Consider the following 122,128-nt stretch of genomic DNA (forward strand, 5'->3'; position numbering starts at 1 on the left):
AAAACACAAAGTAAGGCAGAGAAAGAGATACAGATCTGAAGGGGCCATTTCTGAGCGTCAGAAAGGCCATTGGAGAATTCTCTGCCAGTTTAGCGAAAAAGCATACTCACAAGAGAAGAGAAATGGGAAGGAGGTCGCTTCCCAGCCGAGCCTTGCCAAGACTATCCCTTTTGGGTTACTTTTCCAAAATTTTGCGATAAATAAAATTTAATTTCCTCCATTAACAAATCGTTAGCGTTAAATGCTTATCCAAATAAGATCTTTTCATATAAATTCAATTTCAGTTTTCAATGGTTATTATTTGATGCGTTGAACCGTGTTCATGTGCGATATTCATCAGCGAAAGGATATTAAATGTCATTGGGATTCCATTAAAACATTTGTTAATAGTAATGGTATTGGATGATATAGGTAGTAGGTGTGAGAGTCCGATGGGGGCAATGTCGGGCTAGGAACTGCGAAATGACGTAAATACGCACAATTTTTTTTCCGAATGACTTACCCTTCTACTGCCTTACTGTCTAACTCACATAAATGATGCAAATTCGAAATTGGAAAATGTGAAGAAATTTATTGGCCGATCAGAGACATTACGTGCGAGGGAGAACGGTCGAGACTCCATGGGAACATGAAATTTTTAACAGTGCCCGTCTTGTTCCATCGTACGTATTAACGCTGTCCGTCTTGATCTATTATTCTCATTAACACTGTTCCTCATGATCGACCATCCGTATTAACGCCGTCCCTCATGATCGATTTTCCTTATTAATGCCGCCCGTCTTGACTCACCATCCGTATTGATGCCGCCCCTCTTGATCCATTTTCCATATTAATGCCGCCCGTCTTGGCCCGCGGTCCGCATTGGTAGGTAAACAAAGCGAGCTCTGACTCAATAACGTTACCGTTGTAATTTGTACGCAACGTTAACCTTATTTGTTGATGACGTAATCGTTGTCATATTTAATATAAAATGAAAAAAGGTTTTATGGTATGGTTGAAACCGGACTCGGGTTCGCTGGGTCGACGGCGTGTAGTATTTCCATCGGGGCTAGAGCACTGGAGCGAGGTTTCGATCTTAACCGTACCATAAAACTTTTAAATTTTTTAAATAAATTTAACATTTATTACGTCATCAGCATATAACGTTTACGTACAAGCTACAACGCTAACGTTATTGAGCCAGAACCCGCTTTGTTTATCTTCTCGCATCACCACAGGAGTGAGCTCCGGATGCGTCACTATAGAGATAAGTGGAGATTTTCTGTGATTTGGGTGTTCAGAGATCCATGGGGTATTGCTAGACACAACGTTCCTACGTATCTTCTAATAAAGGCTGTCGCATGCCCAGCTTGGAAATCCAGCTTTCTTTTTCCAGTCATTAATGTAATCGAGAGTTATAAGGGCGTATAGGGCTTCGCCGAACCAGAAACAGATGTAAATGTAGAAGGCGGTAGAAATGCCTTATATCTTTAGAAGAACATGTCTATTAACATAGAGTTGCTAACGCAGGTTGCTCCATTTCCAAAGCGATCAATTCCATCTTTAATTCGTCCCATAAAACGGAACCTTTCTCCAAACGAGAATTAATGGAAAGTGTGCAATATGTGAAGTACAGTGTCTACAGCAGTTCCTGCCGAATTACTATCAAACATGCCAAAACCATGATAGGGAGAGTGATTCCTCAAGGCTCATATAATGAGGACAAAAATTCTTTTGGAAAACTCGATCTAGACCAAACTTCTTTTGAACCGACGCAAGTTTCATCTTCAAAGCCATCGATTCCAGCCTTAACTCGTGACATATTGTCCAATAAAACGTAACCTTTCACCAACAATTCTTCATATAAAGGACGTTACAAAGGATATAAGCGATATTGTCGAGCCTGACAAAGCAAAGGAGGAGCCCCTCAGTCCAAATGAAAGTCCCGCCCTTACGGAGGGAGGCCCTATTTTCGGTTCCGAACTGTTTACGAAAACAGTTGGTCCGCAGAAATCACGTTTTCATTTCCAGGAAAGTTTCCAAACGAAGAGTTTCCCGTTCAAACAAATAACACAATCACCAATTATCGCTTGTGTTATTAGTGAGTACGTGCGTGAGTCAACTTTTTAAGGCGATTGACTCAATTGAGGCCCCAAGAATCTCCTTTTATTACATCAAAATCGTGACCCTAATAATTTTTCTTACAAACCGTTTTGTCCCGATTTTTCAAAGGAAGGAAATTTATTTTCTGAAACGTTTCAATCGGTCAGCTCCGAGAGGGATTTCCGCGACTTTCCTCGGGGAAAAGTAAGTAGGTATCGGTTCGGAACCACAAAAAGGGACAAATGGGCACTCGAGATTGCCGACAATCTTTATTGGATTTATCTGGATCGTACGTCGAATGACCGGATGCCAGCAGGAAAACTTTTAGGAGTTTGCTAATAAACTTTCATTATTGACTTGCACCTATTTTTTGTTCCCTGAGCACTAGGGAATAGGCCCAACATAAAGGCTCTCTTTAATGGAAAACGACGTAAAGCTGGTTGAAGTTTATCAACAGCTTCAGCTATCGAGGATAATGCTAAGTGGGCGACATCATACGTTAAAAAAGTATACGATGTGTCCCAGGACAGATGTAACAAGAGAACAAATCCACCAAAAATGTTTGAATTTTTAAACGAGGCTTGGGGGTTCAGTTCTCCTTGTTGTAACACTATGATGTGTAAAACAAAGGGTTGATTTCGTGTAATACAGGGTGTTTCATATGAAAATTGATAAAAACCATCCCCAATTAAGTGTTCTTATTTTTCAAGGTACGAAAAAACGCGATTAAAAAAAAGTTGTTGTGGAATGCAATCTTACATCTCCGCGCCAAATTTGAGGTATTATACAGGGTGTCCGGCAAGTCGATACAATAATTTTAGGGGGTGATAAAAACAATTGTTTTACCTGAATACTTGATAATGTCATCAAATACAAATTCTTCAAAAATTATGGCTATCCAGCACATTTGCGTTTTTAGCAAATATCTCCATTTTTAGTATCATTTTTAGTAGATAACGTTTTGGTGAATGCGCTGCTCGAGTACGTAAAAAGTTAATTTCTCTAATTTTTAAAATGTTTCTTAAGAATCTTTTCAGCATGACTGAAAGATTATTGCCTAAGGAAGTTTTTGAGAAATTTGAATAAACCTACACCTAAGCGTTTAAATTAAATCCATGTTTGAATTTGACTCTTCGCTTTTTTACAAGCTCGGAAGATCATGTTTATGTAGTTCTAACTAGGTAAAGAAGCCATTTTAGATTTTACCCTTTAAATAATTTAAACAATTATCTATAGGCAATAAAAAAGTTTAGTGAATTTTTGTGATTAAAAGGCTTGGTGTCCTTCTCTACCCTCCAACAATTGTGAAAGAGCACGGTTAAATTAAAAAAAATTAAAAACTGAATTATCAGGAAAACTGTAACACGTGGTATATAGGTATGTTTGGTTGAATCGATTCAGAATCACGTCAATCTATCACCCCCTAAAATTATTGTATCGACTTGCCGGACACCCTGTATATAGGTATTTTTCGAAAAAATTCAATTTCGCTTTGGTGAAAATTGGATCGCTCGAAAGGATCAATCGCTTAAGCGCTGAGATCTCCATACCTCTCAATATGGGACTTCTATTTATGGGGTCGACTCAGACGACTGGTTCATACAGAACCACTTCTGAACAATGCAGCAATATTGCAGCAAAAACGTGCAAATACCGTGAACTTTCCAACGTTAGAGCATGTTCAAAACAATTTTGAGGAATTGAGAAGAAGGATCGAAAGACGTGCGGATGTGGGTGGTTACTATCGTATAAACAATTACTACAAACTATTGCTAATTATTCGATTTATAAATCTGATGAGTCAAATTTGATATTCATTATTTCCTACAACGTTTTCACTGTGTTTTTTGTATGATTCAAAATAATTTTTTTTTTTGCAAAAAATACTTTTGCGTTCCCGAAATTTGATACGGAGATGTAATATCGCATTCTAAACAACTTTTTTTAGTCGACTTTTTTCCTATCTTGAAAAATAAGGGCACTGTTGAACGATATGCAGGGGTTCCTTCCTTGAGGTTGGAGGTACCACCCGCGAGTTATTGTACGAGAGTGTTGATACGCGAGCACTACCTCTGATACTTATCGGTTCGAAGAACCGATGTTATTCTCTTGATTGCGACGTACGAAGATCAACCGGAGGCCTATTTGGCTAGGCAAACACGTAGGATCTCCCGACAACCATGAAATTAGCACGACCCGTCAAATTATTGCGCTATTTATTAACTGATTCGTAAATAGTTATTACTAAACTTGATTGAAGCAAACACGAGATTGATTGATTGCGAGGCCGAGTATTAGTGCGAGTTGTGATTTGGTGGAGTATTCGAGGTGTTGAACCGTCAGCGACACTGGTCAGAGTAGTGACTATGACAACGAGAAGAAATGAATGATGATAAATCCCATCCTCTCCCAGCCCTTAAGTACTGGGAGATGATGGCCAACCGACATGGGCGTACTATTACTCGGGATGACTTTCCCTTGAAGAAGGCCCGTTATGCCCAGAACGACGGCCAATGAGCAGGTTATTCCGTGATCGGAACATTGCCGTCGTTCCGAACGACACGTGACGGTACCCCCAATTTCACCCACCGCCAAAGGTGACGATGGGGAATTCCGACACCCAAGAACCACGTCCGATGCACATTTATAACTCGCAATATAGTTTCTTTGGAAGAACACAAAGCCGAGGAATTTTGACGAATAAACCATTTGTGTTAACCATGACGGGTAGTGACATCTGGGAGGCAAGCAAATGCAAGATGTGCAGGGGCGTAGCTTTGGGGTTTACATCAACTACCAACGTATCAAGTTTTGGCCCCTCAAGTCTTAACAGACACTTTGTTGGTGGCGATTTCTACAAATCTGCGTATAAAACACCCTGTATAACACGGAATTAACTCATTTTTTGTGCACTATAGTTTTACAACGAGCCGAACTAAACCCCTAAACGTTATTCAAAAATTCAAAAATTTTTGGTCCATTTATCCTCGTTCTATCTATCCACGGACACGCTATATACATAGGAAATATGAATTACCACTTACTTCAGTGTCTTTAAATTAAAAAAATACGCGCTACTGATTTTCGTGAAAATAAAAGTAGTTACAAAAGGAAATTTGTTGTTGTTATTATTGTTATCGAAATCTGTTCCTTCAGTTTTACCTTTTGCTAGTGCAGTCTAATACTTCATTACAATATTTTTATTTATTATTTTCTTTGTTTCTCGTTAGTTTTAATTCACATTTCATTACGATGTCAACCCATAATGCGTTAAATCTTCTATTGTTTTATTTTCGTATTCAAATAGTTCTTAATAAGTTTGCATTTAACCACATACTTTTGTTACCATTAATACCCCTTTATAGACTGTCTTTACGTACCAAATTTCATTGAAATATCTCAAGCGGTTTCGGAAATATTCATCAAGTTCCATTTTTTTAAACTTGGCAACCCTGTATTTTCGCAACGGAGCATTTTTGGAACATAGTTTATATAACAAACTATCATTATTTTTTCGTGTAGAGTTCCACCTTGAAAAATCTGCACATGATTAAGCCACATCCTGTATATAGAAAACAGGGGCGTAGAATTGGGTTGACTACTCGATACGCCACGACTGGAAAATTTGGAAAGTAACTTGACCTTGTCTATTTCCTTGCGATTCGTGATTCCGACTAAGAACTTGGCACCCCATTGGTTACTATCGAATCAAGTTGATAATTTTCTCTGAAATAGAGAAAGGATGTATTATTAAGTAAAATTGCAGTGGCGTAGATGCATGTCCTTTCGGAAAAATATTTTCGAAATTTTTCTTTATCTACATATCGACCTCCTACCTGTGGAAATCGTTGATTCAGGTCTCAGGCGTCACAGATTTCTGCCAAATAATGTTGATACTTTTTAATTTAAAAAGATGGTGAAATTGCTTATAATCCCTGCGGCGTAGAATTAGTAGGTTTCAGAACTTGATAAGTCACTATTTGCTGTTTAATGAAATTGATATTTTTTTTTTTAAGTAGAGAGAGAATGAGACTATAGTCAAGCAGAATTCCAGTGGCGTACAATATATTCACTTAGAATAGCAAATCACTGTAATCTCATTGCAAACTGTCTATTGAAATTGCATAAAAATCGATCGATATTTCAGCGATGTCTACTGAATTTCTTTGAGATTGAAAATGTCTTTGAGACTCTTTCAATCCCGAGATATAAAAAATGAAATTGTTCGAGGCCGATTATATCAAGTTACTCAAACAACCACGAGCCTTCCATTGTAGTTACTGATTATCATCCAAAATTCCATTTTAACCCTCAGGTTGTATATACATCCACACTTCTCTTCGCTTTAGTTCAAAAATAGTTATTTTTTGCACTACTGCTGTTTTCTATTACCTCAGCACGGAGCGTTACCGAATCGAGGACATTATTTCGCATAGAAAAATGAAATGAAATATGAAATGATGGAAAATAATTGACGTGCCGCTACTGCGACTACTGGAATATAATTCGTTTCACTTGTATCTATTGAAATTTCCAATGCCGCAAGCTTTCAGCGGTCGAGCTTTTATGGGCTGAAATGCAGAGGTACTTCACTTTATTTCAAAAACGTATTATGTATAGTCAATGAACGAAACCGGAACGTCTTTGATTCCTCAAAACTCGCAGACTTAAATATGATGAATTTTGAAATCTCTTTTGTTTCTTATATCCGCGTTCAGAAGATGCTGATGGGGAATATGACGAGTCGCTCATGCAAAATATAATTACCTAATAACTGCGATGAACGTAATGACCGACCAATCCGGTGCCGTGCCCGAAGGGCCATAAGTGCAAAAAAAGCTGTTGATTATCACTCAAAATTTTGACACTTTTAGAGACAAAGCACACCACTGATATTAATGAATACCGAGATCTTATCGTTGCTATTTTTAAATGAAATATTTAAGGTTGCATCAACAGTAGATCAAAAAGATTAAACCGCAAAAGAAAAAATTTTCAAATACCTGTAAAAAATTTGCAGTCGCTATAAAACAATCGAGTACGTCACTGGTTGTCAGCAGCATTGAGAGCTTATAATTTTGCCAGCATTATTATGACGAAATGAGGATCGTGCTGAGAAGGAACTACCAAATCAATAAAATCTTCTTTTTTTTTCTGGAAAACGGTCTATCCCAATGAAATAAAAAAAAGACCTTTTTTTCTTAAAACTTTTTGCGATTCAGTAATTTAATTTCAAAAATTAAGAAATGTGACAAACAAAAAAGTTAAGGCAACATTTATGTAGGGGGCCCCTGGTATGCGACGCCCCTGACTAAAACGTGCAATATTAACGCAAAAAGTTTCTTATTCGCACTTATTAAAGCATATTGAAGTTCATAATTTTAGCGTAAATTGTTTCGAAAATATTGAAAAAACACCTTCAGGGATCCCCCTCCAAGGGGTTCTGGCCCCTTTAAGACGCAGTTTCTGTGGTATGTTTATTAGAATTTTTCTGTTATTTAAATTTCTAGAATCGCCTTCCAAAATGTTTCATCGTTATTTTGAAACACCCTATTTTTGGAATACTTGAGATTCTGAGGAGCTATCCAAGTACGCCACTGGTTTGCAGAAATATTGAGAGATCATTGCTTCCACCGTCGTAAATTGATAAATAAAGAGGCCTATCGGGAGGTGAAAAATTCAAAAGTGAAAAAATTGTTGTTTATCAGTGAAAATGTGGGAACTTCGTCGGATGTCCGAGTAATGAAACACACCGGTGATATTTATGAATATTGTTGTTTTCATTTTGTCGCAAAATTCAGGGTCGTAACAATGACACCCAGGGGCGTACCTAAGCGAAATTAAAAATCACTTAAAAATGTCATGGAGAAAGGTGTGATTTGCCATTCGTTGAGTTTTGAAAATTAGGCAAATACGTACGCCACTCTACATCGAAGCCGAGTTATTGCTGGATCCGCCACTGGCTTAGTTGATGATAATGGGGAATATGACTAGTCGGTTATGAAAGATAGACCTACCGGGGCTTTTGTCTGAATTTTTCCGGGTTACGTATAACACGGGCCTCGTGCCCTGCAACTCATCTTCCTTTTTTTGTCTGCACTATTTAAACATTTATGGATCCTTTTGGACTCTTAAATGAAGTTTCTGTCCCTTTTATGCAACCTCTAGGAGATGTTTCCATTCCGGCAAAGGCAATTTATGGGTGGTAAAGATAGGACGTCGTTTCAATAGAATAAGTAATATTTCCGAATGCAATCTAACTACAAGGGCTTTTCCTTAATCTAAGAAAAACAAATTGGGAACTTGACGTGTTCATAACAAAACGGAGTTTTTCGAAGGAACAACTCAAGACCCAACAGCGTGATTAAAAGCGCAGCCCCCCCAGGCTTGCTGCTTAGCAAAATATACTCTCGTACAAAGATGAAAAAATCCCTACTTTTTATGCCTGCAATCCTTTGTTCTTTGGGTGTGAAAGACTTTAAGTAAATTAAAAATGGTCTTTCTAATTTTGCTTTGTTTAAAGAACAAGGATTTAATAAGAAAAGGGCTTGTTTCTTGCTATTAAACAGAAGCAACCGAGAGCATGATTTGGAGATGGTCAGACAGGAAGAAGAAAATAGAAATAATATAATGAGTTTCGGATTAACCTAAATTGAACATCGAAAGAAACTCAAATGGACGCATGAATACTTTTCCAGGATCTGAAAGAGGAAAATTGCAAATTTTCCTCATTTTTCTCGATTTTTTTTTTGCTCATTTGGGTGTGAAAAGGGCACGGCCGGGATAAGATTCTTCCTACAATCTGAATATCTAGTAGTTTTAAAAAAACTTCAACGTCTCCCCGAGACGGTACGTCCTTATGATGCTTTAAGACAGGTATATGCAAAAATGTGTTTTATCGAGTTTTAACACCTTGTACCTTAATTTGTCTACACAAAACAACACTACAATAATTGTTTAAAATGTTGTCTTTGACTCTCGTGAGTTCTCCAATTCCGTGACTCCCCCTAGATCACCCGGTCTAACACTTAGACTTCTTTCAGTGGGGACATGTAAAGGATCTAGTATATGAAACGCCACTGGAGACAGAGCAAGACCTAATTGAATCATGTACGTCGTTTAAACCGGTGCAATGGAGATCAAGGGCGACATTTTGAACAATCACTGTATTGTAATTTTGTATAAATAAATTAAAATGAAACGCACTAAAACTCAATAAAAACATTTTTGCACGTAACCGCCTAAGACCGTCATAGGGCCGCAGCCCCTCGAGGAGACACTTGGGGACACTGGTTCTTATATTCAGAAGTCTTATGTTGTTGCACTGAACACGTCCTAGAAGTTTAATTCCATAATTCCGAAACACCCTGTGTACAGAGTGGTCCGCGGTAAGGCGTAACGTTATTTCGCACGAAGCTGCGCCATGGCGTACAGGAACCTGTTCAGGTTATGGGTGATTGCTTAACGAATGACATTAATGAGTTGAAGTTCGTTAAATTGACGAAAAGTTCTGCGATTCGGAGTTCAAAAATGTGACGTTTCAAAATTTGAAAAAATCCGACGCCTATCGGAGGTGTCCAGAGAAAACTGAAAGTGTGAAAAAAATCGTTCTGTCCCGAGCCTATTTAGTTCTTCTACGAGGTGACGATGTCACATTTCAAATCCGACGTTTCGATTTTCGTCATCCATCATTAACTTCGTTTTTCTTACGGACGCCACGTTGGATTTTTACATTTTTGAACTCCGCTGTTTCTTTATTACCATAATGTCTTATATGTCAAGGTTCAGTCTTACAATTTGATTCAAAATGTCACTGGACACACTGAAGGACACTCACGAATTCAGAAAAATCTAGATCTGTCACTGAGTTCCATAGGAAAATCCTCATAAGAATCAGCTTCTACTTTTTCCATGTATTGTTGGATAAACTAACTACAGGGAGAATATCAAAATGCAGAATCTCAAAAGCACCCTGTATATACAAAACAAAGATGGCCGCGCCTGTTTCGTCACTGTCAACCTTCGTTTCACAACAGTCGAGTCGGGTGTTGAGAAAACCGTTTTTCTCTAACTTGAATAATAAGTGAAATTTCCCACATTTATGATCTCTATCTGTATACAAGGGGCCAGCTCACAAATGCATGCGGCAAAGCAACTTTGTTGCACGCTCGTGGGTGCAGTAAATAACAACTGTATAGGGAAATAGCGCTCTTAGAGGCTCATTATGGGCGAGGGCATAATCGGCAGACCTCTGGATAAGGTGGTCAATTTTTTATTGAATATATAAGAGAACACCTTGAACTTTTGATGGATAAAATTTGTAGGAAGCAGGGGAGAAGGATACCTATACCTAGATAACCAAATCAGGGAAAACAAATCGCCTGCGATTCCAGATAAAGTGCCCCTGGCGCAGGCGTTCGCATCCTGGATTCAAAATCAGGACCATGGAAAGCGCTTCGCGTCTCACTTGTTGGGGGCTATCCGCGCTCAAAGTTTCGAAGCAGGTCCTTATCATCATCAGGAAGTTTTCGCGCTGGCGGAAGTTTTTATCTCTTCCATGGCATTTTGTTAATGGACAAAGCACTGTCTCTCCATAATGCAGTAATAATAATTACAGGACGGGAAGTGAGTGAAAACGCACGCTCTGAAATATGGCTGCAAAGCTGCGATCTCATCAAGTAAGTAAATTATCTTTAGCTCTAAGTTTTAGAGATTTCCATCAATTCTGTTAAGACAGATTTTAAATTGAAACCCTGGAAAACTGGCAGTTAAATACCTTTTGGGAACATGCTCAAGCTGACAAATAAGGGTGAAAAATAGGGCCGAAACTAATTTTTCCCAAGACACTTATTGGCACGAAAAGAAAAATTACACAAGTGCGTCGCAGTCGAGATATAATACATAACGGACAATTACTCATTGTCCGCACTATCAGATGGCGTCACGTAATGGACACTTATACAGTCATAGAACCGATCATAAAAATCAAAAGAAGAACGGCAATATGTAAATACTTTATCTACTAAGTATGGTAACAGTTATTACCCTAACAAGTGCGGAAAGACATATTTTGCCGCACGCTGATTGGAGTTTACCGAATGGCGCAAAGTAAATTCGGTTTTAGATTGATAGGTCTCAGGAAAATTTTTAGCGCTGCCGCATTGCTACCTCGATTTGCGTGTGGCAAAGCTCATTACTGCCCTCGTGCGGTAAAATGCAAATTTCAGCTTATAAGTGCATGCAACAGTCACTTTACCGCCTGCTATTAGAGATAATCTGGTGCATTATTGGATGTTGTAGTCACCTTTCCGTAGTCATTGTTACTAAAAGAAACTACTGATTCACAAAATAAAAAATAACTACTATATATAATTTCTTAATAATTAAAAATGTTATTTTTATCAGTCTAGTTGAACCAAACTTATTTCTATATAAATCGGTGATCTTGATGATCTTTCAAAATTTATGTACAAAAATGCCAACACATTTTGAAACTCCCTGTATATAATTCTCAAATGTGTACGACAATTCTCTTTTTTTTTGTGCTAACACGTAGCACTTGTCATGTGATGCAGCATAATTTCATATCCAAATGGACAAAAATCTCATAAAACTCGGAAAAATGGTATGGAATTTGGAACTTGGAATATATATATATAGGTGACGTAATACCATCTAGAAGATATACGCAGCTGGAAAATCGCAATTTAAAGAGGGTTTACCCTTTATTAAAGAGGTATATACCTGCACGAGTGGATGCTAATATCGTTTCCATTAAGCGACGGCCAAATCGGCTTTAAGCAGATTAACCCGATGATCCAATGAAACCCCCGAATTACCCAAAATTGTGTCTTGCCTGCCGGTGTACAAATTTGCTATATTAATGGAAAACCCTCTTGGCCATCTCGAAATTGGGCCAATGGAGCTCCTCAAACGAGTCAATTCGTTAAGGTAACGATAAAAATCCTTTTCGAAATCGGCGGTGTTGCCAGTACTTTTCCCGATATTTCTGAAAAACTGGAAACCCGTTTTTTCAATTTTTTTCTCATAAATGGGAAATGGCGTTAGAAATGAATTTGACCGAAACGTTCTTCAGAGCCCTTTCGGATTTTTTTTCAGTGTTGTCAGTTTTCTTCTATCGCACTACGTTTCCAAGGTATGAGGTGCTTTGTTAGTTGGCTTTTCTCGCGGCCTCCATATTTGATTGTAGCAAAAAACGTCAGTTTTTCAAGGATATTGAGAAAATTATTGGCAACATTGTCTAACTTTGCAGGCCGTGTTTTGGAGTTAGCGGAGAAAAATAATTTTAATAATAACAATAAATTAATTAAAAATGAGCTTTGATGTACGAAACGCGGCGCAAAAGTGAAATTTCGAATGAAGCTCTTCATAATAACTGAACACCCACCTGCACTTACAGTGTAAGTTTCGCAGCAACTGCGGTCGAAACTCAAATTCAATGAGAGTGAGAGAATCATTACATGAAATGAAATGGCGTAATCGGCCTATATACAAGGTGTCTCATAAAAAAAATTGCATAATTATAATTCAGTTATTTATGGACGGATTTTGATGAGCTAAAAACTAAATAATAAAGTTCAGACTACTAAATAATGCCAAAGTAGGTTTTTTTAAACTCGATTTTCTCCGCTTCAGATACCAACTTTAAAATATTAAGTAGAATTTCTTTTTCTTACATTTTTTGAAAAAAAAAAAAAACATTTTGCTCAATTTGACGATGTGTGGTGAATGTTAAGACAATTTTTAACCGAAAAAAAATTAAAATCTTGGATAATGTGAGTTATGCATCTATCTGTACTGATATGAGACTACCTGTGTTAGCTTGTGGTCGTCTGCATTTCTTATCCCGTTGTATTATCCTGTGCAAAAATACCTGGCGTCATGGACAAGTGGAGCTCGTTGGAGTGGAGAAGGGATAAGATAGAACCGCAGGCCCGTTCGCCGGACCTTTCTCCGCTGGATTTTTGGCTATGGGGCTAGTTTCGAGATAAAGCTTATATTACCCAACCAGGAAATATCGATATTTTAAGATAAAGAATTGTAAATGCTTGCCGGGAAATTCCGCCAAATGCTACTGTAAATGCTACGCATGGTGTAATAGGGAGATATCAGTTATATGTGCAACGTGGTGGTAGTCAATTCGAGCAATACCTATAGAAATAATATTTTTGTGAAAACTACGGAAAAATATGTTGTCAAATGCAGACGAAAAATCCTATTTGCAATATTTAAAACGTTGCATTAGTATTAAAAAAAAATCAATTGTGTCGGGTTAAAAACTGTTTTAACATTAAAAAATGTGAAAAAGGCCGCGTTCTATTTAAAATTCTGAAGTTGACACCCTGAACAGAAGAAGTTGAGTGTAAAAAAAAACAACTTTGATCTTATTTAGTAGTCTGACCGATATCATTTTGTTTGGTTTTTATTTCATGAAAATTCGTCCATAAATAATTGAGTTATAGCCGCGCTTGTTTTTCATGAGACAGCCTGTATAAGACGTACAGGGTGTTCGGATTTGGAATGTTTTGACAGGAAAATGCCATTTCCCGGCTGGATAGGGAAAAAAAGCTCGATTTTTGAGAAAATATCTCTGGCCAAATCGTATTTCGATATTTTTACAGTCCATCGCGCTAGAGGGCGTTTTTCAAATTTCGGTCGGTTTTTAAATTTCTCATAACTTTCTTTGTTCAGGGTAATGTTGAAGTAAAACAAAAACATTCTCAAGGCACTTTTCCGATGTGATCTCAGTGACGTGCTCACGTCTTTGGGTTTCTTCGCCATTGGTGAGTGTCTAATTCGCCAATTTGGCGGATCAAACTGTAAAAAAGTAATGCGACATCCACTTCTTCTAAATCGTAAAATATAACCATATTTTAAATTTGAAATTTTTGTGTTTTTATTAAAAAAAAACGCTAAAAAAATCCGATTTTAGCGAATTTTGTTGAATTCGTGTATGCTTGGCTGGTTATGATAACATTGAGCGTTAAAGTTGGTGATACAAAAGTGCATGGTGCTAATGTACCATACAATGTGTTATACTTACCATGCAACGCGATGTCTATTTGTCCCCCCTTTTTACCACATATCACCGGCAAATGCGTCAATGCCGCACCTGAACACGGTCCTTTTTTACAGTTTTGCCCCCCCTTTTCGGTAAGTCGGGCATTATGTTTGTAATCTCTATGTCTTTTATGACGTCACAAAATGACGCCCCAAGCCTCCAGGGAGGGGAACTAATACATGGCGGGCGTCCTTTTAAAACATTTGCCCAATTTGAGCAATTATTTGCTACGTCCAAACAGCTTATACCGGGTTATTCTAGATAAGCGGGACAACTAAATATCTTAAAATTGAGAAGATCTGAAAAAAAAAACGTTCGAATAAAACCTTCTTTATTTTTGGGGATTCAATCTTTTATGCTTTCCATTTTTTCCAAGGTCGTCTTCGCCATTCTTTGGAGTCGACATTGTTTTTTCAAAAGGAATACTCGATTTTTATCTTAAAATTCGAATTTTCTGCCAACAGGAAATAAGTTTTTAGTTGAAACATTTTTTTGGCGAAAGAGATTTTTCGTTAAAACAGACAAATCGAATTGAAAAATGTCTTTTTTTCGTAATAAAGGAAGTAAAGAAAGTCAATAAAATTTACTCTATAACAAATAAAAGTGTTAAAATGCCCTAATAAAGTTTAATGAAACTTTCGTTTTGTATCTATTATAGTATTATTACGAATTTTACCGCTTTCAGCAAAAAACGTTTCAAGTAAAAATGCTTTTGTTTTCAACAAAGAATTCGAATCTGGTAAAAAATTGGGTGCTTCATTTCAAAAAGCAAAATTGACCCCAAAAGAAGGGTGAAGATGGCCTCGAAAAAAATTCACAGCATAAAAGAAAACTCCTGAGAATAGAACGAACTTTATTACGATTACTCGAAAAATGTTTTTTTTGTAGATCTTCTCGACTTTGAGATATTTGCTTGTCCTATTTATCTAAAATCACCCGATAGATTTATTGCCCTAACGTCAATTCCACGCAGTGAGTTGAAGGTGACCGCTTTAGTTGGAGGATGGAGCATCGAGATTGACCTAAAATTTTCGAAGGCGCATGCGTGGCGCTTCGACGACGCTATGTTGCTTAAAAATTTAGTTTTCATTTACTGAATCTACATGAGCTATTCTCGCATTCTTATAGATATTTATAAGGGTTTTTACAGTTCTAGTTGCACCGGCGCTAAAGTTAATGGCGGCTCTAGTTTCAATAACGGCAGAGAAGAGAGAAACCATTGCAACTCTGAGGCCTAGCGAAATAGCCCATTTTTAAACCTGAACTGAAGTCCCGAAAAAGATTCTTTGATATTTACCCACTCTACTTGTTCGACTTTTTCATTGCTGCTAATATTTCTAAGAGTTTTCACTGTATCAGTAGAGCAGGGGAAACGATTCGGTAACGGCGCATTTTAAAAAAAGAAAACGAAACATCCGGACATAAAGAAAACGCGGCAAAGAAAAATTCAAAGATAAGGAAAGCAAACATCTTCCGGCAATTTTCCGCAATTTATTTCTGAGAAGCATGTAAAGTGTGCACGGGAATCTATACACTGTTTCCATTTTGTATGCGGTGTCGAAGAACGGTTTTATCTATAGGTATTAATCACGGAAATAGGGCGCGAATGACAGTTCTGGTTCCAATGGTAATATCGTTGAAGAACTGACGAAAAATGGAAATTGATCGAAGCTTAAGCTTGGTTCAAGATGGCGCCTGTTGGCTCAATTCTGCTATGAACTATATAAAGTGCTTTTCGTGCTATAAATTCGACAGAGCCCTTAAGGGGCATAAGGGCACCTATTTATCATTCGATTTCCCCTTGTGTTAGGTATAGTTCGTGGGTGAAAAAATTTCCCTTTTTCAAATTTGCTATCAATTTTTCCTTTTTTGCATGAAGGGTCGATTTAAAGTAAATATATCGGTACTTTTCTTTTATAAAGGATCGACTCTGTGGTTTGCGTATTTTTCACTTTTTGACCTGTTTTCCCCCCTCTGTACTACAAAGAAGTTGCCAATTTCCGCATTTTCCTCACGCCAGGGATCAGCCCAGAGACATAAATTATGTAGTTTAATTAAGTCACGCGTGAGACGAAGACAGAGACCACAGAAACTAAGACAGTGATACGGCGGTTTTGTTACCGCGAACATCAATTCCAACAATGGATTATCTGGCCTCGAGATCTCGTACACCGCCGCCTCCGGTATATTGTCTACAGCCCTTATTCATTTATGTCATAATACGCTATTTATGCCTGCCTACTAGCTCGAATCTATTCACCTATCGTAGATAGGTTAACATAATACGAACTCTCCAATAATGAACTTTTTAGGAAGAGGCTCTGATTGAACTACCACTATTTTATTTCAAGTTACTTCGTAACGCTTTTCTCAACATGGCGATTTAGGGCAATGTCAAACGTCAACGACAATTGGGGAATAAAAATTCGACAGATGTCAAAAAATTCGCTGTAACCTATCTTTCTTGTCAATGCCATATGTCGATGTTTACGTTGACAGTGGCAGATCGCGAATCTCTCTTTTTATGAAAATCATATTGTGATTTGTGATTCATCTCACGCATGACAAATTTCTGGATGACCTTTAGTGTCCCGCATCTATGCGACACGCAATAAATCATCAAGTCCATTAGTCAAAAATTTATAGTATATGTGATCCATATGTATGCTCTCTTAATTGCTTTGGTGCATCCCTTGGCAATTTTCGTTATTATTGGTCCGCCATGTTTCGTGTTTGATGAATAATGATGGCTACGAGGGTTTAAATTTACATAATAGTTAATAGGCAAATCTGGGATGTTGTCCTTCATGTTTCTTCTTGGACACTTAAGCTTTTTAGGATTAATACAAAGATTGTCAGAGAAAATGAAAAGCTTTTTCAAATTTCTAAAATTGATTCAGATCCCAGGAACTACGCCACTGATTGCTTTTAGATCGAGTTGATAATTTTTTCGTTTAAAAATTTAAATTCAGTCGCGCAAACTTTTATCTTATGAATAATGCTTTCTCTTGCCGATGCCAACAAAATAATTATTCTTGCATAAAATACGGTGGATTAGATTGGTTCGAAAGCATTCTCTTACGAGTATCTACAACTAAGCTTTGATCGGGGCTCGATACGCCATTATTGGCTGCCACATCAAGTTGACATTTTTTGCTTTGATATAAATAGGCGAAACTAATTCCGTATAAATACGCAGTAGCGTAGAGTGTTTTTCTTGAGTGAGCAAAAAAATTGTTGAAGCTTCTTGCTGTAGAAAATCGCTTTAATTCTGGTTCCACTACCCCGCTGTTTCTTGGGAAATTAGGTTTGGAAATAATTGAATTGAAATTTGGCAGAATCACAGTGGCGTAGAAAGTTCTTGCGTCATGGAGAAAATGTTTGAATACTTTCTGTTTTCACGTGTTAATTTTTTTTGTCAAAAATAAGCCATACTTTAGAACCTAGTGCGCCACTGTGTTCAGTCAAATCGCGTTAGTAATTTTCGGTCAGGCAGAGAGGGAATGGGATTATAATCAAGCAAAATCTGAGTGTCGTAGGACGCATTTTCTTAACTAAAAATGTTAGAACTTGTTAAATTTTCCCTTATGAATAATTATGTTGTTTGAATAACGTAGATCCTAAATTTTAGACACCCTGTACAATATCGATCGCCGAAACATTTTTAATGAAACTACTGAACCACGCTCAATAAACATTTTTAATGGTTTTTTTAGGTAGGTTTCTGCGTTTTATTAATTTTTCGCATCAGAAGTGCAAATGCTATTTTGTTTAGTTTTTAATGTTATTTTGGCCGATATTATCCAACAAAATTTTAGGAGTATGTAGACAAACATAGAAAGCACGAGAATATGAGAAATACGGGGTGTCCCATTAAAAAAATTGTTTGGTACCGTCACGCTTTTTTCAGGGCACAAGTGCGCCCTACATCAAAATCCTACCTTTAATAATAACTGATCCATAGAAGATGGGAGGTGAAGGGCGCCACCTGCTATATACCCCAATTTTTGTTGGAATGGGGATGGTATCGAATTGCTATACGGGAAATCTCAAAGTTGAAAGTATTTGATTTCAACGTTTTTTTTCGGCTTCTCCCGCAAATTTCTTGCTTTTTCAGACTTTCTAGGAGCCTCTCTCCCGTCGCCAGATCTCCCAACTTAATCCTCGCGTAGCATCCGTCAATTTTGGCGCCATTTTCAACCCAATTTCACTTCTTCCCTTCTGAGGGGATTTTCACGAACAGGTGTCAATGAATCGTAATAGCGTTTCCCATACGGAACGATGCAAATCTAGACCCCAGGGCTCCTCCGCGGTCTGATTGCTTCTTTCGCTATTTCCGATTCGGTAAACCCCCCTGCGTTGTCGAGGTTTCGCTGTGCACCCTTATTCCCCTCGACCTTTCCAGTAACAAGATTTTAACACCGCTCGAGCATTCCTTAATTGAATAGCGATTGGGCAGGATGCCCTTCTGCATTTTCAATTTCCATATTTTGTACGTTTGAACTTATTATTTGTGCCCTTGGGGCTGTCGTCATCATTAACTCGGCAAGCACCTTCTTCTCTTCATAGTCTCCGGCATAACGAGTGAAATGAAAATCGTAAAAACTCCCTTCAGGAATTTTCTTAAAGCAAAATTTCGTTTATCACATTTGTTGCGATTGCTAATTTCGCTCCCCAGCTCTAATAAGGCCATTCGCTTTTTGCGTCTTTTTCTGATATTTCGAAACATTCCGAAAGACGAAACCTTCGCCTGGGAACGTTTTTAATTTGATTCCTAAAGGGCAGACACTTCGACCTTTTCCTTTAGTTTTTGCACTCTAAATCAAAACAAGCGATATGACTTCGAGCTCTGAACGCATTCGTTCTTTAGCGAAAGACAATAGGTATGCAGGATCCAGAAGAGAGACATGATGATAATACATCGATGCTGTCGCCCTTATAAGGGATTCGTCCAAAAATAGAATTTGGCCCAATTTAAACATTTACGTGTTACGAGGACCCGATTTAATCCAAATGAAGCTTAAACAGATCGAGCCCTGGAAAATCAATCCGGATATTCGGTGTCGGTTTGAATCCTTCCGTATCGCGTATGTACCTGAGCCCAAGGGTATTACGTTAAACCCAAAAGGATATATATATGAATCATAATCATACTTCTTTTTTACACGGACGGAGGCTATGATTTTGTTTTTTCCTTTTTTTCTCTTATTCCATATGGAAACAACGTGTCCACATATGTAGAGATTGCCAGGACGATGGAATCGCACACTATTCTTAGTTGAAACTCACGGGGAATAACACTTATCCTTTACTAAGAGCTCACACGAAAATCCTCGATAACACTTAGAGGGTTTTCGTCCGAGCTCTTAGCAAATAGTGAATGTTATTCTCAGATAACTTTTTAACACTTCATAAGGTTTCGAGCCTGACGTCATTGCGATTTTAATCGATTACTATAGCTCCGTTCTTTCTCTATCTCAGTAAAAATTGTCGACTCCGTTTAAGAGGAAGAGGTGGTGTGCCGGCACCCAAATCCAGTAGTTTGCCAGCTGCACGAAGAAAGACACTTCGAAACACAAATATTTCATATAGTTTGGCCCTGAAACACAGCCGTTCTACGCCACTGTGACGATACTCGATTTCGGTCGAGCTCTCTCTCTATGGCAACGAATAATTACCACGTAAATTTGATAGGAACCAGTGATGTACCCATGGCTCCATCGAGGCTGCAAATCGCAAGGAAATGCACAATTTCAAACGATTGTCGACAAACGTATAATCTCTAACTTGTAGTCCAGCTTCTCGCCTATACAGAGAGTTGTGTGAATACGTGTCCAAACTTCAGGGAGGGATTCCTTGGGTGATTCTACGACGAAAAGTTTATGTAAACATAAACCCCGTAATGCTTCGTTTTCAAAATACGGGGTGTCAAACTTTTCATGGGAAATCGTTTTTGCCTGAAAACTTTAATGACCTTTTGGTCGATGTTGCTGAAATCTGGCAATGTTATTTACGGTTATTACCGTTATCTATGCTCCACTGACTCAGTGATGGCGCATTGAGCCTCTAAAAACCCCACTTGATGCGATAAAAATTCGAGACACAACAAAATCCTATATTTAGTTACTTGTTGCCGAAGAGATGTAAAAGTTTTTAAAAAGCCGCTGGTGGATGAATAACAATAATAACCATAAGCAACACTGCCGAATTTAGAAGGGTTATTACATTTTTTACGAAAGGAAGCGTTGTTAAGAATTGTTTGACACTCTTCAAAGCTGGATAGTTTAAAAACGAAGCGTTACCGAACCTAAGTTTATATACACCTTTTGTCCTGGCATTTCTCAAAGAATCACCCCTTGAGGTTTGGCCACGCATTTGAATGCGATGATGGTTCCAGGAGTACCCGAATAAAAAAAAAATTAATGAATTAATAAAAATATTACATTTTTCTCAGCACGGTCTCCTTTAATAGAGACACTCTTCCCAGTTATGCCCCACGGTTTCTATACCTTATTTATAATTGGAAGCTTCAAACGTTTCAAAATAGGCATCGATCTCGGACTCCACCTCTTCATCGTTGGCAAATTTCTTTCCGTCCAGCCATCGCTTCAAATTTGGAAATAGCAAATAATCTGAGGGGGCTAAATCTTGCGAATATGGCGGATGAGAAAAAAGAGTTCGAAACCAAGCTGACTGATTTTGGCAATCGCGATGACGGAAGCGTGGACCGCTGCATTGTCTTGATGAAATATTACTTACTTTTTCCCTAAATGCGATCGCTTTTTCCTAATTTCGGCGCTCAAACCCCGCAATAAATTTGTATAACATTCTCCCGTTATTGTTTTTCCTTTAGGCAGATAATCGATAAAAACTATGCCCCCCGCCTCTCAGAAAACTGACACCATCACCTTTCCTACAGATGGAACGGTTTTGATCTTTTTCGGAGACGATCCTCCCCTTTGAGTCCATTGTGGTGACTACTTTTTCGTCTCACCTGTAAAATTATGGTCCCATGTTTCATCGATAGTTACGAATCTTCGCAAAAACTCGACTTTATTTACTGCGAAACTTTGTCAAACACTCCCTTGAAACATCCTCACAACGCTGTTTTGGTCATTTTGCGGGCAGCACTCTCTTATCCGCCAACTCTCGCAATTTCAGTACAATTTTGTAGATTGTCGCCACAACATCTGGAGTGGTCAGATCTGCAGCGTCATCGGGCCGAACACTTCGGGGTTCGCTTTGGCAGCTGGTGCGACCGCATTTAAACTCTGCCACCCCATTTTTCACGATTGTTAACGATGAAAGAGATTCCTCCAAAGCAGAATCTAATTCCGCATTAATGTTGGGTGAACTGAAACTTTCAAATGAAAGTTCCGAATCACATGTCGATGACCAATTTCTTCCATGTTCACTAAATCTCTAGGAGTGTTCACTAAAAACGGTTCCAAAACAAACACAAATCAACGGAGCACCCTCAAACCTTAGACATGAATTTTTTAAGGCCAAGTCTTTGTAATATGGGCAAATTTTAAACAAAAAATCGCCGTCTACGTGTCAGCTCGGGTGCTTCGGTTATTATTCTCATAGCATCCTGTATCTACACCAATGTGTGCACTGATTTGCGTGAAACGAAGACAACAATAGTGTACTCACTGCTACTGTCTTCCCAGTAGCAACAAGAAAACGTGTTAATTTTTTGAAGAAGCCAAGTTCCAAATACCTCAACTTTCAAGAATTCTGCGCCACTGTGTATTAAACAGTGTTAGTGCCATTGCGTTTCTGCAACAGCAAAAATGATCACCTTGACGTGGGTACAGACAGTGGCGTTGCAGCAGCAACGAAAGCTACGTGAAACAGCACTAAAAAAAGAGTCGCAAACAGTGGCGCACTATTTATCGCAAATATACAGGATTGAACAAAATTATAGCAACTTTTAAAAATATCAAATATTTTTGTTAACTTCATAAATGGTGAGCAGTTTATATTACGTTTTATATATGTTTGACTAAATAATTTTTATTGCTACATGCAGCAACATTGTAGACCTCGACAAAACAATGTTATCGACATATATAATTATTTTGCTGGACAAAAATGTAGCAACTTTTGGTATTTGAAGGTAAAACTCCATTGTGGCACAGATATCTTCAATAGTTTTGCTTAAAATTCAGTTACACCTAGTGGACGCTCATATTCAAACTGGGTGGTGGTAAAACAGTTTCTTGAGAAGTTAGAAGTATTATACTCAGACGTTATCAAAGTGGGGAGAAACAGTGTGAAATAGCTCGAAGTTCGTTATTAAAAAAATATATTGTATCGGGAATAATAAAAATATTTGGAGAAACGGGATCACTAAAACCTAAGAAAAATACTGAGAGGTCGAAAAAATACAACGAAAAGGAATGTGAGTCGATCAGTGAGATTGAGTAAAATAAATCAATTTTTGACGTCAACGTTAATTTTGAACGAATTATCCAGTTCTGGCCAACTAAATTTTAGTCCAAGAACAGTGAGGAGGAGGCTAGTGAGTGACGGACTGTTCGGACGCCGACCGAAAAAAAAGCCACTGCCTTCGAAGAAAAATATCAAGGCCCCAATAGAATGTGCTAAACAGCATCGTGACTGGAATCTCGAGTAATGGAAAAATGTAGTCTTCAGTGAGGAAACGAAATTTAATTTATTTACAAGTGACGGCACTTCCTATGTGAGACGCCCTGTGGGTAAAAGACTGAATAAAAAATATGTTTTGCTTGCTGTGAAACATGGTGATGGTTCCATACAAGTTTAGATACGTTTTTCCGGTCGATGGCATGGGTCCACTCTATAGAATTAATGAGATTATGGACAGATTTGTACGTAAAGATATTTCGCAAACCCAATTGGCTCCTTACATGGATGACGAGATGGTTCTGCACTCGATATTCCAGCAGGACAACGACCCAAAACACACTTCTAAACTCATAAAAAACTTTTTACGAGAAGAACAAGTTCATGTATTACATTGGCGCTCGCAGTCACCCAACTTAAACCTCATAGAAAACTTGTGGAATTATGTAGATTCTAAAATCCGTTCTAAAAATTACTCGAATTCGGATCAGCTTTTTAGTGCCCTTCAAGAAGCTTGGAACCCGATCGATGAACAATATGTTACCAATTTGTTACTTCCGATGCTAAAAAGATGTGACGAGGTTCTCAGTGAAAAGGGCTAAATGCCAAAATTGCAATATAATTTGTTAAATATTTTGTTTAAAAAGGATTTTTGAAAATTTGTTTTGTAGAGTTCCTACACTTTTGTCCAGAGGAAAAAAGGTTTTAATTTTTCCTATTTCCTTGTGCTGCTTAACTGGAGTTTCATTTTTATTATTATGTGGGTGACGCACTGAGAACACTTTACTAACATAAGTTATGACAAATTATTAATTTTCGAAAAATATTTTTGAACATTTTAAAAGTTGCTGAAATTTTGGCCACCACTGTATTCTAAAAGACAAAGTGCCTAATATCTCCGTGCGCAAGGAGAAGCGCACTACCTCGCTGATTTTTACCATTAAATCAGTACCGTTCATTGTCCATAAAAGACCCGAAGATTACCGGAATTTGACGAAAATTCCGGTGTACATCGATCGAAGTTAACGCCGCTGAAGCGCATTATTCGAGACAAAGTTTTCCACTTGTACCTACGCCACTGCGACTTAATTTGGCATTGGTCCCGCTCTGCATTAACAAGGATTGTTAATCGGACGTCGAAAAAAGCAGGGGCACACAGACAAATTTTTCTTATCGCATTTCCAATAACACGTTGTCCCCTAAATTTAAGCTGACAAATACAAATTTCCCCCAATGCAAATAGTAGGAAAGCAATGCATTATCTACTCAGCGTAATATAATATTTAAAGGACAAATAATCTGTCAAAATACTCAGTATGATTAATTGTGTTTGAGCTCGGATCCGGGATCTCTGGTCCTATTAGATTTTAAACCCATCATTAGGAACGTGGAAACTAAAAATAAGCATGGAAATCTACAGCCGGTTTAGCCGCAGGCACACTCGGAGAGTTCAATTACACCTACATCCGCCACTGACCGTGTGATGGGACCATCTGTAATTCGACAAATGTGTTTAACACTTGAGAATTAACCAACAAATCAAATAGACGGAAAAAGTTTAGGAAAACCGTTGGATGTTAAAAAGCCGCGATACGCCAATGGTTTTTATCATGCGTTTCAGCACGTTAGAAGTAAAGCTGCGCTGGATGAATTTTATGGTCACGGGCGGAAGACGTCTTGGCATAAGGCGCGATTTTAGTTCACCGATTTTTGAATATTTGCGGCAGTTTTGAGAAACAATGCGAGTACGCCGCTGGTTTTCAGAAATATCGAAATTTCCACTTGTGAAATGGCCCATTTTGAATGCGAATAAACTACAAGGAAAATTACATGTGGCGTTTACAGTCCGTTCGTTTCTGAAGTACCTAAAATTGAATAAACTATAAAAAGGTTTTAATGCGGTGTTATTACCAATTTTCACTGCTATAAAGGTCTCTCCTTTCAAGATAAATTCGAGCCCTTTCGCCTGCAAATCTCTACATAAAGCTCGTATTTTAATGAGTTTTTGTATATATTTTTTTCCCATCGGTGAAGGAGGAGAAATTTCCGAAGAGAAAATGAATTTTCTTTTACTGCCACATCAACAACATTATAATAATTATTTGTCTATCATTAGCAAACCTTTTCGGTTTTGCCGCACTAATTGCTGAGATATTAAAAATAAAAGGGTACTTAGGACTGGAGGACGTAATACACATGTAAAACCGTAAAAGGGAGACGGGTAATGCGCCTTCCGTTGCCTTAAACCGGCAATATGCCACTCGGCTACAAATAAGGACTTTAGTTCCTCCATTTGAGGCCTCAGGGCTTCGGTGAGATTGTCCCCGCATCTCGGCGTATCCATAAAACTACATAACCTGATTCTGGGATTTATATTTCTTCCAGAACGACGGGGGTTTTAAATTCGCCATCGGTCGTAGAAGGAAGTTTTACGGCTTTGATTCATTAGGAGTCAACAGACGAGGGAGAAAGCTGGAAACATACGATTTTGGATCAAGTTCCATGCCTTTGGGGGATTGCGGAAAAGTTTCTTGGAAGGTATAGGAAGAATTATTGGCAAAAGCATTTTTTCGTCATTAGCAAAACTCTCTCTTGAGCGACAACACGGAATTTGTAAATTATTCAATTCCCAATGTTTCACTAGAGCGAGGAAATTTATTACTCTCTAATCCGAAATTCAGGGGCGTATTAAGGAAGGACTGCGAAACTGAAAAGTTAGTTTTCAAGAATTAATTATTACACTGAAGAGATGCTATAACGCGTCCGATTTTACACCTAATGAATATTCTAAGGTTTCTGCAAAGAATTGAAATTCGTCACTCAACAACGTGGGGCACAACAGTAGCGCACTTAAAAAGGAAATAACTCCTTTTCTCGAATTTCATAAAATCCCCCTCTAATGTGTCCCCTAGTTTCGTTGGTCCCCTTAAACTGGAGGCCTGTATGCCGCCGTTTGCTGCTACATCCATTTTAAGTTACGTAAAAAATCAGAGACGTATCGGCGAATTAAAACTGAGATGAGATGTATCAGCTTTTTTTGGAGACGTTACGCCACTGTCATATTTAATTATCCAAAGAGCTCCCGAGGGTTTCAGGACTCGATACAATTCTGGAAGTGAGATTTTAACTGATCAACTTGATTTCAGAAGGATGATGCCTTAATATGACCTTCATTTGCCTCCCTGGTGAAGAGCGAGAATGAACAATTTCACCGAGGCCAGTTTCGAAGTTTTGGACCCGAACCGGACCACACCGATCTTCGCCATTGGTCCAGAATTCATCGCTCAATGGTAAGCAATTCAGTTCCTTAGTATGGCTTAGTTGAGGGTGTGCAAAAATAGCGCATTTTACATTTAATACGTCAACATTTCAGATCTAAGATAATCTTCTCTCAGACCTTAAGACCTCGAAAACTATGAGTGTGAGATACACTTATCCCACGATTTACACGGAAGATAAGTTTCGCACGAAACTGCGTAAATTCAAATCTTTGATTTTCCTAAGGGTAAAACCGTGTGAAATGGAAATAGTAAAATTGTTCTGCCTTCATAACACAACAAATATGGCGAAACGACAGTAAATCATTAGTAAAATGTGCGAAATTTTTAAAAACTACATCAAAACACAGAAAAATTGAAAAACATCGTATTTTCAGTAAATAGTCACGAGCTTATTGAAACATTGGAAAAATGTATTATTTACATGTTAGTAAAAAATTTCATAATTAGTAAATGCCCTTTTGCTTCTAAACTTTGTTGACGCCCAGAGGGCGCGAAGGCTGGCACTCCTCGACAGGTATTTTCGTTCATTCCTCTTAGGTTACAACCCCCATAAATTATCCATAGAAGTTCGTCACCTTTATTTAACCTGATTTCTCAAGCACTCCCAAAGGTTCTCTATAAGGTTCAAGTCTGGCGATTGTGGGGTCCTCTCATAACATAAATAGAATTCGTGGTGAACCAATTCTTCGCAAACTTTTTAGTGTGCTTCGGGTCATTATCTTGGTGGAGAACCCATCTCAAAGGCATGTCTTCCTCGGCATATAACAACATGTGTGTTGTTAAGATATCCAAATACCATTCGTTAGTTCGAATTACTTCAATTTTTATGAGGGGGCCACACCAGCCCACGGAACACATCCACAGATTTTTACGTTACCACTTCCATGCTTCACGGTCCTCACCGTGTATCTAGAGTCAAAGGCCAATCTTGGAGGCCTTCGCACCACTCTCGAACAGTCTGACCTAAACATCATAATCTTGGGTTCGCCTCTCCATAGAACGTTTCGCCATTTTTTGATTTTCTACTCCCAACCGTTTTAAGAGCTCTCGCAGGAAAGTTTTGCAGGTGACTCAGTGAATGTTTTTCAAGGAGGACACCTGTGGGGGACTTCTCGTTTTCAAATTTCCTTCCAGGCACTATTGGCATTTCACTCATTATTCGGCATTCCTTGGGCCGTCTTAAAGTTTCCTTCTTTGCCAGTCGCACAATTTTCCGACCCATACCAGTTGTAGGCTACCGAGCTTTACCTGTGTTCTTGGAGCGGATGGTTTTCACAAGCATTCTGGACCGTTCCGACAGAAGATCCAACGCCTTTTGCAATGAACCGGAGTGATAGCCCTTCGTCTTTTGAGCTCGTCATTGGACGCCTTTCATCAGGAGAGTAATGATTTGTTGCGCTCCATTTTCCATAAATTTTTCTATAGAAAACTAGAGGATATTCGAAGGAAATAAAGTTTCAAGAACCGATACCTTACTTACTACAAAAATTAAAATGTGTGACATAGCAAAGGGAACACCCCGTAAAAATAATTTTATTTAAATAATTTTTGGTATTCGTGTTTGTATACGAGAACCTAAACAATGATAAAATTTTTAGCCATGTTTATCAATGTATTTACAAGTTATCAGGAGTTTTAGTTTTTTTTTGTACTATAAAATTGCAATAAAATATCAACAATATGACTAAAAAATATCATTTATTCATGTATAGCGTGCCTTTAGATTAATCAAATATGCCTAGAAGCAGAATGTAGCGAAATTTGCATCAGTTGATCAAGTTTGAGAGTCGCTGAACAGTGGGTCTACAAGAGGCTCGTTGGTCATTTAGGGAAATCGTCACTAGATTGAACCGTAGTGTCAACACTATAGTGTGATGTCAGACATGGTTCCAAGAAGAGCAAACAGGCAGAAGAAGTACTGGACGATCCCGAAGAACTACAGAACGCCAAGATTTGAATTATGGTCCTAAGAGATAGTCTCGTCGAGGACGTTGGCGGATCAGTGATTAGCTGAGCATGGAAGGCCCATTGGGATTCGAATCATTTATCGCCGGATAAGAAATTTTGGACCGATTTCCTACCGTCCCCATCTTGTGTTACTCTTCACTTTAAATTATCGTCAAAATCGGCTGCAGTGGTCCAGAGAACGGATACATTGGAACAGATAATGGGAAAATATCGTGTATGGTGACGAATCCATGTTCTGTTTAGGTATGCATGATGGGCAGGCAAGGGTAAGAAAAAGACGGGGTGCAAGACGAGATCCTCAGTTTACAATACAGTGGAATGCCCATCAAACTGTTAGGGTAATTGTTTGGGGCGTTACTGCATATGGTAATAAGTCACCTTTATTTTTCATTAGACGCAGTGTAACAGCCCAACGATACGTCCACCAAGTCCTAGAACCTCACCTCTTGTCTCATCTAGAAACTCTTGTTAATCGAGTTTTCCAGCAAGACAATACACAACCACATGTGGTTCGAGTGGACTTCTGTCAACAAAATGCAATCTATTTGCTGTCCTTGCTCCCTTGATCTCCAAACCTCTCACCGATTGAACATGTATTGCATATTGTAGGTAGAAGGTTGCATAATTTATCCCATCCCCCGCAAACCTCAGCGGCGCTATGTCATGCTGTGTCCAGTTAGCATGGAATGAGATCCCCTAAGAGGACATTAATAACCTCATTAGGTCTATGCCCAGACGCGTACAGCAATGTATAAGACGCCGCAAAGGACCGACAAATTATTAATTATTTTTTCGTTTTTAAAAATTAAATTTGTTAAAATTGTCAATGAAGGATTTGTTTTAGTTTAAGAAACATGTATACCAAAAATGATTTAAATAAAACCATATTACGGGATGTTCTCTTTTCTACGTCACGCAGTATATTATCACAAACATCAATAAATCTCACTGAATAACGTTACGAGACGTTTATAATGCTGTCTGTCAAAAAGCGCTTAGACGGAAACAATTGAATTTTTGACAGTTGCTATTTTGTGTTGACATGTCTTCTGTCATTAGGGAAAATGCACATTGCATCTACCTGACTAAGTTAACTCTTGAAAATTTTCCTAGAATTTTGACAGTTCCGAGATTCGCAACTAGTTGACGGGTGTATTTACTTTATTGGTCGCATCTGTAAGCACATGTATAAGTCATTTTCCATTAGGAACAAACAAGACGCAAGTACTACATCGTGAAAAGCTAAAAGTTACACTCTGTTCATTAGATAACAATGACAGTACCGTTTTCTGCTACGTACATGGAGTTTTATAGAGTGCAAGCGAAAGGCAATTAGGCGATTGATGAATCCGAGGGAGATAGGCTACCGTTTCCCCCTCCATTGTCAACGGTCGACTAGTGCCGTGGTCTCGGAAGCAGTACGCCATGTCCGAGGACGGATCTAGTCCTAGGTGATTTTGGAGGACGCAAATTACGCGGACGCGTTCCGTTCTGTAACGAATTTAAATGTATGTGGGTATATGCAGCCAAATATACATTTTTGTCAGTTTTTCGAAATCCCTTGATTTATGAACTGTGTAAAAGCGAAATCGTGTAAAACAACCGCCGTATAAATCGGGGGACGTGTACACTGATTTAGCGCCAAGCTAATAAGCCGATGACGGGCAGGAGTTTTTCAAAAAAGCCACATATCTATTAGCGGTAGAGATGGGCAAATTATCGATTTTATAGCTAGAGCAAAACCGTGTAAAGCGAAAAAAAGCGTCGACTTTTTGTTAATTAATGGAAAATTCGGGAACTTCACAGTGGGTCGCAGTCGATTGTCCAGATTTGCAATGTAAATAGCCCCTATCCAAATAAGCTTTTTATGTTGCCACGGCTATTTGAATCCAATCGATACTTAACGTCGACTCGTTACACGACAAGACTAACCATGAATTACATCGATGGTGCGTGCTGGCTGGTACACGGCTTCTATATCTAATCAATTAAAGCCGAATCTACAGGAAATGTTCACATTTTCAAATTGTCATGACAAACAGACTTCATCCAGGTTTAATGGTAGTCCCCTGGATCCAATATAGCGCGTGGGTAAACAAACAACCTCCGGGGAGCTTGTTAACACCCTCTATAAAATCTATCAGCTCTAATTCGCTCTCGCAAAGGGACTGATTGCATTTTTAAATTAGTATAGGTACCTAATTAAACCCTCAACCACTCACCAAGCAGAGTGAGTTGAAAATAATCGAGCCATTTTTCAATTAGTGCATCCCCTGGACAAATCTGACATTAAACGCTTAGGGGCTCTATTTCTAATTAAAATTTTAGATTTATTTAATTTCGCATTGTTTATTATGAATTTCATTTATTACTCTGAGAAGAGATTAACGTACTACGGAATTTACCTCATTATTTTTAACTCGTTTTTGTCTTCATTGCCCTTTTAAACCGGGATGATTTGCAGGGAAACTCCCAAATAACAATATCAATTTTAACGGTAACGTCTGAATCGAAAATATTTTAGAAAAATCAAAATTTTTCCGTTTTAGAGATATCCCCCCCTCTTCTCTGGTTGGGGCCCCGGTGAATGACGTGACCGTTAATTTGCAACTGTCAAATTTGGGAACACGAAAATTATCCAGACTCTGGATCTTTGCCACTCAGCCTCACTATGTTTGATCTCACGAACAGTTCTCAACTGAAAATGGTTATTTGGACATAAGTTTAAACTTCCAGATTATCAATTTCGCCCCAATTCGGAGCGTTATTCCTCTCTTTCGAATGATGACAAATAACGCGACAGAGGACGAGAAACTTAATTAACAGTTCGTGACTCGTTAAATAATTGCCGGTCCGTACAAATTTCACAGGGCATTGATCAACGAGTTCTGAATCTCCCTCTCCGGTCCGAGGTGTGAAGGGGTAGCTCCAGTCGTAATTATGATTGCCAGTTAAACTTTGATATGGGCATTTCGATAATAATTGGTTTTGGTGGGAATAATCGCGGTTGGGACCGATAAAAAAAACCGAACGTAAATGAGTTTGCGAAGATTTCTTCGGAGAAAAAATGTTCTTACGATTTTTCAGAAGCGAGACAAAACCGATTTTGCCATTTTTGGATCAATCAAAATTAGTCAGAGACACGATCCATTCAAGAATTAAAAAACAGGTAGTTCGGCCTAATTATCTGCTCCGATCCATTAATTAACGAGCCTTGTCGATGGGTTGGAATTTTTCACCACGAGAACTTCAAATGAGCCTCAGGAATTAACGTACAGGGTGTCGATTTGGAAACTTCCCACCCCTACCGTCTCGAAACGGGATAGATTCCTAAAACATCGCCGAAACGTACCGATTTTGTTATCGAGGAGGTGCAATTTTTATGTAGAACTGACTGTGAATCTGTCAACCCTCTGCCCCCCAGAGCGCCCTCTCTAATATCTTAAATGGTAAAGGGGGCTAAGTGATACATAGTTTTAAAGCGCTTTTTTCTCTGCATTTTGGTACATTATTTGTTACATTTGACTGTTGCAATGCATCAAGTTAGGAGTCCTCGATCATTCAAAATTCATTTTGCCTATTCGTAGCATTGAAGTTAACACTTTTATTCCGACATGCGCTTAGGAAATTGTCGTCACACATTTCTGCACGGCCATTACAAGTTACAAAACAAATAATTTCCCTTATTACTGGTCTTAAAAAAACACGTTCAAATTCGAAATTCCTATTTTTCACATTTTTTAGTTCATTAGATATTTGAAACGTTCTCGGTTATTTTCCAAACCGTGTTAGATCCCATTTCGAAACACTTCCCTGGAATTTTCAAATCGTTAATATCATCGAGCTGAATTTTGTAAACGACCCGTTTAATGTGCCCCCATAAAAAAATAGTCTAACGGGGTTAAATTTGGTGGTCTTGCGGGCCATTCTGTCGGCCCTCTTCCGCCAGTACATTTGTCAGGATATCGGTTATCCAACAATTCTCGCACTAGGCAAAAATAATGCGGCGGAGCTCCTTCTTGCCGAAAATGTATTTGGTCTCCTTGCAAGATCTTTCCATTAACTTGATATTCCAAATTAATTGTCGGGTAAGAATCAATTACATTTTCAAGTAAGTCTAAGCACAGCTCTCCCGTCAAGTTTGCCTTAGTGAACGAAAGTTGTATAACGGCGTTTCCGAGAATACCAGCGTACACATTAATTTTTTCTGGCCACCTTGTAACGGCTTCTCTAAAAATGTGGGGATTTTCATCACTTCAGTATCAGCAGTACTGTTTAGTGATCGGATCACTAAGAAAAAAGGTGCACTCGTGGTTCAAGCAAAAATTCAAAAAAATATTGTTATTAAGTCGGTCGTTGTGCAAAACTCCTTTTAAAACACGCCGAAGAGTCCTTTCTTTGTTTGTAACAGAGCCTGTTCCGGTATTTTGTTTATTATGCCTGAAACGTACCTGTGACTCGCACATGAATTGAGATATTTAACATTAACAATTTCCGCTGTTCTTCTTGCGCACTCTCCTTGCTCTCCGTAAACAAAAATAATGTCAGTTCTTTGCTGAATTGTTTATACCAATTTTAAAACGACTTCCAATGATACGGGAATGATCACAATGAATTGAACTAAATTGAATCCCTGTTAACGTCGAGCAGTACCACAGTTAAGTAAATAATATTCGTCACGCAAGATGATATCAAAATTTATCGAAGCGGCACCCCATTGTTAACAACAATAAACAATAAAATTAATATTCTATGTAGATATCGCTTTATGAAAACCGGGGAAATTTATTAGGTTAATAAACGTTTGCGGCCATTAACGCATGCTTTCTTTTGACGATCGCCACAACAAGCAATAAGCCAATAGATTAGTAAATAGATTTGTTGCAACAATTTCCTGATCGTGGGACGTGCTTGAACAAACGTCTCGGTTTCAATGCTGTCGACACGTTAATAGGAAAAATGACTTTAGAATGATTAAAGACGCCTAAGCCGATAACGCGACAGTCAAATGTAACAAATAAGGGACTAAAATGTAAAGAATAAAAAGCCATTTAAAATAATGCATCTCTTAACCCCCATCGCCTTTTGAGATATTCGAGAGGGTGCTACTGGGGGGGTGGAGGGTTGAAAGAGACGCAGCGAATGCCACATCAAAATTGTTCCCTCTCGATAACCGAATTCGCCGTGGCCCGGCGATTACAAAAAAAATCTCTCTCGTTCCGAGATAATAGCGAATGGGAAGTATTCAAATTGACACCCTGTATCTGATTAACTTCGATCCAACCCTGCCCGAACATTATTATTTATTAATTCCCCCTCGATCCCCCCAATGAACATGATCGAAACTCCACGACAACGCTCTGTTCGCCCGTCGAAATTATTAAGTTAAAACGTACCCCCTTGTGATTAATGACGCCGCGATAAAGTTGTATTGCCCCACATCTGGCCGATAAATATTAACAGGCTTAAATCGACTGATGTGCGAATTAATGGCAAGTTGAAACCACCACACCGACCGAGAGATGGCGCAAAGGGGTGAATAATTAACTGGGCGCATGCGCAGGTTAAGTTGCGAGACGATTTTTCAAGGTAATCTTATCTCTTGAATCCTCAAGATACGGCAACGTAATTGACTTCTTACGGCATGCAACTACGAATTTTTTAAATCATGAAAATGGACAGTCACTTTGATTTTATCTCATACCTCGAAACCTTTGCGCGGGGTTTTGGTGCGCCCCTGATTGTTTCTGATGCATTTTTCACATTGGGGGCACTCTACAGGATGTACAAGAGCTTCATTGATGTCGTAATTCGGCGGCATATACAGGGTGGTCCACTCGACCGTTTGCTAGGGCCTAAAAGTGATACAATTTTGAGAATTTTTAGTTAACTTCGACGTGTGCTCTTTATTAAAAATATTTTCAAACTTCCTGTCATTTCTTAAATTTATTAACTTAAAAATAATCTTAAACGTATAAATATATAAAACGTCACAACAAATGTTCAAATATGCCTCCCTCTAGTTCAATATTATTAATAGCACGACTGATGTCACGCCGTCTTAATGTTGCAAATGCATTTATAATTTTTGTCCGCAAGTCTTCTAAATCTTGTATGGGTTCGGAGTAAATTTTATTTTTTAACGTTCCCCATAAGTAAAAATCAAGGGGCGATAGGTCAGGTGACCTCGCGGGCCACTCTATTACACCACGATTTCCAATCCATCGACCAGGAAATTCGTTGTTAAGGAAATTCCTTACCCCCTTTAGGTTGTGGGGAGCGTCGAATCTGAATAACCCTGTATAAGTTTAAGCAGTATCAAGTAGAGAACGTAATTCTCTATGAAACTGTACCGGGGTTACCCACACCTATTCCAAACCATTTTCGAAATAATTTTATTTTTTATCTGAAACTAATGTGCTCATTTTGGTAAATATTTTAATAACTTTTTCACTTTTTTGATAACTTTCATCTATGATGGAACAACGCATTATTTAGTTTTCCGTGCTTAACCACGTGAGAAGTGAAAACTTGCCAAAATCAATATGTACTGCCAGTTTCACATAAAATTTAATAACTTCGAGAATGGTTTGGATTAAATGTGGGTAGCCCTGATACAGTTCGCTAGAGGATTATATTCTCTACCTGATACTGGTTAAAGCGATTGGGTGCCCCACTCGAAAAGGTAGACTTCAGCGCCTTCGCAAATGCGAATGTTAGGGGCTGGAATTTGGACACCCTGTGCAATACTAAGTCGTATAAATAGCAAAAGGGTAAACTGACTAAAAAAGGGTAAAAGACTCTGACATTCCGCAAAAAATCGGAAGATTGTGTCTTTAATTGCAGAAATGTGTAATTTTAAAATTGGTCGTTATTGGGGCATGTTTTTAATTCGAGGGTAAAATCTCGAAAATGGTAAAGGAGGCATAGGAGATTATATAGAAAATGTGTCTGGAATATTAGGCAAAATTTAAAACTAAAATAATTCACTAGGATTCTGTTCAAAATAAAGAAGTTGACAGCTATTTCCGGTTAAACCGGTAGTGGCAGGAAGCTGTAAATATTCAAAAAAAAAAAAAATAGTCGTTAACGTAATTTCAAATTTTAAAATTCGTATCACTTTCAGATTCCGGTAAACTTTTAACGAATGGGTTGGGTGAAGAACCCTGTATATTTTGTATTTTATAACAGAAAACTGTTGAAGTCAATTTGCCATGTGGCTCATTAAACATGAGAAAACAGATAAGTGTTCTGCTTACCGAATACAGTTTTCAGTGACGTAGCCCGTCGTCCTGCCCGCTGATATACAGGGTGTGTCCTAACTACGCGTAAAAAATTTAAAGGCGTAATCCTCGACTGATTTTGAGTCAGAAATGTCTAATAAACATATATCCGCAAATGCCTTGTTTCCAAGATACAGGGTGTTGAAATGTGACAAGAAAAAGAGATTTTATTTCCAAAATGACTCAATTTGGGTGCTTGAATTTTGGAAAAGACAATTTTTTGGGGGAATGCTTTAATGATTAATCATAAGAATTGCTGAAAATGACCATCATCACTCATGATGCACGCTTCCATCCTTCTTGTTAATGATTGTCTCACTCTCTCGAAAACTCCTGGTGTGTTGCGTATCGTTTCACATCCGGTAATTATACGTTCCTGAAGTTGATCCAGAGTGTTTATTGGGACAGCATAGACAAGTCTCTTCAGATCACCCCAAAAGTAGAAGTCCAGAGGACTACAATCCGGGGACCTTGCTGGCCACGACTGATTAGGCTCTGGGACACCTTTGCCTATCCATTTATTTGGAAAAGTTGCATTTAATGCAATTTTATTGCATCTTTCAGTCAACACCCTGTATCTTGGAAACAAGGCATTTGCGGACAAATGTTTATTAGACATTTTTTACTCAAAATCAGTCGAGGATTGCGCCTTTAAATTTTTTACACGTAGTTAGGAAACACCCTGTATATGTATAGTTTTTATTTGCGTCTTAACTATCCAATTTGTAATTGAATTCTAAAAGAGCTGGAGAAGCATTGACGAGGAAAAGCTTAATTTTCAACACTCCTCGCATCAGATTAATTACGAATTTCAACTCTTTAGATTTACTTCCATCAGATACGCCAATGTGATTAAAGTGCGATTTGTTAAAATGTAAGATATCGCAGAGGAAATGTGGAACTATCTAATACCCTTAAGGATCTGTCTAATAGCCTCAGTGGCGTAATTAGTAAATATTAATGCTTATTAGGGTGTACTTATTACTCAAAAACAACCCTCAAAATTAGAAATTCCAGAGCGAACTGATTTCATAGCTAGATTTAAGTCATTGGCGTGCATTGCTCCCCGCGGTTCTTGGGACCGCATTAAAACTGGGACAGGCAGTTTTTTTTGCTGATTCAATCTCTTTTTCTCCCTTTGTACGCTTCTGTGTGCTTAATATTCCAATTAACGGAAAATAGGAAATTATCGTTTACTAAATTCAAGAACAGACACTGGTCGAAATCGACTTTTTCTGAGAGTGGCTTATTCTTTCACCTGCTCGTACTGGCTATTAAAACCTTCATGCACGTGTCTGTTTTAACAATACCGACCTATAATGGATACGGGCTTAATCTGTCTATTGGTTGCTTAAAGGTTAATCCGCATCCCTCCAATTTTCACATAACACGATCGTTCGTGTTCGATTCATTTAACATTTACTCTAGCGTGAAGACGGAGCCATCGTTATCGAAATCGAAGCGGAGGAGGACTTTCAAAAATGTGCAGGTGAAACTGAAGATTCACGTAATCGTCTACATATCTTTCGGGGTCGCCATGAAAGATATGGGTAATTAAAGCCCCGTCGTGAATAGTCTTAAAACTGGATTGAACCATCGAGGGCTGAGGGGGTGCGGGAGGGGGAGGGGGAGGGGGCGGGTGGTGCAGAGATATGGAAGAGAGAGGGGGGAGGGCAGAGAGATGAGAGAGAGGAGGGTGGAGATCTAACGTTCTATAAGGGTAATTAACTTCCAAGAAAGTATTGGCAGTTTTGCTTACCAATTCCTCCTTTTTATAAATACGTACCTGTTTGTGTTGGAGGTAATTGATTTGCTTTAGGTTCGGTTTTTTAAACGTCCGGTAAGACTGTCAGCGAGATAATTCTCATTGAAACGACGAGCTCAGAGAGGAGCATCGTTCGATATTGCCATTTCCATGGAAACCATCTTGCCGAAAAAGCTATCGCGAGTTTAAAAACCGAGCCTTAGAAGTGTGCGAAATTATGCGGGATAGTTCGTTGGGAATGGGACATGGCAGAGTCCGAGATAGGGGCCCTCAGTATGTGACAATTGGGTCCAGCATACCTTATACCAATGCTGCTTTAGATTTACAGCCTGTCGAAGGTTGAAATTTTATTTTTTTAATTCCTTAGTAACTTTTTGTGTTTTCTGGTAGCATGAACACCACAATTGGTATATTTAGGTTTCGTAAGATGCCAAGTCAGGATTTTGATCGAATTCTTACATGGTTCCTAGAGGGCGCTAATTACAGCCCACCGTTGCGGTATATTTGGTCAATTTTTTTTATGAGTGTAACTAAGGTCAAATTCTATTCGATGTAATAAAAGAGCATCTATTTTTACACAAACAAAGTATTCTCGCTAAATCTCGATTCTCTGTCCGCCGAGGACATTTTCATCCATAAATTAATTCATGTCGTACCACGAAACGTTCGTACTTTCTCGGATTTTGCCTTGTCTCATTCCCTATGAATCGCCCTGTATAAATATTCAGCAGGTAAAGTTATATACCCTATCTGTGACATTTTAATTATTCAGATTGTTTCCAGAACGAGAAATACTTTCCTCTACCACCTTCATTGAAAACAGAAATTTTCTTCCTCACACGCGAGAAGAAAACAGCTAACTTCTGCTCCCCAGGGAGGATAACACCTATCCTCTACGTCCTCTCAAGGGAGCAAAAGTATTTGTCTCTTTACAGATCCTGAATACACAATATTTTCCAACTTCTTATGGACAAGAATACTTTCCTCCCTAGGGATGAAAAGTATTTTCCGTCGAACAAATCCTAGATATACAATATGTTGTTATTTTCTCATGGAGGGAAACAGTTTCTTCATTTTTATGAAAACAGAACATTGGTCGGGGAAAGAATGGGACGCGCACCCTGGAGGAAAGCGTCCTTCACTCTCCCGAATGCTGACGCTCTCCGTTTCGCTTCGAGACTGAAAATATATGCGGGAGTAAAAGTAGCACTTTCCTCCCTTGTTAAGCTAATAACTATTTCTTGTAGCGGCCCGCGATTGACGTCAAAGTTTGAATGATTATTGCGCACTCTTCCAGAGGAATAACTCCTGTTGGTCTGATTCTGGATGAAATGCACTGAAACCGGGATTGCAAGGATAGATCACTTACAGCTCCTGCAGTTTTAAGAACACGAATTGATTCCCGTTATGGCAGACAGGATTTTTCGATTGCGAGTAGTCTGATTGACTTGAGAATTGACATTTTGCGGGCGAAAACAATTTCAAACACTCTCCCTAAAAGGGAACTCCACAGGGCCACATTGGGCCACTCAACTTCGAATTCACTACCCTTAGATCGCATGCATTTTTTATCCGAGATTCAGTCACTACATACATTGTCGATAGAATATATATTAGCAACTGGGAAATGAGATTATGTTCCGGTTTCCGGCATCAGTCAGGGAGAGTTACATAATGGAGAATATGTTGTTGTCCCTCAAATGCCTTGACAGCCATGATATTACACTGAGAGTGATTGTAATCCGGTATGAGGGCGTGTATTAAACCATTAATCCTGTTTCCCTCTAGAACGTTTTGACTCCTTAAGGATGCACCACGTTTCTGAATCAGTGGAGGACGTAAAGCCCAGTTTTTGTCGTTCGATTTCATCAAAACGTCGTCGAGGAAATGGAGTCCCTTTCAAGGAAATCAAACGAGTTTGCCTTGGAAAAATCTAGTACTTAACGCGGCCAATATTGTGCGAACTTCGTGAAGGGGGACGACCGATAATAGCTTTCCAATCCGTTCTTATTGCTCTGACTTTCTTATGTATCTAGTGTCCTCCACTCCGTACGAAGGTATCACCTTTTCAAAACAGAGACAATTCCCTCATTAAGGCGGCCCCTGTAGCAGTACCACCACAAAATACCAGCACAGTCCGAGAAGTATTCGAGATGACACGTAGATGGCGATTTTTCTGTTAAAAATTTGCGTATATTACAAAGTCATAACCTTAAAAAGCTTATGTCTGAGGTTTGAGGGTGCTGCGTTGGTTTCTGTTCCTTTCGGAGCTACTTTCAGTGACCGTTTTTAGAAATGTCGTGAACATGGAGGAAATTGATCATCGATATGTGATTCAGAACTTTCATTTGAAAGTTTCAGTTCATCCAACATCAAAGCAGAGTTAGATTCTGCTTTGGAGGAATCTCGTTCTTCGTTAACAATTGTAGAAAATTTCGGTGGCAGAGTTTAAATGCGGCCGTACCAGCTGCCAAAGCGAACCCCGAAGTGTTCAACCCGATGACGCTGCAGATCTGACCACTCCAGAATTTGTGGCGAAAACCCGCAAAACTGTAGAGTGTACTTTTCAAAAAGTACTGTACAGGATGTCCAGTTTTCGACACTATTAGAGGCCATCTCTATTATTATTGCAATTCAAAGGTTTGGGTTTTCGCAAACGTTTATCACTTTTTTGCAAACCAAGCGATGTCGCAAACACATTTATCATGGTCCTCTTCGTTTTTGAAATACAGGGCGAAATTGAAAGTTGCGCATTTTCAGACAACTTTGGTAATTGAGTTATCTTATAAATTATCGACTAGGTAAAAACGGAATCTTACACATTCATGTAGAATCTGGTGATGTACTCAGTTTTTTCCCAGGTTTCCCCAGCTTTAAGAAAATTGCCGAAGTTGAGATTCCTTAAATGGGCCGCCCTGTATATTAATTGGTAGTTGTATTCTACTCATTAAGAGTTTTCCTGAAATATGTAAAAATCAACCCTTTGTTTTGAATCGAAGGCTAGAATTCGTATTTTTTTAAACAGGCTTAGAGATTAGAGGCCAAATAGATTTGCCTCTATTCAACTCATATTAGAAGCCGATAGAAGGCGAACATCGATAGGTCAGGCGATCGCGGTGGCCCTCTACAACTCCATTTGCGGCCATTGATCCTTGGGGAAAATTATTTCCTAGAAAACACCTTATCACATGAGCATTATGACGGGATTCACCATCGTGCTGAAATTATATACTATTTAGATGGGCCGCAGGCCCATTTTCAAACAACCCTGTTATAACATCTTCCATGACTTCCAGATATCTGTTTGCTACAAGACTTCCCTCAAAAATCGGGTACCCTATTAGGGCGTCTAACACGAAGCAGAACACACCAAATCTAAAGCGCCCTTGCTGCTGCCCTTCGAAAATAATGTGCTGATTTTCTGCACACCACTGTCCCGCATTATGTTGGTTAAAAATATCAGCATTTGACAAATGGCTCTCGCCGGACCAGATTACCAATCTTCCAAAATTGGCATTGGCTCGCATATGTCCTGTATACCAACGACAAAGGGTTAATCGTCGATCTTCATTCCCAGGGGGCAGCCCTTTCACGATTTTAAATTTATAAGGATGGTATTTGTGTTCCCTTAAAATTTTTTGAGTACGATTTTTGCTTATACTCATTTGTTTCTCTATCATTCTGCAAGAAGTTGAAGGAGTGGTTTCTGACCGCGTCGAAACGTTCATCTCATCTACTTTTTTATATTCTTTGTTGTCTCATTTGGGTCGAGGCTCCGTAAAGGGTCCGCGTTCTGTTAGATTTTTTTTTAGTATGGAAAATCTATCGGGAAATGGCTGACTTCTTTCGGGATGGCTACGAGATAATGAGGAACCACTTTATTATTGTTCATACATATCTAAGATGCTACTTAAAAGCATCTCGCAGAACTTTAAATATTTTAGATAAAAAATAGAAAAGTGCCTACTGAAATATAAATCGGCACCTCTTTGAGGATTCTCATTGCTCTGTATGAAACAGGCCATGAGGTCATATTTTTCGTAACTGCCATGCTTTTGGGTCATGGTTCAAATGGGTTAAAAAACGATTAACGTCAGCTTTCCAATAATATTATTTTAAAACGATTCTGACCGGAGATGAACAACAAAATGAAATTTTTGTTTTTCAGCTTCACAGAAGCCCTGGTCAACCACCTAAAAAATATATGTCTATTTCTTAGATACGCAAGTTTTTAATTATTTAAATAATAGATGTTGCAATAAGAATAAATAACCTCTCACTATTTACATTTTAAACAGCTGAAGAAATTTGGAATCAAACGACCAGGCATGTTAAGGAGATATTATTTCGATAATAATGAACTTTTAATAAGTAATATCACCTCTTGGTGGCAATCTACAGCATGTTTAAAAAAACGCAAATTCTAGCCTTCAATTTGGAACAAAGTGTCGACTATTGCACATTTCTGGAAAGCTCTTGGTAAATAGAATGTAACCACCAATTAACACACAGGGAATCCCATTTGAGAACTCCCAGCTTGGTGATTTTCTCAAAAATGGGGCCACCTGGGTAAAAACTGAGCACGTCACTGGATTCTACATAAAAATATGTGTAATATTCCGTTTTTACCTAGTCGATAACTCATTAAATAACTGAATTACCAGAAGTGCCTGAAAATGCACAATTTTCAGTTTCGCCCTGTATTTCAAAAACGAAGGGGACCATGATGAATCTGTTTGCGAAAATATTTTGGTTTACAAAAAAGTGAGGAACGCCTGCGAAAACCCCCAACCCTCGAACTGCAATAATAGCAAAGATAACCTGTAAAAATGTCAAAAACTGAACACCCTATATATCGCATTTTGACCGAACAATTAGATAGGAGAAAGCTATGCACAAGGTGGGTGTCGCGATTACTCACAGATGAGCAAAAACAGCGCCGTGAGGGTATTTCAAGGGTTTCGCAACAATAAAGCCGAGTTTTTGTATCGATTCATGACCATGGATGAAATGTGGGTCCATCATTTCACACCTGAGACGAATGTGCAGTCAAAACAATGGACTCAAAGGGGAGAATCGGCTCCAAAGAGGGAGAAAACCGTTCAATCTGCAGGAGAGGTGATAGCGTCAGGTTTCCGGTATGCACGTGGAATAATTTTTATTGACTCTCTCTACAAGAATAAACGGAGAATATACAAATTCACTGCAGCATTTGAGCGAAAGGAATTAGGAAAAAGTGACCGTATTTGGCGAAAAAGAGAGTTACGTTTTATCGAGGCAAAGCATCACTCCACGCTTCCGTCATTGCGAAGGCTAAAATCAATCAACCTGAACTTTCTCCTCACCCACCCTACTCGCCAGATTTGGCCCCCTCAGATTATTTTCTATTTCAAAACTTGAAAAGAAATTTGCCAATAATGAGGAGGTAGAGTCCGCGGTTGATGTCTATTTTGAAACATTCGAACTTTCTTACTATTAACAGGATATACACAGATATACAGGGTGGCCCATTTAAAATATCTTAAATTGATTTTTTTCTTCGGAAAACCCCGAGACACGTCAATTATGCCTTTAAGGGGGACATTTTTAGACCATAAATTCGTAAGTGCAAAGTCATCCCCGTAAACGTGGTGGCAACCCCTTCAAGAATCTTAAATGGCACGGGGGTCAAGTGGCACATCAAATCAAAGGTATTTCAATTCTCTTTACAGCGATGCTGAAATTTTTTTCCTCCGCCTTTAAATATCGTAAAAAACTCGTTTCAAAACATCGGTGAAACAAATAAAAAATTGCGCTAAGCTTAATAATAATAAACTCATGAATGCTACAAAAAATAATATGTATCATTGAATTCTTAAGATAAGATGATGAGTTTTAGTCTGATTTTCCACCAATCAGAATTGTATCACGAAATTTGTCGATTCATCCAACGATTCAAAGCATCATGGTTTGCCCCACCACAGAGAGGTTTGAAATTGTCGCCATCCATTTCAAAAACAATGAAATAGCCCGAGAAACTGCGAGAATTTTTAATGGAAAGGATCGCGGGAAGAATCTTAGCCATCTCTACGTGACGAATTGAATGTCCAAATTCATGGAGACTGGATCCGTTGCTAACAAAAATTGTGAAAGGCGACACAACGTTGAAAACGACAAAACTTTATTTGAGCCACCCGAGAATTAGCAGCAACATCAAATATTCCACGTAGGGGTATTCAGAGTATCTTGAAAAAGCACAACTTCCATCCCTATAAAGTGCACCTCATTCATGAGCTCAATCAAGATGATCCGGATCGCCGTATGTAATTTTGTGAAATGATGAGCGAAAGCGGTTTGATCAATCTCAGTTTTTTAAAGGAGGTACTGAAGTGATGTGAATCCTCGAATTATGAGATACGGCATTCACAGTACTCAGAAAAATTTAATGAATGGGCTGGCCTTTTGGGAAATCGTACTGTGAGAGTTTTTCCTCTACCTGATAATCTGAGGGGTGAATCTCGCGTCATTCTGATTCGAGACTTCATCTAACCTCATCATAGTGGATACCTTTGACGACGAGAATCAGATCCTATAGAATGATGTATTTTTTCAACAGAACGTCGCGCTGTCACACTATCACGCAGTTCCTGGTCGTAACTTTTCGGATCGACGTTTTCCCGAACACCGAATTGGTAGAAGGAGTTTCATTAAATGGTCCCCACGATCGCCTGATTTAACGCCACTGGACTTTTTCGCATGGGGTCATTTAAAAACTGTTGTTTTTCAAAGCGAAATCTGTTTGTTTAGAATGTCTTAACCATCGAATAGTAATAGCGCGTGGTGAAATAAATTCTGAAATGCTACAGAATGTTCGGGAAGAGGTTGAACAAAGGCTTTATTATCGCATGGAAGTAAATTGGTGGCAATTTAAACTCTTAATTAAATAAAACATTATTTAAAAAGTAATTTTTTCGGTTTTTTCATCGATGTTTTAAAATGGTTTTTTTGCAATAATTGAGGCGGAGCAAAACAAATTTCAGCACTCTCGTAAAGAGAATTGAAATACCTTTCGTTTGATTGCCACTTGACCTCCCGTGCCATTTGAGATTCTCGAAGGGGTTGCCACCCCGTTTAGGGGAATTACTCTACACCTACGAGTTTATGATTTGAAAATGTCTCCCTTAAAAGTTAAATTTACGCACCTCGACGATTTCTGAAGAAAAAAAAATCCATTCGAGATATTTCCGGTGAACTGTGTTAAATGGGCCACCCTGTAGATCATCGTTGGGAAAAGCGTGTCAATCTCAAAGGACACCATGTTGAGAAAGAACGAAATGTTTTCAAATTTTTTTTTCTTCGTCATGTCGAGTACTTCTGAGACTGCCCTCGTGTGCTCGCATTATCATGAATTGCCAATTTTGAAATTGTCTTAGCTCGACAAGCGCCGAGTCGAGAATAATTAAAGGGAAAGAAATGAAGAAAACAAAAACGAGAAAGGGCTCGACTAGCGCCAGGTTAAGAACAAGTTAAGATTGTCGGGGATGCCGACAAGATAAACGAGCTGGACAAGCGCTGATTCATCTAGTATTAAAAGCCCTCAGAGAACGCTGTAAAGTAAAGGGGATTTACAACGCCGGCTCCGCCATCTAAGTGAAGATTGCCGGAGCTAACAAGAAGAGAAAGTGGTTCAACAAGGGCCGAAACAAGAATTATTGAGTCTCTGGATAGAGTTAGAAAACAGGAATCTCTCGTCAAATGCCGGGTCAAGAACTGTTTCTAGAAAAGGGTAGATTGGGAACAGCGGTTCGCAAGCACCAATTCAGAGAAAGAAATAGAGAGTGCGGGAACTAACAATAGGTGAGAGGGCGTTCGACAAGCGCCGAACTAAAAGAATTTTCAAGTCTCTGGATAGAGCTAGAAAATAAATAGGGCTCGTCAAAAGACGACTCAAAAACTATTCCCGGAGAAAGTCAAATATTAACCAGGGATTAACGAGCACCGATTCAGAGAAAGGATTTGAGATTACAAGAGTCAACAAGAAAAGAATGGGGTTGGCAAGCGTCTAATCAAGAAGTTTTAACCACGGGATAGAGATGGTAAATAAGTAGAATTTGTCAAGCAGTGAGTCGAGAAATATTTCTGAATAAAGCTAGAAAATAAACAAGGCTCAACAAGCGACAACTGAGAGAAAAGATGATCGAGAGCAACAAGAATAATAAAGAGGGCTCGATAAGCGGCAATTTATCCTGCCTCGACAGGGATTAATTGATGGAGTTTCCATTCACCGCGGATTTTTTTTTCTTTATTCTACAACAAATGCGCCTAAAAATTTCTGATCCGATTACAGTGTAAAAAAAACTTTACCGAACTCAACAGTAAATTTAAAAGTTGAAGGTGGATCGTTCCGCCCCTCTCCTCAAAGCTGATTTAATTTTACTAATTAATAACATCCAGGTACACATCACATCTCATTCTCGAATAATTGTTATTATTGCATTGGGCTCACCATGTAATTTAATTAGCAGAAATTCATTCGCAACTGAGGTCGAAACTTTGAGGCAAATAAAGGAGAAATTTCAAAGTTGGTGGTCGCAAAGTTGGTCATAACTTGTCGGGCATTTACGAACCAACAATATCAACCAATTAGACTATGCACGTGCTTTTGCTTGAGTGGGAGGTACTATCCCCCAGTCTAAACCACATTGTTGCACTGACATTTTTCCAATCGGCCTTTAAATTTGCGTGAAACGCGAAACAATAAAACCTCCGGCTAAAAATAACCCATAGATAGATAATAAGCTCTATTCAATATGTCTCTATTATCCCGCAAAGTAACGTTCCCTATCCACAATAGCTCCGGCTCGTTTTGGAGCATTTCTCGGTGTTCGTATTCATCACCGTTGAACGATATAATGGACATTTATTAATTTATTACATAACTGATATAGGAAATGACATTTCAAAAATTGCCTCTTGTCCGATTGTTATTAAAATGTCTCGTTCGATATAGAGAACGAGGGAGGTTAGATATTATTGTCCTCATTTCTTTAATTTGCCAATGCAATTTCGGACATTTGAAGCCTCCGACGACCTCCATTCGTAAAGTTGGAAGTCTTGAAATTGGGAGTGTGACTGGCACGGCCCTGTATTTTTCCCTGAACTCTGTGGATGTTTCCATTTTTGAAGAAAACTTGCTTGATCGTTCAATAATCAGTGGCGTAGCTTCCATTCCAATAATTATTTGGACGACAGCGAAGAAAAGCGGTACTTTTACTCACGCATGAATATTCGAAAGGATACGCTTTCAGCTTCCTTTTATTATGTTTTTCAATTAGCCCGTGCTACGCCCCTGAATCTTCAATAGAAATTACCCGCATTTTTCTATAATTCAAGAAAACTTCGCGCCCTGAATTTTCCAATAATCTACGGTTTGATAGTCGGATGCATTTCGATTTGCTCCATAGAATCCAGCGGCGTGCCACTAACCGAAAATAAATTGTTACAGTTGTGTATTACAGTTGTTATTGTTAATTGATACAGTTCGTGGAAAATTAGATAAATTTAGGGAAAATTCCTGCGTTTTGTTTCTCCTTCTTTCCTCCTGGGCCACGATGAGAGTTATTAATATTCAAAGAGACCAAAATACACAAATAACTGCATTATTAAACGCCATTTCGGCGTTTAATACTAAAGACAGAAAGATAAAATCTATCAGCCATTAATAATTCTTTTTAACGCGAAGCGAGACTGGTTGAAATTCTCGGTTCATTATTTTAGGAATCACTAGACACGTATAATAACTCTAATAATGTAGCGGAGCCCCATTTGCATTTAATGAGCTTTTAAAATTCAAATTTCTCTTCACTGAAGAGGAGGATTTAAAAGACGCTGTATGCTTAGCTCGAGAACAGGGACGGCGGCAACTTAAATGTATCTCGTCGGTTTTGAGTTCTTTCATTTTAAAGAATATAACATCAAAAGCTTTAGATGCATTTTTTTAAAGTCAAAAACAAAATCGTTCCAAAAGCCCCGTTTATCGGCCATGAAGATTTGGCGATCTTTTTCACGCATTTCAATTACCCGTACGACGAAATTCACTAGATAAAGCTAATTAGTCTTTCGGTTCTATCTTAGGTCTCTCTCGTCGTCTACGTCCCTGGATTTTCATTAGAAATTCTGCAATTCAAGACAACGTTGCATTTATGATTTTATAAAAGTCAGTGGCGCAATTTGCGTTTTTAGTTTCGCTTGATCTCTCTGATGAACGATTTCTTTCATTCCCTCGAAATGATGGCATGAAGTCACATTTTATTTACTGCCGTGGGAAACCCTTTATGGCGGTTCAAACCTATTGATGGTATTGATGACTGGAAAGTCATAATTTAATTTTCTTACCATCTCATGACTTTCAACGGAAATTAAATCCTATCCCCCTCACCTCGTAATAAAAAACACGAAACAACTATATACATAACATTTGTCATTTCCAGTGTCTGGACACAGTCAAAGGTTAACCTCGAATTTTTCCCGAGTGCCCCTCACTAAATGGGATCTCCGATGCGTTAAGAGTCAAGATTTTTTCAGGAACAATTAACCAGCACCAAAATGGCAGGTTGCTACATCTGGATGAAACATTGCGTGCTTTCCAGTTCTCATTAAGGAAACTTCTCCCCTTTATAGGGAAAACTTTATTTGAACAACTCTCGATATTAAAACAACGTATTTAGAATTAATAGATCCAAGTTCTGTACACTTTACTTCTGTAAAAATTCACTTAGGAAACTTATCTGGATATTGACTTTTCTTCACATGATACTTTTAAAAGTTTTTAAAACAATGTGCCCCAAAATAGCATAATTCGTCTTCAATTAAGAGGGTTCGGTAATCTTTTTCAACCCTCGACCAGGTGGTTTATCCGGAATCTACGGGCACATTGATGTATGCGCAAACTTAGAAATTTAATAAGGCCTTAATCATCCCCCTTCTTCCCTTGCTTTTCCAAGGGCTCTGCAATATCAGCGATAAGGTACACGCAACGACACGATTTGCACAGGTAAATGTTTAGAGATATCTTGTATAGGGCGCCAGAGGCGTACCGAAGCTTAATGTTTTATTCCTTCGCGTACGAGGGCAGTCCCAGAAGTACCCGACGTAACATTTAAGGACAAAAATAATTTAGAAAATGCTACGTTGTGTCTCAACATAGTCTTCTTTGAGATTGACACACTTTTCCCAGCGATACTCTACGGCCTCTATACTCCTGTTTATGGTAAGAATATTTCAAAGCATCAATCTCGAACTTCACCCCTTCATTATTGGCAAATCTCTTTTCACCGAGCCATCGCTTCAAGTTTGGAAATAGAAAATAATCTGAGGGGGCTAAACCAGGCGAATAAAGTAGGTGAGTAAAAAGTTCGAAACCAAATTGATTGATTTTGGCCATCGCGATGACGGAGGTGTGGACCGCTGCGTTGTCTTGATGTAACATTACTTTCTTTTTTGTTAAATGCGGTCGCCTTTTCCTGATTTCTTCGCTCAAACACTGCAATGAATTTGCATAATATTCTCTGTTTATTGTTTCTCCTTTGCGTCCTCTCCACGTGCATCCCAAAAAATTGGCGCCATCACCTTTTCTGCAGATGAAACGGCTGTTCGCCTCCTTTGGAGCCGATTTCCCCCTTTGAATTCATTATTTTGACTGTCCTTTCGTCTCAGGTGTGAAACGATGAACCCATGTTTCATCCATGATTATGAATCGATGTAAAAACTCGACTTTCTTGTTGCGAAACTTCGCCAAACGCGCACTTGAAATATTCCCACGGCACTGTTTTTGTTCATCTGTGAGTAATCGCGGCATCCATCTTGCGCACAACTTTCTCATATCTAATTGTTCGGTTAAAATGCGATATACAGTAATTTTTGAAAAGTACTCTTTACAGTTTTGTATGTTTTCACCACAACATCTAGAGTGGTCAGATCTGGAGTGTCATGGGGTCAACCACTGCAGAAATAATCTTCGCATGTCGTACGATCGCGTTTAAACTCTGCCACCCAATAACTTAAATTTGTTAACGAAAAACCAGATTCCACCAGAGTGGATTCCGCTTTGATGTTGGGTGGACTAAAACTTAGAAATGAAAGTTCTGAATCACATATTGATGGTCAATTTCTTCCATGTTCACAAAATTTCTACAAACGCCCACTGAAAATAGCTCCGAAAGGAACAGAAACCAACGTAACAACCTCCAACCTTAGACATGAGCTTTTTAAGGTTATGTCTCTGTAATATTGACAAATATTAAACAAAAAAATCGCCATCTACATATCACCTTGGGTACTTCTGGGCTTATCCTCGCATTTTGGTATGACTAACATCAGTGTCCGGTGTGTCCAGAATTAGGCTTTGCTAGTAGTCTAAAGCATCCGTGCTACCGCGCTTAGAAGGGGCTAGGGCTGATAAATCCATCGAAAGTTTAAAATGACCAAAACCTGACATTTAAAGAATTTTAAAGACGAAGATATGAGGTGCAATTTAGCGGCATGACATAGAGAGCGAATAAGCAGTAGCTCAAGAACAGACTAATAGTAATTTCGATTTCAATTAACATTTACTTACGCCACTGAATTTTTAAAGTAAAATTAGATATCCCAAATTTCAATTCAATACAGCCAGAGGCGCGATAAGGGGAAGGAATCGACCAGCAATTAATCCAAAAACAATAATTCCAAATTAGTCCAAAAAAAATAGACCTAGCTGAAACCTAGAATGTACGCCACTGTGTTTTTGCAATAAAATCTCTGCTAAATTACGGCTCGAATTGAAATTTTATATTTTCAGCAAGCAGTTATATTTTCCCAGGTCGGTAGCGTAACATAGCAAGGGGACACGTTATTGCTTGCAAGAACTGTATAAGCGCTCAAGTGAGTTACGCCACTGTCTTTATAAAATAATAGCTCTGGGGAGGTTTTAAATTAAAAACTCTTGTGCTTCGACTCGATGGTAGTCAGTGGCGTGATGAAACCGGGTATTGCCAAAGCAAATTTATACTAATTTGAGTTTTTTCTTTCGAGACCTTTCCTAGCACTTTTCGTTCCTTTCAGGAAACATCAGAAGCAAAAAGAAAAAATCTGCAGAACCATTTACGAAGGCGTATTATCCGTGACTAGGTGCACTGAAATTTTTAATATTACATCACTAAACAATGAATCCTTCGATGGTTTTGGTTCGGAATGGGATTGGATAATGAAGAACGGTAAGTATACAGATCAGTTAACAGTTATTAACGGCCAATTTTGCCGTATTGTCCAAAAGCTATTTCCTATTGATTTATTATTGATTTTTGATTTTGTCTGGAAACTTGCGACTCTTGGTCATACTTGCTAGGTTTTCGTCATTTTTGAATAATTGCTCGCCTGTAAATTTCAAAAGAAAACATTTTCACTTCGAGCTGAGACATTCTATATAGACATGTGACCCGTCTTGTTTGGCTTATAATATTAATAATAATAATAATAAAAGTGACGATGGAGCGTGTTTTAAAATATTTAACCGTCGAAACGTAACTCACGTTGCTACTACGAAAGCAGCTCATGTAAATTGAGCTAATTTGAAACAAAGATAAGCGAAAGGGACCTCTCTGTGCATCCCCGAGGGATAATAACGCTTCACGAGGGAGGTTCTCCAAAAATTATAGTTTCATGGTTTTTTTTTTTATCAAGATAGTACCTGTTTTGATCTCTTTCAGGGTCTAGTGAGAACACGACGATTGCCTCAGAGTCGCCATTAAATCCGGCATCGCAACATTTTGAGCTGTGGCAAACGATACTGATAGCTATAAGTATAGGAATATGCATCGTTCTCACTGTGTCCGGAAACATTCTGGTGCTTTTAGCCTTTATGGTAGACCGGAATATACGACAACCCAGCAATTATTTCATCGCTTCTTTAGCGGCGACGGATATGCTCATTGGTAGGCCCAAAAAGACATTTTCATGATACACAACGAGCGATAAAATGGCGCTTTAACCTGCTAGACAGTAAAGGGCCATTTTTACTGCTGGGAAAAAAATTTAATTTGCGCTTTTAAATTATCGATTTTTTACGATTTTTTATTTTTTTTTATTTTTAGGAACAGTATCGATGCCGTTTTTTGCAGTGTACGTCCTGAAGGAACAGTGGGACTTAGGACCTATTCTGTGCGATTTGTGGTTGTCTGTCGATTATACAGTGTGTTTGGTCTCGCAGTATACAGTTCTACTTATAACCATAGATCGGTTTTGTTCCGTGAAAATAGCCACTAAATATCGAAGGTAGGTAAATTTGGACTTACGTTGCGTATGGTAAGTAGGGTGTCAGATAATTTTATTACTCAACGTGAAAAGACGCATTTTTTTGGTCACTTCAGCACCTTACCCTTGACACTTCAAGTTGCTAAACAATAATTTTAAGTCAACTCTGATCAAGGTACTTCAACCAATACAGGTTACTTAGAACACTTCAGTTTACTAAACAAATGTAAATCACTTTGCACAAGGTTACTTTCATTCGGTTCATATCTCAAGAATGTTGCTTAACATACTTTAGGTTACTTACGCAGTTCCAGGGTTCTGAGCGATTTTAAATCAAATCCGTCCAGATTATTTATCTGAGCTAATCGAAGTTTTTCGAATTTAGGATGCTTCAACTGAATCTTAGGTTTCCCTGTTGAACGAACACTCATATTATTTATTTTGCGTAGTTGGAGGACAAAACAACGAGTAGTGCTGATGGTGGTCATTACCTGGATTATACCGGCACTACTCTTCTTCATCAGCATATTCGGATGGGAGCACTTCGTGGGACACCGCGATCTGTCCCCGGGAGAATGCGCAGTGCAATTCCTGAAAGAACCAGTTTTCAATACTTCGCTGATCATCATTTATTTCTGGTCGACGCTCATAGTCCTGTTTATTTTATATGGAGGTATTTGAGCAACTAACACAGATCCTCGACTCGCCACGAAAAGCAGATGAGTTCCCCTGTATCGAAATAATGGATAGTGACACATAAGTGAAGCTCGAACTTAGCGCATGCCTAATAAAACTTGACATTTACTGGATTTTTAGCCTCACTAATTTGTCAGTGTCAACTGTCACTGTCCATTATTTATACAGGGAAAAAATATTTGGTTTTCATAGCAGTTTGGGAGAACTTATAGATTTTCGCATAGATTCTATTATTATTAAGGAGTTAACCATTATAGGAATCTACAAAACTGCCTTCGATATGCAAAAAAAGAGTGAAGCTAAACAGAGGAAGATGCAGTCTATGGTAGCGTTGAGCGCAGGCGCGATGTCGGGTAAGCGTTTTAGACCTACAGGATGTTCCAAAAGTAATGTGCAATAATTTCATGGCTGCAAATAATCCTATTATTAGTTAATTCCAGTTCAAACATAATATATAAACAGAAAAATCTATAATTCTACAAAAATATTTAATATCAAAATAAATAACTTATAAAAGATGTAAACTGGGCCTTACATACTTGACCAACTCTCTCCATTTTTTTTAGGAATGGCAGGTAGGGCTGCAGGAATAGGTTTGCCCAGCAACAAGGCTTCCCTGGAAGTACAAAATAAAGGCTCCGGCGATAGTCAAAAGTTTAAGGAACTTGACAATAAATTTTTACAAGAGAGTATGTTTCTAGTGTTGCCGGTAAAAAAAAACAGATCATTATTAACCGTTTTTAGGCAAAAGGCCTCTTACTAGTGCCGATGGGTTGAAAGTTGGGGAGAGTTATGCCGCTGGTGGATCTGGAGACTCTAACTCGAGTCACAAGACTACGAGCTCTAATAAAGATAGCTCTACGACGAATACTACAACCACGACAACAGCGACAATGGAAAAGAACATGAAAGTTTCTTCAAATAAGGTTTTTTTCCCGTTTCCATCATTCTATCCTACACTAACAAAACATCGAGTCACGATTTTGAAAAGACTGTTTTGCTACTTGTGCCTCCATAACAACAGTCTTGAAAATGAATGGACACATTCCTATAATAGCTGAACAACACGATTATAGATATCAACGTTCCTTGCAGGAAGAAAAATCCGAAAGGAGTTCCAGCCCTGCTTTCGAAAGCGACGAAGACAGTACCATACAAAGCAACGAGCCACGACTGAGCATGACTGGGAAGTTGCAAAAGGAGGATAAATATAAAAGTCACAGAAAAAGTATAGTGGATATAGGTAAAACAATACTACATTAAGATATGCATTTAATAAAACAATACATTGACGTACGCATTCAAGAAGACAACAAACGAAAAAAACCCACAGAAATTAACGAACTCCTGCCCCAGATCGGTTTAAAGAATCAATTAGTTTACTCTTTAGAGATCTCTTTTTTTTAACTTATATTAATCATCATGAACGTCAAATCCACAATTTGATTGCAGTTCTTCAGACGAGCAACATGCAAATATTCGGAGCCTCCCCGCAGAGGCTGAACGGCTCGATTCCCGCTACGAAAAAGGAAAAACACTTAGATCTTGACATCTTGGTACCATCGCCTCTACAACCAAAGGAAGATGCGCCAAGGACACTGCAAGAACCCAAGAAAACAAACCAACAACACTTGGTAAGGCCCACCAAGCTGCCCACCTCGTATAGTTCCATCGAGTTCGGTGCAAAACCCCTGGTAGACTCCTATAGTAGACCCTCGAGCAAGAAAGTGCACAGCACGTACGATTTGTTGACCGGCTTGGACATGTCCGATTTGACCTACATGGACGAAAGTAGTGTAGTCGTACCTTCTCCGGTGTTGGAGAAAATCCCCAGCTTGAGTAATGTGTCCGTTGCGAGTGAGAGTTATCCCTTCCGCCTCGAGAATAGTAGTCCCTACCCGCCTAATGCGCAGAGCACTTTTCAGACGGTAGAAAGTCGCGTGGTGACCAACTCGGTACGAGTTCAAACTGAGGTCACGTTAAGCTCTAGTCGCCCCATTACGTCGCTGGTGGCAACGAAATCGTCCGGCGGTAGCGACTCGCAAAAGAGCTCGTTCCGAGACAGTGGCGCCAGTTCCCCGTGCGAGGGGATCTCGGCGATTTCGCAGACAGGTAACGCGGCCGCCATCATGACAGCAACGGCCATCGTGACTAAACACCAGTCTTTCCACAAAGCAGATACAGAGGCTACCACGGACGCCACTGCCCGCAAGGCTTTCGTCAAGACCTTGGGCAAGAAGTTCAAGGTCAAAAAGAAGAATTTAGCGGTGCCTCTGGGAGCTTTTGGTATACGGCAAAAGTCCAAGAGCGAGAACCGTGCGCGCAAGGCGTTGCGCACCATTTCGTTCATCTTGGGCGCGTTCGTGATCTGCTGGACGCCTTACCACATTTTCGCCCTGGTCGTAGGGTTTTGTACGCGACCACCCTGTATAGATCGGCATCTCTACATGTTCTCGTATTTTCTGTGCTACACGAACAGTCCGCTGAATCCGTTCTGTTACGCATTGGCCAATCAGCAGTTCAAGAAAACGTTTACCAGGATTTTAAAAGGAGACCTGCACGTCACTTGAACTCGGTTATTCTCATTTGTGATTGCGACAATATAGAATTTAGTATAGTTTATTATTATTATACTCGTAGGCTACATCGGTACAAGTAGGGCTAAATGTGTATTAAGGAGCTATTTTACCAGCTTTATACCCGAAGTTAAACATTATGTAATGCGCTCACATTTTCAAATGCATCGTTTGGCCATTGGGAGCTGAATGAACGAATTCTGGTGGCCAGAATTTAAAGCGAGTAATTTTGCATGCCCTCGATGGTAACTTCAGTTCCCAATAGTATGGCCTAGCTGCTGTCAAAATTCGAATTGAAATTGACTGTTGACGACAACGTCAAAGCTAATACATTACAGTCGGTGGTATTAATTTTTCATTTTGGCAAAAACCATTTAAGTCAAACATTGCTTAATAAGCACTAGTAAATCATTTAAAATGAATACGCATGAAAAGACAATAATATTTTTAGGCCATATTTCCGAATTATACGAAATAGGTTATACGTCACAGAAAATCCGACTTCTAACATTTGCTTAATAAACGAATTGCTGTTTGACAGATTTCACGTCTTCAGTACAATCTGTCAAAAATGACTGTAATGGGATTTTTTACTGTCATACGTCATTTGAATAGCGGCTCAGTTAATAACTCGAGGAGTAGGTCATTAATTCCCATGTTAAAAGTCGAATTTAAGTGGCATTGTAGGAAGTATCTATTTAATAATAGAACGAGATTAGAAGGATTTCTATCGCTTCAAATGAGACTTTTTAAACTCCCTGCTTCCAGGCTAGTTGTTATTGTAATCGGATCAGAAATACGAATAATTGTACATATAAGTGGATATTTACTTTGTGGCACAGAATAGATAATAACAAAATGTGAAACTCAGTAGCGGAACCGGTATTTTGACATATTTCACCAATTACGTAGCAGATAAACCAAATTTGCGAAAACTATCGTCACTGTTTTTCGATTTGTCTTACATCTCTTATAAGATGTACAACATAAATTCTGTTTCAGATCAATTTATCTGTGCTACGGTGACTTCTTTTTTGTATAAACTTTAACCGTAGGGAAAAGGAAACATCTCAATACCGTTGTAGGGTAACGTTAAAATGCTGTATTTTGAGCCCAATATAACATTTTAAGGTTTTTTAGAGTTAGATGATGAAAGCAAATAAATTACTTTTTTCTAAATACTGTGTATTTTTCCTGTTGTTTCGTGTTACTGGGGGATTAATTCAATTTCATATCAGTGGCGCGGCAAGGCCTCGAAAGATTTGCAAATTGTTGAAAAGCAGTAATTAGATATTTTTCGAATAATATTTGTAGTTTCTTGCTTTTAAAAATCTTCTTCAGTACGAACCTGATCTTTTATTCGAAAAGTAACAAATAACCATATCTTTATACTGAAACATTGGAGAGCCGAACATGAGCAAAATCATCGGCGTAGTAACAGAAAATCACTGAAAGGCGTAAAATTAGATCAGAAATTCGAAACACATATACTCCAACTGTTGAAATACTGTAATTAAAACCGGCATCGTATCTCATATACAAAAAGGGATATGGCAACTCGTTTGTGCAGGCTTACAGAGCGCGCCGAATCAATTAATTTAAGCTCTTTTTCAAAACTCGGATCCCCGAGATATAGGATAATTGAAAACTGGTAAAAAGGAAGTACCTATTTGGACACTGAAGGGAAGCTGGAAAGAATTATTGATTTGGTACAAAATTTCTTTAATTCATTAAATGCTGGGAGCTTAAATAACAATAAGAGAATCCCAACAGGGACACGAATTTTGCTATGGAAGAGAGAAAACTACCACAAATTGTACAACTAAATAATTGATTATCCTATAAAATACTTGGAAAACCATAAGTTAAACAAGACATTAAATAGGAAATAATAAATTAAAAATACATTCTGTTTTATAAATTAAAGCGGGAAGAAAAACTGGAACTTTGAAACAATTTCCCCATTAAAATTTAATGCAAAACCGCATGTTGGGGCAAAGTTTAAAACTGACACAAAATACAATACAAACTTTGAAAATGACACATCGAGGATAATTACTTACATATCATTTTGTCACTTCAAAACGTCACGTCAATTTGCGCTCAAATGTGATTATACGATGTCAGTTCCTCAAGTTGACAGTATTTAAGACGACTGTCAACGTTACTGGATTTTTAAATGAGTCCGTGGCGGCCATTGCGATTATGAATAATTAAGGTTACATAAATATAATTGTCTATAATCTATTAATGCTGGATTCAGAATAATAATATATTCATGGAACAGAACAAGAACAAAATAAAATAATTAGGTCAGGTTAAGAACTGGGTACTTTGTAAAGTCACAACGTAAATAGCTGACAATGAATGTATAATTTTTTAAAAATATTACTATTTTTTTGCAACTGATGCTTAAATCGATCATCAATCCCCATCATTTTGGAGGATTTTAGTATCATAAAAAAAACAATGAAAAATCATTAAAAACATATAGGTAAAATAGTGTCGACCGGTCAAATTGCCTATCTTTAAAACAGTCTTTATATTAATATTGGGACGGATTACCTTCCTTTAAAAAAAAAACTAAATTACAATAAAAAAAGTAAGCATTTTACAATTTGCCGCGGGTCGATTCAGAATAAATACGCAAAAGCTCCTCACCGATATCTGTCTTGATTATCTGCCCGTCACAACCTTCATAGATCGGTTTGCCCGAGTTGTAGGGATTAAGTAAATGCCTGTCAGACAAAAAAAGAAAAAATAGGTCAGGGTAAACACGTGGGGACACGATTTAGTCTAGATACAGTCCAAGTTCGGATTTTGACCAAGCAGATTTTCGGATTTTGAGGTACAATCGATGTTTACTTGGGAACCGGCTCAACCAGATCAACGTAAATAAAACACGAATAATTTGAATAAAAAAAACTCACCTTGTATTATTTTTATTCAAAGTGGAGTTGAAAATCCATGAAATTGTCGCAGTGGGCTTGAAATATTTCTTACCGAAGTTCATACTTTTATACTGGGCAATGCCCATAAACATCTGGATTTCCTTGACGAAAAACACCAGATAAATCTTCTTTCCCTTCTGGAATAAATCCATACAATGTTACCTCCCGGAAGTGTTAAGTGGTTCGGAAACTTACACCCTGAAAACCAATAACTTTCTTTTCGGTCTGAGGGGAAAATACCCACTTATAGGTCTTCTGAGCAATGTCAATGTTTTTTTTTTCGCGGGCTTTGATCAGCACGAAAATTGGGTCATCTGGATATTCCATCTTTTTCTCCATTGATGGGACTAAAGCGTTTGGTGACAAGGAAAGCGGATATGAACTAATTTGCGACGGATATTTTTCTGGTAAAACTGAGATTGGCGGTGGTAGATCTGAATTATAAAAAAAAAATCTGTGAACCTTCATTAAAAGAATGAAATGTCGGTGACTCGCCTGAAAAAGTAAAATGGGAATTTAGCGTTGCCGTGGGCGCCACTGACTTGTACTGGAAACGCATGTCCAGTCCTTTTACGATTTTCCGGGGAGTTGGTAATTGGAAGAATCTGGGTGTGAAACGTCTTTCATTGAACACATTAGGAACCGTTCCTTAAAATTCACTTGAATTAGCCAACTGTTTAACTGACAACTCTGGAATGCACACGGGGACCCAAAAACAAACAAACTGCAGCAAATCTCAGGAATCGAGTTTTTCTAATCTTGAGATGTTACAGGATGTTCAATATAAAAGTTATTCCAGCTGCGAAGTTTTGGTAAAAAAGGACGTTAAGGTGCCAAAACAATATAAAGCAAGAAAATATCAAGCGCAGTGTGATTATGAAAGGACATATGAACTTCGTTGCCAATTTCGACTTCTTTTTTTACTAAACCACCCTTATTAGTTTATGAGTGATGGTAATAATGTCTGCTTAAAATTCTGAAATAGGAATTTAAAAAAAACTGTTCTGCGCTCTACATATGGTGTCAATTGTTGCCGAAAAAGGAACTTATAAATTCTTAACACAAATGCCTTTAATTGTGCCATTCGTGTATACTTAGTTCAATTCGTTGAACGTAATAGAAAATACCAGAAATAAGCAGTTGGCAAGGGCTTTGTTTTTCAGCGACATTTTAAAACATTCGTATTCAGTTAGATGACTGACAACAGCTGAATTCATTCAAAACATGCATCTCATATTTCAACACCGGTACAAGATTTTTTGTTAGAGATTAGTCTTCATTCTAACGTTATATCTATAAATGTTCATGAAATAACCCAAAATCTCAAATCATAACACTCACAAATACATGCAACTAGTCCCGATAGTCCAAGTTTTAACTTCACCTGTAATACGGGTCTCATGATAGATATTTACCGTGTTTCCATTGATATTTTCAGTCACAATTTTGAGGCTAACTTCAAATGAAGTTAAAACTTAGTTTTGCAATCCCCTATGATCAAAATACGCACACCAAAGTTAAACGATACAAATTTCTGATTGCACATACGTACCCATTGGTTCCATGTATCGCAACATTCCTCAGCATTAAAACCTAATTTTTAATTTCATTCACTGACATGGGTAAAGTTTGTATAATCACACATGGCAATTACGAAATTATTTGAACCACGAAATTCAAATTCACTCATGTTCAAATGAAATGAAATTATCATTTACCGAATTAACTTTCCAAATCTCCATTAGGTAAATATATTTCGATTCAACTACATACATACACAGGGTGTTTCAGTTTTAACGAGCATAACTTTAATAGCGTATTGGATGTTCAAAAATCATGTCCGATTGCTACATAATCCAAAGTTCCATAAGGCCTCCTTTGGCAAATACAGGGAATTCAAATTTAATTTAAAAAATCGAAAATATTAAACTGCTTCGAAAAACGATAGAGGTTCTTTAACGAAATTTCAAAGGTGTTGGCGGCTATAAACGACTTTTACTAAAAAAAATATTTTTTGGTTTTGCCAGTGACGTGCCTACCTCCATGTTAGAGCATATTTTTTCAGAAAAGCAGTACGCCATTTGCTTTTTTGGAAATAAAAGTTATTCTTGATTTCCTCGTTCGGTTATGGAGAAATAGCCTGCCTTGAGATTTTTCCGTACGACCTACCGTCTCCAAATAAAAAAAAATAAAATAATTTTAATGTACATTCTAAATTAATAATTAAAACGTAATGGTACCAACATTTTATTGGAAACTTTAAAAGAGAAAGAAAACAATCCACCACATTTTTGTAAAAATAACGATAAGTCTTGAATATTTTTATGTCAAACATTATTAACTATATATCAATTTGTGTAGATGTCAAATTAACATTAATATGTAAGTAAACTAAACGTAAAAATTATTTAAATTTTTTTATTGGGAGACGGTGAGACGTACCAAAAAATTTCAAGAGAGATTATTGCTAGAGAATTGAACGAAGAACTTAAGAATAATATTTATTTTCAAAAGTCAATAGCTTGCCACTTTTTCTGAAAAAATATTCTCTAACATAGAGGTAGGGATGCTATTGGAAAAACAAAAAAATATTTATTCCAGTGAAACATATGCGTCGTTTGGACCTTTCAATGTTTCCAAAATTTCGATAAAGAATCTCTAGCCCTTTTTGAAGAAATTCAATATTATCTATATTTTAAATTAAATTTGAACTTCCTTGTATCTGCTAAAGAACGCCTTATTGGACGTTGATTTATATAGCGAATGAGCATTATTTTTCTACATTCAATACGCTACTAAAGTTATGCGGGTTTAACCTCAAACATCCTGCGAATTATTTCGTGCAGTGCATCGTTACCGTGATTCGACCGGTGAGCTGTACGCTTGCAAAAAAAGCTATAATTTTTTTATAGTTGGAAGCGACAACATTTCTTAAGTGATTTCAATCGAATATTCGGGCGGTGATACACACGAACGTTGTAATACCGAATAATTTAGATAATCGGGTGTTCTTTCACTCTAAAGACTTGTAAAATACGTGACTAGCGTAGCTGACATTTGGTACTAGAAAGTGGATGTCGCTAAAAACTGTTTACTCCTTTTTGTTTAAGGAAATCCTGTGGAAGCCGCCAAATTAGCTGTTATTTAGTAAGAAAAAGCGGGTGTGGCTGATGAAATTCTATTCTTTTCTGTTTTAATTTCTATTGTAAGGCTCATGGTAATACGGTAGTGTTTTTCAGTTTCAAAAAACGCATGGTAAATCGCCTGCTCATGGAACGAGTCAAAACGGAAAATCTGACTTTGTTTTTTGTTATCTCGACTTTAATTTCAATTAGAGAAAAACCAACCTATGAAAAAAAAAAGGAAAAAACTTGGTAAGTTGAGTTTTATTTATATGAACCAAAATGACTGATTCTAGCAATAAACTGTAGTTTTGTCACAATTGTGATGGCATGCCTATGGTAAAGTTGTCTGAACTTTGAATTATTGATTTAAAGAGAAATTATTTGATCCGGAGGTCAGCGGCGAAGAAAGCAATGCCTTTATGTATGAAATTTTTAAAACCATTTGTAGGCATTTTGCATGCAAAATTAACACAAAATCTAAGAAAAAATAGGAATAGAAAGTGGTCATTACACACGTCAATTGTTTTATTTATCACATCACAATATCACCTCATCTAACGTATCAAAATCCAAGATAATTGTTCTACGAAGTTTGCGCTTAACTGTCCATTTTCAAAAACTGGTTCAGTCCCTTATATTGTTAATGTTGTCTGTTGAATAATATATCTCTCAAAAACGCATTTAAACACTGACAAAAATCCCCGAAATCAATCAAAAATGTCGTTTACCGCGCCGATTCCTACGACCAGACTTACCGCTACCGCTCCGCCCGGGTGCGGAAAACTCTGAATTGAATTGCCCAATTCCGAAATTGGCATTATGCCCATGGAATCGTTGCTGAGGTTTATTTTTTTGGCTTTGTGTTTGGTGGAAGCGGTTAGAATTGTTGAACTGTGGCACTGGACCTTCTGCACCTACTGTTAACCCCCTCAAAAGAGAATTGGCTGAACTGGGCGGATCTGAAATATGTTTCATTGTCAATTTTAACAAAATAAAGTTTGTTTTAGAGCATAAAATTTCCTGTATTATTTGTATGGGGTATGTCACTTATTAAAAAATCGATAACTTGTACAAGAAATTCCACATTCTAAAACATAAAAATAAGAATAGCAACCGTTAACGTTGAGTTCCTGAAGACTTTGCGCTAAATCGCTGGTGTTGGGACGCCGCCCCTCGAAAACTTTAGAATTTTCAAAATTTTTTCTCTTGTTAGGTGGAATATAGGGTTTAGGCTTCTTGTCGGCCTCTATCGGATCTTCCCGACGACAGACTTTTCCTTAATGGAAATAAATATTATTCTAATGCATACATAATCCAGGGCCAGCTTTAAAAGTAGCCATTGTCCCTCATATAAATAATCGGAATAAATAATGGATAATGGCATAAAAGTACATATATATACAGCAAAATCTCCCTTGGTGGATACCTCAGATAAGCGAATCTTTCTTTTAACCGGACAGTTGTCTAGGTACCAACTCTCTCTCATAAGAGATTCTAATAAACATTTTTCTATTAAGCGGACACGAGTACTGAATTTAACTCGCATTTTACATTTCTTTGCTCATAACCAGACAACTGTTACTCTTCGAAAAGAGAATTTATTTACGAAGAGTTTTCAGTAGTAACCTTTGTCGCCAATTTACGTATTCAATATTCGGAGGTGCAGTGATAACTTTATTTATTTTTGCTTGCTAAGGCACAATCAATGCGATTTTCGGGGTTCTTTGATACTGCAGGTATTCTGAACGCTCATAGTAATGTTTCAGGATGTGCAATGGTAATATTTAAGGATTTGCAACTCTGATGTTGTATAATCAGTGAATAAATAATCTACAAGAGCGGTATTTTGAATTATTAAAGATAGAATCACCATCAAGGTATTAATTTGTGTAGCAGTATTTCTCATTTTGTGTTTATAATACTTGTAAGTTAGTAACGGCTCCAACAAAAACATGTTAACTTTAAAGGAAAAGCTGCAAGTAGTGGAAGTTTACGATAGAGAAAAACTTAGTGCACGTAATTTGGCAGTTCGATTTAATATAGGAAGAACCCAGGCAAGTGAACTAATTAAGAAGAGAAAACAATTAGTAAACAGTTGTACATCATTTAACTCAAAGCAGAAGAAATCATTCTTCAAAATCAAGGAACTTTACATCGACAAACTAACTAATGAATGGTTCGTTAAAGCCAGAAATAAAAATTTGCCTGTATCGGTATCTATAATTCAATCAAAAGTGAAAGAACTTGCAGAAAAAATGCGGTACCAGGATTTCCGTGTTTTTCTAGATGGTTTAGAAAATTTCTGATTCGACACAACATTACATAGCGTTCAATTTCCGAGACGCTGCTAGTGTCAATACGGAGGACGTGGAGATTTTCAAGAACAATATTTTGATGTTACTAAAAAATGACGAATCAAGAAATATCTACAATGCTGATGAGACTGGCCTTTTCTTTCGGGCTTAACCTGAAAAAATAGTTACTTTAAAAGGTGACAAATGACTAAAGAACGCCTCAGCATTTTACCCTGTGTAAATATAACAGATAACAAGGAAAAGCTTTTAGTCATTGGAAAATCGACAAGACCTCGTTGTTGTAAGAAGTTGGACATGCGTATTTTGCCTGTCACGTGGTACCCTGACAATAAATCTTTGATGACCAGTAATATCATGACAGAATACTTAGAGAAAAACGAAACAATTTATTATTTACGGACAGTGCCGCTTCTCATCCAAGGAACCTCAATCTACAGAACATTCAAATTATTTTCTTACGACAGCTTTTTGTCAGCCATGGGATTAAAGAATAATAAAGAACTTTAAGATATATAATCGTTCAATCATTTTAAAACAAACATAAAGAAAATGGAAAATGTTGACTATGTTGGTGAGTTAGCTTATTCTATAAATGTACTTGAGGTGATATTTTTCATTAATTCAGCTTGGCAACAGGTGTATTTTATGACCATAAAGAATTGTTTTGCTAAAGCTGGGTTTAGTAATGAAGGTAAATCAATGCCAAGTAAAGGTTGGGACCTAGATGACGAAGTTCCGTTGTCAATACTTATGACGATATGTAAGATAATGAGAAATGTTGAACATGAACAAACGGTTGCGGATGCCTTTATTGATGTTGATAACGCTATTCAACTAAAGGATCAAGAAATGGACGTTTCCATTCTCAATGAAAACACAGAAGTGATAGACTCTGAAGGTGAACCACATATGATGATACACAGTAATATGAAAGTAAAATCTATTCTTACAATGACTCTTTTAAAAGTGTTAATAAATTATAAGAGTTTTGTTTGAAGAACAATGATTAGAAAATATTCTAAACGTTAAGTATGTTAAAGATACATTTTGAAGAGGATTTTATAAAGAAAAAGACCCGTTAAACTTTAATTACTGAGTATTTTGTGTCTAAACGTTGTATGTATGTACATAAATATATTTATTCATTTGTAATTTGAAAATATTTCTTTTTATGGCTGATTAGTTAAGTTTATTGTTATTTTTTTTATTTAAATAAAATATTTATTTAATAAATAAGTTTTAAAGACCTATCTATATTTTTCCATTTTCTAATAAGCAGATACCTCCTATAAGGAGGCAAATGGAAGACGACCACTGATATCGGCGTATGAGAAATTTCACTGTATACATATACATTTATATATATATACAATATAAAAATATAAATACCATTCTGATTTTGACTCTCTGACGCGTTAGGTCTCATACCGTTTCTAGTAATGGGAGCACTCGCACTTTCACTGTTCACTGTCCTAAAGAGGAATTTTGGCCTCTGGCCCACGTTGGGAGGCTGCACAAAGCCACAGTTCTTCTCCTCCTTGTCCAGTACCGAGCGTAAAGTGTTGAGAATAACCTTCAAATAACACCAAATAAATCGCGTTGCTTGTTCATCCTGCTTTTTCGGGAAAACTCATTTTTATAAAATATCATAAATTTCGTAGACATAACATTTGCTGAAATTTGTCAAAATTTGTAGTCAGGCCTTCACTTTAAAATTTTTAATTCTGTAAGTTTTTGCGTTTTTCATTAAAATTTTTGCATAATTTCGTTAAAGAAATTTACACGATGTCAGAAAAGCAAGAACGTTGTATGTAAATCACCTTGTGGAAGAAATTTCCTGTCAATTATGTTATTAATAATAATTAGTTTATAATCATTAAAAAAAAAAAACTTTACCCCACTAGACTCGATTGGATGCCTCGGATTCAGAACGACACTATCGACTAGTGAATGCAAAGCCTGTCTCAGTTTAATAATCAAAGTATCACCAAAATAAAACTCCACCCAATCGTCCAAACTAACGGAATGGGATGAAGGATAAACCGAATTCACTCCGCACATAACGGCAACCTAAAAATTTTTTAATATTAAAAGAGAATGCTAGTTTTCGTGATGTTATTACCATTAATGGAGAGCAAATTGTAACACCGCGAATCAAAAAATTACTTCTGTTCTTCACCATTTCGTCGTAGAAATACCAGTGATCGTAACGCTTCGCGCAGCAGACACTTGTGTTGTGTATAGCTACCTTTTTCTCGTTCCTAAAACAAATTTGGTGATTTTTCCAAAGAGATATATCAGCGTTTTAATATATTCTTACCTTGTAGCCAAAGCAACGCCCCTCTGAAACGGGTAAGCAACGTTAGGGAAATAGGCGGCACACATAATACCTTTCACCAAACCCCATGAGTTGCTGTTGTGGTTTAAATCATCGAGAGAGCGGGAACAATTGACGAAACCAATCGCCCGAAGTTGAGCTAAAGAGCGAATTTAAATAGTATTAAAAATAAGCATAAATAAACTGATTCTTACATAATAGCTGCCTTCTTGTGTCTAATACAGAGTTCATGGCGGACTCCGATATAAAATATTCGTGGCAAAATTGTCTTGATCGACCTTTCGTCATTTCATCCTATTAGCAAAAATTTCACTTACTGTATTGGTTACTGGCAGAATCAAATATGCTCTTTAGTTTAAAGCACTCAAATATAATGTATACAGTGGACGGCTCTATTATGGAATAAATTCGTTAATCGCCTTGTATGTTATGTTGATTTATGTCAAAAGTAGCGTAGTTGAATGTAAAAATTTCTAGCGATTTTTGTAAAATATTTTATCTAATGCAAAACTTGATTTTATATCAAATTTTTTTACATACTGTAGCTAATAGAGACTAAGTTTTTTAAAAATTTCCAGAAAGCCATAATAATTAAATATTATTTAAACTTTGCACTATTTAAAACATATTTGATTTCTTTCTCCTCCCAAGATTTTTAATGAAGTTAGAACAGCATACAGGATGTTTTCGAAAAAAAAACAGCAAATACATTGCATTGAAATCTTTTGGAGTATGTTCAAAAAACACCCTGCATAATTGCGAAATTATGGTCATTTTATTACCTGCCACCTCTGAAAGACCAGCAAATAAATTGCGTGATCACCGGCTACTCCATTCAGTAGCTCACGTCTTTTTGCGGCAGCGGCAGTTCTCAGATTGGCTTGAGGCGGGAGCTGGAATGGATCTCTAAATAGAAAAATTTAGATGTATAAGTAAGGATCAGTGGAAGTCAGGATGTCATATACATTGGCGACAGATCACAAAACTCTTGTTTGATAATTCCATTTACATACCAATCTTAACTTTTTTTAATAACTCACAAATGTTAAATTTGAATTGAAAGTTTTGCGATAGTGGAGAGGGCGAAAAATATCACCTTGTAGATTTTCCAAGCTATTCCGTGTCTACATGCATTCCAAATTTGAATTAAGTATCTCAAAAACCGTTGAATTACTAAGAAAAAAAAAATTTAACGCCTTGCATCTCAAAAATTTAATTGTTGCGGATACAAATTTTTTGCGAGATAATGCCCTTGTCTAATGTGTACTTACTTGTGAGCCATGGAAGCGCATATCGTTAACATTGGTTCCAGGCACTTAAAAATACACCCCAAGAGTAGCATTTTTCCTAATCTTGGCTCCAAGGGGAGATGCGTTAAATATTCACCTAACCTACACCATTTAAAAAATGAAACCTTTGATATACAAAAATCAGCACAGAAAGAGCATTTTCAAACCTCGTAAGTTCTTCTTCCTTGTCCAATGCTCCCAATCCTTGCAAATGTTCAATAGCGACCCCCACGGAGTTCGCTGAAGGTGGATCGAGGGCCAAAGCTAAGAAATTGTAGATGTTCATGTGATTCGGGGCAATAATTTTAGCGTGAAGACACAACTCCTAGAGAAAAACATACGCTTCAGTCAAAATATGCAGTGGTTCAGTTTCTTATTGAGTGATACTCAGAAAATGGTAAATATCAAACTTTCAGACTATTGCTTTAATCATCTAAAATGTGTTAAAGAAATGTACAGCGCAGAAAACAATATGAATTATAAGTTATCAATAAATTAAAGCTGTTGACATTTTCTACCTATATTTTTTCTTCTCTTTTCTCTTTTTCTGTTTTTACTCTAAATGCTAACTATTCAGTAAAGTATCCAGAACCGTTTTAAATTAGAGGACAAAAAAATGAATTCTCACCTCTAAAGAGACTCGCAAAATTTCAGGAATTCGCTCTTCCGACATGTAAGTGAATCGCTGTTTTGAATACATCCGAAAACAGAAACCTGGCATCACTCTCCCGGCCCTGCCTTGACGTTGCTTCGCGCAGGCCCGTGATATCCATTGGGATTGCAGAGACGACAGCTTATTGTACTAAAAATCATTTTCAGTTAATGGTAGGTCTATTTCAACAGAACAAAAAACATATTCTGGATCCTCAGAAACAACATCAGCAAAGAATCCTATCGGTAAGCTGCACATATTTTGGCAGTTCCAAATGGGTTTTCCTGTGTTAGAATAGATTTTAACTCACTAAATTAAGTTGTGGAGCGTGCCCATAAAAACATTTACAATTTCGATTAAAAATCAGCAATAGGTGTAGAACCATAAACCTAGGCCTTGATTCAGATATAAATAACAGAAAGAAGTTTTTGAATATAAGTAAATAATAAAAGAATTTATGACACTAAAAAATACTCAACGATAGCACACTGTATATTAATGATGACCTGAAATCGCGCTTTTATAAATTGAGTTACCTTCAACCGACAGTGAAAATGAGAAAAATAATAATTCGTTTAAAAATCATATCCAACATACCGAATCATATACTTTCTCTTTAGCCTTGCCGACATCTATCACGAAGACAACATCTTCGACCGTGATGCTGGTCTCTGCGATATTCGTACTCAATATCAGCTTCCTCTGATTGGCCAGAGGCTTGAACACATCCCATTGATCCTTCATGTTCATGCTGCTGTGAAGGAAAAACACGCGATACTTCGAAGAGTTCAGGTTTGAATCAACAATGTGGTCGTTGCACTGCATTATTTCATCGTAACCTACAAGCAAAAAAATTGCAACATTCGAGTAATGATGAGATGAGTAAATTTGCCTGGTAGAAAAATCAGTATCGATCCTGCATTGGAACGCGAATCGATGTACTTAATCAGCTCAACAATTAGATCATAATCGATGAATTCGTCGGGCGTGGTCATATCATAGAGTTGTCTCAAATATTCTGGGTCTAAGATCACAAGAGTAGAAATAAATAGACATATTATTGAGTGTTATATTGAAAACTCCTCACCGTTACTTTTCAGAGAGTTTTTATCCAACTTTCGACGTTCTTTCACGTCATCTAAGAACAACAAAATTTCCTTTCTCTTCGAGATCTTGGCATAATCATACGGGGTTTGACCCATTTGGTCAGCTATGTCGAGACTGGCCCCTACAACCACCATCATTTTATTTTTCCTTCATTTTAAAACTAAACTATTAATTTTAACTTCAAACCAATTTACATTAATATAACCAATAATATCCCTAAAAATTATGAAATATTATTTGGGTACCTAAATTGCATAAAATGTTGACGAATTGAAGGTCGCCCAAGTGACAGGCGACAGCCAGTGCTGTCCATCCCGTCCCGGAATGCTGCTGATCGACCGACACATGTTCGGACAAAAACACGTGCATGAGATCTGCTGTCGCTTCAGTAAAATCCTCGGTATAATTATAGTTGTCACTGAAATGGAATGCTTTTTAGGGTTAATGTTCGGTAAATTACCTTTTAAGTCAAGCTGTAGGATAATAGTTTAAGCTTAGGTAACTTAAACCTGGCCTTCAGATTTTTTGACGTCCTTTGATGAATCAAACGTTTTTGAGATTATCAGTTTGTATCAATTTTAGTTAGTTATTAATGTGAGGTACTGTATGGGTTTGGCATAGTTGATTCTACTGATAACGAATATTCCCAACGCTCAGTTTCTAGTTTACATTGATATTGGACTAGATATGTTATTTTTCCAGAACAATCCATAAAGCCATTGGCGGACAAGTGATGTAATATTCAAAATTGAATTTTTTAAATAAAAAACAAATGTCACCAATCGTCATAACGAAACAATTATACGAAAAATTCGACCATATTGTCCCAATGAGTGCATACTGATGCAGACGCTCGAACTTGCTGTAATTAAAAGTAAATATTGCACACAAAACTCACCTTAAGTTCATATAAGTTTCCAAAACATCGTCAAAATGCGCCTGATCCATGTCCGACAAAGGCGCCACTTGCTCGACGACGCCGGCGCCTACTACAGTGTCAATCGGCTGTAGCGGATTCCGTTCCTCTAACTTCTTCATTGCTGCCCTCATTTGAGGAGTAACAAACTGCGTCATTCCCAAAATCTCCTCGATAAAGAATGTCTCAATCGGGAAAAGGCGACCGGGAATCGAAAGAACTGTACTAGACTGGAAATACTCTTGAAATTTGGTCGTGTCCATGGTAGCAGACATTAGAATGATCTGTGTATGATTGAAAAATTACTAATTGACTTTAGAATTATGCAGGAAAAAGACCTTTAGATGAGGATATCGAGACAAGTTCTGCTTCAAACAGATTAGTAAGAAATCACTGAGTTTGTCGCGTTCGTGGATTTCGTCCACGATCACATGCGTGATGTTTCCCAAACAGTCGCTTCCGTCCATGATATTGCGCAAAAAGATTCCCACGGTACAAAATAGCAAATTTGTGTTGAAACCTGAAAACACCAGTTAAAAACCTCTTGATAGAAGAACCATAAGTTATAAAAAGAAGAAATTAGTATACAATCGAATCATTATATCTTTGCATGCACATCTTCAACACGACGCCATTAATATTCACATGGTGTAATTGCTATTTTAGTGTGGCTAAAAAAATATTTATTACTTATTATTTTAGTACCAAAGGCAACTATTAGAGGAGTCCGAAGTGAATTACATCATACCATTATAGATTAAATTCTTATAGTACGTTTACGAAGATTATAATACAGAGGTAATGATTATTGTAATGTTGACAACATTACAATAATACGATCTACGGTATTAACTACATTGAAAATGTGATGTTAGACAAAAAACGCTATACATATAAGCTGCCTGTATTATTTGTGTTACTTAGGAACTATCTATACCTGAGACGTATATTTAAAAACTATACCAAATACGTTTCAACTTCAGTAACACATTTAGTAAAATTGCATAATGGACAAGAAATATTAAAGCGATATGCTCATTAGGTTCAGAAGTGTATGACTTGCATGCAAATAATCATTGATCAGTCTGCACACATTTTTGCGATATGCTCTACTCCCAAAAATATTTAAAATATTGTACAAACAGTAAAAAGTTGTACTTACTATAATTCGATTCAAGCCGAATGTGGTATCCAACACTGGCCCCTACCAGTTCGTCCCTCTCGTACGAGACACGTTCAGCAGCAGCAACGGTGGAGATTCTGCGTGGTTGCGTGCAGATAATCTTGCAGGGCTGCTTCCGCAGGCTGGCCTCCTCCATGATGTATTGTGGCACTTGTGTCGTTTTACCGGAACCAGTCTCCGAAGATAAGATTATCACCTAAAACGAGAATCTAATGAGGTGCCAAATAACCGAAAATAATTTGTGGTCCAACAGATAAATCCATGGTTAGGTGAGAAATTCAGGGTCAAAGCAGATATATCAAATTTAACAATTGTTCAAAAACGCTGTTATATAATGATTTCATCAAAATAGGCCACTGAAAAAGTCATAGCAGCCATAGCAGAAATAATAATTATTTATTATGGTCCCTGGTAAGGGAACAATAATTTTCTTTAATAATAAGCTTTTCATTCACCACATGTTTCAACTAAAAATGACATAATTATTAAAAAATTATTGTAACTGTAGTAATAGACACTAACCCAAATTTTATTGAGATTAAATTTCTGTCATTATATATGAGCTAACAATGACAAAATATATTATAAATATGAAAAATATGGTTCTTGAAACTCTCCTCAAAATATAACTAGTGCGTCGCAAATTATGGATAAAATTCGATATATTTTTTATATTACATAAGAAAATTAGATTACTTCCTAAAGAAAAAATATGAGAATTTTCAAAATATTTCTCTTCTCATGGATTAAGTCAAGAATATATAAATTTGTAAATATATGTACCCTATTAGATTCTATGCAATCCAAAATATTGCGCCTTTTTTCAAAAATTGGTAAGTTTTCCCTGATAGTCCGAATTGCGGGACGGTCAGTAGGCGGCCTTGGAATTATCGGCTTTGACTCCTGTATGAGATCGTAGTTAGTTTCGACGCGTTTAATCGACCAATTACGATATGGCTGCGGGGCATGTCCGCCTTAAAAATTGTTCAAAGCTTTGTTAAAACTAACATTGAACAGGGATTAAATTACTTACGAAATTGTTTATCAAAAATCTGCAATTGTGCGTAAATTTCATCGCACACCGGCACTTGGAAAGACTGACTAGACAATAGTTTTGGCTTCTTTGTCAAGTGGAGTTGACGGTTGGGTTCTTTACCATGTGATCGAGATATCAAATTCATGATTTGAGCCTAAAAGTCACGAAAATAATATTACGAATTATTATCAAAAATTACCCCTCAACATAATTGTTAGGAAGATGTCATCTGGCGTTATATTACTATAACCCATAAGACATTGACAGTAACTTTGAGAGTGGCAGTCAGAATAAAGATTTGATGTATCTAAATTTAGTCAATAATTGAAATCGTAAAAAAAATGACAAGAAAATTATTCTAAATCTTAAAATTCATTATTTTTTTTTACATTTAATACTATATGATATAAATATACCATATATCTATCTTTTTTTCAATCTCAGTGCTTCTCATGAGACAGCTTTGAGAAATTACTAAACATTGCTCTGCTATGACCATGGGAAGAGTCAAAAACCTCTACACTCTACAACATCAAACTCACCTTTGATAATTATTGTTCTAAAATGGGCAATTACATGATCAGCCTTACCTTATAGTGAACGTATTTCCTTTGCAAATTATTGTAATCTGCAGGAAATATGTATTCACTCTTATCTGGATTGGCTAAAAAACCATCAATAATTTTGTCTATTTCTATTCTCAGATGTTCTGGAGTAGCTTCTTGGATATGCTCATCTATAACTAGGTTGTTTTTGCTGTGTTTTCCTTTATTGACTCCAAACCTTAAAATAATTTAAATCAATTGGATATTTGAATATTCAGTAAATACAAAATACAGTGAAAGATGGGATTTTTAACAATAGAACACTGTCAAAATATTGTTTTAATTTAAACATAATTTTTGTGGGACATTTTCTAATAAGATGCTTGTTGGATTCTGTCTTTTATAAGATAAATGTTAGCCATCTCTCATTGTAAGTGTAAACCATCACAAAAGGCTTCTTTGGCCCATAAGAGCTATGCAAAAATTACTAGTGATTTTTCTAAAATAAGATGGTTTTATAAAATGAAATATGTGAAAAGAAGGCATATAACAATGATAGTAAGAATGTATTGCCTAAGCTAGAAAGACTAGTTTCAGGTTGGAATTAGGGATCAACAGTTCTGTGAATGTGGTTAAACTGAAATTTCAAATCATGTTGTTTCTGACAGTCCAATAAATCTATTTCTAAGGCTCTCAATTCCTTTGAGTTTTTCTTTGGTGTTAAAAAAAATCAATAATAGTTTATAATAAACTGTAAAAAAAAATTCTAATAATAAAATTTGGATAAATTTATCTCAACCAGCAGATAACTTTTGTGGGTAGTTTTTTTTTGTGGTTTGATTGTTTTTTCTTATTTGTTATAATACCAATCACATCAAGCAATAAGGAGCGGAATTATAGGAAATTTGTTAACCAATAGAGTACTCTGTCTAAAAAATAGGCAATTTTTTGTTTTTGTGTGTAGCCAGTGGTGGATAAACCTATTTATAAAATCTCCATCCTACCTTACATTCTCCCTTCGAGGCCGAGTTGAACCAGCATTTAAACGCTGATTTGAGGGGCTCTCCAAGTCTTGCCTATGGCCTCTTTGGTACCTTTCAAAATTGGCATTCATATTTAACGAAAATTTAAAAAGGAAATAAATTATAAATTATACTAAAACAGAACAATGTAAATGAAATTTTAGATCCACAATTACGCGTTTAATTTAAGATTAAACTTATTTGAATTTTAAAAAATTATTAAACGCTTTGTATCAATTACCGAATATCTGCGACAATAAAATAAGCAAACTTCAAATTAGATGGCTACCCAGACGTCAAATGTCATTAGGGTTCAAGTTATTCATCAATTTTAAGGTAGGCTACCAAGAATACACCCATGTATATAAAAGCATCACACACTCCTCGAGTGTTAAACTTATAGCTGAAACTGCTCTTTTGGAATGAAAACGGCAGTGTCCATATTTATAGAAAATTATGATTATGTGGTATAATCGTTGAATTACTTCAAAAACCCAGGTCTCCGAAAGTACTTAAAGGGTAAAGGGGCGCAAAACTGAAGCTCTTCAGGTACACAAAATATAGCAGTATTGGATAATTATAAAAATAAACTGCACGCTTCGAAACTGTTTCATACTTCTCCTACGGTCATTTGGGAATTACTTTAAGAGGGACATTATTTAAATTTTTTACAGATCAGGGAAATAAGTTAGTAACAAATTAAAATTAATTTAAAAAGCGTTCAATGACAGAATCTCCCTCTGAGGAATTCCACTGGAGTTAAATAAATTTTTGATCTGCTTTAAGTCCAGGCGACTTGAAGAAGTTAACTTCCATAAAGGACCACTGACTGCTTGGCCATTGAGCAGCTTCTAATGTTAAACTGAATCCAAAAATTAGGATATGAGGATACTTAAATCAGTTTTGATATACTCCAAATCATCAGTTTATATATTAAACAAGTGTCTCAATTATGGCTACTAATTCTTTCAACCTCAATTAACGCAATATGTTGTTAATGATTCTTTGATTATAAGAACAGTGAATAGTTTTGATACTTACCATTATTTGTAAAACTGGACACACTATCCGAAGAGTTGAACTGAAAGTAAGCACCAAGCCTCAAACCGTATTGTTTTTAATCCATAAAAATCCGTTACTAAACAAAGGTCATTGCAAATGGCGGGAAAACTATATTGTTTCGCAACTATCTCCATCTAGTGGCTGGAATCGAAATCGATCAAGAATCCAACCCTTTAAAGCTTCCAGCACCAACAAGCTGCAGACCATCCAGACTGACCGCGAGAAAGAAGGCAGCGCTTATCAAGATCGTCTTCCAACTGTAGCTGACATGCGCATTAATAGCATGGAGGCCACGCAGTGAATTCGTATCTAAAGAAACTACAGGTAACATAAAAAATTGCATGATTTGGACATGCTTTCGGATGTCAGCCACGTTTCGATATGAAGAGATCAATGACGGACATTATCAGAGACCAGGTATCTAAGATGATCCAAGCACCTGCAGAATATCCGTATGAGCTAATCACGAGGACAACGGGTTATGTCAAGAAGGGTACTATTTTGCATAAGGCATCTACTGTTGTATAACGGATGATCTGGAGACGGACCAACTCAGGGCTAGCCAAACAGAAGCGACGCTTGTTCCAAATGTAATCTCAGTTCTCTTCATCAGGAAGGATTGGTGAGCCTGCCAACGTATATAAAATATCTGGTAAGCGACATTCAATGGAGGCAATTGACGAAGGAAGAAGGATCTAGGAAGGTAAAAGAGCACCGAATAGGTCTCCGTCTGCGAGGTGTAGCATATGTAAAAAAATTTAAAAATGTGATAATATAGAAGGACGTCCGTAAAAAAATTAATCTCAATGTGCTTTTTGAGCCAGCTCATATGTCTAAAATGATATATCTGCCCTTGTTTTATTCATTTTATATTTAAACGGTCCTTCTGTCCGTATAAGGTTTTAAGATAATTGTTGTCCCAAAAAATTTGGAACACCCAGTATACCTATTGCACAATTATGGTAAATAAAATAGAGAGTTCGATTATAAAACGTACAATACGCCGCACCTTGCAGATATTCTGAACCAATTAAGTCACATATACATACAGGGTGGTCCACTACCTTACCTCAAAAATAATAAGGTTTAAAAAAAGTTTAATATAAAAGTTATTTATTATTTTATAAATTTTAATTTTTTAATATTTTCGACGTTATAAAGTAGTCCACAAAATCTTGGTGTAAAAAAAAATATTTTTTTTAAACGGAGTACCCTATATTTTGTTACAGACTGTAATTCTACTTGAAATTATAAATATTTTTTGTTGTTAAAAAATATGAAGAAATTTTCGCAGTTTTTATGTTAATTCCATTTAAAGTGAAAATCAAAGGAAAAAATAAGTTACAGAAAATTTTCTATAAATTTACAAAGTATTCATTGACTTGCCTGAAAACTTGTTTGTTTAAAATCAAAAGGTGGTTCTTCTAGAGTATGTTCTTAATTTTCAAAAATTTTTGTACAGAGTATGGAAAAAAATATCCAAGGCTTTCACATTTCTAGTGTCATAAACTCGATTTTTTTTTAATGGGACCCTACATACTTTTTGAAAATAAATTTTGAATGAATCACTTCCCTTTCAAATGATAGATATTTGTATATAATGGTATAAAATCGAGTTTGGGGTCCTTGAAATTTGACAAGTTTGGATTTTGTTTCACACCCTATATAACTCTATTCAAAAAATAAAAACATCCTTAAATAAAACCACTATTTATTTTTAAATGGACAAGTTTTTAAACTATACAACTAATACTTTATGAATTTATTTAGAATTTTCAGAAGCTTATTTTTCTTTTGATTTTTACATTAAATTGAATTAACTCAAAAACTGCTAAACATTTTTCATATTTTGCAATAAAAAAATCTTATACTTAGAACAAGAATTAATGTCTGTAATAAACTATATGGTATTCTACTGGAAGAAAAACAACATAATCTTGTCACACCACGGTTTTGTGGACTACCATGCAACTTCGAAAATATAAAATTAATATTCATAAAAACCTGAGTAACTTTTATATTAAAATTCTTTTTATTTTTACGGTTTTTGAGATAAGATAGTGGACCATATACGTTGACCAGCCTATACATATACGGGTTAATTCGGGCTTTGATTGGGAAAATTTAATTGGTGATTAAACTTCCAAGAAAATTTTAAAAAATCGTTTGAACTTCTATATGATCTCTATGCAAATATGAAGCTTGAAATTTTAAAAATGATTTGATTTTTGGTTTATTGTTCCTATAGTTTTTGAAATATTTAAGTCTAATTCTGACGTGTACGTAGGTAAGCACAAAAAACAATTGTTTACGTAATTATCCATTTATTTAAATGTAATCAAATCACAATTATTATCACTTTTTACAAACACCATACAAGATTCTAATTTAATATTGATAATACCAAACTACTACATTCTGAAAACACTTTTATGTAAATGTAGTAGTGATCTTGGCATTATTTCGAAGGGCTTAATATTGAGACCTTCTTACACAAACCAGGTGGAATATTATTGAAACAAGCACGTACATATCCCATCATTTAGATAGCGAATACGATTCCATAAATACACTGCTCAAAATAATCTAGCCAACAAGGACAATTGTTGACAAATCCTCATATCTGATTCATTTGTTATATAAAAAAAAAAATGTCGGTACTTTATTTTTGATGTCTTGCAAATTTTCTTAACCCACCATATACCAAATGGAGTCGCCGATTACCCCGCATTATTGTTTTTGTCGTGTAAAATTGTTAAAATCAATTATTGTTTTACCAAACTGAAGGCATGTTAGCCTCAGGTCGTTTGTATTGCTTAAAACAGAATATCTTGTTTACAACATAATAATAAATTTATTACAAATTTTTGATTTTCAAAAAACGGGTCACTCTGGGACCCCACTTGGCACTTTTAGTATTTCTGATTTAACAGGTCAAACCTTTTAGATTCAACTGTATAAACATAACCGGAAAGTATTTAATCATGTCGGTTGTTGCATGTACTCTTTTTCTTTTTTTCATGAAATGTCCCTATCTCAGCTCCGGTGAATATTGGGACTTGGTTTCGTTTCGATCCGAATGGTAGAACCGAGTGAGGTTTGAGGGTGAAGGAACCAAATGTGTGGTGCGACTCTAGGAACTAGAATTTTATGACTACATGATTATAAAGATTATGTTCAAAAATTGTTTGTTCCATAAATTCTTTTGAGCAGTATATAAAAATTTCACCTTTTGAAATTTTATTGATTTGATTGAAAACGATAAATCGTATGTGGGATTCTATTCAAAACAGCTTCGTTGGAGAAAAACTTAATACTTAACAACGAGTTTCTAAGACTGAATAATCATTATAATAACAATGTAGTTGCAAAAATGGTAATAAATCTATCCAAAAGAACCAACTCACAGAAACAAAACACGGACCAAAACCGTGATTCTTTCTAAAGACCTAAATTACCCGGTAACTCATTAATATGTTTCACAGCTTAACACTATTTGAGCTATAGAAAAAAACAGCTCAAAATTCACCACAGCAACATCAATAAAAATTTAAAATTGTGATAGAACTAATTTTAAGTAAACCTTTTAAAATTAAGCAAAATTTCGCCCCCTTCGAACAAACGGAGCTCGATTCTTTGAGAAAGAATAATTGCATTGAAATTCTTTCAGCTGCTAACAATAACGCTGTAGGACTAGGACGGAGAACATGCTAGTTTAAAACTTACAAAAGCAAAATCATACAATGACAGTGAGAATACACAAAATGCAAGAAACCACTAAAAAAGAGAATTGACAAACATCAAAATGTTAAAAATAGAAAATTTCATAGGCCAAATATTTACACGCCTTAGATAAAGGTCCCAGTCCCATTGTTACCAAGGAACCATTATCAAAGCGTAAAATCAAAAAAAGTGCACCTAATAAAAATCAATGTGTGGCCTCATAGGAACTATAGTTGACACTCGGTTATCTATTCTTGAACAAGAGATCAACCTCGGCCAGATAATAAGAAGCTAAACGGTAACAAAACCACTTAGATAATCTCCTTCACGAAAAAAGATATTAAACCAAAAAGACCGGTTATTTTAGGTATAATAAGCAAACAATAATCACTTCATGTGCCATTCTTCAGGGATTCAGATCAGAAATACTCGGAGCGTTTCGCATACAGTAGTGATCATAATTATAGTAACTTTTTAAAATAAAAAATTTAAAAAGCCCTTTAATGAAGCAATTTTTGGGGATATATTTTTTTTAACTTGACCACCTTCCAAAATATTTTGATGTCGTTTCGGGACACAATGTATGGCGGCACCCTACGAAAAAAATTCTATCTAAGAAACCTAACTTTGCGCAAAACCACCTCAATTAGACAGCGGAACAATGGAAGCTCGCACTTCTTAGTGATGATTCTAAATTCAATTAATTTAAAGTGATCGGACTATCTTGTCTTAGAAGTTCTGCAACTCCAGAATTGAACAAAAAATTCATTACACGCGCCGTGAAGCACGGTGATCGGTCGATTGTGATGTTTATCTGACTTTAACATGGGTCCGCCTCCAGCTATAGAAGGGCGCATGGATCGCCTTACTTATAGGGACGTACTGACCGATCATCTTGTATTGAAGAAGTAATGCCCCTAAGAAATCTGTTCCAACGCGGTAATGACCATGAACGTAAATTGAAATTTACCACGGAATGGTCGAGGGAGCAAAGTTCTGCCTTGGCCACTGCAATTGGGCAGCAATTGAACCCTATTGAGAACTTGTGGGATTACATTGAATACCAAATACAGCACAAAAACCATACTAATTTAAATGGGTTGTACGTAGTACTTTCAGAGGCATGGCAAGAAATCTATACCAGCTATACATATTGGCAAATTAAAAATCTATACTAATATAATACGCAGAAGTTATAAAATAAAGGAAGTATTACATAAAATATTAATATAAGAGCAAATATTAACTTTTAATTTAGATTTTAATGTTGCTATATTTTTGTTCAACGCTAGATAGATTTTTTTTGAGTTTTTTTTACTGGGATTATCATTATCACTGAAGAATTGAAAATTTTAAAAAGTTGCTATAATTACGGCTACTACGGCATGTTACATACTGACAATTCATTCACTTAAGACCGGTTAGTTCTTGTTTTTATAATGAACATTAACAAGAGTTTTCGTCTCAGCTTTTAGTAAAGGGCGAACATTATCCTCAGCAACCTGTAACTGAGAATACTGTACAATTCCATCGCTCACACAACCGCTACTCACTTGTGAAGCATTATTTACAAACAAAATAAAAAACAAATTTTTAATTCTATACAGCTTATTTTTACAAAAATACTTAAAATTACGAATTTTTGGTGCTGCTTAAACTTATTTTAGTCGACATTTCGCGAACTCAACTCGGTTTTTAATGCCCGTTGACGACGAAATGGTTGGCCATGAAAGACCATCCCCGAAAGGCTCGTAATTGGAAGGACACAAAATTTGCAACCACCTACTTCTACCCCCCTTTAAGCTCAAAAATTGCTTCCAGTTCTCATTGCGCCCCAAGTCGTATGGATTCAAGTAGTTCTTCCCCAGTCCCTTTAATCTAAGGGTCTCGGCTTTGTTTATGTGCGTTTCAATGCTGGTTTCGTTGCGAGCTATAAGCTGACCGTGCCAGAAAGATAAACAACCCAGAGCGATAAAAACCCCGATGTTCAGTAACGTCATGTAAATTACAGACTTCCTACGAAGGTGATCCGGAGGGTTTAATTCGTGCTCCTCGAAAAATGAGAGGTCTAACATTACTGTGTTGGTCACAGGGATAATAGCGCCGGATTTGTTTATTTTAACTGAGTGTCCTTCCAATTCACCATCTTCATCACTGGCATCTTTTCCCAGATATATTACATCGTAGGCTATATCCCAACCGAAGAAAATGAGATAAGTCACGCCGAGCACCATGTAAACCATATAAAAATAAAAATATCGGTGATTCTTGAATCCAACGCAATTGTTGAGCCATGGACAATGATGGTCCATCTTCAAGACGCATCTATTACACACAGAGCAATGATGCGCTCTTGGTGGTTTAGGAGCTATACATTTTTTACATATACTAACAGCTTCAGAAATTAATTCGCCCTCGGGGGAATAACCTGGAAGCACCGTCCAGGCCTTATAATAATTAAACACTATATTTAATAAAATCCAGTGACCTAGCAGAAGTAAAAGTATGCAATAATAAGGATTCTTGTTCCACCAATGAGGAATACCTAGCCAGTAGGCTATTAATACTACAGAACCTGTTAAACTAGTGACTGATATGACAAGCAAAGAGCCTATTGCCCTCGTGAAGTTTTCTATGAACCAGAATATGGGGCCCATAAAAACATCAGCCACATAACTCGCATCCATGAAATGGTTGTAGGTTAGCGTCTGAACCCCCAAACGGCAGAGTTGGTATGATGTTTGAACACATTGGAACGAGGTTTTTAGTGCCCTTATTGGGAGGTGTAAAAGATGGGAGTACCAGTGTAACATTTTGACTCTTATTCTCTAATAACTAAAGAAAAAATCTTGAGAATTGTGTTTTGGACATGTATACTTAGAAGTTTTTTAGCAATGTTTCTAAGTTTTCGACATACGCGTTATTGTTATTTTTTTGGGTTCAATGAAGACATTATCAACTTATCCAGTCGGTTTCCATATCATTTAACCCTCTTGGTAGGAATGCAGATGTCCCGTGATCTTCTGCTATCTAAAAAAATTTTTGACCTTTGCACAACATCTTCCACAATGTATCTACAGGTATCATCAATTCAAATAGAATCGTAGGGATTATGCAAGTGAGAGAAGGCCGCACAAGGCGTAATATACCAGCGACAAAGACCAATGAAGTGCGTCCCAAGACTAGCGGTCGGAGTCAGTTCAGTGCCCAGATCTCTCAACATTTCAAAATTTTTACTGATATAAGTTTTAGTGATGGATTAATCTTTTTTTAATTTATTTTACATTGAGCATTTTACTCTGATATTTTTACAAATTTCCATTGCCGCAAGGGTAGAGAAATCGATATTAACATAAATATCAAAGCACAGACATCGGCTAGACTGAGTCCGCCCCCTCCAATCGCTATTCTCGAGACCCATTTCATTAGTGTTCCACGAAAGTATATTAAACCTTGTGCGGTCCTTCCCCCACTTACGCTATCCCTATGTTTGCATTTGAACTGGTGATACCTGTATACAAATTTCAATGATGGGAATCATTGGAATTGCTAGAAACAATTTTTTAGGAAATGTTATGGATCTAAAAAAATTGAGAATTTGAGTTGAGATATCCTCAGATGTTGGATATTTCAGCACAGAGATGCCATCCGTAAATAATATCAAAAGCCTCAATATCATAGATATCAGCCTCCCAGGTCATCTTAGTAACAGTGATAGTGAATCTGCTCCAGCTCTTAGAAGTCCTATTTATGAGTGCGAGAGTGAATATGAACTATTGTGAATAAAATTTTTAAAAGACAATTTAAAAGGAATGAGGATACAATTTGGGTCAATAAACCACTACTTCTCACTAATGTACTGGTCTCCATGGGATGTTATTGACGTATTGGGTAGTTCATGTTAAAGGTTCAGGTAAATTTCATTGGCATATTGGCTTTTTAAGAGAATTTATATTAACCCTACCAATCTAATGATAATTTTGTTCTAACTAACGCTGAGAAAATGAGAGGTTTGCTTGACATCAACCTTATAATAGATCTATCAAAGAAACAGTTATAGGGATTGGTTACAACAATCCAGCCTTAATGAGTCCTGGACAATTAAAAATTTGTATAATTTATTTTTTATTGTAAAGAAAATATGAATTCAACTAACAAGTGAAGTAGTCTCGACAGCTACAACCTAATAAGTCTATGTTATGGCAGTTCTACTCCAAAAGGCATCTGAACACATTGAGAATGCTGAAGCTTTTCAATTAAATGTCAAGAATTATAAAATTATTTTAGATTTGTGTTAACTCCTATACAACAGAAGTTTCAAAGCACTAGATAAAAGTAATGGAAGTGGCATGAACGAATAGCAAAGAAATAAACTTACCAATTATTGCTATGTAATCAATTAAATTTTTTATATAATGATTTTACAAGTTTGATGAAATATTTTAACTTGAAAATGGAGGATACAATTCAAATAAGGGGGCAAACTTCCAGCATTTCTATAATTTCAACTTCACAGACTCCCAATCAGCTGATGATATCATAACAAAACTTTAGATCAGCTGATATTGTCGCTTCGCCCAAAAAAAAAACGTGTTACTGATAACAAGAACAATGCAACATCGGTTTTTGATATAAAGTTGTGGCGGAGCCAGCAGCGCGTCAAGCTGTCAACTGTCAGACTATGACAATTCGACGTGCACCAGAACAATCTGTCGGTTCACTAGGCGATTTAAACAACCGACGGGAAAACCGCATCCAGAACTTGCGGTGGGACGTTCCAGAACGTTCAGCCGGGAGGGTATAAAAGGCAGGGTTGCGCAACGACGCACCCTCTTACATTCCCGACTCTACTGGCTAACATGGTGAGAACGAATCTTCGGCTCTCCACAATCATTCAGTCACTCGACAATCATAAATTTAGTCATAGGGTTTATAAGTTTATTGTGTACCGTAATATACATATTTACGAGTGACGTAAATTTACTCCACATCCTGAACATAGTCTAAGTTCGGAAAGCGTAAACACTATCACGCCGACTTGGACAATGTTTACAACTTTCATAACACATTGCGCATGCTAATTAACCTTGGCTTCGAACAGTGGGGATGAATGACATGTACCGGCACCGGCATCGTTGTCAAATCTTGCATATATTCTCTAATTATTATAATAGTTATGTAACAGTTATGTGATAACTGTTAATAACTGTTATTTGTATGGATTTTTTGGTGAGTTTGGAGAGGTTAAGTTTAAGAGGCAAAGACTAAGAGGAGGAGTTGGAGTTTAATTGAAAATAAAGTTTGTAAGCATATACGCTTGAGGGCTGATTATGGTAATATATATATAAATATATATGCTGAGTTCAATTGCTTCAATTGCAAACTCTGGGTCCAGCAGAAGGGCTAGTTTTTTACCTTTTCATATGTCTTTTATAGGTAACTGTCTCTTCACATCAACGTTAAACTTAATAATTAAGTCCTGTTGCAGGTGAGTACTATACCATTTCGGTTTAAAATCCATATTTACCATAAGCAGTAAAGCTGAGCTAAACTCTTTGAGCTTGATATTTAATTTTCTTGATAGACATGTATATATATATGTTATTTTATCTGCAGGCAGCTTTGAAAGGTATGGAGAGTGCACAATGAATAATTAAGTTTTGTACAAAAAGATACATAGCACCATTGAGCACTGTCATATTGCGATCTGATATTGCAACGAGTGCATCTAACTTTTGTATTGTGAAGAGGAAGATGTGGTCATTTGTCAAATTTACTTTTAGAGAGAACAAATGACATAGATCTTAGAACAAACTCCTAACTCTTTCAGGCATATGTGGGGTACCACTAATGGGCCCTGATAAAACTGACAGTTGAAATTCCTTTAAACTGGTAATTAGTAGGCACTCATTTTCTTAGTGAATGTAGTAGGCTAAACTCAAATAATGTTTGCATATTTTGCTCTATTGGACAATACATCTACAAGCAGTATTCACTGTATGTTTTATGTGTCATGAATTTACTGAGTGCACAAAACATTAATAATGCAAATAAAAAACTATTTATTTTTATTTTTCAATAAGTAACAAGAGTTGGAGAGCAATCTGTGCTAATCTCACTTATGTATTTTTTATAGTTGCCAGTCAAGGAACATCCACATATAGTCATTTCTTGCAGGTAAAGCAGATACAATAAAAGATAACATGTGTCTAGGAACAGTATCCAAGGTAAGATGTACCCACAACTATATCTTTGCTATAAACACAGCCAGACATGTTTTTATCCTGTAGAACCCAATTGACACGTACATATTTGGCTGTTATATATAAAAATTAAATTGAGGTCTGATATACTCTTATAACTCCAAAAATAAATTTCATGATAATTATTAAAAACTTATGGCAATTCAACATCATTTTTCCTTCCTTTCAGGCCTCAGAACTCTTCAATATCCATAAACTCAATAGAGTAGCATCGCGCTTAATCTACTGTACCCCTATAGTGGATAAAAATCAGGCCGGAAGGTACAAAATAACGCCGAGACGGAACTTTCCATTGACTTACGAAATGGCCAATCCCCCACATACTATCGCTCATACGAAATCATGGAACTCTTGGAATACTTGTAAGTTGGAGGAATTTTTAATAGTTCTATTTTTGCAACCTACTTTTAAAGGTTTTTCACCAGCATTATTGTTCAACTTATTTCGCATCATTGATTCTGAAATTTTTTCATTTTCAGCAAATGTATTGAATGGTTTAAGACCCTCAGAGACAGCAGTTGAAGATCAATTTATAAGGAGGTTTGTCCAAGGGACATGGCATGCGTCTTTCATTAGTGAAATAATTATAAAAAGACAGCACAATTTAATCAGAATAGCAGGATTGGTTTACCGAAGTCTAAAACCTAGCAAAATGTACTTTTTAATAGGATATACAGAAGAATTTCTTAGTTATTGGATGCAGTGTCCAGTAAAAATGGAACTCCAAACTGTGGCAGACAAGAAAGACGTGATATTTAAATATATTTAGTTTAAAATAATACATGTAGTGTCAGGTTTATAATTAAAATGTTATTAAAAAAACATTTTTTTTTATTCAACAACATTTTCTATCCAAGTGCATTCCTACTTTGCCAATGCCATCCTAGGACGATACCATAGTTGTCATTTTAACTCAAAGCAAGCCATTTCAGTAGTCTTGACAATTCTCAAGCATTTTGTGAGAAGCTGATAAATGATAGTGATGTTTCTTTTAACGGCCATTTTTAAGACTTAATAGACAACGTTAATACTTATTGGGAACTCGGGCATGCGAGAAGCATGTACTCAATGCAGTAATATAGCAGCCCAACGTTATCTGTGTTTGATATATCTAAGACAGTTATGAAAACTTCCTGTAAATTCTTTTTGTAAATTACATACAATTTCATAGATTTATTTCTGTAATAGATATCAGATTAATTCTGGCTTAAGTTTTTTGAATTTTGACTCTTCTGTGTACTCTGGTTTGGGTTTTTAGGGATCACTGACTCTATAGGAGAGCTTTCACTGATCGCCTCTAAAATCTAAACCCTCGTTTTTGGTATTGGGGTCTAAGACAAACAGTTCTAACATAAAATGTTTAAATCTAAAATCCTTCGCCTTAACTAGATCTAAACTTATCAAATAAAAGCATAATGAAATTTGGCCGGTAGGAAGTTATAAGCTGTAACAGCTCTTTAGATTTCCTTTTTTTTGGACAGAGTAATTTGATAACGAGAAGAATACTAAACGCAACAGGATTTCTAGTTTATGGAGGACAAAAAAATGCACATTTGTAACTAAATATTTATTTACTATACTATAGAAATGCCGAAAAAAAAATTGTTAGGCTGACTAAACATCAAAATTTAAAACCAGTGCTAAAAATTATTAAACTGAAAATGTTCATTTAAACTCAACTTAGCCCTGCAAGGAAACAAACTGCTGGAATATTTCCAAAATATGAGGGTCTAAATCTTGTGTAAAGAGAAGCGTCTCTAATGTCGAACTGTACTTTTGAACTTGTTCTTGATGCTAAAATAAGAGAAACAACAAGTTAATCATTTCTGCCTACTCCGTAGCATTCTTATTTACCGTTAAGAAGACTTGTTGTAGTCTCCCAATCGTCCATTTATACCAATGCGTGTTATAGTCTTTTCCGTCAGTGTCGCACCGTACTAGATGCTCTGAAAGGATCATGATAAATCTTTGGAATATGATCAAAAAGAGGTTTTTCTGATCCGCCTGAGCAGCTTCCAATTTTTCCTCCATGCGTTCAACCTTTAAAGAGGAATTTATTAGAAAAATAATTGAGTTTTTTCAACTTGTATACCATTTCTTCTGAAGGTTTCTCTGAATCTTCAGTTTTCTTTTTTTCCTCATCACTTTCACTGTCACTGGATTCTTCAGCTCTGGCCAATTTCTCCCTAGCTTCAGTCAATTCCCCAGTCAACTTAATTACATGTCTATTCATCTATTACAATTCAAATATTGTTTAATGCTTCCCCGATCAACTCTCCGTAGTAATTTTACCTTTTTAATAGTCAAATGCAGGATTTCCCAAATGTAATTTTTGGTAAATTCTGCGCTGTTTTCTTTAGAAAAAATCCAATTTGCCACTGCCGAGCATTCCACGATTTGGGTTTTCAGCATTTTATCGATCAACACGACCATCATTTGTTGATGATTATGCCAAAGTTCGAACATGTTTCGCAATACGCATATCTGAGCTTCTTCGGAGTCTGCCAAAATCTAATTTGAAAGAACATACTTAGTTTTTTTGTACACTATGTACATGCGAACTAATTAAAAAACTTAAATTTGCAAATAAGAATTTACAAAATTTGAGACTGACCCTATGCAGTGCCGTTGCTATGCTAATTAAATACCTTCTTTGCTTCAACTTACCTTAAACACGTAATGGAACTTTGAAATGGCAGCAAAGCTGTGCGAAAAGCTCTTTGAACCCAAATTCAAGAGAGTCTGCACGAATACGTCGATTTTCAGAGGGTTAAATCGCCCATCCGCCTCTTCGTCCGATCGTGGGTTTGGCAGATCTTTGAGGACAGCAAGGACCTCTTCAGGGCTGCATTTTTGTCGAATGGTTACCACCAGTTGATGAGCGGCGGCGGTTCCGGGAAGATTGACTGAAGGAAAATAATGTAATGGATTGCGTTTTTTTTTGTGGAATTTAAGAATTTTCATTTAATTTTTTAATTAACCAGAAAAATTTTGACTAATTCTATTTATACAGAATTTCTTGAAGGGAATTTTTTGATTAAACCATTCGAGAGACTTCTCATGCGTACATATGTATCATATATGTACATACATATATGGTATTTTGAAGTGTTTAATAATTTTTCAGTGGCGTAACATGTGACAAAGATTTTGTTAATACATGAAAACCCTGGAAGCCAGCTGAAACTCAGTGAATGGAAGTGAATACTTCAGAACCTCTGAACAACTCCATTCAGTACTAAGCCTCTGCTTCTTTAGAAAATCAGTGAGTACCGTAATTTTAGCAATCGCTGTTAGAATATTTGCGCTAATAATTAATTATTTCTACAATTATAATATTTATTACCCGCTTGTTAATAACGCAATCGAATGTGACCGGAGGTTGCTTCATTTTGTAAATACGAACATACACAGTATAAGTAAGTCAATGTTAAGAGATGCGCATAAATAATGCGAATATTTTGGAAAATCGCTTTTGAAGGGGAATAATTTCTATAGGAATGCTGAAAACCATCAGAATTTCCATTGATGGTGCTCAGGACCGATATACATAATATTCTAATGCATTATTTGACCCAAAAAAGCATAGAATAATGACTGACATTGCACTGCCCTCTCTAGAAAGAAAGTAACCACTTGATCCGGTCTTTTTAGCAATTGATTACCCAACAAAGATTGCATGTTCAATCAGATAATATCTATGGCGTTCCAGTGTAATGAAGAGGGGTAATTAAGGCAGTTCTAATGATTTAAAATTGTTTCAGTGCAGCGCTGTACGCGAAAAGAATACTATGCGGATCATAAAATTAACAATGTATTAAAATTGAGAAATAATATGCGTAACGTGTGGATTATCATTATTGTTATGGTGAGAGTGAGTACAATGAATATTTTGGTATAATTTCCTTTCAAGCCTGTTTAAGTCAATGAAGTTTTGTTGTCTAATATAATCTTTCCTCATTATCTAGATACTACTCTAGGGAAAAAAATTTAAAATAGTAGGAATTTCAATTCATTTATAACTTAAGAGCGTCAAGTTCCCTCTATAAATTCAAAAATCTATTGATTAATCAGCGAAAATCAAACCGGTATTCCAAAGGGGGTAACGAAAATTCAAATTGGCCCTAACTATTTATTTATAAAAGAAAAGCCATATCTCTCGTATACATATGGAGGAAGAACGCCACTGACTTCATAAAGGCTCCAAGTTGAAAATTGTCCTTAAAGGCAAGTGCTCATTATGTTGTATAAATATTATGACACCTTGAACGACCTTAGCGCCGTTTCAACTGGGAATTTAGACGTAAACCAAATTCAACTCAAGAGATTTTCAATAAATTTCACATTTCTTTAACAACTGTGCCAGGACGATTCGGATTATTGTACTTTCAATTTACGCATATTTCTAATGAAAAAAACACAATATATCTCTTCGATCTACACCGAATTTTAGCTCTGCAAAACGCACACAATGAACTTCCATCCACAAAGACGTGGTTACAACCATCTGGATGCGAAACTGGATTGGGAAAATGGTTTAAGAGAAGCCGCACTGCAGACTTTTTCCAGGGAAAATATTCGAGACAATAATTTAAGGGGTCGAATTTTCACTGCTCCGTTAATAGGTATTAATTTACAAATCGCATAGAAAAGGAAATCTAAACTACACCCTCAAGGTAAACATCCATCGAGAATACCTTTCGGGGACATAGCATTATTGGCAAGGGGGCAAATATATGGAAATTACGCTGGATATGTATTTGTACAGGAGGAACTATTCTGTGACGGGAATAAGGCGTATCAGGTGAGAAAATTCAGTATAAAACACGAGGGATAAAAGTATCTAAATTAAATTACATTTTTATTGCCAAAAAAGTAAATTTTTTTGCTTTTTTCTCGATGTGAAAATTTGCATTTTAGACCAATCAAAACGAGGTGTTACTCGCGTTGTGGTCTGTGAAACGAATACGCCATAGATCATCGAGGAGCAAGCATAATGTTGTCAATCTGGAATTCATAATATCACCGGTTAATGGACAATACTCCAAAGATTATTTACGCAGAGGAGGTAACTAAACATTGGAAACCAGTGCTTAAATTATTAACAAAATTTATTAAATTGCGTCCACCAACAATTATGCGATATTTAAATCAACTGAAATCGTTAGCTCTTCGGTAATATGAAAACAGAGATGCGCGATAACGACATTATTAGCTACGAATTTGATTGGAGCGCGTGGGGATTGCGCCTTGACAACAGTATATTAAAAAAACGTTAACGTTTGTTTTTCGTTCCACTTTTATTTAAAAAAAAAAGCAGTTGACGGTGATAAGAATGCATTAATGTTTTAAAATTAATGTCACAGCCTAGGTTTTCAAAGAACAATTGTAAAAACTGCAAGAAAACTGCATATTTTAGAACAAAATTCCGTTACTTCTTTGTATTGAAAAAACTGTTCAAAATAGTTCACTTAAACTGTTAAATTGTAAAGCGCACTACACTATAAATTTGTTTTAAAAAAAGCGGTGCAGAGAAATTTAAATCCAGAATTCTGCTCATTGGAATTGTTAAAAAATAACGATTTTTCAGGAAGTTTTAACTACGATCTTCCCGGACATATATTCACTTCAAGCATATTTCAAGAGCCCTCAAATTTGGACGTAACTGCTACGAGTTATAAGAAAAACAGGTTTATTGGAAACACTAATAATCATATATCTCAGAAGAAGTCCACTACAGAGTCCATCAGGTAAGAAATAAAATATGTTTTGTTAACAGAAAATCATACGATTAAAAGCGATGAAAACCAAAATATTGGCTAATGATCAGCTTTTATCTAATCAATTAAACTGTGCGAATGATTAACAAAATGAAAATGAATATGAAAAATTGTTGCAGGGTCCTTCCATCTAAAAAACAACTCGAAGAACCATTAAAATCTACTACTGAAAAATCAGTTAATCTTGAAAATTTTACTGTAAACCAGATGGTTTTAAGTGCCACTGCAAACTCGCAACTGGAGGAATTTACGGAAAACTCGGTTATTATGACGAAACTTACCACCAACAGCCATCGATCGGAAAAACAAAAATTAACAACAACAACTGAAAGAAGCATTTTAACAATACCCACGAAATTCAACAATCAAAATTTGATTTTGAATTTCATCCCATCTTTAGAAAACCAAATCAAAGACAGACAAAGAAATATTGCAAAACAAACAATTGTAGCAAATTTCTACACTATATCGCCCATAAACATTTATCTTCCTGCTCCGATGGTTGTAACGAATTTGCAACAGACAAGAAATTATACTAGTAGTATAATGGAGCATTTTACTACTACAATCACTGGAAAAAACTTTATTATACAACCCACACCCTCAAGTACCATAAATGACAAATGGTTGGTAAAAGATACGACGAAAGAAGTCCCGAGAACCACTAAGAATACAGGGCAAAGACAACCTACAACTAGGGAGTTGATATCTACATCGCCACATCCAGTTATTTCTTACGCTGCAAAAAAAAACACAGCAACAACTCCAAGAGCATTTGATACTTCTGCAATGGGAGAACTAGTCCAACCCCCCACACTGGGGGTAACATCAACTATAATGGGTTCTTTTTCTTCCCAAGAAAAGAGCACTATTACCAGAGAACTCGATGAGTCTACTACAGCAACTATTCCGTACATTCATGTAATTGAAACGACTACAAAAGCGGCTTCTACACATGCAAAAACTGAGGAAGCAGTGAAAACAACCTTAGAAATGGTGACAAAATCAACGCTGTTTGAAAAAACTGAAACTGCAAAAAAGACTACAGAAGTATCTACTGCGGCTTCAAATGTATTTACGGTAGCTTCAACTGTAACTTCAAACGTATTAAGCACAACTCTAGATATATTTACTACGAGTTCAATCGGATTTACTACAATTCCTAATGTATTGACTACAATTTCAAACGTATCAACCTCAGACTCAGACGTAATTGTTAATTCACCAAAAGTATTTACTGTAGCACCTACTTATTCCGATCTTCCCACCACATTTATAAAAGAAGTAACTACTGCAAGCCAAAAAATCTCGGCAATCACTCAAGGAGCACCATCAAGCACTAATAGACCAAAACCTGCATCTACGGCCGGATCTATAGACAAAACCACTGAAAAAAACGACTTTCTAGTAGAACCAGGGTTAAAACTAGACAATAAGCCTTCAATCGCTGATAAACCTCACAAAGACTATAGCGAGGAAGAGATTTTTGGGCCGAAACCATCTCTCCCGCCTACCTTAAATCGAAAAACTCCTGCAAGGCCACTTGAGGAGTCTGGGGCGGTAAAAGAGTTGTTTGATGTTAGTCGAATGAGAAAATCGTTAGAAAACGTCAGAGGACTTGAAAGGGAAAATACGTCAACGCCAGAAGTTACTAGACCTTCAGTTAAAATCGAGAAGAAAATCACAACGACTGAGAAAATGAGAAGAAGACCTTCTTTCAGCGTCTCTAAACGACCTATTAAAGAACTGAAGAAAATAGCAGAAGCTGCAGTAACAAGCCAAAGTTATTTAACATCTATATCTTACGAAGTACACAAAACGAACCATAAAACCGGTGGAAAAAGTCCTTCTGGGCGGAATGGGACAGTGTCCAGAGTTGAAAAAAGTAAGTCATCAGAGGCTTCAGATGGAAAAACCAAAACAAGAAGAACCAAATACAAGAGAAAAGGAACATTCCATTCAAGTGTAAATAAAGTAGTAAATAATAAACAAAATGTATCGTGATTTTTATATGAATTTTCATTCGTTTCTTTTTCGCGTAAAGAAGTGATGAGAAGTATCCTAAACGTATTTAATATGTAGTATCAGAGAATCAATTAGATCATATCCCCTTAGGGCGCTGCACTTTTTCAAATAGAACGCCCTGTATATGCAGCTAAAATTAAATGACGCTTCAAATACAAGATTCAAGGATAATACGTATTTCGGAAATTTTTCTATGGAATATTGAACATAACCTTGTATACTAGAATCTAAACGATAATATAATGAAAAAATGGTAACAATCTTCAAATCTGAATACGACATTCTATAGAGAATAGTTTACCCAAATGAGAAACAACTCTTTGGTAAGTGTGAAGAACTGTTTGCAATCTTTCTCCAGTCTTAGGTATAAATATGAAATATTCTCAAATTTAGTAGAAATACACCTACGTCAATGATCAATATAAAGTAAATAGTAGAGTATATGGTAAAACATTTTAAACTAGTGAATGAGGCTTTAGTTGGGTAGTACTCACAATATAGATTTTTACCTACTTTGGTAAAGTTTACAGGATGGCCTTCAGCAATATCGGGAAACTTTTTACTTACCAGCTTCAGATTCCTTGGCGTACTTGTATTCGGGCTCTGGTTTGGTCGGGATGAACGCGTCAAACGATGCCGGTAAAATTTCCCTTATCCTCTGATGATATGACAATCTAATAATTAAAAACAAAAGAAAAAACTGCCTTTTGCAGCGTACTTGGGATAGCTGAGCTACGCTTAAAAATTTTAAATTAGTTGTCGTTACCTCATGCACTTCAACATAACTTCCCTAACGAATTTGGGTTTTGGATGGTCCGGTTCAAGTCCTAAACAAATGTCCCAATCCTCCCACCTCCATCTGAACTGGAAGTTACTTAGATGGTACGAAAACCAGCTAACAAATCTGAAAAACGCATACCAATAGATCTTTTTCATATTAAAAATTTCTTAAGAATTATAGTTTGTTCAAAACCGCTCTTGGCCGTCAATAGCAGTTGATCAAATGAACTTACCTATCGTAACAAGAGACATTCATAGAATCAATTCTATGAAACAACATTTCCGTGGCGAGCGCTAGTACTTGTGGCATGCTGCTGGGCTGCAGTTTACACAATTCAATCAAAATCGAACCGTAACATATTTCGAGGTATCTAGGTGCAGGCATATGGAACAATTCCGCGAATATTACCTCCACAATACAATATTCAAGGGGGATTTTTAATTTGTAGGGGAAGTTAAGCAAATGGGCTGCACAGTCTTTTCTTTCCAAATGATACATTCCTAAAAAAAGAGTAAAACTCTAGGGTTTTAATATAAAAATACAGATGTTTAGTATGTGAAAACGAAGGCTTCTACTGCAAGATTTTCACAATAATTAGTCTTACCAATAATTGAATGTAAATGTTCCTCGATTAGGAATCGTTCAATCGAATGGGCACCGGGTAAAATCGGACCTTCCGGGCAGTCTGTGTAATCGAAAAGTCTAAATACGACCCAAGGCATCGGATACTTGTATGAATCATGATGAGGTGGGGGCAAAATACTGGGTAAGTTATGCTGTAATGCTTCACATAGAATGGAATCGAACGCCAAATATGGACGAGGAATATGCTTTTCTGCCCAATTATCTTGCCTAAAACATTCAATTTATTGCAATCAACACAGAACCCTTTATATGTCTATATATTTTGCATTTGTTTTTGAAGAAGTTATATTTAATAAAGGATTTTTGATATAAATGGCTATTTTGAATTTCCCCTACAATTTAACCACTATACAAAAAGCACCTACCTCAACTTTCTGATTTGATCCCACAAACAGTCCAAATACTCTTCCTGGGGATGTGGACTATCACTGGCCCATACTTTCAAGGCATTATGGTGCTTTTTCGGCCTTTTGTTTAAAAATACCTCAATTTGTACAAGCAAGTGTTCTAGTGCTTGCTCTTTTTTCTCATACAGCTCTCTCCCTACCCAAGGGAGGGTGGAAAGAATGGCGAACACATACCAATCTCTGCGAACCTACATTTTTTAATCATAGACTATTCAAGGCACATGTCTAAATTACAGTTAAAAGTTCTACTATTGGAATATAAAAAGATATAGGCACATGCTGAGACTGATAATGAGGTTTTTTGAGTAATCATCGTTTCGAAACATTTAATTCTCATATATTCCTATAGAATAAGGCCCTTGAGGGTTGAATAGTTAGCCTTACTTGGGGCACAGGATCTTCATTGGCAGCATCGATCATATTATCTAGCAATTGTAGAAGCGACGTGGCGCTGATTACGTGGCAGTTGACCAAATCTGCCAAAAATCGTAGAGAGTAGCGTGCAGGTTCCCATTTGCAACCTGCAAAATAGTATAGAAAACAATCTGTGTTACCCCTTCTTTGCAGAAGCTTTTATACCAATTTGCATATAATTAAAGGTTAATACATCAAAGTCCTGGCAACTTTACCTGAAGTCTAATTAATATCCATAAAAATGTTGAAATAAAGCCAGAGTATGGGTCAGTTTCAATAGACATCATTTTATGGTTGCCAATACATTGATCTAAGGCTAACATTTTACAGTAAACCTAGGCAAAAAAATAAGGGAACAGGCCATTCTGAACTAACCTTTAAGGGCTTCTTTAAAGGTTTTGACCATGTACTCAACAAATTCACCTCCGAAATTGAAATTTTTGGCATTTAACAAACCAACCAGAGTCGTGTAAATTGTACATTTTTCCGGCATGCGAATTGCACAGTCTGTGAGAATTCGTAGAATTTTCATTCTGAAAATTGAAATAAAAGTTCTTGGTTGTGCGAATTGTTCATATTTTGGCTAGATCCAAAAGAAATAAAAAATAAATATTTGGCAAAAGGTACCTAAAAGTACTTAAGTCAGCTTCTAAAACGCTAGCTAATCCTTCGAGGTTAGATTCCAAAGAAGATGTGCTTTTTTCCCCAACACGAAGAATGAGTGATTCAAGTCTGTCTTCAATTTCTTGATTTTCTGATACTCGTCTTCTTTTTCTGTATGGCCTATCTGAAAGATAAAATAGTAGCAGTTCACGTTTCGATCAAGGGATACTGAAGGTGTCTATTCTGCATGATTGAAATTTCTTATGTTACGTTTATGTTGTGCTGTGCTCATAAATAAATCCTACTTAAGCTTGAAGCAAATTATCAAATGCATATTATCATATATCTTCGATTTCAACAGAGATTAAAAATTTATTTAAATATAATGAATAATAAGAGGAAGCGTTACCATAGCCATCATCTTCATCATGGGGCCTTCTCCTGCTCATTATCCTAGTTCAAGAGTGACAGTCAAGTTAAAAGCAATGTGAGATGATGGAGCACCTTTGGGCAGTACTATAACGACCGAAATAAACACTTTTAACAAGATAAAAAGGGGAATTCGAGACCGAAGAAGATTACTGTCCACAATAATACTAAACACTTTGGCTTTAGCTACTACTTTAGGTTAGTGGATTAGAATACAAGAAATAACGAGTATTTGGTGAGAGACGTTACGAAAAAACTAGTTACCAAAGTTACTAGAAGTACTAGTTTACTCTGTTACCTAGAACTCCATGGTTTAGAATAAAATTATTATGAATGTAGATAACTATAAGGCACAATCAGACAGTATATTAAAATGTATTTTAACACTTTACTTCTTACTGATACACACAACTATCTTTTCCTTGGATATATGTTCGAAGTTCTTGCCATCACAGTTCCAGTTACATTGGAACATACTTCATTTCAACATGAAATCTATTTTATCGAAGTTATGAGCATACTGACTTATAGGCAACCAAGCTAACTCGGATTTAATTTACATTATTCTTTGTTAATCATTTAAACCAAGATAAAAACAGGCCTTTAAATGAAGTAAATGCACTGATGAACTGCTTCAAATATTTATTCAACTGCAATTAAGTAGTCGGTCGAAATTGATATATAAAATAGTTTGTAGGTTATAAAAATTTAATCGAAGAAAGCAAGTAAGTTCTTATTCGCCATGGTGTCAAGAAAAATACCATTCCACTTCAGATATCACAGTTTTTATTAATAAATGTTCTTTGAATATACTTATTAATATTGAATTTAATGTTACGATATAAACAGTAAACAAATAATAAATCATAAATGACGGTAACCATATTTGCGAATATAGAAATTCTAATATAATCTTAATCCAAGTCCATGTTCAGTAATCTTCGCGACGCACTTGTGGAGACATTTTTTAGTAGATGTCAACCTAGCACTTAATGAGCTATCTAAACTGTAATTTAGTAAGCACTTTATGAGCAAAAACGTTCTGAATTCTAGTTTGATTTACAATTAAATAATATCAACTTGTTGCATGAAATCTTTGTTCTACAGTAGCACCTCTAATTCAAAATATCCATTAATCCCATTCCCCAATATATACAGTTCCGGGAGGGACAGGGATGTAGCCCCTTGATGGTTGAGCTTGGAATCTGTAGAACATCGTGTAATGGTTATATGGTGTACCTTGTGACGATTCTGCGGTGTCTAAAGGAAAAAGAAAATAATTTTTTAATTACTGGAAATTTTATACAGGGTGTTTCAAAATAAATCGGCCAACTGTTTATTGTAAGCACCTGTTACAGAAATAAGAAAAAAGTTCATATGAACATGGGTCTGTTTTTGCTTTCTGTTTGAAATACAGGGCGATAAAAAAATATTATTATTTTTTAGTTTTTTCCTCCTAAGTCTGTTGCAGCATTATATGTTTTTATGAAAATTGGAGAGTGTAACATAGATGTAAAGACACATCTTTTTTAGGGAAATCAGTATTATAAATTTTACCAGTAGCGTCCCCATTGATATGACCTTGAATATTTTAAACAATAATATAGTAGTCCGTTGGTTAAAAAACTAAAAATAATTTTCGGAATCCTTCATGTATCTGTGAAACAAAAGTGTTTTGAATATTTTTTGTAATGTTGAGCGTCTCCATGAAAAAAAAAATTTGCTAACTAATATTAAAGAATGCATGCCCGTCTTTTTTCGCATATTGTCGTGTACGATTTGCAAAATGGTTAACGTTAGGGAAAATATTGAAGAGACCTTTTTTTCACTTAAATTTAAAGTATTCAGAAAATTATTTTTATTTTCTTTTAAACCATCGGCGTATCATTTTTTTTAACATTTAGAGTGCCGTCAATGACGACGCCACTTGTGAAATTAAAAACATTTTTTCGCCTCTTAAATAATGTGTCTCTACATTAATTATGCTCCTCAAATTGTCACAAAAATATTGAATACCGAAAGACATTCATTAGGAAAAAATTTAAAAAATAATAACTTTTTGTAACGTGTCATACGAGTAGTTCAGACAGCAAATGAAGCCAGACCCATGTTCGTATGAGCTTTATTTCTTATTTTGGTCACAAGAACCTACAGTAAGCAGTTGATAAACTTATTCTGAAACACCTTGTATAAAGGATAATTTTCACGAAAAATAGTTAAAGCCATTTGGGCATTGATCCATGCTTCATTTCATTTACCTAATCCACTATCCAAACTCCTGGCACTCCACATTGCACTGGGATATAAATTAGGATGTTTGATTTGAGACATTCTCCTCACGTGCTGTTCCATGGAACTCAGATGGTATGCAGGCTTCTGATGGTATCCGTAAATTTGCTGCATTGGTGGCTCCTGCTGTTTGCTTGGTTTGCAATTTTGCTGATGGTATTTTTTGCCTGTCAATTTTGCCACAAAATTCGGAATACGAGCTCGCATGCCGCAGTAGTAAGGGTCGTCTAAGGAGATTTAGTTGGATTAATTTTCGTTTATGGGTTTATGGATTTATGGGGGTCCGCGGCTTGTGTTAAGTTTTACGTTAGTTTAAAATATTTAGTTACATCAAGAATAAAATCATGGTGAAGTATTTAATTTGTGAATTTATATGGTCATTTAACGCTCTTTACCTGAACACACCAGAGTTGACCTAAACTAACTTGAACTCACTCGAACTAACGTTATTCACCAAATCCAAACAAGAAGTATGAATGATAAGAAAGTACGAATAAAAAATATCAAATGGCCCCACTTTACAAATCCCTAATGATTTACCTGGCTGCTTCTTCTGTTTCTTAACTTTAGCCTTGTTCTTTGTAGAAGGAATCCTGCGTATTGAGCTGGGAGGAGGAGCTTCCCGTGCTTGTTCCTCATAGTCGGGCTAAACACACAAATTCTTACACTTTATGACTACCCTTGAGATACCTGAACTGACCTGTGGAATATTACAGGGTTCTAATTTCTTTCTGGGAGGAAGCTCTGGAGGATTTCCTTCCCTCTTGGAGCTGACGCTCCCCCCACTGTTGCTATCCTCATTGCCAGTGGAGTTGTTGCTGTGTTGCTGGTTGTTACTTCTACCATTGATTAGAGAAACTTTCGAGCTTGTGCATACTGAATAATTCCCTTCTTCTATTGGAGTGGGGACAGAGCCTCTCATTGGAGAGGAGACGTCTTGAAAAACTCTATATTATTCTATACACATAGACAAATAGGTTTTAAACTACCTATAGGAATTTGGGATTTCAGCATATCAATTGCGACTAAATTAACCACTAACATCCATAAAGGGCATTTAAGCACATCTTGTTCGTTCTTCACGAAAGCTATCGCACTCAGACATTGATTTTCTAGTCGTCTCCTATTGGGATATGACCGTTTTAGTTCATTATTCACATTAACCTGAAAACAAGGAGTAAACAAATTTAATTAATAAATCAGAGTTTAGTGGTATTACTTGAAACTTCTTCATATCAAATAATGTAAATGCCTTATTCGGGGGTAGAACTCCATGAGGTAATTTCAAGACTTCGCTTGATATGGCACTCTCCTCATCTAAAGTCGTGTGTCTGACGAACACGTTTGAGCGAGACAGTCTTTTGATCAGGATATTGCCGCTTTCATCCATTTTTATTTTCACACCCTGTATTAAAAGTTGGAAAATTTAATATTAGTTTATACTTTTTCGCGCACAAAGTTCTGGTAATGTTGCTACAACCAGAAAGTTTCCATAGAAACGTCGAAATCAGCTTTTTTGGTATTTGGTCGGTTTCCACACAAATTATCTAATGGAGAGTGAACAGCCTAATGGAATAAATTGAACATCTGTATGTTCCGACATATCTGAAAAAAATCCAAAACGTGTCAATTTTAGATTTTGAAATCACATTGTGTAATGGAAAATTTCATCTCTAAATTCAATCTCCTTTTGCTGCCATTATAAGCCCTAAATTTTATTTTTTTTTAAGTATGCCTCCGTGATATTTCATTCGAAAGGTCTCTTCGTTCTTTATTCAATGTTGCTATAGTTTTAAACTTTATTTGAAAGAATAATAGACAAAAAATAGATTCATGTAATTGAAGAAATTCTCTACAACAAACTAAAAATGTATTAACTAATACCGCTTCGTTAATGATTATGTAATAAAATCAGAAAACAAGTAAATCTCCATATGCCTCAACTTGGCTTTTCCAAATCGGTGGATAAGGAAGTGAGGATCACTAGAATGGCCGGCACGATCACCCGATCTTACTCCACTTGATCTTATGGGGGTATGAGACGAGCATGGTATATAAAACTAAACTATGCGATCTAACTGACTTAAAAAGAAGAATAACGGTTGCGATGAGATCGGTTATTCCTCAGATGCTGATTAATATTAAAATAATTTTTTTTTAGAGATAGAAAACTGACAAGAAGGTGGAGACATGCATTTTGAACATCTCACAGAAGATTGAGATTGATTTGTTTTGTTATTTTGTGATAATAGATTATCAATAACGAAATGGTAATAGTTATAAGATTGTTATAGAGAATGACGTCATTTGCACGAAATTATTTTTCACTATTTTTCTTGGCAATAAAACTTAAAACTATAGCAGTTTTGAATAGAGAATGGAAACAACTTTCAATTGAAGTAACACAAGCCCATGCCTCCAATTTAAAAAGCTGGGGGTTGCAACTGTCACGCAAAGGGCGTTAAATATAGGGATAACATTTTTACGTTATAGGGTGTAATTTCACAATCTAAAATTTATATTTTGCCTTACTTTTTCCACATATGTCGAAATATGTAGATATTCAATTTATTTCATTTAGTTGTTCCACCGTGTATAATCCTATGCTGAATGCGGCGCTTCTACGGACAGGCAGCCAACTGATCAATTTTTCCATTCGTGTAGAAATGATCCTTTTGATAAAGTTAACAGGACTTTGATATTGTCCAAGAACTTACATGGCCTATGTGCCGCCGGCATTCTTCAGTCCTCTTGTCTCTGAGGGGGTTTTCAAATCCTGACAATCCGATCCTGGATCAATGTTAATTATCAATGACGAAGGAGAACGATATTAATGCTTTGCGAGTTACCTGAATCCGTCAAATCCAGAGTCGGAGCCGTTGATGGTCAAAACCGGAGCCCTGGCGTAGGCTTTGGCCACCCTTCGATTTCTTTCGAGAACGATGACTTTGGACCAGATCTCGTCATCGATTTGGGTCCATTTATTGAGCACTTCTTGGATGTGATCCTGTTGGAAGATTCAGTGTTATTTTGGTCCCAGGAATGAATATATATTGGAGGTTTAACAGCATGTGTCTTAGAATATATTTCTGTAGCTTCAGTTTAATTTCCCGTCAAAAAAGTAAAGAAGCGCCCTCCTCTCCCCTCCTACAAGAAGTGAAGTCCATATTTTTGATCATCAAATTCTTCTCGTGAAGCATCTTCCAAGAATTGGGTTAAGTTGCTTACTTTTCCCATAGATTCAGCTTCTCCACTAGATCAGTCTTGCACTTCTGTTTATTTTCGAGTTGATTTGAAACTTCCGAAGCTCTGAAAAAGAGCTGTGCACCACACATCGACGTAAAAGTCAATAGCGCGAGGTTTTTTGTTAATTTGTTCTCACTTTCTTCTTCAGACTCAACTTCTCCAGAAATCTGTCTTGTACGTTTCCGTTTATTCAGGAATTATTTTCAAATTTCAAAGCTTTGACGAAAAACTACGCACAACAAATCGACATAAGAGTCAATGGCAGGGCGTGGCTCTAAGACATTTACAATTTATTGATTAAAAAAAAAAACGTTTCCGTATAATATTTTTGATCCTCCGCCAATGGGCGTGCGTTAAGCCGCACTTTGCACACTCATGTGGGTGTGTAAAGTTTATTTACCTGTATCTTAGATATTTATTTTTTTGTTTTTGTTTGCGTTGCGGAAGTCAAAGCAGTGCAAACATTATAAATATCTACATGGACAATTTTGTTGATTCTGCCATATAGGGAAAACGTTTTAAAATCCAACTAACCAATATCGGAATTGTTGCTTAATACCGCAACATGGTGACGAGTACCGTCGTTCTTTTAACTTGCAAAATAATTCGCAAGGTCGTTTATTAATGTGTAGCAAAACGGTACTGTATTGTGCAAGGCATATATTATCGTATATGTATAATTCGATGTTTTTTTTTAAATTTTTTTATATGTTTACGCATTCATCATTTTAAACGAATGCAAGAGAAGCATTGGGAAATTCCCAATAAAACTTACGAGTCTTGAAGGTGGTGAAAATGCTAAATCTCTCTCTCCGAAAAGTAGTGCGATTGTTGCGAAAAATTGAATTTTTGTCAACAGTTGCGCAACGTGATATTTCAGAACATCCATTAAAACCTGCAAATTTCACCTGTTCAGCCTCAGCTGTAACATCAACTGGACAGGTACCTACACCTACTATCCTCAACCTACTAGCATGTACCTCACAATTTAAAATAATTTATTCGCGTATTTAAATTTCGTTTAAAGACCATGTAAGTGATCACATAATGCACCGCGCAGGGTCCGGTTATTTCTGCATTTATTGCATTTAATAATCCGTTTATAATGTCAAACGGTTGCAGGGATTATTTCATCATCGTGAGCTTTAATTATTCAAGAGTATTGGATAAAAAAATATTAAACGCAGTGGCTAAACATGAAGGATAGTCTCATAGAAATCACATAAAAATTCCTGAATTGCGCAACGCGGCCTTTTATATGGCCGAAGATTTCACTATCCGTCCATGTGAAATTTTCTCTTTATTTATACGGGGTAATTGGAACATCCTTTTATAGGATTAATTAAAATTTTTTAGTTTCACACTCAGTCTCCTCGGTATTATTCGATTGCGCAATTTGAACTCAGCGCAAGTTTCGATTTTTTTTGTCATACGCTCGAAAAAAATTATAGTTTAAGGGAAAAAATGGCGTCCTTCTTGATTTTGCGAGAAAATCACCTTGAAAAGTTTTTCTTTTTGGTACCACACATCCTCAGAGTCTTCAGGTTGTCCATTGGACAACAGGTTAATGTCATCCCTGGATTTGGAAAGGATTTTCCTTCTGGACACCATCATTGATTGTTATCTGAAACAAAAGGATTTTTCTTATTTCGAGTCTGACATCTCTTTGGATACTAGTTGTTGATAAAATCATAAGGAAATTAATAGAAAAATAGTCGCAAGAAAATACACAAATGGGGAAATCAGTATTGTCTTCAATTCGTCAGTATTATGGGACGAAAATTAAAAAGCTAAAAACATTCATGCTACGCCAATGGAGTGTCAATTGGTGATAGTTTAAGTGCCTTTTTAAATTAATTATTTCGTCCTTTATTTAAGTAAAATCCAGGGGCGCAGCACGAGGACAGTCTCATTTAATCAAAATAGCGATAGTAATCATGATAAGAACGTCAATGTAGCTTAACTTCACGATACTCCAAGTGCCTTCTCCAGTTTAAGAAATGTATTCTTCATTCTTGTAAAATCCAGAGGCACACATCTGCTGGTTGAAAAAATAAATTTTCTCATGAATTGTTCATTAGACATTCTCATATAATTAAAACACTGCGTGTAATCATAATTCGCACGCCAATGTAGCTTTTCGGGGGGATACTCCAAGTGTCCTTTTCAGTTTACTCTACTTTGCGTCAGTAAAGCGCAGAGGCGTAGTCCGAATTGGTTAAGTGAAACTTGCGCTCTATTTCTGCTTTCACTCCTTTTGCACGCTCCATCTTTTCGGGGAACCCCCGCTGCAATCTCAGTATTGACACACTCCAATTCTTGGACAATGTCACTGAAGTGTTTGGTTGCTACTTTGCAGATTTTCACAGCATCGTTGCAAACATGCAACCTCTGCTTGACATCCTGCAGAGAATTTAACTCTATATGAACAAGAAGAGTTGAGTCACGAGCACCAGCTTGATACTCAAACCTTCAAGCACACGGGCGGCCGGGGAAATCTGGCGGGCCAGGTCCGTGAGGTCAGAACTGGACCACTTGGCTGCCCCAGTCAGACTTTGAGGGAGTTTTTCGTCTCTTGTGGTAGGGAAACCTTCAAAAGACACTCTCTTCTGTTGACAGTTAAGCAGGTTGAGGATTTCTAGGAGGTTTCAGAGTATTTCCTGGAACCGTCGTAAGGCATTTCTTCAGGTTTGCGTTCTTGTTTGTACACGTTTATTTTCCTTTCTTTTCGTCCTTTTCAACCTGTTCCTTTATAGTAAGTATCTCCTCCATATAACTGAGAATTAGTTTTAACAGTCTCGTGCTTTCAACCATTTGTTTCTTATATAGCGTGTTTCGAAAAATGTGGGCAACATTCCGGAAATGAAAAATTCTCATCAGAAGATTGTGCTTATGCTTATAAATTGATTTTCAAAAATTTACTCCTATGAAAATGCAACTTTTCAAAACTTGAAGGCGAAAATGGTATTTTCTAGAAAACTGTTCTGTTAGTGGATGAAATTTAGTGAATTTTGGGTCATTTGTGTATAATACTAAGGTTAATAAGATAGGACCTAATGTTTTTTTCTACAGAAGAAAGGCTGTGGGGAGCCTATCCTCAACTTCTTTATCCCTAAACTTTTAAGGTCTTGGGATTTTTTAGGTGTTATGTGGTTTTCCAAATTCATAAAATTTCGTTAAATGGAAGAAACGTAAGTAGAAATCACAATTTTTGTGATCAAATTTTGACGAACTGTATTTCTGTAGGGTAAGTTTTTGAAAGTCAATTTATAAGCTTAAGTACTGTGAATTGACGGAAACTTTTAATTTCCGGGAAAATGCCCGCATTTTTGCAAACAACCTGTATTTCCTGAAATCAACTAATGTCGTATCGTTGCGTTGGGTGTGTCCCTTTTTTCACTTTATATACCTGAAAAATGTATATTATGTTAGATGAAAGCTGTTCTCACCACGTTTTCCGTTTATCCGAGTTCAAATTTGTGAAATTATAGCCTTTGTCCATTGACTTCCTTTTTTCGTTCATCTATGTTGTTACCCTTCCATACTCCTCCCCCTCTCTATTTTTCGTTTCAATTTATCAATTTGGCAGGCTCTGTTTCTTCCCGTAACGATGAGATCCAAGGGCGTTTGTCCGCTAATCACCTGTATTGACGTGGTCGAGGCTGTTCTCTATGCTCTACTACTTCCAAGTGCCATTTTCCATTGGAACCATAGCAGATCGTTTCTTGCTTTATTATACTGGGTTGCTCATTAGTGCATCAAAGTGCGATGTCTAAGTAAATATGATTTTTAGAAGGGAATGTTGCATGTTAAACTTTTGATCATTAAGAGGTGCTTATTTAAAAATTAATTTTAAATGTACCGGACCCATCATAAATGTGTGGCAGGACCAAATTACCAGAGACTCTCGATAATGTAAACACTCGACAATGAAAACATTACGTTAATGTCAACACAAAATTCGTACTGTCCGAGCTCTAACCACTAAATTATCGGAAAAATAAAAATTATAGAAAAAAAATCATTTTTTTTTCATACGGGGTGTTTCCTAACTACGTGCAGAATATTTACGGCGTAATCCTCGATGCATTTTGAGTGGGAAATGCCTGATAAACAAATGGCAGCAAATGTTTCGTTTTTAAAATACAGGGTGTTAAAAAGTACCAAGAAAAAGTTTTGTTTGAATATGTCCCTTGTGGCCCACGTCGGATTTTTGAGTTTCAGCATGCGAATGTAAAAGATCCCATATTTACGTGCACTCAGATTTTTTCGTGCGGCAGTGGCGTACGCTTGGGAGAACTTTATTATTCTATATGCGCGCGAAATGTACGACGTTGCGTTTGCCGTCGGTTTTATGTTTTTTGTCGCAAAAATAACTGAAAAAATTGCAGGGAACGCTTTATCAGCAACTGATCAGTGCCAGATTTATATATTTTCAAATTAAGAAAACAGCGTAATTGAGTATTATAAGAACCACCGAAAACGAACTTGAATGGAAAAATTTGAAAAACAAACCTTGCACTGATTATAAACCAGCTGCCTCATTAAACGTTCATTAAAATACGTGAAAATGTAGCTTGTCAAGTCCTCCGGGAGCCCCATAAGCCCGATACCGAAATTCGCAGCGATTAGGATAAATCACCACCGATTTCCGTGAGACCTTAGAGCTTTCGAAATTTTCGAATTATTCCGAGTAATATGGAAACGATAAATTTTTGACACAAAACCATTTGCATAAACCGACCTTAAAATGTGACGATAATCGGAAAATAGCAAGCAAATTGGGGGGTTGCGTTAAAAAAAAAAAAAAAACAGTTCGGTACTACCACACTGTTATGACGGACCAGGTACATTTGATAATAATTTTAAAACACGCACCTCTTAATGACCAAAAACTTTGGTACGAAATGTTCCCCTCTAAAACTCGTATTTACTGAGATATCTCACTTTGACGCACTAATGAGCAACCCCGTATATTAATGCATTACTCCACATCGGGAATGCATAGAGCACAATTAATTCAGATACCCCTCTGCCAGCACTTGCATTTTTATGTCGTTTATTCTACTTAGGGCTGTTACAGGTCTCAGAACTTGACGGTTGATGCCTGCCGATCTGAACTCTCGACGGCGGGAGTTTTCCCGTTGGACCTTTGCTCTTCCTTGTCAAGTTCCGACGGGGCAGGGCACATCACTACCTGTTCTTGCGCAGTTCTGAAAATGCTGGAAAACGAAAATCCTTAAAAGTGCCATTTTCAGAAACTTCGGTTGAGGTATCCAAGACCGGTACGGTATCCATGTCACTGCGCCACGCCGAAGCGGTGCGGCGGGCCTCTTCCAGGGTTTTAAGGAATTCCATGAGAGAATAGGAGGGGGCATCCGCAGTTAGTGTTGGATACATCTTTGGCAACCTCCCGGGTCGTCGAACTACCCTTTAAGCAGTTGCATGAGAGAACACGTGGTCGCGATCATATCTCAAAAGCGTGAGACGTTCAGTCCCCGAGCAGGGCGGGGGTCGCTTTTTAACCCCGAATAAATTAAAACAGAGATTACTCAGAAGCCGGTGCTCTGCATGGTAACTCAGAACAAGGGGCTGTCACACGTCATTGACAAATTGGCTTAGTTGCCGCTAAAATCTGATTAATGGAGCGTAGTGGCGAGCCTTCCTGCACTCTTTTCTTCTCTCGCTTCAGCAGACGCGATCTCACGAAGACTCGTGCTTCTGGCTTCCTCGTTTCTTCGGCACGAACCCAAATGAGCATTTAGCAAACAAACAACATTTTAATTCAATCAATTTAAATTCCATGCGTTCCATGACGCAAGGCGAGAGCCACCTTCTGAAGCCCAGATTTTAGTCACAATTTTGGGATTAAGGTCGCATTTGCGGCCTTAATCCCAAAATTAAACGCGGCGTCTACGTCTTTATCCGTAATTTCAACACTAATGTAAAGTCAAAATAAACATATAAAACCGGTTTATCGGTTGTGTAAATTTAAAATTAACAACTCAATAACGATTATTAAAAACGTAAGCGTGCAAGAGTGAAAGTCTACTGGCGTTGAATATGTAGTAGCTTAAGCTGGATATGTGCACATTACGGTTCATGTAACAGCGGTGAAATATCCCCCGACAATACAAGAAGAATATGAGTTTCTTTGAAGCGAAGCTGAAAAGGAACCCACAAAAACGAGACCCCGAAACCAATTTCCTTCGGGTTCGTAACTGGAACCTACGGTACCGAATTCGCGTCTTCATCATGCATCATGGAAAGAGTCTGCTTTCCATTATTCTTATTGTTTAACGAGCAAATGTATTAATTAGGCAGAGAAAAAGCCCACATTAGCGTACAATGGCACGTTCAAGGGGTTTATTATAGCAAATTAAGCTAATGGATGTGTAATTGAATTTCAAGATTTCTTCACATTTAATAAATGCCACTGTCGTTTATATGTGAAGGTTCAGGCCTTAATTATCATATGAAGCTGCTTAAATATTTATATTAACAAATTCGATGTCGGCACCAAATGTTGCTCTTTACCCTGTTTTTGCCATATATTTCTTACACATAATTCTCAAAAGCGAATGAAACCGCGGTAGACGCCTCGCTAAGGCCTCGTTCTTGGCCTCTGTACCTCATTCGAGGTATATGCGGAGGACCTTTCAGCGGTGGTTAGGGCAAAACGAACGATACGGACCTGGAAGGCAGAACCCTTTATCCAGAATTCTGGAAAGGCTAAAAGCCATGGAACTAAAGCACCGAGGTGGTGCTCCTCCATGGAGGAGGGAGATTACGAAGCATGCGAGTCGCAGCTGGAAATACCCCGATTGAGGCTCGGCGAGAGGTAAAGTACCGTGAAATGTACAGGGTTAATTTTTATAATTTGACAAGTTACTGCGTGTTCATGGTTGAAGCTAGGAAAAACTTGCCGATACCCGGACGGTCCTAAGGGTGTTTCGATATTTAAGGAGCTGATTCTGTGGGTTGTTCTAAGACGAAAATGGCTGTTTCCGAGATACGGTGTGCTAAATATTAAGAAAAATGAAATATTTTTCATCGTATTTTCAAAATGACGCTAGATATTTTATTGAAGCTCGATATACCTACACAGTAGTCTAGATAGTACATTTTCCTTCTATTTAAAGAAAAATTCTATAACTATAGAGATACGTAGGGGTTGCCATGTCAATTCTTATAGGGTAGGGGGGGCGCCCTTGGAAATTCTGCATTAAACCTGACAGGTCCAGTAGAAGTCTGATAATTGTTTTGATAAACAGTAAAATATTCATTACAATCGGCTAAAGAATTTTTAAGGTATTAACAAAAAATTCAATAAAAAAAAAATGTTTAACGCGCTGTATATCGGAAACGAAGCGTTTTCGGATTCATGTTTAGACGAGCTTTTTTATATATTTTAGTGACCGGAATCTCTCCTAAGCTTTTTTCAATTAAGTTCTGAAAAACCTCTTATATTGACGTATATTTTTATGATATGATATTGGAAAAAAACAAATGAATATCAGAATCCGAAAAAACCAATAAAAGTTGAGCTTTTTTTTTAACACCATTTGCATGCATTAATGTCTAGGATTAATGCACGTTTCGATCCCGCCAAATTTCTCTTTTCTGAAACATAATAGAAAATGTCACGGTTTGCTGCAGGAATTTTCGTTATCCAATTTAAATAAAGAGTTGAAAAAGCGAAGCAAAAAAAAGTAAGACTCGTAGCATTATTTCCTACTTTTATGTATCATTATCTTATTTATTACTTATTGTCCAATTATCAAAAAAATACAAAGAACTGATTAACGAAGAGGAAAAGTTCGAAGTTGTTCGAGTAGTTTACAAAAATAATAAAAGTGTTAATGCAGCTCGGACCGAGTACACTCGTTTGCATCCTGAGCGTCCTCTGTCCTCTCGAGGTTCATTTTATTATATTGAACGATGCTTTATAGTAAGAAAGACTCTTGAAAAACAAACACGAAGAATTATTCTAAATGAAGAATTGGACGTAAACATCTTATTATATTTCCAAGGAAAGAAATTTGTTTCTTTGTTCTGTTCCTTAAGCTGAAATAAGAAAACGAGAATATATTTTTTTTATAGAATGTCCAAGTCATCACACTAATGCTTCAAGATATTTCAATATAAGTCAAGTAAAAACTGGTTCGGTCGTCGATAACTATCACTACCATCCCTACAAAACTATGTCCGTCTAGAAACTAACAGATAATCAAAGAATACGAAAAATAGAATATTGAGAAGAATGCTGCGCTTAAGATATGAACACTCGGATATTTTTAAGAAGACATTATGGACCAACGAAGAATCTTTCACAACAGCTGGCAATTATAACAGAAAAAATACCCATATTTGGGCATATGAAAATCCTCCTTCCAGTAGGGAGATCTCCAGTCAGTGTCATACTTCAAGCAGTGTCTCGTGTAGTATCCATCGAAACAATGTAATTTCTCGAGTGTTTCATGGAGATGCTCTCACAAGGGCAAGACACCTACAATTCTTGTAGAATTATGTAGAAAATCAATTAGAAACTTTTAATCTGACAGAGTATAAAAACCCAATTTGACATCAAGGCGCTCCTCATATCAGCACAATAGAACAGAAATAAGAAATTGTGGGTGTGTGGATAGGCAAAGCAGGAACTATTCCGTAGCCTCCAAACAGCCCGGATCTTACCCCGATGGACAGTTTATCATTACGCTACGCAAAAGTTGAAGTGTACAGGGTGTTTCATAAATATACCAACAAACTTACAGCGGATGTAGAGCTCACAAAAGCAAACATTTAAATGAGACAAAGTCAGGTCCAAAATCGCTTCGTTCCCAAGATATGAAGTGTTTAATTTCTTGTTTCTAAAACAATTTAAAGCGGTTTGGAATAAGGACAAGAAATTAGGGACACGCTATGGCGGAATATATTTGTATGTACCGGAGTAGGCAAAATGTTTCCGTCTACACCAATGGCGTCCTTGTAGCCATCCAAGGTTCTTACATGTGTAAATGGTTCAGGCTTCAAAGGAACCATACTTTAAAAGAAGACTATTATTTTGTGATGAAGCATGCTTCAGACATGTTTGTCTTCACGTTACCTGCCTCTACTGGAAGAAAATTAAATTAGTTTCTATTAAATAATTGAAAAAACATTGCTCTTGGATTTTTTTTATCTTCAAAACGGTACTTGAGCAATAAAAAACGAAGAAGCCTTTTTTTTTTTTATTAAGAATTGATAAAATACTAAAAATATATATACTATATATATTCATTTAAAAAAAGTCAGTAGCGTTCCATTTTTGTTTCATTAAAAACATCCTGCTGAATGGCCGCACGGAGGTCACTGGTGTAGGTGGAAATATTTTGCCTACTTCAAAATATATATATTTTTTACTAACTACTTTTATGTCCTTATTCTAAACTATTTTTGAAATATAAAAAAAGAAAATAAATAAAATACTTTGTATCTTGGATACAAAGCGATTTCAAATCTATTTTTATCAGATTTAAATATATGTTTTTACGAACTTTATATCCCTTGAAATTTCGTCGGTATGTCTACGAAACACCCTGTATAATGATACTAATGTAGACTTAAATGAAATAATAGCCAAAGTTGAACAGTGCAGACAAAATTTCAATTAAGTAAATTCTGATTTTATTGCAAATACAATTTTAAAACTTTGATATACATATAAATAAAATAAATAAACAATAATGATGTTCACATTGAACTTTTGTGATTATTTTTGTTTCTTTTTTGGTTAAGTTGATTAGATTGAAAACATTTTTTTTATAGGTCAATATAGCGTTAATGCTGACAAACTTTTTGTTAAATGATTTAATGCATTTTTACCTCTGATTCATGGTTGTCTTGGAGCAGTGCGGCATTGGGCCACAGAGGCAAATTCCGTCTTATACTGAAACGTGTCAAAAAATACTGGCGCAAATCTTGACATAGTATATATATATTTTTGAAAAGGAAAAAATCGGCGGAATTCAAATATGCGTTAATATATAGGGTGTCCCATTAAAAAAACCTATTTTTTATTGATATTTTGGATTCCGATGTTCATTTGCTTTTTCTTCTACTGTCATGTCCTAAACATATTTGTCAGCATAAAGGGTGTCCGGGTTTCTCGCAGCAGAATTTTAAGCACGTTTTCTACGCATAACAGTAATATTAGTTTGCTGTTCTAACAATATTCGAGACATTCTTTGTTAAGGAAATACAAGGTGTTGACGTATTTTTATTTGTAATAAATAAATATTAATTAATTAATATTTTGTATTATTTTCTTCACGGCAACATTCTAATTTCCATGCAGAACGTAATGGCGAATTGGTCGCCTTTACGTTCGGCGCCAAAGAACAATTTCAGTAACAATTATAATTTGATATTGATTTAAATTACTTTGTTATTGAATAATTTATCGCTGTTTAATTTATTCTGCGTTTGAAGTTGCTGTTGTTCTCTTGTCTACTGCTACATTTTTTTTCTCCCGTTAAAAATCCGCTTTACTCTTAAATCGTCAATAATTAAACCTTTGCTCCGGATTACATTGTAGTGACGTGTCAGAAAATATGACGTCAGTGGATGTTTCTAAATTCAATAAGCAATTTAAATTTCTAAAATTAAATACTATGGGGCGCACCACACAAAAGTTTTGGGCAACAAAATAGCTCGCGACCTCCAGAAATATCACCCTGTAGGTTTTTACGATCACCCAGTATTATCTAATCATGTAGACCTTAAAGAGTAACTTATTCTCCACATTTGTGGTAGATATCTCAAAAACTTTGGTATCTGTAAAAGGTAAATTGAAAAAAATTTAAAACTTCAACACGCATTTCCCTACCTGAGTATTTCTCGAATATAGTTTATATAGTAAACTAATGTTATTTTTATGCCTGGAATACATGGTTAAAATTTTGCTACAAAAATCCGACAATCTGTATAAAACTTATACTGGGCGTCTCAAATTAATAGGCCAATCCGTTAACCATGAATTTCTTGGGCGAAAATAATTATACTTTCCTTATATGACTTTTTTCTTTGGCGTTACGTACTCACCATACAGAGTGTAGAAGTTCTTAAAAAAACTTGTTAATAATTCGATGTTAATTGTAATATATGTATAATCCAATAGGATAAAAGCAACAATTTGATAAAAGTTATTATTCGATGTGGTGCATATTTTTTATAATTTGGGCAAAAAATTTGAAACCAGAGTGGGGGAAATGGGGGGTCGTAGACGCATTTCCCCTTTCAACTGTTTTTGCGCACGCCAATGGTGAACGTGTCCAATTTTTTAAACTAAGTGTTCCTTTACCTTAATTTGTTTATTCTTGATGTTTCAACATATTCTCTCTCAATACATGGTATCCATTTTACATCAGAAACGTATCTACCATTAATTTCCCTACAAAAACAACTTTCCTTTCAAATTTTTTCCTCAAAATTATAGGAAAAGTGCGCCTCATCGAACTCTACAACACTGCGAAATTTCATCAAAATATGTCAAGAAAATGTGCCCCCGTTATCTACAAACTTATTCTCTTTAACAACTGTAACACTCTATATAGTGAGTACAAATCGCCAAAGAAGAAAGTCGCATAAAGAAAGTTTAATTGTTTTCGCTCAAGGAATCTGTGGTTAGCAGATTGGCCTACTAATTTGCGACACCCAGTATGAACAACTTTTCCCCAAGTCCAATAATAAACTCGCAGTAAATTGTCAAATTACAAAAATTAACCCTGTACCTGAAAAGAAATTTAAAAATTACCATACATATGCTGAGAATCCTTATGAGGACACCATGATAAATAGTCTTCGTCCCACATGCGCTAGAACAGGACCGGGATCTCGCAAGATTCCTATGCAGGGCCGCTGCGTGCTGTACGGGGCTCCGATATTGCAAAGGCAATTCAATTAAACTGCTATAGGAACATATTGGGGAAACAAGAGGCTTGATCACTGCAAGGGCTCATAAAACAGCGCCCACAACCGCCTTGGGGGTTATGGTTCGATTGCCTCCAATTCAGCTTCTTATGGGGAACCAGTCCACTATCTGCAGAAACAGCATTAGATGGAAGTGGGGGACACTTAATGGAGACCGGTCCGATAATGCTGTGATTGGATCAAGGTTTTTTATTCCTGATTTGATAGCATGGGTGGACCGCAGGTGCGGAGAGGCGGAATAGTATCCAAGCCAGGAATTTACTGGACATGAAACGTCCCATTGATGCTTGAAAAGAATTAGTAAATCGATGGGTGTTGGTGCTGCAAATGTCCAGATTTGCGCGATATTCAAATGTTGAACATTTTCCAATTAAAAAAAAAGACAACTCAGTACCCCTGTGTGGAGAAATTCCACGAGGAAATCTGCGGAAGACTCTTGTTAAAATCGAAGGAATACTGGAAGGCAATCGGGTTTATTAGGAGTTTGAACATTCACTCGAAACCAACAATTATTATGCCCATATAAAATGCACAAGACATCAGGCTCTACTGTCCCCTAAGCAAAGATTTGAATAAGAGAAAGGAGCACTTATCAGGTTAAAACCTGATTGAATTAGCAATGAAGCGAGTTTTCCTTATATCAATCCCAATCGACATGTTTAAACTTCGAGCTTTGGCGATATCCATTATCTAATCAATTAATATTTTCAGTTTAATTCGTTTCCTCGTTTAAATTAGCTTTCGAAGTGCTACTTACGGTTTTAATCAAGCATGTTATCCATTAATAAAAGCACTGAAGTGGTCATTTTGGCAGGATTCAATGCAGCTTCGAGGGTATTTACTTTTAGGGGCAAAGGGGACTTTTCATCCTCAAAGGATATGCTGCGAGACAAAAAGGGCATGGAAGACTTCCAGCACTTGTTCTACTCCGAAACCAATAGAGCATATGAAAAGTTGCATGTTACGTCAATGGTTTTTCTACGGATTTACGGGTTCAAGTCGGTTAAATTCATGTGACCAAAATTACCGTCTTTTGATTCGGCAAAAATCGGTTTAGTTGAGGTAATGAGATGAGTCAATTACTCTCAAAGGGTATTTAAAATATTTCCCAAATTTGACATTTTTATTTAAAAACTATATAAAATAACTTGTGTTACGGTAATGATTTTCGATCTGAATGAATCTTTGATTTCCATTTCTAACCTCTTTTGTTAAGACCCCGGTTTTAACAGAGCCATTTTATGATCATAAAATTCCGAATTCATATAGATCAATAGCGCACGTCGGTTTTGCGACCCCTTATGAATTTTCAAAAATTAGACAGTAATCAATTGGGCAAAAGTCTATATTAATTCAATAAAATTCAGGGGCGTACGAGGTGTCGGTTTTAGAAACCACATTGATTCCTTAGAAGTATGATATTTTTCTAACGGAAAATCAGTACAACCTAAGACATAAGTTCCGCTTATGATTATCTATGAGATTATTGTTTGCAGTCAGCTGCAACAAAACGTTCATTGATTTCAGAAAAATTCCGAACTGAACATAAGGTGATTTATAATTTGAAAAGCTTGTTGGGAAATTTGACAGTTCACTATGAGAAAGTAAGTCTTTTATTAAAATATCCGAGTTACGCCAGTGGCTTTCGGTGGAATCATCGTTGCCAGTTATTATATCAATTCAATAAAATTAAGTTTTATTCACTAAAAATCAGGATGGTATTAAGAGTGTTTTTGTACGAATTTTTCAAAATGTGAAAATATTTAAAAAATCAATAATGTTAAATTATATGCACTGTTCCAATCACTTCTCATGGAAAAAAGTTTGAAGTGATTTCCTCAAGAGAACAAAATCGTTTTTAGTTCAGCAAGTTTCAGGAGCGCACGAGGAATTTGTCATACGTCATATACAGGGTTATTAACGGTGAGTGTCCCATTAAAAGTTTGCGGAATTTTAATATAGTTAGCGACCTTAAATTTTGATTGCCGACGTAGTAGAGTTTGAACTGTTCGATTAGAATATTGGTATCATTGCGAGGTTGCCAGATCTATGCGTAACTGATAACAACTTTGTTTTTTTCTTTAAATGGCACACCCTGTATTTTATTACACTTCAAAACACTGCCGGGAAGGTTAAAACTCCAGTTCGTGTATCATATGCATTAGCTATGATGATCCGTTTTTGAACTAGAAACATTTTTCTGGCTGATTGGGCAACAAAGAGCTCTAAATTGAAAAGCGCATCACTGTCACACTTAGAGAGCTGAACTTTGAGCCACAAACTCTTATTAGTCATCTGTACCTTATAGTATTATAATTTTTCTGGACTTGTCTACAGGGTGTAGAAAAATTAGTGCGATATCAAAAGGATATAAATATGAGTGCTAAATCATAACCTTAAATAGAACACCGTATATTTTCGGTCGGCATCTGAAAAATCAATAAACTCTCTATCAAAGGGGATTTAATTATTTTTAGTAGTTTTTGAGATATTTGCAAAAATTGGAATCACGTCGCTGATTTTCATAAACAATAATTTTGTAAACATGTTTTTTATCATTAGTGCAAAGTAATGTTTTCAGTTGTGAATAAGTTTCCCTAGTAGACAAAATAATTGTTTATGAAAATCAGGGGCGCAGGGCGATTTTCTTGCAGAAATTCCACGATTGTTTCTGTGATGTGATTAACCTGGAATATCCTCTAATTAAATTTCTCTTCCCGTTAAGTTGGACAAATGATGTATTCATTTTAATTAGCAATTGACTGAAGGCAGGGAAGTCTGTTTCATTTTTGGAAAAAATACCAAACTGAGTTGTATAAACGAGCGATTTCAGGGGAACGGGGACGATGGATTGAGCGTGAAGAGGCAATTTCACGAAGATGCATGTGCAATGTAAAATTCCAGCATACCTTTCTATGATGCAAATTTCATACTCTTGGAAGCAGCAAGGATTCAGAAACTACAATCTAAGCTAAACCCTTCAGAGCGCATCAGAGGCAACGCTTAATCTTCACTATTTCGAACATGCTCAGTGTTCGACTCAATATGCCCTCCAAAATGACGATTTGATTAAAGATTTGTTTAATAGTTCAAAACGCGATTCTCTTTATGAAACTTTTCCGCCTTTTTCGCAACTAAAAATATGAAAAAAAAATGTATAAAGAACGTCCACTTACCTTTCATCTCAGAGATAAATCCACACAAATCCCGTCAAATCCTCGACTTATCCGTTCACTAAATCACCGAAGTTCAATTAATCAATATCGTAGAGTTCGTTGAGTGATCCTTTCGACAAAGACAATAATAAGCGCGATTAAAAATGTTGAATTGAAGGAACCGTGTATCGCGAGCTCAACACCAGCGTAATCTGGTTGGTGTCTTAATTGGCATTCACTTCTTCGACTGCGGTACTTTCACAGCAAATGCCACTCGACTTAAGGTCACAGTAACGCGAAATCAAAGATCAACTATAGGGATGTCGAATTTGCACTAGTTTCTGCTCGGCACAACGTTTTCTTTATCCCTACAGTGACGGGACACTAACGGCATCGATAACAGCAAATTTTTCGAGTGGTCAGTAGGCAAAGTTTGCTCGGTGAATTTTCACTAAATTTGATTACTGCGCGATTAAGAAAAAAATAATATGCATGGGAACACCCCTAAAGTTCGTATTAGCTTATATAGGGGGCGGTACGCAGGGACCATTGCTTATTGACACTTTACACATTATCAGATATCCCTGATGTCATTTAGATGTCTGGTTTTTAGATATTGTTGCGATATCAGTCGTCAATATTCGCAAATTATGAAAGTATCTATTGGAATTGGCGCACATTCTCACGGACTAAAATTTAAACACCTGCTAGCAGAATAATTTTATTACTGCTTCGTCGATATGCTTAATATACATTGATTGAGTCTATTGTAAGGTCGATTTCGTTGAAAATATCTTCGTCACATGGTAAATTAGCGGAACCTCCAAATAAAAATGATTAATCACGGGTTGGAGATGACTGATGATGATTCTTAGTTTTGCTCGTCTGTAGGTCGGCAATACTTTCGATATTAAAATAACTGCATTTGTAAACTTCAGGAATTTTCGTTTAGTAACACGCAATCTCAAGATGGTTAGAGCATTATAAACTGGCTAAAATCTACACCCTTAAGGGCTGATGAGTTTAAATAGGTACTGGTAAGTGTATTTGAGAGGAGATATTGTTGAATAGAAAATAATATCGTAATCGCTTTGATTGACATTTTGCTCTTGGTAAAACCACCAGGGGTTTCATTTCTTCTCCCTCAACCTCCGATACTACGCATCTGACTTTTGTCCAGTTAATGTAAATTTAAAACATCATCATTTAGAGAAATTTGTTAGTTTCTTTTCTATTTTTCATTTTAATAAATTCTTAACAGCTTCGAAACTTAGCGACGCCACTGACTTTCACAGAGTATGAAAGTCCGCAGGGATTTTTATAACATTTTATTATATAGACACGCTATTGTAAAAATCAGGGTCGCACCAAGGACGATTAGATTATCAGTTAACATTTATTTCACGCTTTTGTCGTTTTCGAATATCCGGGAGAGCTCTCAGGATCGAAATGCGCCTCTGCTCTTCATGTAGATCAAGAAAGTTGGTGGACATTTCCATAAAATGTTAAAATATTTAATGGAAATGTTATAATAGGTATTTTCTACCGATTTTCTAATTTTTGAAAAATTCACAACAACTCTGACAAAAGCGAGATTACGAAAATCAGATTTGTATCGAGGAAAGCCAAAATAGAAAATCGGAAATCGAGAATGATATTTATTCTGCTCGTTTTTAAAAATTCCTAACGGCTTGCAAATATGATGCTGGTGTCTACGCCACTGTGCTTCATAGACTGTGAAACCTCATGAATGTTTCTCTACGATTGGACAATTTCAAGACGTTATTGCAAAAAATGAGGGTCGTACTACAGGAAGTGAGATTCTGGAAATCAAAAACCTGGAAAAATCGTTCTATTCATGTTTCGGGTCTCAGAATTGAGATACGTTAAATTTCTCTTTATCTATCGACTTTCGATGGACGCCGCTAAGCAACGAAAATCTAAGCATCGTGGGAATATGTCTTTAGCCAAGTAACGCGATCTAAATTGAAACTGACTTCCCTTGGTGCCTCGCGTGCCCGACGAGCACCTTCAATCTCAATTAACCAAAAGTCGGCTTCCCACGGTGACTCTCTTAGCTTTAGTTATTTTCGATTTGATTTACACCATTTTATTAGATTTTGCGCGATTGTTTAACTAGATAAATTACGTGCTTTATTGCTGGAATTAGGTTGTAATAATTTCTGTATATTCTAGCAATCATCAGACCGTTCATAACTGATGCTCATTGAAGCACAAGATTTCGCGATATCTTGGTTCATCTAAGCCAATTACTCCTCGTTTTAGACGAGAAGCATAATAAATATTACCCATCAAAACTGGCAGGAAATTATTATTAAAAAGCAGCGTCTTGTCCTGCAAAAGCAGCGTCGTCTTACGACAAATTTATTTATTAGCCAATATTTCACAATTTTCTTTTCATCATTTTTGTCGTCGCCATGGGGTTGTTTTTACCGGGATTGCATAAATTACCTTCTGGAGGGATGACGAATTGTTTAATAAGGGGTGAGTTCTCTGGTGACAGCCTTTTGAATTATGGAGCCTCCGTTTTTAATGGAAATTATGAATCAAGTCGCTCAGGAAAATTGTGCCGGTGTGCTTAATATTGGATTAACTTTCATGGCGAGACGAAGGAAATTCTGAGTTGATACCTGTTCTATGAGGATATCCATATTAAATTAATTAACTTCAGACAAGTGGCATGTGGTAACTAAATTGGCACAGTTTGGATTAATAGTGTGGCCACAGAGGCGCAATAAAAAAAATCGAATTTTTTAACAATTAATATCATGCCACTGAAATTCGTCAAAGTCGTAATTATCAGTGCTGTGTTTAAGTGAAAAAGTTAGATAATTGAATTGAATCTAAAACAGTGGCGTGCGATAACTTAAAATCATCCCACACATTAACGAAAATTCAAGCATAAAGTAGGATATAAAAATGTATAACTTTTGTATCACAAATACTACGCCAATGGAATTCTCCAGAACCGAACATATTGCTGTCAAGTTTAAAATGAAATATTGACATTGAAATTCAGCTTCAAACAGTAGCGTGCGATAACTCTAAATTAGTTTGTGAATAAGGCCCGTGAATTAGTTATGTTTGATCGCACGAGCACAATAGAATGTCTGTAGCTTTTGAATGGTGAGTGTTACGCCAATGAAATTCATCAAATTTACGAATAGTAATGTTGTGTTGAAGTTGAAAAATCGTCACTTTAATCAAATATTATACAGCGGTGTGCGATAAACCATAAGCTAAACATCACTTAGAACTTTTTAAAAGACAAAAACTACGCCTATGTTATTCACAAGAATTATACGTCTTAGTGACCTGCTTAGGCATGAAAATTGTGGTTCAAGTAGGCATCAAACAGTGGCGTGAACCAAAGAAATGTGGGGTGGGGAAGTTCATAAACCGAGATTACGAGCAAATGCAAGTTAAAAATTTGTAATTTTTTAATGCAGAGTGTTACGTGTAGAGCGTAGAGTGATATGAATTCATCCCGAATTGTGGACCTCACTGGAATGTTCTTGGAGGATTTTCACCCAACCTAAACTGATCAGTTTGAATCCAAAGTGTCCGTAATTTAACCTAAACTGTTGATTTATTTTCATCAAGAAAAATAGATGATAGGAAACGGGGGGCGAAGGAATACTTTCGTTGGGTGGGAATTTGGACGAGAACAAAGCAGGGACCAGGAATGGGGAAGTCGTGACACCGTCATCACTTTTCCTATCCAAAGAATCTTTATTTTCGCTCATGACCTAATGTGAGGAAAAGAGGAGTGTTTCGGGAGAAACAATGACACTAACGCGACGCATAATTAACAAGTAAACAAGGGCCCTGCCCATTAGAAATAAGACAGTACAAAGACTTCATTGAACCAGTAAAGGATATCAATCGCCGATAAATAACGGATATAACTTGTGCAAATGGTAAAAGTACCACCAAAGGCGTGTTTCCCAACGTACCGCCGCCCACCTTAATTAGATGACATTGCCTAATATGACGTCACATCTGAAGGCCGTTAATTACTTCTCTGAATCATTGCTGGTAGCCAGTGATCCGCTCTCTTCGAGTAATTTTACGCAAAAGTTCATATATTAAAGATGATGACATTATCCAAGATATTTTAAAATCGTGGGAATGGTTGCAACAATGGTAGTACCTACCTACGTGTTCAATGTCGTTTAGACTTTTATTGCTGAGAAATTGGATTCTTCATTTTAAACTGTGTGAAAGCCATTAATCAGGGGTATGTTGGTTCTCCTCCTCGAAGGTCGATATTATGACATTTTCCGCTTAAAATAGAACCGAACTGGATCATATCATAGTTATGGTCTTTATTCTGCAACGCTTCCGGTAACAACATCACCTTCTGAGATAACCTGAAATAGCGGTGTCTCATGTGATTTGTGCAATGCAGGATGCGGCCAAGTTCATCATCATAACGCTGTGACTCTAAGAGGACCTGAAACAGGAACTTTCGGTCCATTGATTTGGTAGGGCCTTGAACTGCACCAAATCGAAACAAGGCCTAATCCTCCAAGACTACCTGAATCGTCGCTATGGTCCGATCTTTTTCGCAGGGTTTACTACGGTAACGGAATTCACTGAAACCTGAGTAGATCAAGAGGATGCAGTCCCACATCAAAACTCCGCTAATTCCATTAATGCGAAGTGAGCAAATAATAGGTGCTTATAATCAAAAACGATTCGATTATCGCCAGTTATAATCGGAAACTGGCAATAAATTTCCATTGAAATCGAACTTCATTCGACTGGAAAAATGAATGGACGTTTTTAGCCCTAAAAGCATTACTTTGGAAGACTGCATCCCGATAATGAAATTGTAAAATTTGAGCGGCAGTTATTTGATAATTCTGGGTATAAATTACTGATCCATTGGATTGTGAAGAACTATAAGGGTACTGGGTGGCCACACGAATCAAGAACACCCTGTATAATGCTCCAAGATAAACAATAAATTTGACGCCAATCAAAAATCAGTTTCTCGATGCAACATACTAAGGGAACCCGCAGGTTTCTGTCTCACTGCCGAGTCCTTGATTAAGCCTTGGATTTCCTCAGGGATTATTCAGAAAAATTCTGGCCCTTCGGATTTCTACGAGTTCTAATTTAAGCCAGGACCAGACGTGGAAAATCCAATAAAAACTTAAAAAATGGCGTACTTGACTCGTGAGGGAAGCAAAAGTGAAAGATTCGACCGGACTTTTTGAAAAACCTCTTCGAGGAAACTTTGAGCTTAATTATTTAAATTACAGGGGAAAATTGTAAATTTGCACAGGAAAATCGCGGAGGAAACGTACGGAGAAAAATTGCAGAGCACAACTACAGATGAAACTTACAGAAGAAACTTACAGAGGAAAGTTACAGAGGAAAATTACAGAGGAAAATTACAGAACAAAATTAGAGAGGAAAATTATAGAGGAAAATTATGGAGGAAAATTATAGAGAAAATTTTATAGGAAAATTATAAAGAAATATTGGAGAAGAAAATTAAAAAGTAAAATTGCAGAGGAAAATTACAGGGGAAAATTACAGAGAAAACTTCAGTTGAAAACTAATCTCTTTCAGATCATTGGAAGCTCCCTTACATGAACTCTCAATTGCCGCGTACTTTTGGGGCACTCAGAAGCTTTTCGACGATTGTCAGGATATACTCGAGGTGCTTCACTTCCGTCATCTTAAGCTCCGGCAATTTCACAGGAAATTTCCCTCGATTTTCCACAAATCTTGGTCACCACGTGACCATTAAATTCCCGATATGTGTTTGTGATATTTCCTACCACATCACCTTCTTCTGAATTATATTCCTTATTCCGCCATGGACGCACTAATGAACCTCCCACTTCTCCACTCCTCCATCAGCATCTCTCTAAAACCGGCATGTGAAAGGTTTTGCCCGACTTAGATAATTCTGCACACGCTGATGAATCCAGTGGAAATCTGAATATGCATGAGAGCAAATAACGGCCCATCGAACGGGGCTTTGTGGTCGGGTTTCCATTAAAAATATGGATGGATTCAAAAGCGCTTTTTCCGGCTCTTTGAGCTTTAATATTATTGTTTTTGTCCCTGGCCGGATCGGTTTCACTGGGATGATGATGGCGCGCCTGATGCGGTTTAATTAAACCGGACTTTTGCAAACAGTCCGGTGTTTGTGTGCCTGGATTGCGACTCCCTCTCTGTCCGCTACTTTTACGAGTTCAATGTAAA

General features: G+C 36.7%; 8 protein-coding genes across 22 annotated transcripts; 3 read left to right on the plus strand and 5 right to left on the minus strand.

Moving 5' to 3' along the window:
• Nucleotides 1-10,531: 10,531 nt before the first annotated feature.
• On the plus strand, nucleotides 10,532-55,790 carry mAChR-B (muscarinic acetylcholine receptor). 4 transcript variants are annotated; one of them, XM_066293596.1, is made up of 12 exons: nucleotides 10,532-10,760; nucleotides 25,921-26,064; nucleotides 50,152-50,303; nucleotides 50,796-51,020; nucleotides 51,180-51,360; nucleotides 51,789-52,012; nucleotides 52,293-52,388; nucleotides 52,602-52,724; nucleotides 52,780-52,961; nucleotides 53,131-53,278; nucleotides 53,488-54,147; nucleotides 54,214-55,790. In XM_066293596.1, the coding sequence occupies exons 2-12, from the start codon at nucleotides 25,973-25,975 to the stop codon at nucleotides 54,603-54,605; spliced, it is 2,475 nt and encodes an 824-aa protein (XP_066149693.1). In that variant the 5' UTR covers nucleotides 10,532-10,760; nucleotides 25,921-25,972; the 3' UTR covers nucleotides 54,606-55,790. The 4 variants fall into 4 exon arrangements, with proteins under 4 accessions (XP_066149693.1, XP_066149694.1, XP_066149691.1 ...); XM_066293597.1 differs by having other exon boundaries at nucleotides 53,488-53,669; nucleotides 53,961-55,790; XM_066293594.1 differs by having other exon boundaries at nucleotides 53,488-55,790.
• Nucleotides 55,791-56,334: 544 nt separating this feature from the next.
• Nucleotides 56,335-61,059, minus strand: LOC136345371 (YTH domain-containing protein 1-like). Of its 2 annotated transcripts, none has more exons than XM_066293609.1 (4): nucleotides 58,058-61,059; nucleotides 57,758-57,996; nucleotides 57,542-57,696; nucleotides 56,335-57,349 (listed from the first exon to the last, which is right to left on the minus strand). In XM_066293609.1, the coding sequence occupies exons 1-4, from the start codon at nucleotides 58,119-58,121 to the stop codon at nucleotides 57,223-57,225; spliced, it is 585 nt and encodes a 194-aa protein (XP_066149706.1). In that variant the 5' UTR covers nucleotides 58,122-61,059; the 3' UTR covers nucleotides 56,335-57,222. The 2 variants fall into 2 exon arrangements, with proteins under 2 accessions (XP_066149706.1, XP_066149705.1); XM_066293608.1 differs by having other exon boundaries at nucleotides 56,337-57,349; nucleotides 57,542-57,699.
• A 135-nt stretch (nucleotides 61,060-61,194) lies between these two features.
• Nucleotides 61,195-73,358, minus strand: LOC136345362 (3'-5' RNA helicase YTHDC2-like). 2 transcript variants are annotated; one of them, XM_066293592.1, is made up of 22 exons: nucleotides 73,073-73,358; nucleotides 72,114-72,306; nucleotides 71,521-71,677; nucleotides 71,271-71,461; nucleotides 70,467-70,683; nucleotides 69,643-69,824; nucleotides 69,287-69,588; nucleotides 68,634-68,806; nucleotides 68,369-68,509; nucleotides 68,174-68,305; nucleotides 67,879-68,120; nucleotides 67,258-67,431; nucleotides 66,797-66,954; nucleotides 66,612-66,731; nucleotides 66,123-66,246; nucleotides 65,535-65,634; nucleotides 65,323-65,479; nucleotides 65,125-65,263; nucleotides 64,899-65,072; nucleotides 64,431-64,575; nucleotides 61,802-61,963; nucleotides 61,195-61,646 (listed from the first exon to the last, which is right to left on the minus strand). In XM_066293592.1, exons 1-22 carry the CDS (start codon nucleotides 73,180-73,182, stop codon nucleotides 61,399-61,401), a joined length of 3,741 nt encoding a protein of 1,246 aa, XP_066149689.1. In that variant the 5' UTR covers nucleotides 73,183-73,358; the 3' UTR covers nucleotides 61,195-61,398. The 2 variants fall into 2 exon arrangements, with proteins under 2 accessions (XP_066149689.1, XP_066149688.1); XM_066293591.1 differs by having other exon boundaries at nucleotides 64,392-64,575.
• A 3,098-nt stretch (nucleotides 73,359-76,456) lies between these two features.
• On the minus strand, nucleotides 76,457-82,526 carry LOC136345369 (palmitoyltransferase ZDHHC16B). The gene is made up of 2 exons (XM_066293606.1): nucleotides 82,254-82,526; nucleotides 76,457-80,905 (listed from the first exon to the last, which is right to left on the minus strand). Exon 2 carries the CDS (start codon nucleotides 80,686-80,688, stop codon nucleotides 79,534-79,536), a length of 1,155 nt encoding a protein of 384 aa, XP_066149703.1. The 5' UTR covers nucleotides 80,689-80,905; nucleotides 82,254-82,526; the 3' UTR covers nucleotides 76,457-79,533.
• Nucleotides 82,527-83,095: 569 nt separating this feature from the next.
• mRpS24 (mitochondrial ribosomal protein S24) lies at nucleotides 83,096-84,954 on the plus strand. Of its 8 annotated transcripts, none has more exons than XM_066293611.1 (5): nucleotides 83,096-83,178; nucleotides 83,312-83,363; nucleotides 84,012-84,102; nucleotides 84,308-84,500; nucleotides 84,618-84,954. In XM_066293611.1, exons 3-5 carry the CDS (start codon nucleotides 84,079-84,081, stop codon nucleotides 84,905-84,907), a joined length of 507 nt encoding a protein of 168 aa, XP_066149708.1. In that variant the 5' UTR covers nucleotides 83,096-83,178; nucleotides 83,312-83,363; nucleotides 84,012-84,078; the 3' UTR covers nucleotides 84,908-84,954. The 8 variants fall into 8 exon arrangements, with proteins under 8 accessions (XP_066149708.1, XP_066149707.1, XP_066149713.1 ...); XM_066293610.1 differs by having other exon boundaries at nucleotides 83,097-83,208; XM_066293616.1 differs by having other exon boundaries at nucleotides 83,097-83,208; nucleotides 84,053-84,102.
• A 736-nt stretch (nucleotides 84,955-85,690) lies between these two features.
• On the minus strand, nucleotides 85,691-95,424 carry Cbp80 (Nuclear cap-binding protein subunit 1). 2 transcript variants are annotated; one of them, XM_066293598.1, is made up of 14 exons: nucleotides 95,203-95,424; nucleotides 94,818-94,977; nucleotides 94,566-94,723; nucleotides 94,161-94,297; nucleotides 93,735-93,964; nucleotides 93,329-93,576; nucleotides 92,957-93,224; nucleotides 92,710-92,847; nucleotides 92,511-92,617; nucleotides 86,806-87,044; nucleotides 86,431-86,649; nucleotides 86,231-86,371; nucleotides 85,993-86,178; nucleotides 85,691-85,932 (listed from the first exon to the last, which is right to left on the minus strand). In XM_066293598.1, the coding sequence occupies exons 1-14, from the start codon at nucleotides 95,240-95,242 to the stop codon at nucleotides 85,819-85,821; spliced, it is 2,385 nt and encodes a 794-aa protein (XP_066149695.1). In that variant the 5' UTR covers nucleotides 95,243-95,424; the 3' UTR covers nucleotides 85,691-85,818. The 2 variants fall into 2 exon arrangements, with proteins under 2 accessions (XP_066149695.1, XP_066149696.1); XM_066293599.1 differs by having other exon boundaries at nucleotides 94,818-94,973; nucleotides 95,203-95,423.
• On the plus strand, nucleotides 87,858-92,000 carry LOC136345438 (mucin-3A-like). Its single transcript, XM_066293762.1, has 7 exons — nucleotides 87,858-88,012; nucleotides 88,592-88,763; nucleotides 88,815-88,942; nucleotides 89,059-89,206; nucleotides 89,729-89,888; nucleotides 90,038-91,803; nucleotides 91,963-92,000. The coding sequence occupies exons 1-7, from the start codon at nucleotides 87,974-87,976 to the stop codon at nucleotides 91,998-92,000; spliced, it is 2,451 nt and encodes an 816-aa protein (XP_066149859.1). The 5' UTR covers nucleotides 87,858-87,973.
• A 567-nt stretch (nucleotides 95,425-95,991) lies between the features above and the next one.
• Nucleotides 95,992-116,165, minus strand: LOC136345294 (uncharacterized). 2 transcript variants are annotated; one of them, XM_066293440.1, is made up of 10 exons: nucleotides 115,904-116,165; nucleotides 102,255-102,381; nucleotides 100,361-100,518; nucleotides 100,229-100,301; nucleotides 98,731-98,916; nucleotides 98,501-98,675; nucleotides 98,212-98,447; nucleotides 98,052-98,157; nucleotides 97,481-97,738; nucleotides 95,992-96,482 (listed from the first exon to the last, which is right to left on the minus strand). In XM_066293440.1, the coding sequence occupies exons 2-10, from the start codon at nucleotides 102,369-102,371 to the stop codon at nucleotides 96,355-96,357; spliced, it is 1,437 nt and encodes a 478-aa protein (XP_066149537.1). In that variant the 5' UTR covers nucleotides 102,372-102,381; nucleotides 115,904-116,165; the 3' UTR covers nucleotides 95,992-96,354. The 2 variants fall into 2 exon arrangements, with proteins under 2 accessions (XP_066149537.1, XP_066149538.1); XM_066293441.1 differs by lacking the exon at nucleotides 115,904-116,165 and adding an exon at nucleotides 112,552-112,806.
• Nucleotides 116,166-122,128: the final 5,963 nt, after the last annotated feature.

Source organism: Euwallacea fornicatus, chromosome 19, assembly GCF_040115645.1.
Source record: "Euwallacea fornicatus isolate EFF26 chromosome 19, ASM4011564v1, whole genome shotgun sequence".
Lineage (NCBI taxonomy): Eukaryota > Metazoa > Arthropoda > Insecta > Coleoptera > Curculionidae > Euwallacea > Euwallacea fornicatus.

What these genes read in the sequence shown, in the direction of transcription:
- mAChR-B (XM_066293594.1), top strand. Translation starts at nt 25,973, where the DNA reads ATGAACAATTTCACCGAGGCCAGTTTCGAAGTTTTGGACCCGAACCGG. An exon ending in CCTGTTTATTTTATATGGAG is followed by an intron (nt 52,013 to 52,292) that starts GTATTTGAGCAA and finishes TAACCATTATAG; the next exon opens with GAATCTACAAAACTGCCTTC. An exon ending in CAATAAATTTTTACAAGAGA is followed by an intron (nt 52,725 to 52,779) that starts GTATGTTTCTAG and finishes AACCGTTTTTAG; the next exon opens with GCAAAAGGCCTCTTACTAGT.
- LOC136345371 (XM_066293608.1), bottom strand. Translation starts at nt 58,121, where the DNA reads ATGCGTTTCCAGTACAAGTCAGTGGCGCCCACGGCAACGCTAAATTCC. An exon ending in AAGTTATTGGTTTTCAGGGT is followed by an intron (nt 57,700 to 57,757) that starts GTAAGTTTCCGA and finishes GATTTATTCCAG; the next exon opens with AAGGGAAAGAAGATTTATCT. An exon ending in TTGAATAAAAATAATACAAG is followed by an intron (nt 57,350 to 57,541) that starts GTGAGTTTTTTT and finishes TTTGTCTGACAG; the next exon opens with GCATTTACTTAATCCCTACA.
- LOC136345362 (XM_066293591.1), bottom strand. Translation starts at nt 73,182, where the DNA reads ATGAATGCCAATTTTGAAAGGTACCAAAGAGGCCATAGGCAAGACTTG. An exon ending in AAGAGAAAGTATATGATTCG is followed by an intron (nt 67,432 to 67,878) that starts GTATGTTGGATA and finishes AATGATTTTTAG; the next exon opens with TACAATAAGCTGTCGTCTCT. An exon ending in AGAGAGTCAAAATCAGAATG is followed by an intron (nt 61,964 to 64,391) that starts GTATTTATATTT and finishes ATTTCCATTAAG; the next exon opens with GAAAAGTCTGTCGTCGGGAA.
- LOC136345369 (XM_066293606.1), bottom strand. Translation starts at nt 80,688, where the DNA reads ATGTTACACTGGTACTCCCATCTTTTACACCTCCCAATAAGGGCACTA.
- mRpS24 (XM_066293611.1), top strand. Translation starts at nt 84,079, where the DNA reads ATGTGTCTAGGAACAGTATCCAAG. An exon ending in GTCTAGGAACAGTATCCAAG is followed by an intron (nt 84,103 to 84,307) that starts GTAAGATGTACC and finishes CCTTCCTTTCAG; the next exon opens with GCCTCAGAACTCTTCAATAT. An exon ending in ATGGAACTCTTGGAATACTT is followed by an intron (nt 84,501 to 84,617) that starts GTAAGTTGGAGG and finishes TTTCATTTTCAG; the next exon opens with CAAATGTATTGAATGGTTTA.
- LOC136345438 (XM_066293762.1), top strand. Translation starts at nt 87,974, where the DNA reads ATGCGTAACGTGTGGATTATCATTATTGTTATGGTGAGA. An exon ending in TCCACTACAGAGTCCATCAG is followed by an intron (nt 89,889 to 90,037) that starts GTAAGAAATAAA and finishes AAATTGTTGCAG; the next exon opens with GGTCCTTCCATCTAAAAAAC. An exon ending in AGTGTCCAGAGTTGAAAAAA is followed by an intron (nt 91,804 to 91,962) that starts GTAAGTCATCAG and finishes TTTCGCGTAAAG; the next exon opens with AAGTGATGAGAAGTATCCTA.
- Cbp80 (XM_066293598.1), bottom strand. Translation starts at nt 95,242, where the DNA reads ATGAGCAGGAGAAGGCCCCATGATGAAGATGATGGCTATG. An exon ending in GATCAAATCAGAAAGTTGAG is followed by an intron (nt 93,577 to 93,734) that starts GTAGGTGCTTTT and finishes TGAATGTTTTAG; the next exon opens with GCAAGATAATTGGGCAGAAA. An exon ending in TGCATTTGACTATTAAAAAG is followed by an intron (nt 86,372 to 86,430) that starts GTAAAATTACTA and finishes GAATTGTAATAG; the next exon opens with ATGAATAGACATGTAATTAA.
- LOC136345294 (XM_066293440.1), bottom strand. Translation starts at nt 102,371, where the DNA reads ATGATGGTGTCCAGAAGGAAAATCCTTTCCAAATCCAGGGATGACATT. An exon ending in TCTGGATTTGACGGATTCAG is followed by an intron (nt 100,302 to 100,360) that starts GTAACTCGCAAA and finishes ACATTGATCCAG; the next exon opens with GATCGGATTGTCAGGATTTG. An exon ending in GAAACAGAAGAAGCAGCCAG is followed by an intron (nt 97,739 to 98,051) that starts GTAAATCATTAG and finishes AAATCTCCTTAG; the next exon opens with ACGACCCTTACTACTGCGGC.